This window comes from Oncorhynchus clarkii, chromosome 17 (assembly GCF_045791955.1).
Source record: "Oncorhynchus clarkii lewisi isolate Uvic-CL-2024 chromosome 17, UVic_Ocla_1.0, whole genome shotgun sequence".
Taxonomy (NCBI): Eukaryota; Metazoa; Chordata; class Actinopteri; order Salmoniformes; family Salmonidae; genus Oncorhynchus; species Oncorhynchus clarkii.
The window spans coordinates 72260661-72404839 of record NC_092163.1 but is presented as its reverse complement, the minus strand read 5'-3'; the positions used below and the strand labels follow the sequence as shown (position 1 = coordinate 72404839).

At 41.6% G+C, this 144179-nt stretch overlaps 4 protein-coding genes across 7 annotated transcripts; 3 read left to right on the top strand and 1 right to left on the bottom strand.

The window, feature by feature from the left end:
• Window positions 1–12463: 12463 nt before the first annotated feature.
• On the top strand, window positions 12464–46514 carry LOC139369920 (immunoglobulin-like and fibronectin type III domain-containing protein 1). Its single transcript, XM_071109203.1, has 21 exons — window positions 12464–12566; window positions 12732–12871; window positions 13100–13199; window positions 13315–13341; window positions 13447–13495; window positions 13713–13902; window positions 14013–14126; window positions 14225–14387; window positions 14520–14792; window positions 15783–15788; window positions 25808–25926; window positions 35152–35293; window positions 36497–36790; window positions 43544–43720; window positions 43901–44029; window positions 44229–44537; window positions 44683–44765; window positions 44903–45095; window positions 45270–45566; window positions 45740–46066; window positions 46381–46514. Exons 1-21 carry the CDS (start codon window positions 12479–12481, stop codon window positions 46383–46385), a joined length of 3225 nt encoding a protein of 1074 aa, XP_070965304.1. The 5' UTR covers window positions 12464–12478; the 3' UTR covers window positions 46386–46514.
• A 19021-nt stretch (window positions 46515–65535) lies between these two features.
• On the top strand, window positions 65536–76649 carry LOC139371384 (neurofilament medium polypeptide). Its single transcript, XM_071111750.1, has 4 exons — window positions 65536–65949; window positions 72360–72838; window positions 74634–74781; window positions 75221–76649. The coding sequence occupies exons 1-4, from the start codon at window positions 65671–65673 to the stop codon at window positions 75617–75619; spliced, it is 1305 nt and encodes a 434-aa protein (XP_070967851.1). The 5' UTR covers window positions 65536–65670; the 3' UTR covers window positions 75620–76649.
• Window positions 76650–79673: 3024 nt separating this feature from the next.
• LOC139371383 (protein phosphatase 1 regulatory subunit 12B-like) lies at window positions 79674–90655 on the top strand. 2 transcript variants are annotated; one of them, XM_071111748.1, is made up of 7 exons: window positions 79674–80098; window positions 83435–83451; window positions 83665–83776; window positions 84129–84233; window positions 86803–86862; window positions 88877–88927; window positions 90183–90655. In XM_071111748.1, exons 1-7 carry the CDS (start codon window positions 79991–79993, stop codon window positions 90267–90269), a joined length of 540 nt encoding a protein of 179 aa, XP_070967849.1. In that variant the 5' UTR covers window positions 79674–79990; the 3' UTR covers window positions 90270–90655. The 2 variants fall into 2 exon arrangements, with proteins under 2 accessions (XP_070967849.1, XP_070967850.1); XM_071111749.1 differs by having other exon boundaries at window positions 79765–80098; window positions 88877–88950; window positions 90183–90378.
• Window positions 90656–94182: 3527 nt separating this feature from the next.
• On the bottom strand, window positions 94183–139326 carry LOC139371367 (synaptotagmin-2-like). 3 transcript variants are annotated; one of them, XM_071111720.1, is made up of 9 exons: window positions 138981–139326; window positions 106006–106236; window positions 105641–105801; window positions 100955–101083; window positions 98964–99131; window positions 97142–97309; window positions 96799–96916; window positions 95680–95813; window positions 94183–95211 (listed from the first exon to the last, which is right to left on the bottom strand). In XM_071111720.1, exons 2-9 carry the CDS (start codon window positions 106205–106207, stop codon window positions 94996–94998), a joined length of 1296 nt encoding a protein of 431 aa, XP_070967821.1. In that variant the 5' UTR covers window positions 106208–106236; window positions 138981–139326; the 3' UTR covers window positions 94183–94995. The 3 variants fall into 3 exon arrangements, with proteins under 3 accessions (XP_070967821.1, XP_070967823.1, XP_070967822.1); XM_071111722.1 differs by having other exon boundaries at window positions 100955–101077; XM_071111721.1 differs by lacking the exon at window positions 138981–139326 and adding an exon at window positions 113083–113229.
• Between the last annotated feature and the right edge of the window lie 4853 nt (window positions 139327–144179).

The window sequence follows — 144179 nt, the reverse complement described above, 5'->3', positions numbered from 1 at the left end:
CAGATCATAAATCAAATCTAGTTTTAAACTCCCCTTTGAGAACAGTGAGGAGCAGACAGGGCCCTAGACAGGGAATATCTTAGAACACATCTAAGATAGTACTGAGGTGTACCACACTGGTTGTAAAGGAAGTCCAGTCAACTTATCCACCTCCAAAACAAATGGCAACTATAATCATTCCTTGCCATGTGTAGTAGTCACTACAAGACAACTAGTAAAATGCTCTAATCATGTATTCCTGTAGGATATTTCAGAATAAATCGGTAGGACAACTGGACCCCTTGAGTACCAGTACCAATACAACTGTCAGTCCAGCAACACTCAGTAAGAGGATTAGTAACCTCACCAGTTAAATTGCTATTGATAATAACAACATATGAGTCACTCAGAGTGCAGCACAGGGAAGGGAATCTCCATTGCACTCTTCCAATGGTTAGCACACATGCCACTAATAAATAGAACCCTCCGTTCAGGAGAAAAGTTATTAGAAGTCCTAAACCACGATCACACCACGTACAACTGATCTAATACTTAGAGTACTTCCGTCATGAGGTTAGCTCCTCCATAGATAACATGGCTATGAAGTATACTTCTTCATACCTACCTCCACTACAATACTGGAAGACAGTGACTGGTAGGAAAACCACTACAGACTCCCTCAACACCAATTCTGACTGACCTCCAGGCATTGACTTGAAAATTACCTGACTACGTCAGACTCATTCTGAACAAGTTGTAATCTGCCAGGATTCCTTCCCTTGACATGTGCGCTTGCGTAAGCATAAACACACGTGCACAACGGAACATCCAATTAGGATTTATGCTAGGATCACTTAAGGGTCCGAGCATAATACCAGCCTTAGTAAAGTTTAACATTTATTTTGAGGCCTTTAACTCTACATCTACAGCAATCACCAGTGTAATGATATATTTCATGAGTGTGTGTGCGTTGTTAACATCTGCCTAAGTTACTGCCCAGATCTTCCAGTCTGGACCACCAGATGGCAATGGCGATCCCAATCTGGACACCCGCTGCCGAGCCATGGAGCAGACTTCTTCATTTGCAGACACCCTACCCGGGTCGACCACTAGAGGGGGGACTGCAACAGCGACCACCAACTGGACATCTGCTGTCCAGCCATGGAGCGGACTTCATTCGCAGAAACCCTACCCGGGTTGACCACCAGATGGGGACCACAACGATGGTCCACAACCAGGACAACACACGGCAGGTTGATCGCAAGATTGAACCCATGACATTGGCCTGGGGGTAGGTGGATGACAGTCATAAATACCTCTTCCCCCCTTTTCCTCTCTCTACACTACTGAGGTTACATTTGCAAAACCCTTGGTTAACATCAGAAGGTGGGGGGAAATTAACTATATTCTGGTGTTCCGAACAATTGAACATATGCGGGGGTACTTAATGAATATGATGTCAGTTTGGTTGTCATCTGAGACATTCTCATCAATGATAAGATGACATAAACTCTACAGTGGAATGTCTACACAGCAGAGTTATCGGATTCACATGGAATTGTTGTTCAACTTAAATATTTGAATATGAAATGAAATGTGATTTTAGCTTCTAAAATGTGAGATGTGGGTTTTCATAAGATGTCAGAATGGTTCAGATAATAACTACAGAACGAAGCCAACATCAGCGTGAGCTTTGGTTGCGAATGGTATGAACTTTGAACTCTTATTCACTACAGAAGTGATATTTCCTTGCCGTTGAGTTAGCAACCGCAGCTGCAAACGCAGGTTAGGAAGGAACAGACAGAGTATCCCGTCCTCACACAACGACGTTACTACAACTTTTCCAATTGACCACCAGAGACATTCTTCAAAGGACAGATGACTTGGTTTGGCAACACGGTCTTCCATCTACCACCAACCTACTGAAGCGCAGCTCAGAGTAAATATTTATTGCATTTTCCTTTTCCAAATGGGCGGTAATTTAGAATGCATAAGGTACTATATTTACGATAGCACAGCTTCTCCCTGTGTCCCTCAGTCTTCCCAAACACAAACCCAGCCTTTTCCTTTGTGTAACAAGCTGTAAAAACTGTTCCGCCCGCTAGGGACCTTTTCCTTTATGACGCAATTTGTAATCAAGTTATGATTAATTGTGTGTATGTGTAATTCTGTGTGATTAGTTAGGTATTTAGTAAATAAATAATTAAACCCAATTTTGTATTGCTGATTCAATTTGTTAGCCAGGGTTCGTGCAGATAAAATAATTTACAACTTTCAGATGAGACTGAATTGAGGTGACGATTGATATTGACTGCTATTGATGTACAATATTACTAGGTCTTTAAGAGTTTATTCGGAAGATAACAGCTCTATAAATATTATTTTGTGGTGCCCGACTCTCTAGTTAATTACATTTACATGATTAGCTCAATCAGGTAATATTAATTACAGAGAAAGGATTTTATAGAATAGCATGTCATATCACTTAATCCGGCATAACCAAAGACACGACAACTGCCAGGTCACAGGTGTTTTATATTGTCTATGGGTGTGTGGCGGTTGACTGTCGTCCTATTGACTCTCGCCGGTTGACAGTCTCCTGCCATGCCTCTTTTCCCTGCTGTTAGGTCACAGCATGTCCTTTCATGAGGCCAGTCTGGCCATTGACGCTATTCAAGCTGTCTGAGCATGTCAAGCCTGGTGAAACCTGTCAATTTGAAACCAATCCCCTCAGAGCCATGAACACATGCCACCTTGCCAAGACACGGTTGTCTTTTTATTAGGTCAAGATCAGGATCAGTATGAGACATTGAACTTGATCTAAACCCACTCACTGGATATTGACATTGGTATTTTTGTTGTTGCTAAGTGGGAGAAACATATGCTACTTCATATTTAGACTAACTAGAATCACATGCTTTTTCCCTTCCAAATAAAAAGTCTCACATTCACATTTACAAGCCAATAAACTACATAGTTGAGCGATCCTGTTTCTTGAGACCTTGTGAAACAGAAAGTCCAAAGCCTTTAGGTAAATTATTAGCCCGTCACCTATAGCAGAGCATTACATAGCCATTGTGGAGCTATAAATCCTCAGTGGTGGAAAAAGCACAACATTTTCATACTTGACTAAAAGTAAAGATACCTTAATAGAAAATGACTCAAGTAGAGGTGAAAGTCACAATAAAATACTACTTTAGTAAGAGTCTAAAAGTATTTGCTTTTAAATATACTTAAGTATCAAAAGTAAATGTAATTGCTAAAATATACTTAAATACCAAAAGTAAAAGTACACATTATTTAAAATTCCTTATTTAAAGCAAACCAGACGGCACCATTTTCTTGTTATTATTTAATTATGGATAACCAGTGGCACACTCCAACATTCAGACATCACTTACAAACGAATGTGTTTAGTGAGTCTGCCAGATCAGAGACAGTAGGGATGAGCATGGGTGTTATCTTGATAAGTGAGTGAAGCATTCAAAATGTAACAAGTGCTTTTGGGTGTCAGGGAAACTATATGGAGTAAAAAATACATTATTTTCTTTAGGAATGTAGTGAAGTAAATGTTTTCAAAAATATAAAAAGTGAAGAACAGATACCCCCAAAAACTACCTAATCTTTACCTTTATTTAACTAGGCAAGTCAGTTAAGAACAAATGTTCAATGACAGCCTTGGAACAGTGGGTTGACTGCCTTGTTCAGGGGCAGAACAACATATTTTTACCTGGTCAGCTCGGGGATTCAATCTAGCAACCTTTCAGTTACTAGTCCAACACTCTAACCACTAGGCTACCTGCTGCTATTACAAAACATTACTTTAAAGTATTTTTAGCTAAGTACTTTACAGACTTAGCAGTGAGGTGATGTGTATTACCTGTCATGAACTGACATGGAATGTCCAGACGAAATTTGGCATGCTGTTATTGCTCTGTTGGAATGTCTAAGCTATTACAATGATGTCCGCATCCTGTATACCTGGTATATGCCGAGTACCATTGTAGAGCTTTCAACTTGATCCTACAGTGATTGGGGGATATTTGAAGATGTTCACCCACTTGCAGCATTCTCCAAGTTCTTCTCACATTGCCAATTTGATCCATGATCAAATTCAAGGAGCAGTAGTGGTTACAACTGCAGGGGTTACAACCCCCCACCCGATCCCATCTCGTCAATATAATTATATTTACTAAATGACTAGCCATGTGACTCCAGATGGGTCTACTGTAAGTACATGGAGCGTATCTAAGGGTTCCATTTTATCACCTAACAAAAGGGGGGAGGCAGTGCCGAAATATCGGAGACAGCCAAGACAGAGCTAAAGGAGAGGAGCAGTGCTTAGAGGACTTACCACTGGGAGGTAAGTAATTTCTAGACTGCCGCTCGGACTATTTGATCAGGGATGAACCTGGGAGGGCTTCCCACACACTCACCAGGGAAGAGTTTGTGCCATTCACTTAATCCTGGGGCTTGATATTTATTCAGTGGCTTAACTCTTAACACTAGATTTCAACTGAGAGTTTTACATGAAAGACTAAGTAAACTTAGATCTGGTGCATTTGAAATGGCATAAATGTAAATACCCACTGGGCACAAACTAGAATCAAAGTTGTTTCCATGTCATTTCAACCAAAATAAGTGTTTGTGATGATGTTGAATCAACGTGGAAAACTGATTGGACTTGAAAAAAGTCATCAACATCAGGGAATAAAAAATATAAATTCACCCAACTTTGAACTTAAATCCAACAACATTCTTTGTTGACTCTACCAAATGTAAATCAAAACTTGAAGTGACAACGTACCCAGTGTGTATGGTCTCATATTGTGCGACCATCTAGATCACAGCTCTCCAAACCTGTTCCTAAAGGGCTACCATCCCTATTCCTAATCTAGCACACCTGAATCTAATAATAACTGGTTGACAAACTGAATCAGGATAGATACTACTGAGGCTGGAGGAAAAACCTCTCCAGGAACAGTGTTGGAGAGCCCAGCTCTAGATGTTCTACGGGTGTTGTTGACAGATATGATTGAATGAGAATCTTAGCTAACTGGTGTAGCCTCATGTTTCAGCAATACTGTTCTGGCATGGTCTGCACTATTTGAATATCAATTCATTTAAAATGTAGAATTTAATAATTGAATAATTGGGTGTGAGTGAAGACTATCTTGCTAGACAAAACTTTTAAACTTTCAAGACGAATGTTTATTAAGATTTGTTTGTAAATCTCTGAAAGTGTGAAGAATATTTTTTATTTTACCTTTATTTAACTAGGCAAGTCAGTTAAGAACAAATGATTATTTATAATGATGGCCTACCCAGGGCAAACCCTAACCCAGACGACGCTGTGCAAATTGTGCGCCACCTTATGGGACTCCCAATCAGGGCCGGTTGTGATACAGCCTGGAAAAAAACCAGGGTCTGTAGTGACGTCTCTGCAGTGCCTTAGACCGCTGCGCCAATCGGGAGCCCCAATCAATATTACAACCAATAGAAAACAATTACTTTTTTTCAGGAATATCAGTATTTCTGATTTTAGATTACTTTTCTTTTTTTGTTTAACTTTAAGATTAAATCATTCCCTGGGCTGAAAAGATTGCCAACAGGTGTAATATCATAACATTGGATATAATTGTAACCACAGTTGACATGATTGTATATTGCATGGATAGGACGTACCAATACTAGAGAATCTGTGGATTTTTATTTCCTTGGAGATTTAAAAATGATGTCCTAGCAGTATGCATGTCTATATAGGTATGTGTATGTATATATGTGTATATGTATGCATGTGTGTATGGATATATATATTTACCCCAAAAATATGGGGGATTGGAAATGATGCAGACAATTATATTGAAAGCAACATTCTTTCCTCAATATTAAGCTGATCCACCCCTTAAAATTATTATTATTTTTTAAATTATGTCTTAGGATGATTTGGAGTTCCTAGGTGCTGTTAGTACTCATCATTTTGAAAAAATCCAGTTCTACGGAACAACAATGGGAATACAATGCATGGAAATAAGTCAATGAAGAGCACTACACTCTTAGAAATAAAGGTGCTATCTAGAACCTAAAAAGGTTATTCGGGTGTCCCCATAGGAGAACTCTTTGAATAACCCTTTTTGGTTGCTGGTTGAACCCTTTTGAGCGCCATGTAGAACTCTTTCCACAGAAGGTTCTAACTGGAATCAAAAATGGTGCTCCTATGGGGATAGCCGAAGAACCCTTTTGGAACCCTTTTTTCTAAGTGTGTATAATGGAAAGCATTACCACATTTATTTATTGTCTTCACTGAAACATTATTTCTTCATTATTCAAGATTCTATTGCTATGATTGACATTATTACATTCTGATAGACAGTGTGCCTATCGTTTAATGTGGTATGTGACCTATGAGCTTGCTACCCAAGGGACACAAATGGATTGAGTAGGATCCCTTGAAATAGAGAATCCCATAAATGTGTTTACCATTGGTTTAGCATTACTCCTGACGCAATACATATCAAATCAATCTTAATATAACTTTATTGGTCATAGTGATCATTTTTGAAGGTCAAATATAATGTGAACTGAGAGAGCAAAACCACACATTTCCCTAGGCCTTCAGTCCATTCTTCAGATAATGTGTATCCTATTTTGTAAGACTGCTGGACAAGGACTTCGCAACCTTAAAATGAAAGACGTAGTAATAGACATTATTTGATCAATTCCCAAAATATTTGAGCCCCAAATATTGCCTCATTACCAAATTTGGTATTAGGGTGATTAAACTATTGGCACAGCCATTAGTCTCTCGCGGTAGTTACACTGAGTCATTCAGTCGTCCGTCGTCATGTGAAGTTTCATATTCCCCATTTATAGTGCCAGCATCTCTTGGATGACTGTCAAGGCTGTCTCGAGGCATGATGATACCTCATGACAACCAGGACAGGACACTACAAGAGGGATTCAGGTCTGGATGTATATGTGAAACTGAATGACCTCAGAGCAAATAGCAATGAGGGACTGTCTAATGTCTTCCTAATATCCTGAGTATGTTCCTGCACTAATCAAATCTCAAATTAATTTATAAATCAGTTTACAAAACATACCACAGTAGTAAGGTGTTATGAAAAATGTATGAATCATTTTCTGAATTACAAAAGTATATCTTTGTACAATGTTCTTTCAGACATAAGCAGCTTTCTAACTCTCTGAATTGGCCTTCAACAAGTCCAGATATCAGTATGAAGATACCAGGGGCAACTGCGCCCCCACCAGGGCAGGGTAAGTATCATACATAACACTTGACCTTCTCTACCCTTTCGGCCAAAATATTGGTTACATTTGGTTGATCCAAATCACCCAATATCAAATATGACTTTTAGTTTAAAGGAGTACAGCAACATGGACATGAAGGACCTACTGCAGATAGAAATAACTGGAAACACATAACTAGAAACACATTTCTATATAAGACCATCCTCTATCCATCTTCAAGTTCCCACTGACTTTGTTCAATCTTTCAATCTAATATGAGTGGGTTATTGCAGGCTAAGCGCTTTATATGATTGGTTAATGAAAGTGCCACAACCACTGGGAAAGGAATTTAATGAGAATAAAATGATAAATAAATATATTGTACACTCTGGCCAAGTATATGAAACAGACTTCCACCGCTCGTTCCTCTGAAGCATCTTGGTCACATCCATCTCTGCATCTGTCAATCTCAAATCTTTTGAACATTATTTGAAGAACAAAACACATCCTTATGTATTTCTGAACCATCTGGTTCCCTGCAAAAAAAACGTGTGGACATGTTGGTAGACATCAAACCGAGCACTTTTTCATCTTGTCCAATGGTCCCAAGAACTTCCCTTCAAACAAGCAATATAAAGGTGCAGGAAAAAACATTATAATTTGGAGAAGCACTGTCATCCTTGCTTCATTACGTTTCATTTAACTAGATGCTCTCATCCAGAGCAACTTAGTGAGTGCATGCATTTTTGTGCTGGCCACCGTGGGAATCGATCCCACAACAATTGCCATGCTCTACCAACTGAGCCACACAGGACAAGGTACTTGAAGGAAAAGATGGTAAGACTATCACCTAACAATGCAACCCTGATTAGGATGACACGAGATCGAATGAAATCTAAATTAAATCAATCATCTCCGTCTCTCCCCTCTGGCAATCCATTTTTTATCTATTGGGACCACTGACTCCAGGCAGAAACATTTTATGTGGTAGCACTGAAAGTTACCTCAAGATGCAACGTGGTTTGCAGGAACAGTCATTTGTATTGTGCTGTAAAATAAATCATTGTTCTAGGCTTGAACTGGGAAATTGTTTAGGAGATTTTCAGTAATAACTTTTACCCAACCAGCACCCTCTAACACATGTCCTGTATCTGTCTTTTAGCATTTAAAAAAAATGCCTGCTTCAATTAATGCTACAATTAAATTACAATTAGAATTAATTGAAGTAGTGCTACCTGTCCCTATTTTTACATTGTTTGTTATATGTTGTAGCTCTTCTTGTATGTTATACACATTGCGTATCCCACTGTGATATATTTTAGCATATGTCTGTCAGTGTGCCTTCTCTGTCATTGTTAAGCCAAAGCTGTGCCAGTTTGTCAGTATCTTAGTTCTATTGTATGTCTCCATTCATGTGCGTCATATGCTTTAACTAGCAGAAGATGACTGGGCGCCCCAGGGTCAAGGTAGGAAGATTAACTTTTGGAAACGCACTGCAACCTAAAGATCCATGCCATGTTTACAGGGATCATATTTTAAAGAATCACTCTGATAAAAAAAAAATCACTTCAGGATGGGGCAGAAAAAAATCAAGTGTGCTGAAGGAAGTCGGTGCTCCCATTATTGATGATACCCCATCCTCCTGTAAAGATTCATGTGATTTTATGATTATCAATGTAATTGATAATCCTGATTGTTACCGTAAACCCTGTCCTGGGTGGGCTGAACTTTCTGATGTTGCTGTTTTTCAATTGATGATGACACTAATCAATAAGGCCATTCAAACTTGATTACCAGTTTAGCTGATTTCATGTTCATATTAAGTGATGTGTGGGAGCAAATAAAATAAAAAATAAAAAGTGCACCACCTTGTAAAATTCAACATCAGGCAACTTTGTCAAAGATTCTAGCTTCTTGTTGTCATGGCTAAGGTTTTTAATGGCAGTCACAGTGATTCGGGTGTGAGTCCTAGTGTGGGATACCCCCATTCACCATTGGTGTCAAAGTGGGATACCATCATTGAAAGCATGTGCCGGCCGGGTCTGAGGCAAACGTAATCATAATCTGATAGGAAGTTGTGTATCTCTTTACTAGAAGCTTGAGAATGTCATTTTTGCTATAATCTTGCAATTTTTCAGTACAACATCTTAACTTTATATTTTATTTTTAAGAAATGTGAAACGGGACAGCCGTTAAACTGATAATTAAATTTGTATGGCCTAAGACTAAGTGACAAGAAAATATTAATTTCCACGGCCAAGGTTAATTTGAAATATTTAAAATAAAGTATATGATTTGAATTACTAATGATACAAATATTTACTCCACTCGTTTGAACAAAATATTCTTCCAATATTATTCACTGGGGTTAAGTATTCAATTTGTTCCCATGTGAAGCAAATAAGCAATACATTTCATTCGAATTACATAAAGGCCAGGTTTATATTTTCTTTTTGCTGTGGAAATGAAATGTTGACCTCTTGTGGACGGTTGATCAAAATGCACCTTGAAAAGCAGCCAACCAATGTAATACAGCACCATGTATACAATTGAAGTGTAAGAGTGTACACTTAAAACTGGTGTGAAAATATACTGACTACACAAAAAATATATAATTGTAATGTCATCCAGAAGCATTCATTGATGGAACAGATGCTAAATTATAAATGGACACTAAAGATAATCTTAAAGAAATCAATCAAGTATTATGAAATTTGATCTCTCCTCTCTGACAAATCCATATTTTATCTATTGGGACCAACATTGACTCGAAATAAAAACTATGGTAGCAATGTGCTGGGCAGGCAGAGTCATTTGTATTGTGCTGTAAAATAACATATTTTTAGAGGTTTGAACTGAGAAATTGTTTTGGAGATTTTAGTACTATAAAATGGGGGTATTGAAGACTTTTTACCCAACGAGCACCCTCTACCACATGTCCTGTGTCTGTCTTTTAGCAAATGTCTTTTAGAAATGCCTGCTTCTACAATGTCCCTATTTTTACCTTGTTTGTCATAATTTGTACAGTGCCTTGCGAAAGTATTCGGCCCCCTTGAACTTTGCGAACTTTTGCCACATTTCAGGCTTCAAACATAAAGATATAAAACTGTATTTTTTCATGATCACGCAGAGATCTACAGCTGAGGTGGGAGACTCTGTCCATAGGACAACAATCAGTCGTATATTGCACAAATCTGGCCTTTATGGAAGAGTGGCAAGAAGAAAGCCATTTCTTAAAGATATCCATAAAAAGTGTTGTTTAAAATTTGCCACAAGCCACCTGGGAGACACACCAAACATGTGGAAGAAGGTGCTCTGGTCAGATGAAACCAAAATTGAACTTTTTGGCAACAATGCAAAACGTTATGTTTGGCGTAAAAGCAACACAGCTCATCACCCTGAACACACCATCCCCACTGTCAAACATGGTGGTGGCAGCATCATGGTTTGGGCCTGCTTTTCTTCAGCAGGGACAGGGAAGATGGTTAAAATTGATGGGAAGATGGATGGAGCCAAATACAGGACCATTCTGGAAGAAAACCTGATGTAGTCTGCAAAAGACCTGAGATTGGGATGGAGATTTGTCTTCCAACAAGACAATGATCCAAAACATAAAGCAAAATCTACAATGGAATGGTTCAAAAATAAACATATCCAGGTGTTAGAATGGCCAAGTCAAAGTCCAGACTTGAATCCAATCGAGAATCTGTGGAAAGAACTGAAAACTGCTGTTCACAAATGCTCTCCATCCAACCTCACTGAGCTCGAGCTGTTTTGCAAGGAGGAATGGGAAAAAATGTCAGTCTCTCGATGTGCAAAACTGATAGAGACATACCCCAAGCGACTTACAGCTGTAATCGCAGCAAAAGGTGGCGCTACAAAGTATTAACTTAAAGGGGCTGAATAATTTTGCACGCCCAATTTTTCAGTTTTTGATTTGTTAAAAAAGTTTGAAATATCCAATAAATGTCGTTCCACTTCATGATTGTGTCCCACTTATTGTTGATTCTTCACAAAAAAATACAGTTTTATATCTTTGTTTGAAGCCTGAAATGTGGCAAAAGGTCGCAAAGTTCAAGGGGGCCGAATACTTTCGCAAGGCACTGTAGCTCTTCTTGTATTTTGTATGCACTGTGTAGCCCACTGAGACATATTTTAGCATATGTCTGCCTTCTCTGTTAGTGTTAACGAACTGGGCACACACTGGTTGAACCAACGTTGTTTCCACGTTATTTCAATAGAATGGAATAGATGTGGAATAGACATAAAGGAATAGACGTTGAATTGACATCTGTGCCCAGTGGGAAGACCAAGCAGTGCCAGTTTGTCAGCATTTTGTTCTGTTGTCTGCCTCCATTCATGTGCGGCATATGCTTTTACTAGCAGAAGATGACTGGGCGCCCCAGGGTCAAGGTAGGAAGGTTGACGTTGGGAAACTGCTGAAATGCACTTCAACTCAATGCATGCCATGTTTACAGTGATCATATTTTAAAATAATCACTCTGGTTAAAAAATCACTTCAGGATGGTGGAGAACAAAACTGGTGCACACATAATTAATGCTCCATACACGATCCTCCAATCCGCCAAAGATGTATGTTATTTGAAGATTATCCTGATTGTTACTGAAAACCCTGTCCTGGAGGGCTGAACTTTCTGATGTTGTGGTTTTTCAAACGATTAAACAAATTAACGTTAAAGACATCCAAATGTTAATTAGTAAGTGACGATACAATGTTCCTTTCCAGGACCAAGTTTCAAGTAAAATATTTAAAATAAAGGATATTATTTGAATTAGCTACTAATGATCTAATGATTTACTGATGTTTTTTTAAACAAAATATTTTTCCAATATTATTCACTGGGGTTATGTATTATATTTGTTTCCATGTAAAGCAATACATTTATTTAGAATAACCATATCACGTTTATTTTTGCTTCGGAAATCAAATATTGACCACTTGTGGAGGAATGACTAAAATGCACCTTCAAACGAAGCCAACCAAAGTAATACAGCCCCATGTATAATATTGATGTGTAAGAGTGTACTTTATTTAAAACTGGTGTGAAAAAATACTGACCTACACAAAACATTCATGATGTTTTGTAGTATTTCTCTAATTCAGGAAATGTTTCTTATATGTTGGTTGCTGTTTGGTCTTGTTTCTTCACAACAACTTCGAGCTGAGAGTATTTGTTTTCGGACTTCAACAGTGGCTATTAAAAGAAGATCCAGAGTCCCTGGAGTTATGATAACACAGTTTGTGGAGGAAGTACCAGAGGGCATGTCCACCCCCGACTTCACCCGCAAGCCCATCGCTTTGACGATCCAAGAGGGTAGGGTCTCTTGTTACTGTATAAACTGACGTGCACAAACTTGATTTCTGGGCTGTAAGAAGACTTTGTTTCTAGCAGAGTACATTAACATTTGGTGACTTTCAGGTATAGAATTAAATAGAGCATTTAATGTTCATAGTGCAATACACATATCTATGCTTTCAGGTAAATTAGCCTTTTTCAAAAGTATGGTAAGTGGAGTGCCTAAACCAAACATCACCTGGGCCAGGAACAAAGGCCCGCTGGATGATCCAGTGAAGTATATCAGCAGATATGATGAGACTATGGAAGAATATTTTCTTGAGGTAAGTAGGAGCAGCAAGCTAAAGGCACGCACAACAATTTCAACCCTTTAAATTGTCGTTATCTAATAATTATTCCACTGAAAAAACAAGTGATTGTGCAAGGATGCCAATGCATTAGAAAGCCTTGCTATTAAATTTCTCTCTAAAAGCACTAGACCTACAGTATGTCTGGTGTGGTATCGACCGAATGTAGGGTTAAATCTCACTGCGATGTTGTCATTTCATCAGATACCCAATGTAAGAGCAGAACAAGCTGACACCTACAAATGTTTTGCCGCCAATGAATATGGAAGAGCAGTTTGCACTGCCACCTTGAATGTTATTGAGGGTGAGAAATGAATTGATGTATGTCATTAGGATGATTAATTGAAATGGCACTGTGTTCACTTGCTAAAACACATTTTCTATTAGCAATACAAAAATATATTGTTTTCTATTTTCAGTTGGATTCAAGAAGAAAGCGACAACAGGTGTGCAAATTATTGTATATCCTAATATTACACAATTCCTTAGCGTATGAAGATTCAATATCACCTATTTATCCGGCTAGTTATTTTAACTCTTAATCTTTCTAGGTCCAAAAAGAGCGGCACCAGAGGATTTCAGAAAAATGCTTAAGAGGAAGTAAATTACTGTTCCAAGTACACATATCCGAAACAATTACTTCATGTCCCGTTTTGGGAGTATACATGTACATTTTTGGAAACCATTAATTCATTTCCAGAACATTTTTTTGACTATACTTCAGACAGACATATCAAGGATAGTGTTGTGACAAATAGATAAGGATGGCCAACCACTAGTTTCTCCAGAGTTTTAACTCTTCCTATTCCCATTTAAGGGTTGTACGAACTAAACCACAACTAAAGAAGAAGGAGGGAGAGATTGATCCAAAGTTCTGGGAGGTGTTGCTGAGCTCACCTAAGAAGGACTACGAGAAGGTCTGTATGGAGTATGGAGTCAGTGACTTCCGCTGGATGCTGAAGCAGCTGAACTTAAAGAAGAAAGAGAGAGAGGAGGAACAGGCAAAGGTATCAGCGATGATGCAACAAGGCAATCAATTTACAGATTACTATACCTTGTGGGTAATAATTTACCCTCCTGCTTTAGACTATCCTGATCCTCTCTTTCAATTTTATAGGTTGTTGAAAAAGTTGAAAATCTTAAACATATTGAGGTGAAAACAGATGGCTCAGCAGAGTTTGAACTGGACATGGAACTGAAGAATCCCAACAGTCAGGTTTTCCTATTCAAGGTACGTCCTCCCTCCCACCATGGAAGCCAGTGATAAGCTAAATGATTCACAAAATATGTTATGAAGTGCATAATGTGTTTGACTTTTCTGCCCAAAAGGATGGGGTAATGGTTCCCTATTCTGACGACGGCAGCGGGAAGCACAACCTAAACAAAATTGGCAAAAAGTATATCTTTAGCATCAATGACCTGATGCCAGACGACGCTGGGTTGTACCAGGTGGACGTTGAGGATGCCAATTGTTTCTCAACTGACTTTAAGAGTAAGAGTGTCTTCTCCTACCTTTCTGTATGACCAACTTAGCAACTGTAACACAGTATATCATTTGATTATTCTTTAGGAATGTTTGAGAGAAATGTTTCCCACCAATATCGTACTGTCTTTCCCTCTACAGTTATACCAGTGGAGTTTGTTGTCAAGATTCAGGAGGTGAAGGCTAAGGAGAGAGAGGATGCTATGTTTGAGTGTGTCTTGTCCCACCCCTTCCAAAAGATTGTGTGGACTGGAAAGAACATCCCTCTCGCACAAGGGGACAAGTTTGACATCACTGTGTCAGAAGACCACCTCATTCACAGCTTAAAAGTGAAAGATTGTGCCCAAGTCGACAAAGGAGTCTACACTGCCATGGCTGGCATTACCTCCTGCAACGCTTGGCTTATTGTGGAAGGTGGGACAACTGTGATACAATATTTTCTAAGCAAAAACTAACATAAACATGAAGCCTTATACTTGAACTTAAACCCCTCTTTCCATGTCCCTGTTCACTCAGCCGATAATGACCCAAACATGCGTGGGGGAAAAGCGTCCCGTAAAACCACCACGGCAGGTGGTGGAGGAGAGAACCTGGCTAAGATTGCCGCAGAGCAGTCAGCTAAGCTGCAGAAGGAAAAGGATGACCTGGATGCAGCCAGACGGGCCCAAGCAGAGAAGGATGCTGCGGATGCAGCCAGACGGGCCCAAGCAGAGAAGGATGCTGCAGATGCAGCCAGACGGGCCCAAGCAGAGAAGGATGCTGCAGATGCAGCCAGACGGGCCCAAGCAGAGATGGACCCTGCGGATGCAGCCAGACGGGCCCAAGCAGAGCAGGACGCTGCGGATGCAGCCAGACGGGCCCAAGCAGAGAAGGATGCTGCGGATGCAGCCAGACGGGCCCAAGCAGAGAAGGATGCTGCGGATGCAGCCAGACGGGCCCAAGCAGAGAAGGATGCTGCGGATGCAGCCAGACGGGCCCAAGCAGAGCAGGACGCTGCGGATGCAGCCAGACGGGCCCAAGCAGAGAAGGATGCTGCGGATGCAGCAGGAGCCGGAGCAGGTGCCGGAGAGGGGGATGGAGAAGGACATGGAGGTAAAGGTAAATGGTTCAACAACTTTTTCTATCCAAGTACATTAGGAAACTCAATGTTGCCTACATTTAAGGACATTGTGTAGGCAGCAGTGTTTTGTTGCTCTTGTTGTGTTGCTGCTAATGTAAATGTTGTAAGCTGACTGTCTTTATGACGCTTGTAAAACTTTGTAGTTGCTGCCAAAGATAAATAAGGAGATTAGATGAATGATATGTGCATTGGTTATGATAATCAACTTGGAGAAAGAGTCAAGGCATGGAGTGGGGTGAAATACCAGAGAGACCGATTCTCTGGACGTGACGTGGTAAGAGAAGACAGAGGTTGACTATTGCATGTTAGATAAGGCCAGTAATCAAAGTCATTTAGAGTAAAATGGCTGTGATATTATGTATGATATATAATCACAGATTGTAGATGAATCATCAAGAAAAAAATGCTAACCACTGACTACAAACTAGAGCAAAAACTCATGTACATTTGGTATGAATATGTAACATTAAATTAAAAAGTTACTTTAATTTTTATCTCAAATTATTAGTGGGAAAATTGATGTCCAATGGTCTTTGCTGGGTTTATCATCAGCAACTTTCCGTAGCTTTTTTGATAATTTGCTAACCTTTTTACACTTGTACATACAAATGTATGTAACTACATCCGAATGTAGAAGACTAAACTGTTTCCAGAAACTTTTGATCAAGTTTAACCCTAAAAGGTGCTGGTTTCCTTCATTTCAGTCTGATGGCAGCTGTGGTTTAAATGATAAGCTGACACAATACTGCCTGAGGGAATCTCAGCAAAAAAGTAGGGAGCTTGTTGTATGTTAAACTCTGACTTTAATGTATTGTCATTTTTATATGGTAGCTTAATTTGTACTTGACAAATAAGCTGACCTTAGATTAATTATTTTTAATCAAAGCTTTGTTGTGGGACTGTTTATTGAAGATTGACTTCAGCCTTTGATTTATAAGCAAAGCCTTTTTTTTGCTGTTTAGACTTCATTAGCAGGCTTTGACAGCAACAGACCAGGACTTGCAGTACTTCCTAGATAGCACTACAGAGAGACCTATACCAGTTAGCTGATAAGTACTGGTGGGTTGTCACACTCATCATATCAAGGGCCACGTTCAGTTGCCAAACTTTGTTAAACCTTGCAGATTGCCCTGACCTGAGTGTTCTTTTTTTTCTTTATATATTTTGGTTAGGTCAGGGTGTGACATGGGTGATGTATGTGTTTTTGTACTGTCCATGGGTTTTTGTAGGTTTATGGGGTTGTTTACCATCTAGGTGTGTATGTATGTCTGTGGTTGCCTAGATTGGTTCTCAATTAGAGGCAGCTGTTCATCATTGTCTCTGATTGGGAACCATATTTAGGCAGCCATCTTCTTTGGGTATTTCGTGGGTTATTGTCTATGTCTGCACTGTTTATATATAGCGTATCGTTTGTTGTTTTGTAAGTTTGTTTTAGTGTTCTTTATTCATTAAATATAGAACATGTATTCACATCACGCTGCGCTTTGGTCTCCTCACTGCAACGATCGTGACAGAATAACCCACCATAAAAGAAACAAGCAGCGTGATAAAAGGCAGCAGCAGCAGCGATCGCAAGACTCATGGACTTGGGAGGAAATTCTGGACAGCGGAGGACCCTGGGCATAACCAGGGGAATATCGCCGCCCCAAGGCAGAGCAAGAAGAGAGACCTGTTGATTTGGCGTAGGATGCATGGCATTCGCCCTGAGGAGCGTGTTAGCTGTCCGATGCCACCTGTGTCAGTTCCTCGTACTCAGCCTGAAACTTGTGTTAAAGTTCCGTACGATTTGATGCCGGCTATACACACCAGGTCTCCAGTACACCTTCACAACCCGGTGTGTCCTGTTCCTGCTTCTCGCACTCATCCTGAGGTGCCTGTTCTCAGCCCGGCACCACCAGTACCGGTACCACGCACCAGGCCTACAGTGCACCTCGCCAGTCCAGAGCGTCCGGCTACAGTACCCAGTCCAGAGCGTCCGGCTACAGTACCCAGTCCAGAGCGTCCGGCAACAGTACCCAGTCCAGAGCGTCCGGCAACAGTACCCAGTCCAGAGCGTCCGGCTACAGTACCCAGTCCAGAGCGTCCGGCTACAGTACCCAGTCCAGAGCGTCCCCCTCCAGCCGGTCCGGATCCGCCAGAGTCCCCCTCCAGCCGGTCCGGATCCGCCAGAGTCCCCCTCCAGCCGGTCCGGATCCGCCAGAGTCCCCCTCCAGCCGGTCCGGATCCGCCAGAGTCCCCCTCCAGCCGGTCCGGATCCGCCAGAGTCCCCCTCCAGCCGGTCCGGATCCGCCAGAGTCCCCCTCCAGCCGGTCCGGATCCGCCAGAGTCCCCCTCCAGCCGGTCCGGATCCGCCAGAGTCCCCCTCCAGCCGGTCCGGATCCGCCAGAGCCGCCTGTCATGCCGGCGATACTAGAATCTCCCTCCTGTTCGGGGCTGCCAGAGCTGCTCCTCAGTCCAGAGGCGCCTTTCCATCCAGTGGCGCTCTCTATGATGATCTTCAGTCCGGGGCCCGCTGCAAGTGTCCCCGCTCCAGAAGCGTCATCTAAGTGGGCCAAGACTGAGGTAGAGCGGGGTCCACGTCCCGCACCCGAACAGCCGCCTTGAAAAAGGCCCTCCCGGACCCTCCCCTTCTGATTAGGTTTTGCGGCCGGAGTCCGCACCTTTGTGGGGGGGTACTGTCACGCCCTGACCTAAATATTCTTTGTTTTCTTTATATATTTTGGTTAGGTCAGGGTGTGACATGGGTGATGTATGTGTTTTGTACTGTCTAGGGATTTTGTAGGTTTATGGGGTTGTTTACCATCTAGGTGTTTATGTATGGCTGTGGTTGCCTAGATTGGTTCTCAATTAGAGTTCATCGTTGTCTCTGATTGGGAACCATTTTTAGGCAGCCTTCTTCTTTGGGTATTTCGTGGGTTATTGTCTGTCTAGTTGCCTGTGTCTGCACTGTTTATATATAGCGTCACGTTCGTTTGTTGTTTTTGTAAGTTTTGTTTTAGTGTTCTTTCTTCATTAAATATAGAACATGTATTCACATCACGCTGTGCTTTGGTCTCCTCACTACGACGATCGTACGACGATCGTGACACAGATAGGCTCTATTCATGAAATTTCTATGTGATTCCTTATTTATACATGTCGGAGAGGCATGTTTGTTCTACATAGTCTATTTCTATCTGAACGTTCCAATACGTTGCATCCTGCTGAACGTGCCCCAGAGGTGCATTGACTACTACTAAGTCCATAAATGTATATTGTCAACCTTTTTTTTATTTTATTTTTTTTGCTAAAAGCAAATGTACTTATGTTTGTTTCACTTCAAATAGTATATTTAAGCAATAAGGCCCGAGGAGGTGTGGTATATGGCTAATACAGTATACCACGGCTAAGGGCTGTTCTTATGCATGACGCAACGTGGAGTGCCTGGACACAGCTCTTAGCTGTGGTATATTGGCCAAATATCACAAAATCCCGAGGTGCCTTATTGCTACTATAAACTGGTTACCAACCTAATTAGAGCAGTAAAAATAAATGTTTTGTTATACCAATGGTATACCGTCTGATAACATGGCTTTTAGCCAATCAGCATTCCGGGCTCGAACCACCTAGTTTATAATCATTTACAGTGGGGAGAGCAAGTATTTGATACACTGCCGATTTGGAAGGTTTTCCTACTTACAAAGCATGTAGAGGTCTGTCATTTTTTATCATAGGTACACTTTAACTGTGAGAGACGGAATCTAAAAAATCCAGAAAATCACATTGTATAAATCAATAATTAATTAGCATTTTATTGCAGGGTTCTTTGCAGGCCAGTCAAGTTCGTTCACACGTATCTCAACAAACCATTTATGTATGGACCTCGCTTTAGGCGCGCTGGCATTGTAATGCTGAAACAGGAAAGGGCCTTCCCCAAGCTGCTGCCACAAAGTTGGAAGCACAAATTTGTCTACCAAACATTACAGTTGGCACTAGGCATTGGGGCAGGTAGCATTCTCCTGGCATCTGTCAAACCCAGATTCGTCCATCGCACTGGTAGATGGTGACGCGTGATTCATCACTCCAAAGAGTGCGTTTCCACTGAGTCCAGTCCAGTGGAAGCTTACACCTTTCCAGCTGACGCTTGAAATAGCACATGGTGATTGTAGGCTTGTGTGTGGCTGCTCGGCCATGGAAACCCATTTCATGAAGCTCCTGACAAACAGTTATTGTGCTTCCAGAGGCAGTTTGGAACTCGGTAGTAAGTGTTGCAACCAATGACAGACGATTTTTATGCAGTATGCACTTCAGCACTCAGCGGTCCCGCTCTGTGAGCTTGTGTGGCTTACCACTTTGTGGCTGAGCTGTTGCTCCTAGACGTTTCCACTTCACAATAAGAGCACTTACAGTTGACCAGGGCTGCTCTAGCAGGGCAGAAATTTGATGAACTGACTTGTTGGAAATGTGGCATCCTATGATGGTGCCATGGTGAAAGTCACTGAGCTCTTCAGTAAGGCCATTCTACTGCCAATGTTTGTCTACAGAGATTGCATGGCTGTTTGCTCTATTTTATACACCTGTAAGAAAAGGTGTGGCTGAAATAGCCAAATCCACTCATTTGAAGGGGTGTCCACATAATTTTGTGTGTATTTATAGTGTATTTATAAATGTAAATTTACAGATGAGATCATGAGGAAATATGTGATGCATTACCTGTCTAGATTATCCTGACTACGGTAGGATGTAAACTCAGCAAAGAAAAGAATTGTACACTCACTGTCAACTGCGTTTATTTTCAGCAAACTTAACATGTGTAAATATTTGTAAGAACATAACAAGATTCAACAACGGATACATAAACTGAACAAGTTCCACAGACCTGATTAACAGAAATGGAAGAATGTGTCCCTGAACAAAGGGAGGGGGGGGGGTCAAATCAAAAGTTAAAGTCAGTATCTGGTGTGGCCACCAGCTGCATTAGGGGGCAGTATTTGGAAGTTCGGATGACTGACTTTCCCAAAGTAAACCGCCTCTTACTCAAGCCCAGAAGCTAGGATATGCATATAATTGGTAGCATTGGATAGCAAACACTCTGAAGATTCTAAAACTGTTAACATAAGGCCTGTGAGTATAACAGAACTGATATGGCAGGATAGAACCAGAGGAGAATCCATCCCGAAAATATTATTTTTAGGTCACAGGCCATTTCAATGCTGGTCTATGAGATATTCAAAATAATTCCTCCCATATTGCAGTTCCTATGGCTTCCACTAGATGTCAACAGTCTTTAGAAAGGGTTTCATTCTTGTTGTTTTTGAAAAATGACCAAGTAGTTGGACTTTTTCAAGGTGTCCCTTATTAGGACTCTAGTGGCGCGCGTGAATGAGGGCATTATTTATCTCCGGTATTGAACATACTACATTCCGTCTTAAATTGTATTGTTTATTTACATATTAGGGTACCTGAGGATTGAGTAGAAATGTTGTTTGATTTGTTTACTGGTAACTTTTGGGATTCCTTTGAATGAGTGGAACGGTGGATTACGCAATCAAACGCGCCAACTGAACAGACTTTTCTGGAATATAAAGAAGGACTTTATTGCTGGTGACATTGTCATGAGGGTCATGAGGGTCATGTCAGGATGAGCCTGCAGGAAGGGTACCACATGAGGGAGGAGGATGTCGTTCATGTAACGCACAGCATTGAGATTGCCTGCAATGACAACAAGCTCAGTCCGATGATGCTGTGACACACCACCCCAGACCATGATGGACCCTCCACCTCCAAATCGATCCCGCTCCAGACTACAGGCCTCGGTGTAACGCTCATTCCTTCAATAATAAACGTGAATCCAGCCATCACCCCTGGTGAGACAAAACCGCGACTCGTCAGTGAAGAGCACTTTTTGCCAGTCCTGTCTGGTCCAGCAACGGTGGGTTTTTGCCCACAGGCGACGTTGTTGCCAGTGATGTCTGGTGAGGACCTGTCTTACAACAGGCCTACAAGCCCTCAGTCCAGCCTCTCTCAGCCTATTGCGGACAGTCTGAGCATTGATGGAGGAATTGAGCATTCCTGGTGTAACTCGGGCATTTGTTGTTGCCATCCTGTATCTATCCCACAGGTGTGATTTTTGGATGTACCGATCTTGTGCAGATGTTGTTACACGTGGTCTGCCACTGTGAGGACGATCAGCAGTCCGTCCTGTCTCCCTGTAGCGCTGTCTTAAGCGTCTCACAGTACGGACATTGCAATTTATTTCCCTGGCCACAACTGCAGTCCTCATGACTACTTGCAGCATGCCTAAGGCACGTTCACTTAGATGAGCAGGGGCATCTGGGCATCTTTCTTTTGGTGTTTTTCAGAGTCAGTAGAAAGGCCTCTTTAGTGTCCTAAGTTTTCATAACTGTGACCTTAATTGACTACCGTCTGTGAGCTGTTAGTGTCTTAATGACCGTTTCAACAGGTGCATGTTCATAAATAGTTTATGGTTCATTGAACAAGCATGGGAAACAGTGTTTAAACCCTTTACAAAGAAGATCTGTGAAGTTATTTGGATTTTTACAAATTCTCTTTGAAAGACAGGGTCCTGAAATAGGGACGTTTCTTTTTTTGCTGAGTTTACTTACCTAATGTTACATCCTAAGCTAAGGACCCGGGGAGTAAAACACCTCCCTCTGCAACTGGATCCTCAACTTCCTGACGGGCCGCCCTCAGGTGGTAAGGGTAGGTAACAACACATCCGCCACACTGATCCTCAACACTACAAATACCTGGGTGTCTGGTTAGACTGTAAACTCTCCTTCCAGACTGGCATCTCCAATCCAAAATTAAATCTAGAATCGGCTTCCTATATCGCAACAAATCATCCTTTACTCATGCTGCCAAACATACCCTCGTAAAACTAACCATCCTACCGATCCTCGACTTCAGTGATGTCATCTATAAAATAGCCTCCAACACTCTACTCAACAAACTGGATGCAGTCTATCACAGTGCCATCCGTTTTGTCACCAAAGCCCCATACACTACCCACATTGCGACCTGTACGCTCTCGTTGGTTGGCCCTCGCTTTATACTCGTCGCCAAACCCACTGGCTACAGGTTATCTACAAGTCTCTGCTAGGTAAAGCCCCGCCTTATCTCAGCTCACTGGTCACCATAGCAGCACCCACTCGTAGCATGCGCTCCAGCAGGTATATCTCACTGGTCACCCCCAAAGCCAATTCCTACTTTGGTCATCTTTCCTTCCAGTTCTCTGCTGCCCATGACTGGAACGAATTGCAAAAATCTCTGAAGCTGGAGAATCACGTCTCCCTCACTAGCTTTAAACACCAGCTGTCAGAGAAGTTTACAGATCACCGCACCTGTACATAGATTGGCTGTTTACAGATAGGCTATCTACCTACCTCATCCCCATACTGGTATTTATTTATTTATTTATTTTGCTCCTTTGCACCCCAGTGTCTCTACTTGCACATTCATCTTCTGCCGATCTACCATTCCAGTGTTTAATTGCTATATTGTAATTACTTCGCCACCATGGCCTATTTATTTCCTTAACTTACCTCATTTGCACTCACTGTATATAGACTTTTTGTTTTCTTTATGTCACGGTCTTCCTCCTCTTCATCTGAAGAGGAGAGGCGAGAAGGATCGATGAGGAGTGGTATGTTTTCATCATACATTTTAATAAAGAAAACACTGAACACTGAAACACACTATACAAAAACAATAAACAAAATAATGACCGGGTAGCTCAGGTGGCGCTGGGCAGACTGGAGACTCCGGCAGCGCTGGAGAGGAGGAAAGCTCTGGCAGCGCTGGATGGAGGAGCTCTGGCGCCTCTGGACTGAGGGGCGGAAGCTCTGGCAGCGCCGGACAGGCGGGAACACCTGTAGGGAGGAGACAGAGAGACAGCCTGGTGTGTGGGGCTGCCACAGGACCCACCAGGCCGGGGAGACATCCAGGAGACTTGGTGTTAGGAGGAGGCACCTGAAGGACCGGGCTGTGGGGGAGCACTGGAGGTCTGGTGCGCAGTCCTGGCACCACTCCCCTAGGCTGGATCACTGCTCTAGCCCGGACCCTCCAGAGTGCAGGCACAGGTTGAACCGGGCTGTGGGTAAGCACGGGAGATCTAGTGTCTACTACGCACCTCTCCCTTACGCTCCACTCCCAAATTTAGGACACACTGCACCCTCCCAGCGCCCCGGAGACACAGTGCGCAGAGCCGGCGCAGGATACCCTGGACCAAAACTGCGTACCAGCGACCAGACATGCTGAGCAGGCACCATACGCCCTGGCTCGCACCATACGCCCTGGCTCGCATGACACTTTTGGGGGGCTGCCCTATAGCGCACCGGGCTATGGGCACGTACTTGCGACACCGTGTGCTTAACCGCATAACACGGTGCCTGACCAGTAACGCGCTGCTTATAATAAGCACGAGGAATGAGCTCAGGTCTGCTACCTGGCTTAGCCCCACACCTTGTGTGCCTCCGTCAATTTTTTTGGGGGGGCTGCCTCCTCACATCGCTGCAGCTCAGCTTTCGCTGCCTCCAGCTCTGCTTTGGGGCGGCAATATTCCCCAGCCTGTGCCCAGGGTCCCTCTCCGTTCAATATCTCCTCCCATGTCCAGGAGTCCTGTGATGCTGGCCGCTGTTGTTGCTGCTGCTGCTGCTGTCGTCGCTGTCTTTTTCCACACCGCTTGGTCCTTGGTTGGTGGGTGATTCTGTCACGGTCTTCTTCCTCTTCATCTGAAGAGGAGAGGCGAGAAGGATCTGAGGACCAAAATGCGGCGTGGTATGTGTTCATCATGAATTTTAATAAAGAAAACACTGAACACTGAAACACCCTATACAAAACAATAAACGAAATAACGACCGTGAAGCTAATGAGAACTGTGCTGACACAAGCAATCAACATAGACAATCACCCACAAACAAACAGTGAAACCCAGGCTACCTAAGTATGATTCTCAATCAGAGACAACTAATGACACCTGCCTCTGATTGAGAACCATACTAGGCCGAAACATACAAATGCCCAAATCATAGAAAAACAAACATAGACTGCCCACCCCAACTCACGCCCTGACCATCCTAAATAAATACAAAACAAAGGAAATAAAGGTCAGAACGTGACACTTTTGTTCTACTGCATTATTGGCTGTATGTTTTGTTTATTCCATGTGTAACTCTGTGTTGTTGTATGTGTCGAATTGCTACGCTTTATCTTGGCCAGGTCCCAGTTGCAAAAGGGAACTTGTTCTCAACTAGCCTACCTGGTTAAATAAAGGTGAAATAAAAAAACAAACAAAAAAAACACAGGGGCCACTCAGGGGTGGGTGCTCAGCCCCCTCCTCTACTCCCTGTTCACTCATGACTGCATGGCCAGGTACGACTCCAACAGCATCATTACATTTGCCGATGACACAACAGTGGTAGGTCTGATCACCGACAACAACGAGACAGCCTAAAGGGAGGAGGTCAGAGACCTGGTCGTGTGGTGCCAGGACATCAACCTCTCCCTCAACGTGATCAAAACAATGGAGATGATTGTGGACAACAAGAAGAAGAGGACCGAGCACGCCCCTATTCTCATCGACGGGGCTGCAGTGGAGTAGGTTGAGAGCTTCAAGTTCCTTGGTGTCCACATCACCAACAAACTAACATTGTCCAAGCACACCATGACAGTCGTGAAGCGGGCACGACAAAACCTATTCCCAAATCAGGAGAAAAAATTAGACATGGGTCCTCAGATCTTTAAAAGGTTCCACAGCTGCACTATCGAGAGCACATACTGGTTTCATCACTGCCTGGTATGGCAAGTGCTCGGCCTCCGACCGCAAGCACTACAGAGGGTACTGCGAACGGCCCAGTAGTTTCCTGCCATCCAGGACCTCTACACCAGGCGGTGTCAGAGGAAGGCCCAAAGTTGTCAAAGACTCCAGCCACCCTAGTCATAGACTGTTCTCTCTGTTCCCAGACGGCAAGCGGTACCAGAGCGCCAAGTCTAGGTCCAGGAGGCTTCTAAACAGCTTCTACCCTGTCCACACCACTGCTCATCTCTGTTGTCATCTATGCATGGTCACTTTAATTAACTCTACCTACATGTACATACTACTTTAACTAACTGGTGCCCCCGCACATTGACTCTGTACCGGCACCCCCCCTGTATATATTGTTATTTCACTGCTGCTCTTTAATTATCTCTTACTCTTATCTGTATTTTTTTAAACTGCACTGTCGGTTAGGGACTCATAAGTAAGTATTTCACTGTAAGGTCTACCTGTTGTATTTGGCGCATGTGACATTGATTTGATTTTATCCAGGTGTTCAATTCCTTAATGGACTGGCTGATATTACTGGCAGCCTCGGGGAAAAAGCAGAACTGTCCTGCAAACTGAGCCATGAGAACTGTGAGGGAGTCTGGCTTAAAGACGGGCAACTAGTGAGTGCAGTATTCTTAAATCACACAAATAGTGTTCTTCAACCTTGTTCAAGGAGACACACATGTTGTGCAGGCTTTTGCTCCAGACCAATACTAACACATTTGATTAAACTAAACAGCTTGAAGATGTGTATATATTGTCAAAGTTAAATAACGGGAAATAATACCCATTTGCAAATAAGCTATGACAGTTGAATGAAAAACAAGAAGCTATTTTCAGTCCCCTACTGGATTGAATCCATTCTCTATTTCCGTCATCAGCTAACCGATGAGGATGGGCTGAAAATCATCCAAGATGGAGCCAGTCACAAGCTGGTAATTGAAAGCTGTAAAAAAGACGATGCAGGAGTCTATTCATTTGAGGTGGATGGTCATAAATCTGAGGCAAAGTTCACTGTTTCAGGTAAGGATGGACGGTTACTGTGGATTGCATCCAAGATCAGGAAATGCTTCTGTAAGGCTATTGTTCCCTTGATTAGAGCACTTTAAGATAGATGGAATGTGTCCCACATAAAACAATGATACATCATTATATACATGTATTTATTCACCTGTTATTACATGTGTTAATACTTTTTTTAGCAACCAATAAAAATGTATTCTAACGGTAGGCCTATGTAACATAAAAATGTAATCTAACGGTAGGCCTATGTAACATAAAAATGTAATCTAACGGTAGGCCTATGTAACATAAAAATGTAATCTAACGGTAGGCCTATGTAACATAAAAATGTAATCTAACGGTAGGCCTATGTAACATAAAAATGTAATCTAACGGTAGGCCTATGTAACATAAAAATGTAATCTAACGGTAGGCCTATGTAACATAAAAATGCGTGTTATTCTGTAATTTATAAATCACTGTAAATACAGTGCATGTTTGGAAAGTATTCAGACCTCTTGGATTTTTCCACATTTTGCTACATTACAGTCTTATTATAAATGGATTAAAATGTTGTTTTCTTCTCCTCATCAATATACACACACAATACCCCACAATGAAAAAGTTAAATCAGGTTTGTATCATTTTTTAGCAAATTTATAAAAAATAAAACACTGAAGTATCACGTTTACTTAACTATTCAGACCCATTACTCAATACTTTGTTGAAACACCTTTGGCAGCGATTACAGACTCGAGTCTTCTTGGGTATGACGCTCTGAGCTTGGCACACCTATATTTGGGGAGATTCACCCATTCTTCTCTACACATTCTCTCAAGCTGTGTCAGGTTGGGTGGGGACCGTAGCTGCACAGCTACTTTCAGGTCTCTCCAGAGATGTTCGATCACGTTCAATCTGGGCTCTGGCAGGGTTTCTCAAGGACATTCAGAGACTTGTCCTTGCGTTGTCTTGACTGTGTGCTTAGGGGTGTTGTCCGGTTTTAAGGTGACCTTCCCCCAGTCTGATGTCCTAAGCGCTCTGGAGCAGGTTTTCATCAAGAATCTCTCTGTTCGTTGCTCTGTTCATTTTTCCCACGATCCTGAAAAGTCTCCCAGTCCCTGAAAAAAATCCCCACCACATGGTGCTGCGACCACCATGCTTCACCGCAGGGATGCCAGGTTACCTCCAGACTTGACGCTTGACATTCAGGCCATTCAGGCCAGAGAATCAAGTTTCTAATGGTGTGAGTCCTTAATTAAGGTGCCTTTTGGCAAACTCCAAGTGGGCTGTAATGTACCTTTTACTGAGGAGTGGCTTCTGTCTTGCCGCTCTACCATAAAGGCATTGGTGGAGTGCTGCAGAGATGAATGTCCTTCTGGAAAGTTTTCCCATCTCCACAGAGGAACTCTGGAGGTCTGTCAGAGTGACCATCGGGTTCTTGGTCACCTCCATTGCCGAGGCCCTTCTCCCCCAATTGCTCAGTTTGGCTGGGCGGCCAGCTCTGGGAAGAGTCTTGGTGGTTCCAAACTTTTTCCTTTTAAGAATGATGGAGGCCACTGTATTCTTGGAGACCTTCAATGCTGCGTCATTTTTTGGTACCATTTCCTTGATCTGTGCCTCGACACAATCCTGTCTCGGAGTTCTAAGGACAATTCCTTCGACCTCAAGGCTTGGTTTTTGCTCTGACATGCACTGTCAACAATGGGACCTTATATAGACAGCCTTTTATAAATCACGTCCAGTCAATTTAATTTACCACAGATGGACTCCAAACAAGTTGTAGAGACATCTCAAGGATGATCAACGGAAATAGGATGCAACTGAGCTCAATTTGGAGTCTCATAGCAAAGGATCTAAATACTTATGTAAATGAGGTATTTCTGTTTTTATTTTATAAATTTGAAAACAATTCTAAAAACCTGTTTTTGCTTGATCATTGTCAGGTATTGTGTGTAGATTGCTGAGGGTTTTTGTATATATTTCATCCATTTTAGAATAAGATTGTAACGTAAAACAGAATGAGGAAAAGGTCAATGGGTCTGAATACTTTCCGAAGGAACTGTATATCCAAAAACAAAAACATGTCAATATCTCTGATGTTAGAACGTTTTGCATGTCATTTCCAAATCACCTTAAAATTGATTGTCTAGCTCAATAAAGTTGATTTGAGATGATTTGGACATGGAATACAAAACATTGGATATACTGTATTGACTTGCATTGGATTTTGGACAAAATTGTTTTAAAGTTTGGAGACAGTGGCCATGTAAACAAAACCAAAGCATGGTTGCTGTCTTACCTTGTCCATAGACAATTACATAGATATGTCATTTTGTAATTTGAGTGAACTATCCCTTTTACTTTGTGTATCTAGTTCCATTGAGTAAGAGCATATACAATATGTTTGCGATTTACAGCAGAGATTTGTGGTGCATTACAAACTTTGACATTATACTAAACTATCCTGCTGCTGCAGGAATATTTTCCTGCTGTAAATCAAAATGGTTCAAATAAGATCCTACATCTGTATGACAATTTACGGCTAAGATAAGGAAGGTTCTGGTGTATTACACACTTAGAGACTATATTATTACGATTTCTGCTGTCTTTATTTATTTATAGATCCAGGTGCTCAATTTGTTGGATGCGGACTCTCTGACATCGAAGTTAAATTTGATGAAACAGCAGAGCTGTCCTTGACACTAAGCAGTCCGACTGTTGAGGGGTTCTGGTATAAAGACGGGAAAGAGGTGAGTGCAGTGTTCTTCAATCCCCAAAATACAGTCAGTGTTTATTTCAACCTTGGTCCAGGAGCCCACAAGGTGTGCAGGCTTTTGCTGCAGCCCAATACTAACATATGTGATTCAACTAAACAATAGCTTGATGAAGATAAATCATGATGGGAAAAACGCAACTATTGAAGTCATTCAAGTGAAAAGTAACTATTTGGAAAGATTATATGACAGCTACATGACAAACTAGATATTTTCTCCTGTTGGATTTAATGTGTTCTCTATTTCTGTAATCAGGTACCTCGTGGTGACAGGGTGAAAATCATCAAAGAAGGAGCTTGTCACAAGCTGGTCATTGATAATTGTAAAAAAGACGATGCAGGAATCTACCACTTTGAGGTGGATGGTCGTAAATCCAAGGCAACGCTCACTGTGCAGGGTAAGAATGGACGGTTACAGCATGCGGGTTACATCCAGGATCCGGAAATGCATCTCTAAGGCTGATGTTCCCTTGATTAGAGCACTTTAAGATACTGTAGATGAAATTGAATGATACATCAGTGTTGAAGTATGTTGATTAACCTGATATACTGTACATCTCCGTTCATTCCAATATACTTTCTCCCCTGCCAACAATTGCTGTTATGAACATGGATAACAATTCATCACCTCACTTGGTATGTAACATTACATTGCTGCTGTTCTCTGTAATTTCTAAGACAGTAATTATATAACTTGCTGGTCTATATTCATTATGACAAATTACAATGTGGTATAACATTTGAAACCACCATTTTGTGAACCTCCTAAACAATCTATAGTCCCCAATCATTATCTTGTCAATAGTCATATGTAACCTTGTTTATTTTCGGTTAATTGCTATTGCATATGTCTTGAGCATACAGTTGTAGGATCTTAATTTGTTTGCTTTTGTAGCTGATAATAGTTGTATTCTGAGGTTTAAAAAAGGCTTATAACGTTTGTAATTTCCACTTAAAAATGTCAGACTTGATTTGCCCTAGCGAAAAATGTATTGAACACTACACAAAATGTCCATTAATTATAATCCACATACAGTTGAAGCCGGAAGTTTACATGCACATTCGCCAAATACATTTAAACTCATTTTTAACAATTCCTGACATTCAATCCTAGTAAAAAATCCCCGTCTTAGGTCATTAGGAAAACAACTTTATTTTAAGAATGTGAAATGTCAGAATAATAGTAGAAAGAATTATTTCTTTCAGCTTTTATTTCTTTCATCACATTCCCAGTGGGTCAGAAGTTTACATACTCTCAATTTGTATTTGTTAGTATTGTCTTTAAATTGGTTAACTTGGGTAGCCTTCCACAAGCTTCCTACAATAAATTGTGTGAATTTTGGCCCATTCCTCCTGACAGAGCTGGTGTAACTGAGTTAGGTTTGTAGACATCCTTGTTCGCACATGCTTTTTCAGTTCTGCCCAAACATTTTCTATAGGATTGAGGTCAGGGCTTTGTGATGGCCACTCCAATACCTTGACTTTGTTGTCCCCTCTTAGGGCTAGGGGGGCAGTATTCGGAAGTTCGGATAAATTACGTGTACAAAGTGGACAAATTGGAAGCATTGGATATAAATCATGTCTGTGAGTATAACAGAACTGATATGGCAGGCGAAAACCTGAGGAAAATCCATCTGGAAATCTTTTTTTTTTTTGAGGTCACAGGCCATTTCAATATTTGTCCATGGAATACACAAATAAATAGCTCCCAGATTGCAGTTCCTATGGCTTCCACTAGATGTCAACAGTCTTTATAAAGGGTTTCAGGCTTGTTTTTTTATTAGCAAGTATTTGTAGTCTTTTAAGGTGTCCCTCATTAGTACTCTATTCTTGTGGCGCTTGTGAATTTGGGATTCCTTTGTCTGCATGTTGAACGAGTGGAACGGGTGGATTACTGAATCAAACGCACCAACTAAACTGCCTTTTTGGGATATAAAGAAGGACTTTATCGAACAAAATGCCCATTTGTTGTGTAGCTGGGACCCTTGGGATTGCAAACAGAGGAAGATCTTCAAATGTAAGTTATTTATTTTATCGCTATTTCTGTTTTTTTGTGACACCTCTGCTGGTCTGGAAAATGTTTTTAATGCTTTAATGTTTTTAATGGATCCGTGCGCTAAGATGTTTAAGACATTTTGCCACAACTTTGGAAGTATACTTGGGGTCATTGTCCATTTGGAAGTCCGATTTTTGACCCAGCTTTAACTTCCTGACTCATGTCTTGAGATGTTGCTTCAATATATCCACATCATTTCCCCCTCCTCATGATGCTATCTATTTTGTGAAGTGCACCATTCCCTCCTTCAGCAAAGCACCCCCAAAACATGAAGCTGCCACCCCCGTGCTTCCCTGTTGGGATGGTGTACTTCGGCTTGCAAGCCTCCCCTTTTTTCCTCCAAACTTAACGATGGTCATTATGACAAAACAGTTATATATATTTTTTCAGACCAGAGGACATTTCTCCAAAAAGTACAATCTTTGTGCCCAAGTGCGGTTGCAAACCATAGTCTTACTTTTTATGGCGGTTTTGGGGCAGTGGATTCTTCCTTGCTGAGAGGCCTTTTAGCTTACGTCGATATAGGACTAGTTTTTACTGTGGATATAGATATACTTTCGTACCTGTTTCCTCCAGCATCTTCACAAGGTCCTTTGCTGTCCTTTACTTTTCACACCAAAGTACTTTCATCTCTAGGAGACAGAACGTGTCTCCTTCCAGAGCGGTATGACGGCTGCGTGGTCCCATGGTGTTTATACTTGTGTACCATTGTTTGTACAGATGAACTTGGTACCTTTAGGCATTTGGAAATTGCTCCCAAGGATGAACCAGACTTGCGGAGGTCTCCAATTTTTATCTGGGGTCTTGGCTGATATCTTTTGATTTTCCCATGATGTCAAAAAAAGAGGCACTGAGTTTGGAGGTAGGCCTTGAAATACATCCACAGGTACACCTCCAATTGACTCCAATGGTGTCAATTAGCCTAGCAGAAGCTTCTAAAGCCATGATATAATTTTCTGGAATTTTCCAAGCTGTTTAAAGGCACAGTCAACTTAGTGTATGTAAACCTCTGACCCACTGAAATTTGTGATACAGTGAATTATATGTTTTTTATTTTGTATCCGTTATTTTACCAAATAAGTTGACTGAGAACACGTTCTCATTTGCAGCAACGACCTGGGGAATAGTTTCAGGGGAGAGGAGGGGGGTGAATGAGCCAATTGTAAACTGGGGATTATTAGGTGACCATGATGGTTTGAGGGCCAGATTGGGAATTTAGCCAGGACACCAGGGTTAACACCCTACGATAAGTGTCATGGGATCTTTAATGACCTCAGAGAAGTCAGGACACCCGTTTAACATCCCATCCAAAAGACAGCACCCTACACAGGGCAGTGTCTCCAATTTTTTTTTAGACCAGAGGAAAGAGTGCCTCTTACTGGCCCTCCAACAACACTTCCAGCAGCATCTGGTCTCCCATCCAGGAACTGACCAGGACCAACCCTGCTTAGCTTCAGAAGCAAGCCAGCAGTGGTATGCAGGGTGGTATGCTGCTGGCAAATATGGGAAATTAACTGTCTGTAAACAATTGTTGGAAATATTACTTGTGTCATGCGCAAAGTACATGTCCTAACCGACTTGCCAAAACTATAGTCTTTTAACAAGAATCTTGCTGCAGGAATATTTTTCTGCCATAGCAAGATGGTTCAAATTAAGATCCTACATCTGTATGACAATTTACGGCTAAGATTATAAGGAAAGTGGTGACGCATTACCCACTTTGAGATTATACTAAACTATGATGGTTTCTGTTGTCTTTACTTATTTTTAGATCTAGGTGCTCAATTCAGCATTGGACTGTCTGATGTCGACGTTAAGCTTGACGCAACAGCAGAGCTACTCTGTGAAGTGAGCAGTCTAAACATTGAGGGGGTCTGGTATAAACATGGAAAACAGGTCAGTACATTAATCTTCAATCAAACAAATAGATTTCTTCATAATTGTTTTATTTAACTTTTTAGGCAAGTCAGTTAAGGCAAGTCAGTTAAGAAGAGTTTCTTGCATGTTTATATCTTTATTTTACTAGGCAAGTCAGTTAAGAACAAATTCTTAATTTCAATGACAGCCTAGGAACAGTGGGTTAACGGCCTTGTTCAGAGGCAGAATGACAGATTTCTATCTTGTCAGCTCAGGGATCCGATCTTGCAACCTTTTGGTTACTAGTCCAACGCTCTAACCACAAAGCTATGCTGCCACCCAAGTTTGTAAATTCGCTCTGACAATCTACTCCAATATTAACACTCTGGTTTGGGAGTCCAAGAGAGAAGAATAATTTATGATTTTAAAGCCAGCCTACACCCGGTTGTTATGACAGGTTTCAGTAAACATTGGCAAAAAAACTGTTCTCTCAGTTGTGTGCGGAAGTAGCTAGCAGGCTAGCTAACTTTAGCCAATTAGCTTTGATGCTTGACTGATATTTTGAGATCTATCGCTGCCCTTCAGCTGCAGCGACTTGTGTGCGCTCCGAGAGAAAATTTGTGAACAAACACCATTTTAGTGGGCATTACATGAAATCAAAACCCAACCTTCAAATATAACAAGGAAAGCAGAGACTTCACAGGTACTCCTAATCTCAGACTTTATAATTTTGAAAATACTGACTTTTCTTTTTAAGTGATAATTTTTAAAGCTATTAGTGAATTTCGGGACTATATTTTACGTATTTGACTAATACCGATGCCACATTGGCGATAGGCCGTTTTCAACCGGGATTTATTTTTTTCCGTGACATCCTCTTTATACGTCCTCTTTAAGCGTACTGTATATAGACAATAGTTATTGTCAGATGGTGGGGCGATCAACATTCAATGAGTTTAAGTGAAATCATGACAGGATCAACACAACTACACAGAACAAGAATATAAAACGCAAGCTGTAAAGTGTTGGTCCCATGTTTCATGAGCTAAAATAAAAGATCCCAGAAATGTTCCATACACACAAAAACGTATTCCTCTCAAATGTTGTGCACAAATTGGTTTAGACCCCTGTTAGTGAGCATTTCACTTTTGCCAAGATAATCAATACACCTGACAGGTCTAAAATATCAAGAAGCTGATTAAACATCATGATCATTATGCACCTTGTGCTGGGGACAATAAAAGACCACTCTAAAATGTGTTGTTTTGTCACACAACACAATGCCACAGATGTCTCAAGTTTTGATGGAGCGTGCAATTGGCATCCTGACTGCAGGAATGTCCACCAGAACCGTTGCCAGAGAATTGAATGTTAATTTGTCTATCATAAGCCGCCTCCAAGGTCATTTTAGATAATCTGGCAGTACGTCCAACCTGCCTCACAATCACAGACCACGTGTAACCACGCCAGCCCAGGACCTCAACCTCCGGCTTCTTCACCTGCGGGATCATCTGAGACCAGTCACCCGGACAGCAGGTTTGCACGATTTAAGAACTGTCAGAAAATATTTCAGGGAAGCTCATCTGCATGCTTGTCATCCTAAGCAGGGTCTTGACTGCAGTTCGGCGTCGTACCTGACTTCAGTGCGTAAATGCTTACCTTCGATGGCAACTGTCATGCTGGAGAAGTGTGCACTTCAAGGATGAATCCCAGTTCAACAGTATCGGGCAGATGGCAGACAGCGTGTATGGCGTTGTGTGGGTAGCGCTTTGCTGATGTCAACATTGTGAACAGAGTGCCCCATAGTGTCAGTGGGGTTATTGTATGGGCAGGCATAAGCTACGGAAAACGAATACAATTGCATTTTATCAGTGGCAATTTAAATGCACAGATATACCATGACAAGATCTTGAGACCCATTGTCGTGCCATTCATCTGCCACCATCATCTCATGTTTCAGCATGATAATGCACAAACCCATGTCGCAAGGATCTGTACACAATTCCTGGAAGTTGAAAATGCATGTTGCGTTTATTGTTGTTCAGTGTATTTCAGTCATGGAAATGAAAGTAACCATTAGGAAAGATTGTATGACAGATGAACGACAAACAATAATCTCTTTCAGTCTGTTATTTCAATCCCTACTTCTGTGACCAGGTAACTCCTGATGACAGGGTGAAAATCATCACAGATGGAGCCTGTCACAAGCTTGTCATTGATTGCTGTCGAAAAGATGATGGAGCAGTCTATCGCTTTGAGGTCGATGGTCGTATATCAGAGGCCACACTCACTGTTCAGCGTAAGTGGCAGACTGTTACAGTATATCAACATGTCATTACACCAAACTGTTTCCATTAGGAGGGAAATGACACAGCCTTGTCATCTGACAGTCAGTGACACAAGATGTCATGACCTCTGATGTTATGTCTGTTTTATGACGGTGTTCTGTTTTTGTCTGATAAAATTGTAAAACTATCATAGACAAATGTTTATTCACCTGTTATACATCTGTGTTCATTCTACTTTCATTCTACCCCCCCCCCCCCCCCAACACACACACACACACAAACACACACACACACACACACACACACACACACACACACACACACCCTGTGACGATTGCTGTTATGGACATGGATAACAATTCATCACCTAACTTGGTATGTAACATTTTAAGTAAAATGTTGTTGTTCTGTCATTCATAAGACACAGTAAATATATATTCTATAACTTGTTCATCCATAGTCATTAAGATAATGTTGTACAACGACAATAGTGACTTTATATACACACAGCATGACCATTTTGGGTGTCTTTACTTATTTATAGAACCAGCTGTTCAATTCATTTTGGGAGTGGCTGATGTCCAAGTTCAAATCTGCACACCAGCAGAGCTGTCCTGCAAACTGAGCAGTCCAAACTGTAAGGGGATCTGGTATAAAGACGGATTTCAGGTGAGTGCAGAATTCTTCAATAACACAAAGTATTCAGCAACCTCTTGCTTCAGCCCGATAATATTTGATTCAGAACAATAGCTTGATGATTAGTTAATTAATTGGATAAGGTGTATTGATGTTGGACTAGGAAATCCTCCACCTCATAATGGTATAAATAAAACCTTTATTCACCCTGTCAAAACCGTCAACAAAGTGAAAAAGTACCCATTAGCAAAAATTCTGTTATTGCTGATTGAGAAACAAGAGTCTGTTTTCTCCTATTATATTTAAATATATTATCTTTCTGTAATCAGGTACCTCCTGATGACAGGGTGAAAATCATCAAAGAAGGAGCCTGTCACAAGTTGGTCATTGATAACTGTAAAAACGACGATTCAGGAGTCTATCGCTTTGAGGTTGATGGTCGTATATCTGAGGGATCACTCACTGTGCAGAGTAAGAATGGACTGTTACAGTATGTGGGTTACATCCAGGGTTATGAAAAGCTTCAGTAAGGCTGTTGTTCCCTTGATTAGAGAACTTTCTTTTCTTTCATATTTAAGACCCGCCAACATTCAACATGGATTCTCTGAGAGAATTCTCTAAGCCGGTCATTGTGAGAGCATGTGAAACGGCTGAGTGGAAATTGGCCTTTTCGGGTGGTGACCCAATGAAGATCAAGTGGATCAAGGAGGATGAGGAACTCCTGGAAGGCCTCAATGTCAAGATAGAACAGACTGACATAAAAGCCGGCTTGTGTATTACCGATTGTCAAAGGAGGAACTGTGGAGAGGTCAAAATCAATATCAAAAATGACTATGGTACATTGGAAGCCACATCCAGACTGATTGTTCTTGGTGAGTTAGGAAGCAGGATATGAAATTAGATTCCTGGCAAATCTGATGCAGAAAAATTTAACAAAATGCCTCAATGATCACATACTTTTCACTTGAAGACTTTTGTGGAATATTTTATTTTTTATTTTTTATTTTACCTTTATTTAACCAGGCAAGTCAGTTAAGAACAAATTCTTATTTTCAATGACGGCCTGGGAACAGTGGGTTAACTGCCTGTTCAGGGGCAGAACGACAGATTTGTACCTTGTCAGCTCGGGGGTTTGAACTCGCAACCTTCCGGTTACTAGTCCAACGCTCTAACCACTAGGCTACCCTGCCGAATATCACTAACATCTCATTCTGTTGTTAGGCCACATTTTCATTTTCATAGTTTTCTCCCAACAGACAAACCCACACCTCCACAAAGACCTGTGGAAATTGTGGAAACTTCTCTAACCGCCATTGAATTCAAATGGAAACCCCCAAAGGATGACGGTGGCTGTCCAGTCAAACACTACATTTTGGAGCGCCAGCAGGTGGGGGGAAGCAAGACATGGACAAATGTAGGGGAGCTCCCAAATGACCCCCTTAAATACAGGGATACTAACGTAAAGCCTGGGAAAAGATACTGTTACCACATCAGAGCCAAGAATGAGGAGGGAGTCAGTGATGCGTTGGAGACAGAGGACATCCAGGCTGGCATATTGTGTAAGTATTGTTAAAAATCCATATAGTTTAGAACAGATCTCTCAATCATTCAGTTATCAAGACAAGACAGGGATGCCTGGTGTCTATTTTCTTTAGCCACATAAACCCTAGAATCATAAGTACAACTCATGGCTCAATCCGGGGCATAGAGATTGGTGGAGATCAACAAGCGATCTCATTGTATGCAGAATACATTTGACTTTATTTAACTGAACCAGAACATTCTCTGTCATTTATTTTACTATTGATGGATACATAATGCTGTATCAGGATTCAAAGTGAATTGTGAATCATCATTTCTCAAGCTTAGAAAGTAAATTTAAGTGGAAATGGACAAAGATACATGAAATACCTTGGTGTACTGATTCCATGCAATCTGGAGGAGGCCTATGAAATCAATTACTCTCCCTTGAATTCAAACCTATCTATTAATGTTCAGAGATTGAGATCTGTCCCCATCTCTATGTTAAGTAGGGTCAACATAATCTAAATGAATATATTACCAAGGTTGATGTATTTATTCCAGACCCTGCCCATTTCAATTCCAACCAACTTTTTAAATAAAATAAACTGCCGGCTCTCCAACTTTATTTGGAATGGAAAGATCTCAAGAGTCAAATTGACTGTTTTACAATTACCCTATAAAGCTGGTGGTCTTGGACTACCTCATATGAATATGTATTACTGGACTGCACAACTGCCTTCCCTTAAACAATGGACAGATGGCTATACTTGTGCAGGGAGGAGTATCAAAGCCATAAATATAATACCTTATGATTTACAATATATTCACTACTTCGGTTCCAAGGCGTTGAAGAAGAAACAGACAATCCAAAATTATATTGAATCGCTTCAACAGAATCTGGATGAACCTAAGGAATCTAGCATAGAAAAAAATACTGAAAGAATCTGCTTAGCCAAAGAAGTTGATTGCCAAGTTATATCAAGGGTTGATTGAAACTCTACCTAATGGTTCAGAACCTAAAAGGAAAAAATGTGAAACAGATCTTTAGGAAGAAAATTAGGAGAACCATTGGTCACAGATATGTGAAAATGCTCATACCTGCTCCTACAACCTAAGACATGAACTACTGCAATTTAAGATAATCATAGGACTTACTACACTCCTGCCAGAATGCATGTATTGCACCCAGAAATGTCATATCTATGTTGGAGACGCAAAAAGCACAAAGGAACCCTATTACATATGCTGTGGGCCTGTGATAACTAACACCCTTTTGGGATACTGCATGTGCTATCATTTCATTTTGTCTAGGAATTTATATCCATCCATCCGCGTTATGTCTGTTGGGAAATGTAAATATAGGTGATCAATATTAGAGAAAGTTGTGCAATCAAGGTCTAATTGCTGCAAAACATGTATAGATTGGAAAGCCTCATATTCACCCTCAATAACTATTTGGAGGACTGAACTATCTAGTTACAGATTTGGTTACACACGGGAAACTGTTGAGCATGAAAAAAAACAGCAGTGGTGCAGTTCTTAACACACTCTAATCGGTGTGCCTGGCAAATAAATAAATGTAAATTGTATTTATCACGTGCCGAACACAACTGGTGTAGACTTTAGTGGAATATTTGCTTACGAACCTTTCCCAATGATGCAGAGTTTAAAAAATAATAATACAAAGTAGTAATTAACACGAGGAATAAAACAAAATACATTAAAATGAAGCTATATACAGGGAGTACCAGTACCATATCAATGTGCAGAGGTACGAGGTATTTGAGGTAGATACAGTGCCTTGCGAAAGTATTCGGCCCCCTTGAACTTTGCGACCTTTTGCCACATTTCAGGCTTCAAACATAAAGATATAAAACTGTAATTTTTTGTGAAGAATCAACAACAAGTGGGACACAATCATGAAGTGGAACGACATTTATTGGATATTTCAAACTTTTTTAACAAATCAAAAACTGAAAAATTGGGCGTGCAAAATTATTCAGCCCCTTTACTTTCAGTGCAGCAAACTCTCTCCCGAAGTTCAGTGAGGATCTCTGAATGATCCAATGTTGACCTAAATGACTAATGAGGATAAATACAATCCACCTGTGTGTAATCAAGTCTCCGTATAAATGCACCTGCACTGTGATAGTCTCAGAGGTCCGTCAAAAGCGCAGAGAGCATCATGAAGAACAAGGAACACACCAGGCAGGTCCGAGATACTGTTGTGAAGAAGTTTAAAGCCGGATTTGGATACAAAAAGATTTCCCAAGCTTTAAACATCCCAAGGAGCACTGTGCAAGCGATAATATTGAAATGGAAGGAGTATCAGACCACTGCAAATCTACCAAGACCTGGCCGTCCCTCTAAACTTTCAGCTCATACAAGGAGAAGACTGATCAGAGATGCAGCCAAGAGGCCCATGATCACTCTGGATGAACTGCAGAGATCTACAGCTGAGGTGGGAGACTCTGTCCATAGGACAACAATCAGTCGTATATTGCACAAATCTGGCCTTTATGGAAGAGTGGCAAGAAGAAAGCCATTTCTTAAAGATATCCATAAAAAGTGGTGTTTAAAGTTTGCCACAAGCCACCTGGGAGACACACCAAACATGTGGAAGAAGGTGCTCTGGTCAGATGAAACCAAAATTGAACTTTTTGGCAACAATGCAAAACGTTATGTTTGGCGTAAAAGCAACACAGCTGAACACACCATCCCCACTGTCAAACATGGTGGTGGCAGCATCACGGTTTGGGCCTGCTTTTCTTCAGCAGGGACAGGGAAGATGGTTAAAATTGATGGGAAGATGGATGGAGCCAAATACAGGACCATTCTGGAAGAAAACCTGATGGAGTCTACAAAAGACCTGAGACTGGGACGGAGATTTGTCTTCCAACAAGACAATGATCCAAAACATAAAGCAAAATCTACAATGGAATGGTTCAAAAATAAACACATCCAGGTGTTAGAATGGCCAAGTCAAAGTCCAGACCTGAATCCAATCGAGAATCTGTGGAAAGAACTGAAAACTGCTGTTCACAAATGCTCTCCATCCAACCTCACTGAGCTCGAGCTGTTTTGCAAGGAGGAATGGGAAAAAATGTCAGTCTCTCGATGTGCAAAACTGATAGAGACATACCCCAAGCGACTTACAGCTGTAATCGCAGCAAAAGGTGGCGCTACAAAGTATTAACTTAAGGGGGCTGAATAATTTTGCACGCCCAATTTTTCAGTTTTTGATTTGTTAAAAAAGTTTGAAATATCCAATAAATGTCGTTCCACTTCATGATTGTGTCCCACTTGTTGTTGATTCTTCACAAAAAAATTACAGTTTTATATCTTTATGTTTGAAGCCTGAAATGTGGCAAAAGGTCGCAAAGTTCAAGGGGGCCAAATACTTTCGCAAGGCACTGTATGTACATGAAGGAAGGGTAAAGTGACTAGGCATCCAGGTGTGTGTGGACCATGTTAAGTCCTTAGTGATGTGGACACCAAGGTATTTAAAGCTCTCGACCCCGCTCCACAACAGCCCCGTTGATGTAGATGGGGATGTGCTTTACCCTCTTTCTCCTATAGTCCATAATTAGCTCCTTGGTCTTACTGATGGTGAGGGAGAGGTTGTACCACACTGCTACATCTCTGACCTCCTCCCTGTAGGCTGACTCATCGCTGTTGGTGATCATGCCTAACACTGTCGTGTCGTCAGCAAACTTGATGATGGTGTTAGAGTCGTACGCGGCCTTGCAATCGTGGGTGAACTGGGAGTACAGGACTAAGCACACACCCCTGAGGGGCTTCCATGTTGAGGATCAGCATGGCGGAGGTGATGTTGCCTACCCTCACTACCTGGGGCCGATCCGTTAGGAAGTCCACAATCCAGTTGTAGAGGGAGGGGTTCAGTCCCAGGGTCCCTAGCTTGGTGATGAGCTTGGAGTGGACAATGGTGTTGAGTGCTGTAGTCAATGAAGAGCATTTTTACATAGTTATTTTCCGTCTTCTCCAGGTGAAAGAGGGCAGTGTGAAGTGCAATTGAGATTGCATCATCTGTGGATCTGTCGGGGCGGAATGCGGATTGGAGTCGGTCTAGGGTGTCTGGGATGATGGTGGTGATGTGTGTCATGACCAGCCCTTCAAAGCATTTCATATTTACAGTTGTGAGTGCTACAGGGTGATAGTCATTTAGACATGTTACCTTGGAGCTCTTGGGAACAGGGACAATGTTGGTTATCTTGAAATATTTTGGGATTACAGATTGTGGGCAAGGAGAGATTGAAAATGTCTGTGAAGACACCTGCCAGCTGGTCTGCGCATGCTTTGAAAACGCGCCCTGGTATTCCGTCTGGCGGCCTTGTGATTGTTAACCTTAAAAACGTTTTGCTCACATCAACCATGGAGAGCGAGATCACACAGTTATTCAGAAAGGGCTTTCCCACAAGGCACAATGTTCTATTCCTTGAAGCGAGCATAAAAGGTATTTAGCTCATTTGTGAGTTCTGCATCGCTGGGCAGCTCGCTGGGTTTCCCTTTGTAATCCGTTATCGTCTGCAAGCCCTGCCACATACGACAAGCATTGTAGCCGGTGGAATAGGATTCCACCTTACTCCTATATTGTCCTTTTGCATGTTTGATGTCTCATCGGAGGTCGTAAAGGGATTTATTGTATTAGTATTAGTCCTTGTCCCGTTCATTGTAAGCGGTAGGTCTAGCCTTTAGCCCAGCATGAATGTTACCTGTAATCTGTGGTTTTTGATTGGGGTATGTTCTTATAGTCACTGTGGGGACTGTTGTGTTAAACGCCTTAATGTTATCGGATGAATCCCAGAATATATCACAGTCTGTACTTGCAAAACAGTCTTGTAACCTTGCGTCTGCTTCGTCCGACCACTTCCGTATTGAGCGCATCACTGGTACTTCCTGCTTCAGCTCTATGTTTTTTTTAAAGGAGACTTGTTGGTAGAAGAGAGGTATGGCGGTTTTAAATCTCCCCGCGTTAAAGTCTCTACCAACCAGATATTGTGCCTCTGGGTGAGCATTCTCTTGTTTGTCTATTGTCCCATACAGTTTGTTGAGTGTCAGAGTTGTGTTGACTTGTGAAGGAATTTAGACAGCCGTGATAATTACGGATGAGAACTCTCTTGGTAGATAAAAGGGTCTGCAGCTTACCATGAGGTATTCTATATCAGTTGAGCAAAAGCTTGACATTTTCTTCACACTTGAAGAAGCATACCAGTTGTTATTTATGAAAAAAGTACTACGTGCATAGCGTCATCATCCTCCACATTTCAGTAAGACATATAATGTTGCAGGTTTTCAAGTCTCTATGTTAGGAAAATCTCGAACAAATCTTATTCTCGAGTGAATGGACATTTGCCAATAAAATGGAGGGGAGCAACATTTGGTTTACTCTTTGCCTCAATTACACCAGGGCTCCACCTCGTCTCCTGCATTAAAGTCGTATTTGAAGTCAAAATCAAGGGTAGTAACTGTCGATCTCATGTCCAGAAGTGCTTGGCGTTCACATGATAATAGTATGAACTTTCTGTAAAAAATTTTTTTAAGATAAACATGATACAAGTCACTAAATAGCAAAGTTGGATTGGAAAGCGTGAGATATTGCCCTTCTCCGTCGGTGCCATCTTAATACATACACAATCCATGTCTCAATTGTGTCTTAAAAAGGCTTAAAAATCTTTCTTTAACCTGTCTCCACCCCTTCATCTACACTGACTGAAGTTGATTTAACAGGTGACATTAATAAGGTATAATTGTTTTCACTTGGATTCACCTGGTCAGTCTTTATCATGGAAAGAGCAGGTGTTCCTAATGTTTATACATTCAATGTGCGTTTTGTTTTTGTTTTTTTGTGAAGTCCTATTATTTTTATCTAAACTAAGCAAATCAGTATTTTTACATGAAGAAAGTGTTGTGCCTGACATTACATCTAGATAGATCGTTCTCTTATTCTACACAGCACATATTTTTTGCTATACCGACTTTACATACAGCTTCTGTCATTCCTAGGAAGTATTCTCCACTGTGATTTGATTTGGCACTATATGCCTGGTAATGGAAAGCAGAATAACAAGTTTTTCTCTCAGGTTACCCAGGACCCCCTTCGGCACCCAAAGTGGTCAGTGCCTTCAAGGACTGCATCAACCTGGTTTGGTCTACCCCTACCAACACTGGAGGAACTGAAATTTGGGGTTACAACCTTGAGAGACGCAAGAAGGGAAGCAACTTTTGGAGCCCTGCAAACCTAGACGGGCCTATCAAAGGTGTGGCCTCCCCATAGGCAATGGCTCAAGGAAATATATCTACAAATGTGTTCATTTACCTGGAAGTGTACAACAACAACCTTTCATAAAAATATGTAACTTGCAACTGAGATTCATCACACTTTACTTTTATGTGGAAGACTTTGTAATGATAATCTGAACTTTTTGAATTTCTCTCAGACACAACGTTTGCATTGAAAGATGTTATTGAGGGAGCTGCTTATGAATTTCGAGTGTCAGCTATTAACATCTCTGGTGTCGGCGAGCCCAGTCCTCCCTCTGTTATAGTCTTTGCCAGAGATCCCAAGAGTAAGTCATGGTCATCAAAACCATTTATGTTTTTGAAATATTAGAACTTTCAATTCCACCAATAGCCTGGCAGAACCAGCCTGATCGTTGTCTTCACCCTGAAATAGAATAGTGAACGCAGTGATCAGGCTGGTTCCAACGTAATATTGCAAATGTCAACTAAAATAATAACTACTGTATCACATTGCTGTAATTCCAGAACCCCCTGGTAAAGTCATAGACCTAAAGCTAACAGATTCCAGTTACACCACATTTTCTCTGGCTTGGACTAAACCAAAGGAGGTGGAAGGGGTGGAGGATGAGGCCAAAGGCTACTTTGTGGAGATCAGACCAAATGAGAGCCCAGAGTGGACTCGCTGTAACATCAACCCCATCATCTCCACCTCCTTCAATGTGATTGGCCTGAAGGCAATGGGAATGTACTGGGTGAGAGTGATCGCCACAAACGATGGAGGCGAGGGCGAGCCCCAAGGCTTTGATAATTACATCATCGCCATGCCACCTCCTGGTAAGGAATAGCATCTAATTGAAATCAATATTGTGATGTTCTATAATGAATATTGTATATAAGTCGACTGTATCCCTGAAATGTAATTTGATGATCAATAAAAAGTGTAATCTGACCGATACTTGCATTTTCTTTACCCTGCAAGTGAGGCCAAAATTTACAGGAAAAATGAAGAGCTTCATGGTTGTGAGAAAGGGGAATACTGTACGGTTCAACATAAACTTTGAGGTAAAGGGAAGCAAACGCAGCTTTCAGCCGACAAAATAGACTGTAAAAAGATAAAAGCTTTCATTGTAATGACTACTGCAGTATCCTGCTTGTGTCACCAAGTTCTCTGTGTTTACATGGTTTCACATGGTCCACAGGCCTCTCCTTTGCCAGATATCTATTGGCTGAAGGACTGCGTGCCTGTGTCCAAACGTGTCACCATCACCAACTCTGACAGAGGTTCACAGCTTCTGATCCCCACGTCAGAGCGCTCTGATACGGGCATCTTTACCATCATTGTCAAGAACATGGTCGGTCAGGAGACCTTCAGCGTCGAGATCAGAGTCACAGGTGAATGTTAATCAGTTTGCCTATATGTTTTTTATAATTTCAACTATAATATTATGGCATCGGTAGATGAGAAACAGAATCGTAAGGAAAGTTTTTAATGCCTGTATTAATGCAGTTACTGGATGTAAGTTTAGCTTTCAAACAGATGACCATGTCTTTCTGACCTGGTTCCAGATGATCCCAAGCCTCCTGGCCCGGTGGAGTTGGAACAGAATGTTCCTGGAACAGTGACTGTGACCTGGACTCCCTCCCCAGATGAGAAGAAGGATGACAGGCTGCACTACATTGTGTACAAACGTGACTCTGTCAAGCGCACCTGGAGGATGGTCGCTGACAGCCTCTTCAACCATAAGTTCACAGTTATCAACATTCTACCCGGCAGAGAGTATAACTTCAGAGTGTTTGCTAAGAATGACATGGGCCTCTCAGAACCTGCTGTGTCCCCTACATGGAGAACCACAAGGATAAAAGGTTTGTGGCGACAGCAACTAGCCTCCTTGCATTTGTTGAATGAAAGATCATTGAACCGTCGTTTTTTTTGCATAGGCCACATCACAGAGAGTACTGTAAGTTTGAAATGTTGCCTGTATACAAAACAGTATTAGTTGCGAGGTAATCTTTCTCTCTTTTCTCCTGTAACTCAGATAAGTTCATACTGGACATGCCAGACGTAAAGGGCTTGGACCTTCAGTGTCCACCATCGTTTTTACTCCGATTGAAAATCCGCACCGCTCCACCAGGCTACGAGTGCTACATGAGCTGTGCTGTAAGAGGGGATCCAAAACCCCATGTCACATGGTACCACAACAACGTCAGCCTCAACACCAACACCAACTACCTTATCACCAACGTGTGTGGGGTCTGCACAATGCTCATATTGAAGATCGGACCCAAGGACAGTGGTGACTACAGTGTCATTGCAGACAGTCCCTTGGGCAGGGCAGAGTGCTCCACCAAGCTCACAGTCAGAGGTACTATCTCACAGTCCCATCATAATAAAATGCTTTTTTTCGCGACAGGAATAATCTGTAATTATTTTTAAACACCAGGTCTGAGGTGGAGGGTCTTCGTGACTATACTGTGCATTAATTGGCTCATAGACAACACTTATTCATTTTCTGTTTAGTGAATATCATCCTTTGGCTAAAGGATATAATGAAGTAGCATATCTTGACCTTTGAGGGGGTCTTTGATCTATGTACGTCAGTTCTACATCATGGAAGTCCTAGTGTGTGATACTATGTGTAGTAGAATATTAATTATGTACCATTGGTTTGTTTTCCAGAGTGAAGAGTTCACCCAGATGATTGATTGGCAGCAGCTGGCAAAACAAACTTATGTATTGACCTATCATAGTCTTCAAATAGGTGTTGTGTGTGTGTGTGGTGGCTCAGATGCCCTTTTTCTTTAGTCAAAATGGTACACTCTTAGAATTCTATGTGCTCACATGCAATGTGTCCTTCTATTTATTCTAGTTGTTAAAACATTGCAAAGCATGAAATGAACATGACAAGACAAACACATATCACTAACTTTTGCGAAAGCGTCTTTATATATATATATATATATATATATATATATAAGTAAAGTGAAGAGACAAATCTACATAGGCTACATATCTTGCATATAGAAATGAGTTTAGCCTATTCATTGAATTAATATGGGGAATCCATATAATATTGGTAATTAAGAGTGATATTATGTGTAATTGTCTTTCAATTCGTTATACAGATGTATCAATCTGTTCATATTTGAATCAAATTATATTTAAGTAAGTTACATTTGTCATTTAGCAGATCCTCTTACCCAGAGTGACTTACAGGTTAAATAAAGGTCAAGTGCATTGCTCAAGGGCACCTCAACAGATTTTTCACCTAGTCAGCTCGGGGATTCAAACCAGCGACCTCTCACTTACTGGCCCACCGGTCCTAACCGCTAGGCTATCTGCCACCTTTCAGGCCCTTTTTCACAACACACTTGATGTCATGCACAGATAGTGAGCGACTCTTGGCAGCAGTAAGAAAGCCATCACCATCTGCACCCATTCAACATAACCTAGAGTTACGTTTTTATTACTTCTTAACAAAATACAACTTTGGGTTCTCATACACTTACAATTATGTTTTGATTATTACTTGAACAGTCACTAAGATTATATTTGGTTGTGATCTTTGCAAAATAACTATTTTGGATTCAGCAGTTGTTAGCTATAATACTAACGGTCATTGAGAAAGGCTGTAGCAAAAGCTAGCCAAAGAGATATTTTACTGGTCAAAGTTTAAGTGTTTTTTTTAAGTATAATGCAGTTGATTTGCGATGATGACACAAACATTATATTAAGCAGGACATGCCTACTGTATGAGCCTTAAAATCCAATTATAATCCAAAAGAAGTGTGAAATGGACTCATGAGAAACATGTAAATGGAGGCCTTTTTTGCCGGCGTTCTGACAACTCCCCCGTGTTCTGCCACCAACTTGCGAGCATCGTATGGCAATGTTTGCAAACACAGAAAGAGATCTATAAGTTTAAGTTTTATTGTCACGTGCACATACACCACCATTCATCCACCAGTGTTGGTTAACTACCAGACAGATTTGGTGCCTATGCGCCAGAATCTTGCAATCTTGCAAGGGTGTGTATTTACAAAATTATTCCGAAAGAAAACAGTGCTGCCACAAAAGTATACATTATGGGGACAGCTAAACAGTGTTACCTCATCAACAGCTCAATTAAAACGGTGCCCCCTTGGGGAAGCCCCTCCCATCAGCACAAACTCATTAATTAATTAAGCAATCATAAACAAGAGTACACTTTCCACTCAGCTAAGCATATCATGAATTATCTTCATTGAACCGTTGCAATCGGTTTACAATAATACAATATAGCACAATATATAATACATATACACAACCCCATCACTACTGACATGGTGTCTTCCAATACGCCCATTCACATGAACACGCAATTCAGAACAGGTACTACAAATCCAGCCGATTGCTGTAGCTCGGGTCCTTATTCCAGCATACCCGGAAGCTACTGTCATGGATCCCAGGTACTGCTGCTCATTCTGTTCACCAGTTCCGGAGGTCAACATCACCATCCTTCTAGGCTTCACTGAACTGGGTCATTACCACCAACCCTGGTCTGTCTTGTCTGATTACGCACACCTGGTTCCCATTTCCCCTGATTAGTATGTTATAATTGTGCCCTCTGTTCCCCTTTGTCCTTGTCGGTTATTGTTCCCATGTCTGTTGGTCGTGTGAGTTGTTTCAGCTTTTGTGCTGCGTGTCTTGTGCATGACGAGGTCTCGGCCTGTGTCGTTCTACGAGGTTTACCCTCGCTCTTTAGTATGGGTACATCTCAGTGTTTTGTAAATGTGCTTGTTTTGGGTATATAAAAAAACATGTATTCCTGCACCTGTCTCCCACTCCTTTATATCAGCGTGACAGCTACCGTATAAATGCCAAAATAACATGCAAAACAGGTTGCCACTGCATTACACACATTATTCTAAACTCCCTTCAGTAAAAGTTTGGTATGGTATAAGGAATTTGCAGACAAGCTGTCATGTTTAATTTAAGTGACGTTTATTGTACTTCAAATGTTTTGGTTGAGCATTCTGTTTGTTTGTTTCTGTTCCTCTCTCTCTGTCTCATGTCACATATCAGTTTGGAAAGTAAATAAAAAATAAATAATTGAGTTAATGAAACCCCATACAAACATAATGTATTTTTTGCTTTCTGAAGTAAGGCAGCTCCAAAATGCAGGTTTCAGCCTAGCTCAGTGCTTTCTGTGGTGGTGGGGCAGCCAGCGGAAAATACAGAGCTTAGGGGTTGGTAGTGTTCTCTAGTTGCGCCGTGATTGGCTCAGTGTTCTGTCACTCATGGGGACAATACGTCACCTCAAAATCTACCAGGGGAACTCGAAAATTCAAGCCCCTTGGGTGCTGCCCCTGAGTTACATTAGAAATGCCCATTCAAGAAGGCTCAAGGTCATTGGCCACAGATACAGTAAAATGATGTAAAATCACCTTATATCTCCCGTAGCTTTGTTTTGACTGATCATGTCAACATCATACTTTCAAAATATTAGCTAGCAAGCTAACTGTCATCATGAATCAAGTCGACAATCTACTGGCAATAACAGTCATCATGAATCAAGTCGACAATCAACTGGCAAATCCCTTTCAATCTATATTATGAAGAGAAATGACAGATAAAAACGTATCGGCTGTTGGACATAAACATTACACAAAAAGTTAGAAATCGCACAAATTCAACAATGAGTGGTTTGGATGGAATCAGTGGCTAACTCTAAGCATTGCAAAGCAATCACCTGCCTGCTATTCAATGGAGTGGGTGTGTGGTCCAAGTCAACGGTCATCCAAGTCGGGAACTCGGGCATCTTTCTAGAGCTCCAACCTGAAGATCACTGAAGTCAAATCAAATGTTATTTTTCACTTGCGCCAAATACAACAGGTGTAGGTAGACCTTACAGTGAAATACTTACTTACAAGCCCTTAACCAACAATGTTTTAACACGTTTTTCTTCTTAACCTCTTAAGTGAAAAATTGATAATTAAAAAAAAATGAAAATAAAAGTTACAAATAATTAAACAGGAGCAGTAAAATAACAATAGCAATAGCGAGGCTAAATACTGAGGGTACCGGTACAGATTCAATGTAAGACAAGGTAATTGTGGTAATGTGTACATGTAGGTCATGATTCGACCTTGTTTTTTTTTAAATTCCCAGTTGTCTTGAAAGCACCATAAATCCAGAGAATGGCTGACTTTGTTAACTTCTTGGTGACTGGGAGGCAGTATTGAGTAGCTTGGATGAATAAGGTGCCCAGAGTAAACTGCCTGCTACTCAGCCATAAAAGCTAGAATATGCATATAATTAGTACATTTGGATAGAAAAGACTCTGAAGTTTCTAAAACTGTTTGAATGATGTCTGTGAGTATAACATAACTCATATGGCAGGCGCAATCATGAGAAAAATCCAACCAGGAAGTGGGAAATCTGAGGTTTGTAGGTTTTCAACTCATAGCCTATCGAAGATACAGTGGGATATTGGTCATGTTGCATAAGACTTCCACTAGATGTCAACAGTCTTTAGAACAGTGTTTGATGCTTCTACTGTGAAGTGGGGCCAAATGAGAGGGGAATGAGTCAGAGGTCTGGCAGAGAGCCACGAGCTCGTGACACGCGGTCATGTGGAAGTTGCTTTTCTACAGAATAATGAATTCTCCGTTTGGAACATTATTGAAGATTTATTATAAAAACATCCTAAAGATTGATTCTATACTTAGTTTGACATGTTTCTACGACCCGTAATATAACTTTTTGGACTTGCACGCGTGTTTGGATTTGTTTACCAAACGCCCTAACAAAAGGAGCTATTTGAACATATACAGTGCCTTGCGAAAGTATTCGCCCCCCTTGAACTTTGCGACCTTTTGCCACATTTCAGGCTTCAAACATAAAGATATAAAACTGTATTTTTTGTGAAGAATCAACAACAAGTGGGACACAATCATGAAGTGGAACGACATTTATTGAATATTTCAAACTTTTTTAACAAATCAAAAACTGAAAAATTGGGCGTGCAAAATTATTCAGCCCCTTTACTTTCAGTGCAGCAAACTCTCTCCAGAAGTTCAGTGAGGATCTCTGAATGATCCAATGTTGACCTAAATTACTAATGATGATAAATACAATCCACCTGTGTGTAATCAAGTCTCCGTATAAATGCACCTGCACTGTGATAGTCTCAGAGGTCCGTTAAAAGCGCAGAGAGCATCATGAAGAACAAGGAACACACCAGGCAGGTCCGAGATACTGTTGTGAAGAAGTTTAAAGCCAGATTTGGATACAAAAAGATTTCCCAAGCTTTAAACATCCCAAAGGAGCACTGTGCAAGCGATAATATTGAAATGGAAGGAGTATCAGACCACTGCAAATCTACCAAGACCTGGCCGTCCCTCTAAACTTTCAGCTCATACAAGGAGAAGACTGATCAGAGATGCAGCCAAGAGGCCCATGATCACTCTGGATGAACTGCAGAGATCTACAGCTGAGGTGGGAGACTCTGTCCATACGACAACAATCAGTCGTATATTGCACAAATCTGGCCTTTATGGAAGAGTGGCAAGAAGAAAGCCATTTCTTAAAGATATCCATAAAAAGTGTTGTTTAAAGTTTGCCACAAGCCACCTGGGAGACACACCAAACATGTGGAAGAAGGTGCTCTGGTCAGATGAAACCAAAATTGAACTTTTTGGCAACAATGCAAAACGTTATGTTGGCGTAAAAGCAACACAGCTCATCACCCTGAACACACCATCCCCACTGTCAAACATTGTGGTGGCAGCATCATGGTTTGGGCCTGCTTTTCTTCAGCAGGGACAGGGAAGATGGTTAAAATTGATGGGAAGATGGATGGAGCCAAATACAGGACCATTCTGGAAGAAAACCTGATGGAGTCTGCAAAAGACCTGAGACTGGGACGGAGATTTGTCTTCCAACAAGACAATGATCCAAAACATAAAGCAAAATCTACAATGGAATGGTTCAAAAATAAACATATCCAGGTGTTAGAATGGCCAAATCAAAGTCCAGACCTGAATCCAATCGAGAATCTGTGGAAAGAACTGAAAACTGCTGTTCACAAATGCTCTCCATCCAACCTCACTGAGCTCGAGCTGTTTTGCAAGGAGGAATGGGAAAAAAATTCAGTCTCTCGATGTGCAAAACTGATAGAGACATACCCCAAGCGACTTACAGCTGTAATCGCAGCAAAAGGTGGTGCTACAAAGTATTAACTTAAGGGGGCTGAATAATTTTGCACGCCCAATTTTTCAGTTTTTGATTTGTTAAAAAAGTTTGAAATATCCAATAAATGTCGTTCCACTTCATGATTGTGTCCCACTTGTTGTTGATTCTTCACAAAAAAAGACAATTTTATATCTTTATGTTTGAAGCCTGAAATGTGGCAAAAGGTCGCAAAGTTCAAGGGGGCCGAATACTTTCGCAAGGCACTGTATGATGAACATTATCGAAACAAATCAAACATTTATTGTGGAACTGGGATTCCTGGGAGTACATTCTGATGAAGATCATCATAGGTAAGTGAATATTTATAATGTTATTTCTGACTTCTGTTGACTGCTCCATATGGAGGATATCTTTTTGGCTAGTTTGATCTCTGAGCGCTGTACTCAGATTATTGCATGGTTTGCTTTTTCCGTAACGTTTTTAAAAAAATCTGACACAGCGGTTGCAATAAGTGGAAGTTTATCTAAAGTTCCATGTATAATAGTTGTATCTTTTATCAATGTTTATTATGAGTATTTCTGTAAATTGATCTGGCTTTGGAACTACTGAAAATAACACGCCAATGTAAAATGAGATTTTTGGATATAAATATACAATTTATCGAACAAAACATACATGTATTGTGTAACACGAAGTCCTATGAGTGTCATCTGATGAAGATAATCAAAGGTTAGTGATTAATTTTATCAACATTTCTGCTTTTTGTGACTCCACTCTTTGGCTGGAAAAAATGGCTGTGTTTTTCTGTGACTTGGTGGTGACCTACCATAATCGTTTGTGGTGCTTTCGCTGTAAAACCTGTTTGAAATCAGACACTGTGGCTGGATTAACGAGAATTTTATCTTTAAAATGGTGTAAATTACTTGTATGCTTGAGGAATTTTAATTTTGTTGTTTTGAATTTTGCGCCCTACACTTTCACTGGCTGTTGGCACGGTGGGACGCTACCGTCCCGAATATCTCAGGGAGGTTAACAAAGTTTGATGACAAAATGTGCCCACAAAGTACCACCTAACTGTTCAAGTGAGCACAGCACAACAAGGTGAGTCCAAATATGTCTTGTATGCTGCTGCATAAATGATGTAATATGCCAGGGAGATATGTATTCTGTAGCTAAGAAAGTAATACTAAGTGTATGTTGTGTAGTACGCTGTTAGTAGCCCTTGTGCCTCACCCTAATAATTTGGTCCCTTTTCCCCTCATAAATTAGTGCACAATTTAGTGCACAGACTTGGTGCACATGTAGCCTATAGCCTGTTTTAGAGAAATGTCATCATAGAATATTGTAAGAGCTTTCATTGTCTGCTAATATACCCCCAGATATTTATCATACGGTTCTGACTTGGTGTACATGGGGATTACTGTAAGAATGGCCCATGTTCTGAATTCAGTCGCTGTACATTTCAAAAGTGCTGAAGAAATAGTTATATTGCCTACGTCTAAGCTACAGGGCTGTTTTCCTAGCACAGAGTGGAATATGTCCCCAGATTCTTCCGATGGCATTGAGGAGTACACCACATCAGTCACTGGCTTCATCAATGACGTCATACCCACAATGACAATAGGTACATACCCCAACCAGAAGCCATAGAATACAGGAAACATCCACACTGAGCTAAAGGGTAGAACTGCAGCTTTCAAAGAGCAGGACTCTAACCCTGAAGCTTATAAGAAATTCCACTATGCCCTCCGACGAACCATCAAACAGGCAAAGTGTCAATACAGGACTAAGATCGAATCACACTGCACTGGTTCCGCCGCTCGGCTGATGTGGCAGGGCTTGCAAACTATTACAGACTACAAAGGGAAGCACAGACGAGAGGTGCCCAGTGACACGAGTAGAGGTCGACCGATTAATCGGAATGGCCGATTAATTGGGGCCGATTTCAAGTTTTCATAACGATTGGTAATCAGCATTTTTGGACACCGATTATGGCCGATTACATTGCACTCCACGAGGAGACTGCGTGGCAGGCTGACTACCTGTTAAGCAAGTGCAGCAAGGAGCCAAGGTAAGTTGCTAGCTAGCATTAAACTTATCTTATAAAAAACAATACATCTTAACATAATCACTAGTTCACTGGTTGATGATATTACTAGCTTGTCCTGAGTTGCATATAATCAATGCGGTGCCTATGAATTTATCATTGAATCACAACCTACTTCGCCAAATGGGTGGTGATTTAACAAGCGCATTCGCGAAAAAAGCACTGTCGTTGCAACAATGTGTACCTAACCATAAACATCAATGTCTTTCTTATAATCAATACACAACTATATATTTTTAAACCTGCATATTTAGATAATATTGCCTGCTAACATGAATTTATTTTAACTAGGGAAATTGTGTCACTTCTCTTGCTTTCTATGCAAGCAGTGTCAGGGTATATGTAGCAGTTTGGGCTGCCTGGCTCATTGCGAACTGTGTGAAGACCATTTCTTTCTAACAAAGACCGTAATTCATTTGCCACAATTTTACATAATTATGACATAACATTGAAGGTTGTGCAATGTAACAGCAATATTTAGACGTAGGGATACCACCCATTAGATAAAATACGGAACGGTTCCGTATTTCACTGAAAGAATAAAACGTTTTGTTTTCGAAATGATAGTTTCCGGATTTGACCGTATTAATGACCTAAGGCTCGTATTTCTGTGTGTTATTATATTATAATTAAGTCTATGATTTGATATGTGATAGAACTGTCTGACTGAGCGGTGGTAGGCAGCAGCAGGCTCGTAAGCACTTTCCTGCATTTGCCAGCAGCTCATTGCTGTGCTTCAAGCATTGAGCTTTTTATGACTGCAAGCCTATCAACTCCCGAGATTAGGCTGGCAATACTATAGTGCCAATAAGAACATCTAATAGTCAAATAAATATGAAATACAAATGGTATAGAGAGAAATAGTCCTATATTTCCTATAATAACTACAACCTAAAACTTCTTACCTGGGAATATTGAAGACTCATGTTAAAAGGAACCACCAGCTTTCATATGTTCTCATGTTCTGAGCAAGGAACTTAAGCGTTAGCTGTTTTACATGGCAAATATTGCACTTTTACTTTCTTCTCCAACACTCTGTTTTTGCATTAGTTAAACCAAATTGAACATGTTTAATTATTTATTTGAGACTAAATATATTTTATTGATGTATCATATTAAGTTCAAATAAAAAAGTGTTCATTCAGTAATGTTGTAATTGTCATTATTACAAATATATATATAGATTAATCCGTATCGGCTTTTTTTGGTCCTCCAATAATTGGTATCGGTATCGGCGTTGAAAAATCATAATCAGTCGACCTCTAGACACGAGCCTACCAGATAAGCTAAATTGCTCGCTTCGAGGCAAGTAACACTGAAACATGCATGAGAGCATCAGCTGTTCAAGACAACTGTGTGATCACGCTCTCTGCAGCTGATGTGAGTAAGACCTTTAATCAGGTCAACATTCACAAGTCCGCAGGGCCAGAAGTATTACCAGGACGTGTACTCCGAGCATGCGCTGACCAACAGGCAAGTGTCTTCACTGACAATTTCAACCTCTCCCTGTCTGAGTCTGTAATACCAACATGTTTCAAGCAGACCACAATAGTCCCTGTGCCCAAGAGCACTAAGGTAACCTGCCTAAATGACTACAGACCCGTAATACTCATGTCTGTAGCCATGAAGTGCTTTGAAAGGCTGGTCATGACTCACATCAACATCATTATCCCAGAAGCCTTAGACCCACTCCAATTTGCATACTGCCTTAACAGATCCACAGATGATGCAATCTCTATTGCACTCCACACTGCACTTGCATGCTTGGACAAAAGGAACAACTATGTGAGAATGCTATTCATTGACTACAGCTCAACGTTCAACACCATAGTGCCCTCAAAACCCATCACTAAGCTAAGGACACTGGGACTAAACACCTCCCTCTGCAACTGGATCCTGGACTTCCTGACGGGCCGCCCCCAGGTGGTAAGGGTAGGTAACAACATATCCGCAATGCTGATCCTTAACACGTGTGTACTCATCCCCTCCTGTACTCCCTGTTCACTCATGACTGCATGGCCAGGCATGACTCCAACATGGTCTTCATGTTGGAGGGCGGCAAGACCCTCCCTCCTCCTATATATATAAATCCTTTGACTTTACTGTCCCTTACATCATACAGAAACTTGACCTCTACCACTGCTGTGGTGCCCACCAGACCATCCAATGAGGCACCCAGGACCCTAGACACCGTGGCCCAAAGCCCTGACTCCTGGACGTCCATTCCTGTAGCCATTTTCAATGCCTTTATGCCCTCTAATTCGTTATATGTTCCCCACTTTACAGACAAATCCCCATCCAATGACTGTGAACACTTTGAAATGCATTTGTTGTAAGAAATGTGCAATATAAATACACTTTGATTTTATTCATGATATTACGGATATTAGGACAATTGATAACTTGGGATTTTATCACTCAACATATCAATCATATAGTGGGAAGGAATGTGTGAATGCATGTACCACTCTGAATAAATAAATACTGTGCCTTTGAAGATTTGTCTCTGGTCATGAAACTACAATACAGGCTGGATGTCAAAACAAAGTAAATTCTGAATGTCAATAGATTGTTAGATTCATTCTCATCAATGACAACATACTAGAACTGATAGTTGACAGCTGTATAGGAAACATTGTATTGCTAAGACGCTCAAAATTAACTTAATAGCTACACTCACTGACACAGGATAAACTTTATCCACAAACCGGTAAATTGCCCCTCACTATAGCTTAACTCAAATCTATTTGCACTTCTCCACATGGCCAGACTTGGTGGTCTTCTCCACTCTTAATGTTCTTATGCTGATCTTTGAAAATTGCCATGAAGTCAAATAGACACCAAAGTTGACATACTCTACAAATAACTATCTAGGCCAGTGGTTCCAAAAAAGGTTATAGTCCCGTACCCCTTCAAACATTCAACCTCCAGCTACGTACCCCTCGCACTCTCATATGCTTTTTTTTACCATCATTGTAAGCCTGCCACACAGACTATACGATACATTTATTAAACATAAGAATGAGTGTGTGTTTTTGTTACAACCCGGCTTGTCGGAAGTGACAAGGGCACACATAATAATATAATAATCAATAATTTTGCTCTTTATTTAGCCATCTTACAGGTTCATGAGAAGGATGTGCTTGAAATGATGCACATAACTGCAATGTTGGGTTGTATTGGAGAGTCTCAGTCTTAAATCACTTTCCACACAGTCTGTGCCCGTATTTAGTTTTCATGCTAGTGAGGGCTGAGAATCCACTCTCACATAGGTACATGGTTGCAAAGGGCATCAGTGTCTTAACAACTGGATTTGCCAAGGCAGGATACTCTTGAGCACAGCCCTATCCAGAAATCTGGCAGTGGCTTCTGATTAAATACAATTTTCACAGAACTGCTTGTTGCAATTTCGATGACACTCTCTTGTTCAGATATCAGTAAGTGGACTGGAGGCAGGGCATGAAAGGGATAATGAATCCAGTTGTTTGTGTCGTCCTTTTCGGGAAAGTACCTGCGTAATTGCGCACCCAGCTCACTCAGGTGCTTCGCTTTATTATGTTTTATATTGTCCGTAAGCTTGAGTAAATTTGCACGCAAAAAATCATACAATGATGGAGAGACCTGTATGTTGTTCTTGTTAATGCAGACAGAGAAGAGCTCCAAATTCTTAATAATACCCTCAATTTTGCCCCGCATATTGAATATAGTTGCGGAGAGTCCCTGTATGTAATCCTAGATTCAGATCATTCAGGTGAGAAAAAACATCACACAGATAGTCATGTGAGAAACTCATCATCATGCAAGCGATCAAACAAGTGAAAATTATGGTCAGTAAAGAAAACTTTGAGCACATCTCTCAATTCAAAAAAACGTATCAATACTTTTCCCTTTGATAACCAGTGCACTATGTTGTGAAAGCGTTACATGTTCGCTGTCCATATCATTGCATAATGCAGAACATACACGAGAGTCCAGGAGCCTTGCTTTAACAATGTTTTTTAAAATTGTATTTACCCCGTTTTCTCCACAATTTTGTGGTATCCAATTGGTAGTTACAGTCTTGTCTCATCGCTGCAACTCCCGTATGGACTCAGGAGAGGTGAAGGTCGAGATCTGTGCATCCTCCGAAACACAACCCAACCAAGTCGCACTGCTTCTTGACACAATGCCCACTTAACCCGGAAGTCAGGCGCACCAACGTGTCGGAGGAAACACCGTGCACCTGGCGACCGTGTCAGCGTGCACTGTGCCAGGCCCGCCACAAGAGTTGTTAGTGCACAATGGGACAAGGACATCACTGCCGGCCAAACCCTCCCCTAACCCGGACAATGCTGGGCCAATTGAGCGCCGCCCCATAGGTCTCCCGGTTGCATGTGACAGAGCCTGGACTCGAACCCAGAATCTCTAGTGGCCTTAGACCCCTGCACCACTTGAGAGGCCTTGGTTTAACAAAGTTAACAACTTTCACTGTAGTGTCCCCTTGGCAGCAAGAGCCTCTCGGTGGATGAGGCAGTGTACCCAAGTGGCGTCGGTAGCAACTGCTTGCACGCGCGTTACCACTCCACTATGTCTCCCTGTCATGGCTTTTGCGCCATCAGTACAGATACCAACACATCTTGACCACCAAAGTCCATTTGATGTCACAAAGCTGTCCAGTATTTTTTAAATATCCTCTCTTATTGTTCTGGGCTCCAGAAGAGGATGTCTTTCTTAATTGACCCCCCATGAACGTAACGGACATATACCAGGAGATGTGCCAGGTCAGCTATGTCTGTTGACTCATCCAGCTGTAACGCATAGAATTCACTGGCTTGTATGCCAGGCAGTAATTGTTTCAAAGCATCTCCTGCCATGTCACTGATGCATCGTGAAACAGTGTTGTTTGATGAAGGCATTGTCTGTATAATTTTTGGAGACTTTTCCCCCAGCACTGTCCCAGCCATATCTGCGACAGCAGGAATAATTAAGTCCTCCACAATAGTATGGGTCTTGCCTGTCCCAGCCACTCGGTAGCGCACCATATAAGACGCTTCTAGCCCCTTCTTATTAATGGTATCTGTTGCTTTTATACATGTCTTACTACTTACTAAAATTCTGAAATTTCCAACCCCAACTACTACATTTTCAGCCTAGATAGAACTGCCAAAGGTGGTGGAGTTGCAATCTACTGCAGGAGATAGCCTGCAGAGTTCTGTCATGCTATCCAGGTCTGTGCCCAAACAGTTCGAGGTTCTACTTTTAAAAATCCACCTTTCCAGAAATTAGTCCCTCATGTTGCCGCTTGTTATAGACCCCCCCTCAGCTCCAAGTTGTGCCCTGGACACCATATGTGAATTATTTCCCCCCATTTAACTTCAGAGATTGTACCGCTAGGTGACCTAAACTGGGATTGCTTAACACATTCTAAGCTAGATGCCCTCAATCTCATCCAAATTATCATGGAACCTACCAGGTACAACCCTAAATCTGTAAACACGGTGACGTGACATTGTATTAGTTAATGTGACGACTGTTGCTCATCGAATGATTAAAGGTTTCTAATTGCGTGATTAACTGAATCAAGCAATTATTAACTCATTAACCTGGGGCACATTGGGAAAATTAGTTTTATTGAGTTTCTATTTCCCAAATTAACTCAAAGAATATCAGAATATCGATTTTACAACAGCCGCTAATTAATCAGTTACCTCTACAGTCTCGTTCTGAACGTCGCATAATCCAGGAATCTGCACGGACCCGGGTCTCACCAATGAGTTCGTACCACACCAATGTTAGTTGAGTATTTATTTACTAGAAAGATAAAATGATGATAAAAGATACACATACACAAAAACACATTCTAGGCTATTGATTAGAACTTTGTATAACGGATCAACACACTATGGCGTTTGTTACTCAAAATGGGGATTTAAAAGAGAGAGAAAAAGAGAAAGTACACGAGAGAAATATACATTTGGGTGAATTTGTCAGCTATGCTTATTCTCACCCTAGCCTTGCCCCAAACTGCCACTCTTATGGGTCAGAATATAATGATGTAATTACGTGTGGAAGGTCTACGTAGATTCCCCGTGTGGACCGTTCAGGCTGCTCAACGCACTTCTCCAGCGCAACTCAATTGTCCTCACGATGTCAGTGTCCTTTTGGCTTAGGGGTCTGTTCCCTCGCCCTTGCTCTGGAAGGGCTCTTCTGAGGACAGACAGCTCTGTAGCTCAGAGCTCACAGCGTAGGAATGAAACAGTATAGATACCATGATTCAATGGGGAGTGGAGGCTAGGTGGTCCGACTTGAATTCACCCGCTTAGACACAGCTACTCATCCTTAGCTTGGGTAGAAAAATATGTCTTTGTCTTCACACTTGTTGCGTTTTGGGTTCGTTTACTTTTTAGACCTCGGCTGCAGCTTGGGTCACTTAGTCTGATAAATTAATTCTTCACTCACAGGTTTATACCCTCGGGTCAGAAGTGGGCGTAACTGCCTTTAGGGCAATTCTCTGGGTATACCAAGATAAGAGGCAAGGTCTAGATTTGAATTTTAATCAAATTTTAGACAACTAACTTCACATTTCATCTTTTCCAAAACATTCTCTTTGACATTTTCTATACAACGTACAATGTATAAACATCAGACATATACTAGGAAAACTCTTAACGTTACATTGTTTTCGTAATAACGTCATCTATTAACCCTTAATAACAAAACAAAAATGACGTACATTTTCATATTACATCTATCGTCATGACCACCATTGTGGCTGACGGAAACCATTGTTCCAAAGTCCCTGTATTTCATGTTAAATGTTCTGAGGGTGGTTGTCCATAGTGACAGGACAAAGGAATTTGTCTGTGGCCTAAGATTTACCATGGGCGTGAGGGGTCATAAAAACCCCACATCTTCAGACCCCTAGATCTCTCCTCCTCTATTGGGATTGAGAGATAATCTGTAGGGTTGTGGTCTCCTGTAACCTGACCTGATCAGGACAGTCATGACAACGGGCACCCTCATAGATTTCATCCTAACCAACCTGCCCTATAAATACACCTCTGCTGTCTTCAACTGCGATCACTGCCTCATTGCCTGCGCCCGTAATGGGTCTGCGGACAAACGACCACCCCTCATTACTGTCAAACGCTCCCTAAAACACTTCAGCAAGAAGGCCTTTCTAATCAACCTGGCCCGGGTATCCTAGAAGGATATTGACCTCATTCCGTCTGTAGAGAATGCCCGGTTATTCTTAAAAATGGCTTTCCTCAATATCTTAAATAATCAAATATAGCAAATTGGTTCAACAAATATAGCCCTTGGTTCACTCCAGACTTGACTGCCCTTGACAATCACAAAGACATCCTGTGGTGTAATGCATTAGCATCAAATAGCCCCCGTGATATGCAACTTTTCAGGAAAGTTAGGAACCAATATACACAGGCAGTTAGGAAAGCAAAGGCTAGCTTTTTCAAACAGAAATTTGCATCTTGTAGCACAAACTCCAAAACGTTCTGGGACACTGTAAAGTCCATGGAGAATAAGATCACCTCCTCCCATTTGCCCACTGCACGGAGGCTAGGAAATCTACTATAATCGAGAATTTCAATAAGCATTTTTCTATGGCTGGCCATGCTTTCCAACTGGCTACCCCTACCCCGGTCAACAGCTCTGCACCCCCCACAGCAACTTGCCCAAGCCTCCCCATTTCTCCTTCACTCAAACACAGATAGCTGATGTTCTGAAAGAGCTGCAAAATCTGGATGCTAATATATGCATATTATTATTAGTATTGGATAGAAAACACTCTGAAGTTTCTAAAACTGTTTGAATGTTGTCTGTGAGTATAACAGAACTCATATGGCAGGCGAAAACCTGAGAAAAATTCAACCAGGAAGTGGGACATCTGAGGTTTGTAGTTTTTCAAAGCTTGGCCTACCAAGTACACATTGAGATATGGATGAGGTTGCACTTCCTAGGGCTTCCACTAGATGTCAACCGTATTTTGAAACTTTTCTACTGTAAAGGAGGGGCTCATGAGACCTGTTTGAGTCAGTGGTCTGGCAGAGAGCCTTGGTCTCATGACGCGCGCTCCCGACAGAGTTACCTCTCGTTCCAGTGCTTTTCTCTGGTTGGAACATTGTTGGAAAATTGGAACATTATTGATGTTTTATGTTATAAACATCCTAACGATTGATTCCATACATCGTTTGACATGTTTCTAAGGGACTGTAACGGAACATTTTGAGTTTTTGTCTGGATGAAATGCTCGAGTCTCATGAAGATGGTTTACTGGGCTGAACACGCTAACAACAAGTGGCTATTTGGACATAAATTATGGAACTTTATGGAACAAATCAGTCATTTATTGTCGAACTGGGATTCCTGGGAGTGCCTTCTGACGAAAATCATCAAAGGTAAGTGAATATTTATGATGTTGTTTCTAACTTTGTTGATTCCAACAAGGCGGATATTCCTCTGGCTGTTTTGGGTTCTGAGCGCCGTTCTCAGATTATGCTTTTTCCGTAAAGTGATTATGAAATGTGACACAGCGGTTGCATTAAGGAGAGGTATATCTTTAATTCTGTGAATAACACTAGTATCTTTTATCAATGTTTATTATTAGTATTTCTGCAAAATCACTGGATGTTTTGGAATCAAAACATTACTGCATGTAAGACGCCAATGTAAACTGAGATTTCTTTTATATTTATATGCACATTATCGAACAAAACATACATGTATTGTGTAACATGATGTCCTATGAGTGTCATCTGATGAAGATCATCAAAGGTTAGTGATTAATTGTATCTATATTTCTGCTTTTTGTGACTCCTATCTTTGGCTCGGAAAATGGCACAGTGTCACTACACTGGACGGCTCTGACTTAAAATATGTGGACAACTACAAATACCTAGGTGTCTGGTTAGACTGTAAACTCTCCTTCCAGACTCATATTAACCTCTCTAGGGCTAGCGTCCCACCTGGCAAACATCCAGTGAGATTGCAGAGCGCCAAATTCAAATACAGAAATACTCATTATAAAAATTCACAAAAAAAAAAAAACATATTTTACATAGGTTTAAAGATGAACTTCTTGTGAATCCAACCACGATGTCAGATTTAAAAAATGCTTTATGGCGAAAGCATACCTTACGATTATTTGAGAACATAACCCAGCAGACAAATCATTACAAACAGTAACCAGCCAAGCAGAAGAGTTACACAAGTCAGAAATAGAGATACAATTAATCCCTTACCTTTGCTGATCTTCATATGGTTGCACTCAGAAGACATTCATTTACTCAATACATGTTCCTTTTGTTCGATGAAGACTCTTTATATCCAAAAAACTCAGTTTTGTTCACGCATTTTCTTCAGTAATCCACAGGCTCGAACGCAGTCAAAACAGGCAGACAAAAAATCCAAATATTATCCGTAAAGTTCATAGAAACATGTCAAACGATGTTTATATTCAATCCTTGTTTTTAGCCTAAATGATCTATAATATTTCAACCAGACAATAACGTTGTCAATATAAAACGTAAACAAGAAAGGCACTCTCTCGGGATTACGCATGAAAAAGCTCTGTGACTCGACAAGGATCCACTCATTCATACCTGTCTTACTTCCTCATTTATCAGAATACAAGCCTGAAACAATTTCTAAATACTGTTGACATCTAGTGGAAAGCATAGGAACTGCAATTTGAGTCCTAAATCATTGAATAGAAAACTAGAAAACCAACAAACAGAAAACTACTTCCTGAATGGAGTTTTCTCAGGTTTTCACCTGCCAAATAAGTTATGCTATACTCACAGACACTGTTTTAACAGTTTTGGAAACTTTAGAGTGGTTTCTATCCAAATCTACCAGTTATATGCATATTGTATCTTCTGGGCCTGAGTAGCAGGCCGTTTAATTTGGGCATGCTTTTCATCCAAAATTCTGAATGCTGCCCCCTACCCTAGAGAAGTAAGCATCTCCAATCCAAAATTAAATCTAGAATTGGCTTCCTATATCGCAACAAAGCATCCTTTCCTCATGCTGCCAAACATACCCTCGTAAAACTGACCATCCTACCGATCCTCGACTTCGGTGATGTCATCTATAAAATAGCCTCCAACACTCTACTCAACAAACTGGATGCAGTCTATCACAGTGCCATCCGTTTTGTCACCAAAGCCCCATACACTACCCACCATTGCGACCTGTTCGCTCTCGTTGGTTGGCCCTCGCTTCATACGTGTCGTCAAACCCACTGGCTACAGGTTATCTACAAGTCTCTGCAAGGTAAAGCCCCGCCTTATAAAAAGGTATATATATAAAAAGCCCCTCCTCAGCTCACTGGTCACCATAGCAGCACCCACTCGTAGCACTCGCTCCAGCAGGTATATCTCACTGGTCACCACCAAAGCCAATTCCTCCTTTGGTCGTCTTTTCTTCCAGTTCCCTGCTGCAAATGACTGGAACGAACTGCAAAAATCTCTGAAGTTGGAGACTCATATCTCCCTCACTAGCTTTAAGCACCAGCTGTCAGAGCAGCTCACATATCACTGCACCTGTACATAGCCCATCTATCTACCTACCTCATCCCCATACTGTATTTATTTATTTATCTTGATCCTTTGCACCCCAGTATCTCTACTTGCACATTCATCTTCTGCACATCTACCATTCCAGTGTTTAATTGCTATATTGTAATTACTTCGCCCCCATGGCCTATTTATTGCACTCACTGTATATAGACTTTTTGTTTTCTTTTGTTCTACTGTATTATTGACTATGTTTTGTTTATTCCATGTGTAACTCTGTGTTGTTGTGTGAGTCGAATTGCTATGCTTTATCTTGGCCAGGTCGCAGTTGCAAATGAGAACTTGTTCTCAACTAGCCTACCTGGTTAAATAATGGTGAAATAAATACAAAAATAAGAAAAAGAGAATTAATCATTTTACAGTGTGTGGCTCACTGCTGGGCCTGACCTGTGTAATCTTATGGTGATGCAGTATGTAGGCCAGTTTTGAGCATGACCCAGGCATATACTGGGCCAGAAAAATACAAAGTATGTGGCCCACAGCTGTACCCGAATAATTTCTCTACCTGTGTTGGAGAGGGGCAGGGCTCAGGGAACATTTTAAATTGTGATTGACAGCAGTGGGCCTGCTAAAAAATCATGGCTATATATACATTTTTTCGAAATATATTTACTGTATGTTCACATGTGCAAGAAAATTATTGATATATTTCTTACATACATTTTCCTAAGGCCTAAATATGTTTATGACCATAGGCCTACTACATGAGTTTTCTGAGGTGTCATAGAAAAAGGGTTAAAAGGCGTACATTGTCCATATAATATCAGATCAAACTTCAATAAAGAGGTGTATAACACGTGACAGTAGCCTTTAAACATTGTATGCAAGTTACATTCGATTACAAAACACATTGAGCTCTAGGCTACTAGAGCAACTTCCGACCACAACGAGGAACGAGGGGGTGTCACGCTTCTGATACTAACATTAGAACACTTGCCTGACTTCAGTAAATGTCCAATGAATGAACGGGGTGTTGCAGAGTAGAGAGAGCACAGGAGCATACCCTAATAAATCGAAGCACCACTTTATCTCGAGCAAGACGAGTGCCATCATTCTCCCTGTCTCACGTCTCCTGTGTACGTGAGTCTCTCTCCAGGGAACAAGGTATCCAAAATGACTAAGCGCAAATCAAAGACTGCCGCCAACTTCAAGCCAGAGCGCGAGGACAACTCTTTCTTAATAGAATCCCACCCAGTGTCTGAGTCGCGAAGAAGAGTAAATCAAGTTGCGCTGCCATGCATGTTGTTCCTTATGGTCGCGATTGGAGGGGCATCCGCGGGCTGGTTTTGCCTGCAACAGCAACAATCCATTGATCAGCTATCAGAAACGTTTAAGGCCATGCAAACAAGAATCACCAAATTTCAGCAGCAGATGGGGCTGAGAGACGCACAGGTAATGGACTGATCTGATTCTGAAATTGTCATATGACCATGAGTCGTTGATCTTTGCAGTAATGTAAATCAAATGAGAATGAGAAGGGCTTTGGAGTTGTTATTATTGATCTTTGCAGTAATGTAAATCAAATGAGAATGAGAAGGGCTTTGGAGTTGTTATTAAAGCATTGCCGGAGAAAGGAAATGGAAATATTGTTAGTATCAATTCCTCCCATCACAGAATATACACTGAACAAAATTATAAACGCAACATGTGAAGTGTTGGTGGTCCCATGTTTCATGAGCTGAAATATAAGATCCCAGAAATGTTCCATATGCAGTAAAAGCTTATTTTTCCCTGTTAGTGAACATTTCTCCATTGCCAAGGTAATCCACCCAGCTGACACGTGTGGCATATCAAGAAGCTGATTAAACAGCCTGATCATTACACAGGTACACCTTGTGCTGGGGACAAAAAAAATGGCAATCTAAAATGGGTAGTTTTGTCACAAGATACAATGCCACAGATGTCTCAAGTTTTGAGGGAGTGTGCAATTGGCATGCTAACTGCATGAATGTCCACCAGAGCTTTTGCCAGATCATTTAATGTTCATTTCTCTACCATAAGCCGCCTCCTTCGTCATTTTTTAGAATTTGGCAGTACGTTCAACCGGCCTCACTTATGCAGACCACGAATATGGCATTGTGTGGGAGTGTGGTTTGCTGATTGTAAGGTTGTGAACAGAATGCCCCATGGTGCCAGTGGAGTTATGGTATGGGCAGACATAAGCTACGGACAATGAACACAATTGCATTTTATCGATGGCAGTTTGAATGCACAGAGATACCGTGACGAGATCCTGAGACCCATTCTGAGACCTATTTTTTTATGTTATCTGTGACCAACAGATGCATATCTGTATTCACAGCCATGGAAAATCCATAGGTTAGTGCCTAAATTTATTTCAATTGACTGATTTCCTTATATGAACTGTAACTCAGTAAAATCTTTGAAATTGTTGCGTGTTGTTTATATTTTTGTTCTGTATAAAATATGAAAATGTTGATATATTTATATTTTGTCATCATCAGTTTATGTTGATGTTCTGATCATGATTGAATACCAGCATGTGCCTTGTGCATAGGATGTCTACAGCTCTTTTTGAATTGATCTTTTTGGTGAATGTCGGGAACTGAATCGCATCGGTGAAAGAGATGTTCATTTGGCTCCCTGTTTTGCATACTGTTACGACTGCTTTATGAGCTCAGAACAACGTTTTTCTGCAGATGTGTTACAAAATAATTATCTAAAGAGGGTGAATCCTCGCTTCAGAAACAATAATTAGTGGGGATAGCACGTCAATCTGAGCCAGGTAAACATTTATTGGAATGCTCATTTCACGATCTGACATAATGGTAGCCTACCCTTTCCGCTTCACATTGGAGATGTGCAATTATTCATGGTTATAGATCTTTTCGGGAACTGAGCCAAATGAGTCGGATCACCGAAAACACTTGGAATGCCCATCGCTACAGCATATAGTTCTACAGTAGGTTCTATATCAGGGTTCCACAGTAGGTGGCTATTTGGCACTCCAAGTTTTCTGAGCACATAATTTTTGTTTATGGACATAAAATAATATTAAGTCACTATGAAATCAGCTCAAAGTCATTTTAATTTCAGAAATCTATTCCCAAGTATTTCCACTCATAATTTAGAGGCATATGTGGTCATATCCCAATGTAAACAAGGGTTGAAATAATTCTGTTTTTGTCAAATACTATATCTGTTTGGGATTATTGTGATCAATTTGCGGTGTACAAATTGATTATAACTTTGTTCCGGCCCTCTGACCATCTGCTCAATGAAAAATTGGCCCATGGCTGAATGTAATTGGGGACCCCTGGCCTATACTGTACACATGCATACAGGATAGGATAGCTATCTATATATAGTATGCTACCAGTCTGCAAGTTCATGCTCATGTTTCCCAACCACACATGTTGAAATGAATGGAAATTACATTTGTTAAGCAACGGAACAAACAGCAGCAGCTGTTTAAAGATCAGTCAGGACCTCCCTCTACCCTTTAACACTATCAAGCTATTTTCACAGCCCTGTATGCCAGCAGCTTGCCTGGCTACCCAGACTCCTTGCTCTGGCCAAAAGCTACGTCACGTCCATGGACATTAGTTTCTTCTCCGCATTGGATCTGAGTACATTCCCAACCCTTTACCGAATTCTAACACATTCTTCGGGGCTGTCTGATTGATCCAGAAGCCAATAGGCTGAGCCAGAGCCAGAAAACACGTGGGTAAAGTGTAAAGCGGCAGTTTGAAAATCCGTCATTGGCTTGGATGCTGTGATTGGTTAGAGACTCCGTGATTGGTTAGAGTTGTTTTGTACAACACCCCTCGTGCCACTCGTCAGCACAAACAACTTAAATGATGGCAACTTAAGATAGAGCAGCGGAAGATTTAGTATGAGTTATCAGGCTAACCAGAAACAGCTGTATGACTGAATGTCCTTGTAGGTAACAGATATTAAACGTGGGTGAGGAAAGTCAGCATCTCACTGTAACCAGAACCACAATACAGTTTTGCAGGTTCTCTTTCTTAGTACTTGGTGTTTGTTGTTGGTCCAGCACGGATGTGGAGAATATTTTCCTATTCCTTGTGTATTACTGGAATCAGAATTTCTATGTGAATAACAGGGATGAGCAGGTCAATCAAAATCTATTTGGTTTTTTACAAGTTGCAACAGGGAGACAACTCCAGCACAGAAGCAGAGAAATGTCTAACTAGCCGTCTCTGAGAAGGCCTTTACATCCTAAATCAGCAGACAACTGCTCTGGAAACACCAGCCAGAAAGGCTTGTTAGGAAGTCAAAACAAAATGCAGGGGCTTTGTAAGCTGCAACAGAATCACACAAGCATTTGTCGGTCCTTACACCTCCAGACCGGCGTCAATCACTATCTACAGATATTTGATAAATATTTCATCTCTAACATAAAACATTGAGTCTAGTGACCATTAACCCTCAACTCTTCCAAACAGAACACTGGAAATCATGTGTATTACTATTGCTACTTCCAGCTATTTTGCTTACATCTACCTTACCTGTAGTTAAGTCATTATACATTGCCTCTTTCTTCAAGTGCTGGATTTTCACCATCAGCGGCCAATCCGCCATTCATTCTGACCTTAACTCCAACCCTCCGTTGTCCACAGATGAACCCATATTTCCTAGTATAATTCTATTTAGCTATTTATTTTTGCAATGCATCCTTCCATTTTACTATGAGGTTTTAAAGGGGTACTGAACCTCCCTATTTGTAACTTTTCTACCGATATTGACATTAACAATCATACCTCGACCTGAATCCAAACGTGAGCCACTGCTGGACAGTAGCAGAACAGATGATCTATTGATTCTGTTTCCTCATGGCAGAATCTGCACAAGGCTGACTGTTCAATGCCCCATATATTGAGCATTCTTTTTGTAGCAAGTGTTTTATATAATAGCTTAAATTGTAACAAACTGATTGATGTGTCAATTGTTGTTTGGGACATTAACAACCTGTTCCCAACTGACTTGATTTTATGCGGTATTGCTGTCAAACCTTTTGACTTTAATTCTTTGGGCTAGGGGGCAGTATTTTGACGTCCAGATTAAAAGCGTGTCCAAAGTAAACTGCCTGTTACTCAGGCCCAGAAGCTAGAATATGCATATAATTGATAGATTTGGATAAGAAACACTCTAATGTTTCTAGAACTGTTAAAATAATGTCTGTGAATATAACAGCACTGATATGACAGGCGAAACCCCAAGGACAAACCATCCAAAAATAATAATAATTCAGCTTACTACTGTTTCCAATGGCTGTCATGTTTATTATGAGGCAAAATCCTCCCAGATTGCAGTTCCTACGGCTTCCACTAGATGTCAAAGGCTTTAGAAAGAGTTCCAGGCTTGTTTTTGGAAAAAATTAGCTAGAATTTGTAGTGGCTCCCATTTTGGCTGTAGTGTTTGCATACGCGTGGATAAGAGCGGTTCCTTTGTTGTTTATCTCCGGGAAAGACAATACCGATTCTCCGTCTTAAATGTGATTGTTTATGTACGTATTAGGGTACCTGAGGTTTGATTATAAACGTTGTTTGACTTGTTTGGAGAAGTTTATTGGTAACGTTTGGGATTCATTTTGTATGCATTTTGAAGGAGGGAAACCGGTGGATTATTGAATGAAGTGTGCCAGCTAAACTGAGTTTTTGGGGATATAAAGAAGGAATTTATCAAACAAAAGGACCATTTGTGACCATTTGGGTAGTTGGGACCTATTGGAGTGCCAACAGAAGATCTTCAAATGTAAGGCATTTATTATATCGCTATTTCTGACTTTCGTGGTGCACCTGCCTGTTTGAAAAATGTTTTACATGCTTTTGTATGCAGGCACTGTCCTCAGATTATCGCATGGTGTGCTTTTGCTGTGAATCCTTTTTGAAATCTGACACTGGATTAACAAGAAGTTAAGCTTTATTTTGATGTCTGACACTTGTATTTTCATGAATGTTAAATATTTCTCTTTCTATCATTTGAATTTCTCGCTCTGCAATTTCACCGGATGTTGTCGAGGTGGGTCGCTAGCGGAACGCCTGCGCCAGAAAGTTTAAGTGAAACTGATTTTGAAGTTGAAATTGTAGCCAACTCTGTATGACCATTTAAAAAGGTTGATACTTTAAACAGGGATCCATTGTCAAGCCACCGAAAATGTAAGGTTTTCATCTGCAATAAAGCAAAGAGACCAATCTTAATCATAGGATGGGCCTCTCATAGTAGCTTGCTAGAAAACCAATTTGGATTTAAGTACAATTTCAGTACAATGTAGGCTTTAAGAGAGAGGTTTAATGCCTTAATATTTTACAGTTTTAACCCTCCAAACTCATGTTCGTTTTAGAAATATGCTTGTTTCTCTTGTTCGCCATTCCAAATAAAGTACAATGTTTTTTTCTCACATTATTTAAAAAAGGATTCTCCTGGGTCAGAGCCATGGATAAATATGTGAACTGCGAAATCACTACAGAATGAATTAGTGTAATCTTCCCTTAAATAGGTGTTTCCCTCTTCACGGTTTCAAGATTCTACTGTATCTGTTTTCAATCAATTTCAAAGTTAACAGTTGTAAGATCGCTCAACTTTTCTTGGATATGTACCCCAAGCATATCGACTTCACCATCCGCCCGTTTAATTGGGAGACCACGTGCAATTTAAAGTTTGTATTGTATAGACAGCCAATCTGTAATATAGTACACTAATTGGGTTTTAGTCCAGAGAAACTGGAGAAATTATCCATGTCCTCAATGAGGCCTTTCAAAGTTGAAGATTGAGGACTCGAGAACTTGACTCATCGGCGTACATCAATTAAAATCAATCAAATGTAAATTTGATACATTATTTGTCTTCAGGAAGGCAGTGAGTTTTACATTTTTTTTTGAGGAATGGGAGATATTCATATAGCTAGTGAGTGAGTTCATGTATGAAGTTAATCATAAGATTCACAAAACTATAGACCGATAGTTTTTTTAATTTTCCAGGTCAAGTTTTGGCTTTTTCAAGAGAGGCTTTATTACTGCCACTTTTAGTGAGTTTGGTACACATCCAGTGGATAGGGAGCCATTTATTATGTTCAACATAAGAGGGCAAAGCACAGGAAGTAGCTCTTTCAGTAGTTTAGTTGCAATATGGTCCAGTATGCAGCTTGAGGGTTTAGGGGCCATGACTGTTTTCATGAATGTGTCAAGAAATACAGGACAACTGAGCTTTGGAGAAATATGCAGATTCAAAGAGGAGTTCATAATTTTATTTCTAATGATCATGATCTGTTCGTCGAGGAAGTTAATGAATTCATCACTGCAGAAGTGAAAGCCAACCTCTCTTGTTGAATGCTGCTTTTTGTTTAGCTTTGCAACAGCATACTTTTTTTGGGGGGGATTGTTCTTATTCTCCTCAATTAGGTTGTAAAAATAGGATGATCATGCAGCAGTGATGGCTCTTGAATATTGCACAGTACTTTCTTTCCAAGCTAGTCGGAAAACTTCCAGTTTGGTGGAGGGCCATTTCCGTTCAATTGATATTTTTGTCTCTTCCCTTCATTTTTAACCCCTTAATGTTATCATTAGATCTAGCAGTTCAATGCCAATAGCAAATAGGTATGGTGACAGAGGGCAACCCTGTTTTACGCCTCTTGACAATTCAATTGTTGTACATGACTTTTACCCATCTTATGAGAGACTTTCCAAATTTGAAGAAATTCAAGCACTTATAAACAAATTCTAGACGTATCAAATGATTTCTCAAAATCTGCTATAAAGATGTACTTGTTTCTCTGGAACACAAGCTTTAACCGATATCTATTTTTTAACCAAGCCCAGATGAGATCAGGAGGTCTGATCGAGGAGAGGATACTGGCTTTGGAGGCAGCTCAGAAACAGGCCCAGCAGAAGGCGGAGGTTACCCTGGCAATGTCAGAGCAGTTGAAGAGCATCGACCTCAAATCCCAGTTGTGGGCACTCCACAACGAGATGAACACCAGACTGGCTGAGTTCCAGAAGGTAGCCATCTCCTCCGCAGCCCTGCAGGCCATGATGAAAAAAAAGAGCGATGACTTCGAGTCGGTCAAGGAGAGCGTGGCGGCCGTTTCAAGCTCCAACTCTGCGCTAGCAGTGAGCTTGGCGAGGATGACCAGCACAGTGGACAACGTCAAATCCAGTCTGGACGAGCAGGTGTCTACGGTGGACGGCTTGACGTCACAGCTGGAGGGACAGGTCACTGAGCAGAGGGAACTGAGAGAGTTTCTGAGTCTTCACAGGGTAGTGCTTCATAACAACCACCAGGAAGTGGGTGAAATCAAGTAAGCTTGGGTTTTGTGAATCTTATGATTAACTTCATGCATGAACTCACTCCCTAGCTACAATGGGGCAAAAAGGTATTTAGTCAGCCACCAGTTGTGCAAGTTCTCCCACTTAAAACAAAAAAATGAGACAAAGACAAAATGAGAAAGACAAAACCCCAGAAAATCACATTGTAGGATTTTTTATGAATTCATTTGCAAATTATGGTGGAAAATAAGTATTTGGTCACCTACAAACAAGCAAGACCTGTAACTTCTTCTTTAAGAGGCTCCTCTGTCCTCCACTCGTTACCTGTATTAATGGCACCTGTTTGAACTTGTTATCAGTATAAAAGACACCTGTCCACAACCTCAGTCACACTCCAAACTCCACTATGGCCAAGACCAAAGAGCTGTCAAAGGACACCAAAAACAAAATTGTAGACCTGCACCAGGCTGGGAAGACTGAATCTGCAATAGGTAAGCAGCTTGGTTTGAAGAAATCAACTGTGGGAGCAATTATTAGGAAATGGAAGACATACAAGACCACTGATAATCTCTCTCGATCTGGGGCTCCACGCAAGATCTCACCCCGTGGGGTCAAAATGATCACAAGAACGGTGAGCAAAAATCCAAGAACCACACGGGGGGACCTAGTGAATGACCTGCAGAAAGCTGGGACCAAAGTAATAAAGCCTACCATCAGTAACACACTACGCCGCCAGGGACTCAAATCCTGCAGTGCCAGATGTGTCCCTCTGCTTAAGCCAGTACATGTCCAGGCCCGTCTGAAGTTTGCTAGAGAGCATTTGGATGATCCAGAAGAAGATTGGGAGAATGTCATATGGTCAGATGAAACCAAAATATAACTTTTTGGTAAAAACTCAACTCGTCGTGTTTGGAGGACAAAGAATGCTGAGTTGCATCCAAAAAACACCATACCTACTGTGAAGCATGGGGGTGGAAACATCATGCTTTGGGGCTGTTTTTCTGCAAAGGGACCAGGACAACTGATCTGTGTAAAGGAAAGAATGAATGGGGCTATGTCTTGTGAGATTTTGAGTGAAAACCTCCTTCCATCAGTAAGGGCATTGAAGATGAAACGTGGCTGGGTCTTTCAGCATGACAATGATCCCAAACACAGCCCGGGCAACGAAGGAGTGGCTTCGTAAGAAGCATTTCAAGGTCCTGGAGTGGCCTAGCCAGTCTCCAGATCTCAACCCCATAGAAAATCTTTGGAGGGAGTTGAAAGTCTGTGTTGCCCAGCAACAGCCCCAAAACATCACTGCTCTAGAGGAGATCTGCATGGAGGAATAGGCCAAAATACCAGAAACAGTGTGTGAAAACCTAGTGAAGACTTACAGAAAACGTTTGACCTCTATCATTGCCAACAAAGGGTATATAACAAAGTATTGAGATAAACTTTTGCTATTGACCAAATACTTATTTTACACCATCATTAGCAAATAAATTCATTAAAAATCCTACAATGTGATTTTCTGGATTTTTTTTCTTCTCATTTTGTCTGACATAGTTGAAGTGTACCTATGATGAAAATTACAGGCCTCTCTCATCTTTTTAAGTGGGAGAACTTGCACAATTGGTGGCTGACTAAATACTTTTTTGCCCCACTGTATATGAATAGTGAAAGTTACTTGATGGCTGTAATTTATTTGTCTTGACTATAGGCAGGAGCTTGTCCTGACAGACGCACGGTTTTTCTTGGTCAGGTCACATGCTTAGATAAAATATACCAGTTCAAATGTTGGTTCTAATATTCTATGGCTCATTGAGTCTCTATCTGTCTGTGTTTAAGGGAGTTGCTGGAGGAATGGCAGGCCAAGAAGGCTCAGACTCTGGAGCAGCAGCTGCAGTTAGTGACCAGGACCCTGGATGAGCAGCACATCAGCTCCCAGAGCATGCACCCCCATCTCAAGAAGCAGCTGGAGGCTGTTCACAGCCAGGTAGGCCCCACTTCCACCACAGCTAATTATTATATTTCTATATCCGTAGACTGCAAGGAAAATGAACAATAAAGTATTCCTCATCTTCTACATTTTTTCATGAAAGAACATATCATGGTTTTGAGGCTTATAGTGTAGACTTACACACAGTGCCCTTACAAAAGTAATTATATCTGCTTTCTGACACATACAGTAAGTTAGTCAAGTATTGTGTAACTTCAGGTTGACTTAATAGATCGCTCTGATCTGTAAACACCAAACCTGCGTGATCAGAGAAAAGCAAATCCTTTTATCGATAGTGTTGAAAATGTTAAACTAATACAAAACTAATATTCGAGAGGAGCATTGTAAGTGTGTAACTCTTTCAGACACCTTACACGATGACCCATGCTCGAGTGCCCTCTTGAATGTACAGTACGGATTGTTCTCTGTGTTCTAGCTGGTGAATGGTGGTCCACTCAGCCAAGAGGAAGTAGACTCCGAGGCGGCAGAGGCCTCGGAAATGGCAGAACGGGAGCATGAGGTAACAGAGGAAGAACCTGCTGAGGAGGAGGTAGAGGAGGACTTTACTGAGGAGGCAGTGAAACAGGAAGCTGAAGAGGAGGACGTTACTGAGGAGGCAGTGGAACAGGAAGCTGAAGAGGAGGAAATGGAGCAGGAGGAGTCAGTGGAAAAGGAAGTGACAGAGGAGCCAGAAGAACAGCTAGTTGTAGTGGAGTCATTGGAAGATGGTGTCACAGAAGAGCAACTGGAGGAGGAGGAGCCAAAGGACGAGGAAGAGGAGATTGATGATGACAATGACTTCCCAGAGGACTGGTCTCATGAGGAGCAATGGTAGGAGGAGGAAAAGGTTCAGGCACATGTTGCTGACTCTGGTATGGCTAGAGCAGACATTTTGACAATTGAAACATTACTGTATTGAAAGAAGTAGGAGGCCACTCAACCAACATGAGGCGTGGTGCATTAACAAAAATGTGATAATCATTGAAAAGATAAAGGCGCAACGCTAACTCACCATTAAAAACATTATTTTATTTAAGCAACTATTAATAGCCTGACAAAATTATGACGTAGGGGCCTATATGTACATGTCCATTCCCTCTGTATAATTCTTTTGATGAAAGTCATTGATGAAGGCCCGAAATGTGACATTTTTAATAGTCGCTTGAATAATATAATGATACAGTATGTCTTTAATGGTGAGCGAGTGTGGGCCATTTCCTTTTAAATTAATCATACTTTACTGCATTGCCAGAAATTCAATTACATTTGACCAAAATGGCGAGGTCTTATGGAAATATTAAGGATATATTTCTAAAGATAAAGATGAGTGCCTATTGAGGACCCATTCCTCAAGACCCACACCCTCATACAGGGTCTTTAGAGTTCACCAGGAATACTTCAGATAAAAATAAAGACTCTGTCAGTGCCAACTGTAAACAGTTGTCTGTACCTAAGTAAGCAGTCTGAAGTTTTCTGTTCTCTTTTTAAATATGAATTTCAGAGCAATAACATCCGTTTTTAAGATGAGTGACAAAAGCTACTTTCCAATTTGTTGGCAAAGCCGCAGAAGGTCCAAACACTTACCAGCTTGGTTATGAACTTATTTGATAATGTTTCAGTTGTAAATGTCCTTACTAAAAAGTTGTAAATCAAAATGTGTGTGATTATTTGGTTTTGATTTATGTAAATACATTTTCTTAACTGTCCATATTATTGACCTAGCCTACATTCAGTAGCTGGGATTATTAATGGAGCCTCATTTTATTTCTGTCATGTTATAGATGTGACATTTTCAAACCTGCAAATTGCATCACAGATGTCATTGATGCACTTTTGTAATAAAAAAGTGTATACTTTATTTATTTACCTCTGCTTCTGTCCTCTTATTTGTTGTAGTTAATTATAGCCTAACAATGATTTAAACCTCGATTTACAAGAAAGCTGTTAAAATATAATTATTCAGCTCATGGTTTAAGTTAATTTATTTGAGCAACTGAAAGCTTGCCTCTGTCTAAAAGAGAATGGAATGAAACCTTGACCGTAATGTGATCTGTAACAAAACACCTTCGCACAACCTCTCCCCAAATGTTATTTATGGTGTTGGCTTAGCCTATGGCTGTAAGAACAGTATAGGCCTGTGCTGGACATGCTGTACATGTGGTTGGAGTTTCCCCTGTCTGGTGCTGGACATGCTGTACATGTGATTGGAGTTTCCCCTGTCTGGTGCTGGACATGTTTTACATGTAGTTGGAGTTTCCCCTGTCTGGTGCTGGACATGTTTCACATGTGGTTGGAGTTTCCCCTGTCTGGTGCTGGACATGTTGTACATGTGGTCTGAGTTTCCCCTGTCTGGTGCTGGACATGCTGTACATGTGGTTGGAGTTTCCCCTGTCTGGTGCTGGACATGCTGTACATGTGATTGGAGTTTCCCCTGTCTGGTGCTGGACATGCTGTACATGTGATTGGAGTTTCCCCTGTCTTGTGCTGGACATGTTTTACATGTGGGCGAAGTTTCCCCTGTCTGGTGCTGGACATGTTTTACATGTGGGTGAAGTTTCCCCTGTCTGGTGCTGGACATGTTTCACATGTGGTTGGAGTTTCCCCTGTCTGGTGCTGAACATGTTTTACATGTAGTTGGAGTTTCCCCTGTCTGGTGCTGGACATGTTGTACATATAGTTGGAGTTTCCCCTGTCTGGTGCTGGACATGCTGTACATGTGGTTGGAGTTTCCCCTGTCTGGTGCTGGACATGTTTAACATGTGGTTGGAGTTTTCCCTGTCTGGTGCTGGACATGTTTTACATGTGGGTGAAGTTTCCCCTGTCTGGTGCTGGACATGTTTTACATGTGGTTGGAGTTTCCCCTGTCTGGTGCTGAACATGTTTTACATGTAGTTGGAGTTTCCCCTGTCTGGTGCTGGACATGTTTTACATGTGGTTGGAGTTTCCCCTGTCTGGTGCTTTACATGCTGTTCTTCTACCGCCAGGCTTTTTGTGAGCTCTTTGGAAACGTTGTATAATGCCACCAGGTGGTGCCAGTATCTCATCCTCACTGTGTGACAAAGTGTGACCAATACTTTTCCATACAGTTCTGATGTTATCACCCAGTTCTGGTAGTAAAATATTACCATGAGATGATGCCAACATGTTCATTTCCATATACTGTTCAGATAATATAGATTACAAACCTGGTGTGTGATTAAACTTTGATGAACACTGTTTTTCTTGATTCATCTTGTGGAGTGGTATTACTGTAAATATCACTTTTCAATTGGTCTGAGCAAAAACATTGGGTAGATATTAATCTTGGTTAACCAAGGAAAAAAATCATGTGTAATTATGTCCACAAGAGATTAGATAGAGATAGCTATATGGCTTGCTATAATATTTCAGGCCAGAAATGTAATTTCTGCTATTGTCACCTTTCATATTATGCTCATATACTTCACTCTCTGTAAAGTGAAGATAGTGATTATTTGTCCATAAGGTATGTATATTGTATTTATAGCATGCTGAAGCCAGAAGATATTCTTAGACAGGCACTGACCACTAACCCATCAGGGGAGCACTAATCAAAGGAAGTAGAGATTATGAGCACCAGCCAAAATGACTTCCTGTTGTTGTCATCATTTCCCTCTACCCCCACGCTCTCCCCCTCTCTCCCTCTCTCCAGATCCCTTCCTACCCTCTCTCCCCAGATTTCTCCTACCCCCCTCTATCCTTAACTCCAGATACCCTCCTACCCCCTTCTCTCCCTTTCTCCAGATCCCCTCCTACCCTTCTCTCTCCCCCTGTCTCCAGATTCCCTCCTATCCCCCTCTCTCCCTCTCTGCAGTTCCCCCATACCCCTCTCTCCCTCTCTGCAGAGCCCATTCCTACCCCCTCTCTCCCACTACTCCCCTCTCTCCCTCTCTCCAGATCCTCTCTCCTGCACTCTCCCTCTCTCCAGATCCCCTCCTACCCCCCCCTCTTCCTTTCTCCAGATCCCCTCCTATGCCCCTCTCTCCCCACCTCTCCCTCTCTGCAGATCCCCTCCTATCCCCCTCTCTCCAGATTACCTCCTACCCCCTCTCTCCCTCTCTCCAGATCCTCTCTCCTGCACTCTCCCCCTTCTCCAGATTCCCTTATACCCCCTCTCTCCCTTTCTCCAGATTCCCTCCTAACCCCATCTCTCCCTTTCTCCAGATCCCTCCTACCCCATCTCTCCCTTTCTCCAGATCCCTCCTACACCCCCTCTCCCCCTTCTCCAGATCCCTCCTTCCCCCCGCTCCCTCTCTCCAGATCCCTCCTACCCCCTCTCTCCCTTTCTCCAGATCCCTCCTACAGCCCCTCTCCCCCTTCTCCAGATTCCCTTCTACCCCCTCTCTCCCTCTCCAGATCCCCTCCTACCCCCTGCTCCCTCTCTCCATATCTCCTCCTTCTCCCCTCTCTCCAGATGCCCTTCTACCCTCTCTCCAGATCCTCCCCTACCCCCCTCTCTGCAGATCCCCTCCTACCCCTCCATATCTCCCTCTCTCCAGATCCCCTCCTACCCCTTCTGTCTCTCTGCTGTTGCATCATGCACACACTAACAAGGGGATACTGGCAGCCATGTTTGTGAGGCTGTGAAATTTGATTTAAAAATGACGAATTACATTTTTTTATTATCTTCATAACAAATTCCAATGTCCAACAAATCCATATTAGTCCATAGCTCAGACCAAAGGGTGATTAACGAAAGAGGGGGAAAGAGAGACAGTGAAGCAGAAAGAGAGAGAGCGAGAGGCTGTCAGGCAGAATGAGAGCCGAGTGCTTTACTTTGAAGTTTTCATTTTTGTTGAATCACCACAGTCCAGAGAGTGCTCTCATTAGCGACACTGCTGTCAAGTCCCAGGCAGTGTCCCTCCCCATACAGTCTACAGCACCGCCCAGCGCCCACCCTCTTCCTCCTCCACAGCTCCCTCCCTTTTGCTACTCACCTTCCACTCATCTCATCTCAGGATCACTCAACATCACCTGGAGTGAGATCACACTCCTGACCACAGCTATTTCTGTATCATTATTTTGATCACAATCCTGACTCTGTCCCTTCACCACCTTCATTCACATCACAGGGATTTTAACTGTGTGTCACTGGATTGTTCATGCAGTAGTCTTTTGGAATCAAGTTGGTTGGACCGGACCGCTGGACCCCACGTGAACCTCATGCAGTGGAGATTATCCTGCAGCGATGTCATCTCATCTCCCCCCCCGCAACGCGAAGGATCAGCCACGCACAAGAAAGTCATCCACTGATTCGTCTCCCGCTAAACCCTCGCCGACCTCCAGAAGCCTCAAAGTAAGAACAGATTACTTCTCTTTTCTATGGGCAATAACAAGGAGACGCCTAGGCTGCCTTTTGGAAACATTGCCATGTGTTGAAAAAAGCTGTGGATCAGATAAAATGCCATGCTTGACTTATAACTTTAACCATTAGTTTTGAGCTCTCCAGACTAGCCAAGCACTATATTGATGTCTAATACCATAGGTGTTATGGCATACTGTTCATGCTTTTAGTGGAAACCTTTGTAATTGTTTCATGAAGATTGTAGTGAGCGATGGTGATTAGCCCTCTTGAGCCAAGTGGCTTATGTGGGAGTAAATTTGACTAAAGGAATAGGAAGTTTCAGACTCAGCTGCATGGATGTAACTATTCAAATATAATTGTAAAACACATTAAACATACAAAGTGTACTCATACACAGACTCTCTCTCTCTCTTTGTGAGGTCCAGAATCCGTCCAATACAGCCTCAGCATTTTACTCCCACGACTGGTCATATAAGTGTCAGATAACTTTTGAGTTTCCATGACATCATCAGCTCCATGCAATTTTTTCACAAGGAAGAAAGTTGCCTCGGAATTTGACTGAGAGGAGTCCTGTGTAACTTAACAAAAGAGACAGCTGACATATATACAACTCAGATTGTCATTGAAGATACTTATCAGACAGGATCAACTAGATCAAACCCTTTCAGAGGCATGTGTTCAAGTGGGTCCCACTGATATCACCCTGGATAAGACTCAACATGTTCCTGCACACAAGCCAGCCGGGAAAACAAAACAGAAAAATGTTTAAGAAGTTGTAATAAGAAGTTGATCTCAACTGTTTACTCAAGCAGTGATACGATAGATATACAAATAAATATATATATAAACAACCATATTGTTTACATCATATATATATATGAATCAGCTGTTCATGCCTTTTTTCATATATATATGATGTAAAGAATATGGTTGTTTATTTATATATATATATATATATATATATATATATATATATATATCGTATCACTGCTTGAGTAAACAGTTGAGATCAACTTCTTATTATAACTTCTTAAACATTTTCCTGTTTTGTTTTCCCGGCTGGCTTGTGTGCAGGAACTCTGTCTTGTGCAGAGTGATATCAGGGGGACCCACTTGAACGCATGCCTCTGAAAATGTGATATATATATATATATATATATATATATATATCACATTTTCTTCTTTGGAAGAGCTAGTCAGCAGACAGGAAGTCCCCCATTAGATCTAACAGAGTAGGAGGGGAGCACAAAGAAAGACTGGCCTGGTCCACAAACAACCACTAGCTCCAACATTCTGGGCACTGGTGTGAATCTGAAAGGATTCTATTGGTGTAATGATTAATCAATACAAGCCTACTAGAGAACCAGATGGACCTACAACCATATTGTTTATATCATCCAACTATTTTTGATCTACATGAAATGCCTAGGGGTTAGATATTATAAGGGTTATTCCTGGCTGGGTTGGTCATGGTGGAAGGGTTAGATATTATAGGGGTTATTCCTGGCTGGGTTGGTCATGGTGGAAGGGTTAGATTTATTGGGGTTATTCCTGGCTGGGTCTGGTCATGGTGGAAGGGTTAGATATTATAGGGGTTATTCCTGGCTGGGTTGGTCATGGTGGAAGGGTTAGATATAATAAGGGTTATTCCTGGCTGGGTTGGTCATGGTGGAAGGGTTAGATATAATAAGGGTTATTCCTGGCTGGGTTGGTCATGGTGGAAGGGTTCGGTATTATAGAGGTTATTCCTGGCTGGGTCTGGTTGTGGTGGAAGGGTTAGATATTATAGGGGTTATTCCTGATTGGGTTTGGTTGTGGTGGAAGGGTTAGATATTATAGGGGTTATTCCTGATTGGGTTTGGTTGTGGTGGAGGGGTTAAATATTGTAGGGTTTATTCCTGGCTGGGTCTGGTCATGGTGGAAGGCTTCGCTGAGGCATGTTAGACTCAGAGCAGGCCCTCTCCATCACAGCCCAGCTTCTCCCAGTGCCAGATCCAAGCAGAGCTTCAGGAGGTAAGCCTTGTTAATGATAACTTACAATGGCTCCAAACACAAAGACAGACTCTTTAATAAGAGAGAGCTGACAGTGTTGACACAGACGGAGAGAGAACATCCTGAGAGCTTGTTGATGTCTGATGGGAACCATTCCTGTGTGTTTATACATGATCCTTCTAGAGCCCCTTGAACAATTCAGGTGAATTTATATGTCTCCATAGAGCCTTACTTGGTGTGTTATGTCTAAACACTGCAATGAGTTCTTATGCCTGTGTGTATGACCTTAAGTTTGTTTTCCAGACTTCAGTTCAAGTCTCTTTTATTCTTGAAGCAATAATAGGCGAGTGCACAAAAAACAAGAAAATATTTATGTAATCTTACATTGTTAACCAAATCAATTGCCGTCAATTGAAGCAATGTTTTAAAGCCTTCACTCTTGCTCACTGTTGCATACCATGGCGTAAAAGCCTAAATATTTGGCTTTGAGGGCTGAACTCTTGAAATTGCCTGACAAAGTGCTTGTTCGTCATGGTTCCCTGGACACATAGAAAGCGGCACAGGCTTGAAAACGGAAGCAGGCTGTCCGCTGCAGCCTGAGAACACAGAGGTCAGGGGCTGGCCAAACACTGGAAGAGAATCACTGAGGACATTTTCTAGCGGGAATGATTATGCCTGCAGTGGAACGCATCTCCTATTCTATCCTATAGTATCGTATATTGTATTGTATCAGGAATAACCTTTTCAACTCTTCTATTGAAATAAATCCACAAGTGACTGAAGTAACAAATGCCCCGAACATTAATGCCATTGCCAACATTGCCATTTTTGCGGGAGTGTCTCTTTAAAAACAGATTCATATCCCCTGTTTCCAACCCTTCAGCAGGCAATAACCGTCAAGATTCCCAGGCTAAGCCGCTGCCATAGTTATTACCTTTTTTGGATGTGTTTAGCTTTATCTCTGCGTCTCAGTTTGCACATGTGACTGTTTCCACTGTCCTTCTCTAACTTGGCGTGAGTATCGAGTTTCATCCCAAGATGCTCTCTGCTGATATCCACATGCTTGGCTGCAGGACAGTGTGAAGGTCTTCTGTTAGCCTTCTATGAGAGTTCATAACTAGGGCCATGGGCTTTTCCTGGCCACGTGAGCTGAAATGTAAAAATTTAATTACAGCACATAATCTTTATGCATACAGGACACAAAGGCCTTTTACAAAGTGCTCATCTTCACAGCTCTGCTGTCAGAAGACATTACACCTCAGTGTTGCAGATCATCCAAAACGACTCATGTTCTATGCATTTTGTAAGTGACATATCTTCTCTGTTTGTTTTCAGCATGAAAGAGTGTCCAGGTAAGATGCTTTCAACTCAATTAACTTCATCAAATGACACAGGTGTGCTTTAGATTTTCACTATCAGGCATTGAAACATATCCTAACAGCCATTGGTCACTCAGGCCTAGATTGCAACTGATTGTTATTACAATTAGGGTCAAAGGTACATTGGTGATTAAGCTCTGACACAGTGCAGTAGATTCAGGTTCAGCTGTGCAATGTTACCCTCAGACTGGACTCGTCTGGTGCTTACGACCGAGAAGCCTATGATGCTCGAAGGGAAAACAGAATGGCAGCGCGGAAAAAAGCAGAGGAGGAGGCAGGGTGCACTGACTATAAGAAGGTAACCTGTAACTTGGGAAAATTGCTGTAGTTTGCTAATGTTCTGTTATAAATCTGTTATGTCATGATAATGACATTGTTTTGTAGCCCTTATGACTGTGGGTTCAAGTACAGTGTAACCCAAAATGGTATTACATGGTATTTCATTGCACTGTTGAGAGGTAGTTCACAAGTAAGCATTTCATTTCACTGTTTACACCCCGCTGTATCCTGGGTATGTGACAAATAAACTTTGATTTGAATTGGAGATCAGGCTACATGAAAAACACAACTGGTTGATAACCTAATTCAAATGATATGGCATGTAATGATGTTCTGGGTCTGAGTTTGCTGTGGGATCCTGTGCATCACAGATGTACGAGGAGGCCTTGTCTACCAATGAGAGACTCAAGTCCAGGCTGCAGGGCAGCAAACAGGAGCTGGTATTGGTGCAGACTCAGCTGGAGAGAGTGACACAGGTGATTATCCCCAACTGGTATTCATCCACCACACAAAATAGTTCCCCAACAAACAGTCATTGTAAACACTTTTTAAAAAATTGTTCCTCAACCAGTGGCTGACTTGGGCAGGAGCTCACTGGATCTGTGTACCGGCACCTCAAATGTTCTACTGCTTGAGCTACTGTTCCTCTTATAGAATATTAGCTCAAAAGTATTGTGGCACTTCTGCACCTAAATCTACAGTAAACAGCACTGGCACTCAAAATTAGTACCGGAAACTATTTCAGTCCAAGTCAAGCCAAAAAACCATCATCCTAAACATCAAACGAAACTGCAGAAATCAGATGAAGAGTCCAATGAAGAAGTACAGTGCATTTGGAAAGTATTCAGATCACTTGACTTTTTCCACATTTTGTTACGTTACAGCCTTATTCTAAAATGGATTAAATACACGTTTCCTCATCAATCTACACACAATACCCCACAATGCCAAAGCAAAAACAGGTTTTAGAAAATTTTGCAAATGTATACAAATTATAAAACAGAAGTACCTTATTTACATAAGTATTCAGACTCTTTGCCATGAGACTCGAAATTTTACTTAGCTGTATCCGGTTTCCATTGATCATTCTTGAGATGTTTCAACAACTTGATTAGAGTCCACCTGTGGTAAATTCAACTGATTGGACATGATTTAGAAAGGAAAACACCTGTCTATATAAGGTCACAGAGTTGACAGTGCATGTCAGAACAAAAAACATGCCATAAGGTCGAAGGAATTGTCCGTAGAGCTCAGAGACAGGATTGTGTTATTTTTTTTTCACCTTTATTTAACCAGGTAGGCTAGTTGAGAACAAGTTCTCATTTGCAACTGCGACCTGGCCAAGATAAAGCATAGCAATTCGACACATACAACAACACAGAGTTACACATGGAATAAACTAAATATAGTCAATAATACAGTAGAACAAAAGAAAACAAAAAGTCTATATACAGTGAGTGCAAATGAGGTAAGATAAGGGAGTTAAGGCAATAAATAGGCCATGGTGGCAAAGTAATTACAATATAGCAATTAAACACTGAAATGGTAGATGTGCAGAAGATGAATGTGCAAGTGGAGATACTGGGGTGCAAAGCAGCAGGTGGCAAAGTAATTACAATATAGCAATTAAACACTGGAATGGTAGATGTGCAGAAGATGTTGTGTGTTGAGGCACAGATCTGGGGAAGGGTAACAAAACATTTCTGCAGCATTGAAGGTCCACAAGAACACAGTGGCCTCCATCATTCTTAAATGGAAGAATTGGGAACCACCAAGACTGTTCCTAGAGCTGGCCGTCAGGCCAAACTGAGCAATCGGAGGAGAAGGGCCTTGGTCATGGAGGTGACCAAGAACCCGATGGTCACTCTGACAGACCTCCAGAGTTCCTCTGTGGAGATGGGAGAACATTCCAGAAGGACAACCATCTCTGCAGCACTCCATCAATCAAGTCTTTATGGTAGAGTGGCCAGATGGAAGCCGCTCCTCAGTAAAAGGCACATGACAGCCCACTTTGAGTTTGCCAAAAGGCACTTAAAGACTCTTAGACCATGAGAAACAAGATTCTCTGGTCTGATGAAACCAAGATTGAACTCTTTGGCCTGAATGCCAAGTGTAACATCTGGATGAAACCTGGCACCATCCCTACGATGAAGCATGGAGGTGGCAGCATCATGCTGTGGGGATGTTTTTCAGCGGCAGGGACTGGGAAACTAGTCAGGATCGAGGGAAAGCTGAACAGAGCGAAGTACAGAGAGATCCTTGATGAAAACCTGCTCTAGAGCACTCAGGACCTCAGACTGGGGCGAAGATTCACCTTCCAAAAGGACAACGACCCTAAGCACACAACCAAGACAATGCAGGAGTCTCTGAATGTCCTCGAGTAGCCCAGCCAGAGCCCAGACTTGAACCCGATCAAACAGCTCTAGAGAGACCTAAATTGCTGTGCATCCTGACATAGCTTGGGAGGATTTGCAGAGAAGAATGGAAGAAACTTGCCAAATACAGGTGTGCCAAGCTTGTAGCGTCATACTCAAGAAGACTCGAGGCTGTAATGCTTCATCAAAGTACTGTTTGTCGCTATGGGGTATTGTGTGTAGATTGATAAGGGGGAAAAAAACATTTGAATACATTTTAGACTAAGGCTGTAATGTAAAAAATGTGTAAAAAGTAAAGGGGTCTGAATACTTTCCGAATGCACTGTATGTGTCTGTTTGTGCAATTTTATTGCTTATCGTTGTGATTTCCAGTGTACAGTTCTTGTCAAATTCATGGTGGAATAACTCTTCCATATCCTACTGCAATGACCACTGCACAATACAATCAGGAAAGTTGCAGGAGTGTGAAGAATGTGACAGGTTATGCAAGGAAGATGCATTGGCTGATTCCAGAGGTAAATGCTTGGGAGGTATTATTTGTGAAGTACGGTAGTATGCTTGTGAGGTGACCATGGTTGTTTTCAAAGGTATATATAAGAAATGTCTGCCGGCTTCAGGGATTGCGCTCTTCTCATTGTCCCCATTTTAACTGTGGGCTTTTGCATTGCAGAGAAAGATAACCATGACTGAAAGGTCCAATGAAAGGTCCATGCTTGAGACAGAAAAACGGGTGAGATCCTTATGTCACTGAATGTTTGCTTATGCACTTTTAACTTCTCTCTTGGCCTTGTACAGCATGTCTATTCATTATATGTTATTTTAATAGCTCATAGGTCCAGTCATGGTAAGGCTGGTAGTCACATCATGTTCAGTCTCACTCCTCTCCTCTCTGGGAGCCTCATCATGTTCAGTCTCACTGTGACATGTCTCCTCTCCTCTCTGGGAGCCTCATCATGTTCAGTCTCACTGTGACATGTCTCCTCTCCTCTCCTCTCTGTGAGCCTCATCATGTTCAGTCTCACTGGGACATGTCTCCTCTCCTCTCTGGGAGCCTCATCATGTTCAGTCTCACTGTGACATGTCTCCTCTCCTCTCTGGGAGCCTCATCATGTTCAGTCTCACTGTGACATGTCTCCTCTCCTCTCTGGGAGCCTCATCATGTTCAGTCTCACTGTGACATGTCTCCTCTCCTCTCTGTGAGCCTCATCATGTTCAGTCTCACTGGGACATGTCTCCTCTCCTTTCTGGGAGCCTCATCATGTTCAGTCTCACTGTGACATGTCTCCTCTCCTCTCTGGGAGCCTCATCATGTTCAGTCTCACTGTGACATGTCTCCTCTCCTCTCTGGGAGCCTCATCATGTTCAGTCTCACTGTGACATGTCTCCTCTCCTCTCCTCTCTGTGAGCCTCATCATGTTCAGTCTCACTGGGACATGTCTCCTCTCCTCTCTGGGAGCCTCATCATGTTCAGTCTCACTGTGACATGTCTCCTCTCCTCTCTGGGAGCCTCATCATGTTCAGTCTCACTGTGACATGTCTCCTCTCCTCTCTGGGAGCCTCATCATGTTCAGTCTCACTGTGACATGTCTCCTCTCCTCTCCTCTCTGTGAGCCTCATCATGTTCAGTCTCACTGGGACATGTCTCCTCTCCTCTCTGGGAGCCTCATCATGTTCAGTCTCACTGTGACATGTCTCCTCTCCTCTCTGGGAGCCTCATCATGTTCAGTCTCACTGTGACATGTCTCCTCTCCTCTCTGGGAGCCTCATCATGTTCAGTCTCACTGTGACATGTCTCCTCTCCTCTCTGGGAGCCTCATCATGTTCAGTCTCACTGTGACATGTCTCCTCTCCTCTCCTCTCTGTGAGCCTCATCATGTTCAGTCTCACTGGGACATGTCTCCTCTCCTCTCTGGGAGCCTCATCATGTTCAGTCTCACTGTGACATGTCTCCTCTCCTCTCTGGGAGCCTCATCATGTTCAGTCTCACTGTGACATGTCTCCTCTCCTCTCTGGGAGCCTCATCATGTTCAGTCTCACTGTGACATGTCTCCTCTCCTCTCTGGGAGCCTCATCATGTTCAGTCTCACTGTGACATGTCTCCTCTCCTCTCTGGGAGCCTCATCATGTTCAGTCTCACTGTGACATGTCTCCTCTCCTCTCTGGGAGCCTCATCATGTTCAGTCTCACTGTGACATGTCTCCTCTCCTCTCCTCTCTGTGAGCCTCATCATGTTCAGTCTCACTGGGACATGTCTCCTCTCCTCTCTGGGAGCCTCATCATGTTCAGTCTCACTGTGACATGTCTCCTCTCCTCTCTGGGAGCCTCATCATGTTCAGTCTCACTGTGACATGTCTCCTCTCCTCTCTGGGAGCCTCATCATGTTCAGTCTCACTGTGACATGTCTCCTCTCCTCTCCTCTCTGTGAGCCTCATCATGTTCAGTCTCACTGGGACATGTCTCCTCTCCTCTCTGGGAGCCTCATCATGTTCAGTCTCACTGTGACATGTCTCCTCTCCTCTCTGGGAGCCTCATCATGTTCAGTCTCACTGTGACATGTCTCCTCTCCTCTCTCTGAGCCTCATCATGTTCAGTCTCACTGGGACATGTCTCCTCTCCTCTCTGGGAGCCTCATCATGTTCAGTCTCACTGTGACATGTCTGCTCTCCTCTCTGGGAGCCTCATCATGTTCTGTCTCACTGTGACATGTCTCCACCATTGTGACATGTCTCCTCTCCTCTCTGTAGGAAACGCGTGTCCTGCAGAAGAAGATATCAGACATGGAAGATGAAGTGAAGGTATCTGTCCAGTTGCAATAATGGTGAATTTCCTGAATTGATACTGAGAGATGTTCAAGGTCTGACCAATTTGGGGTCGTTTTCTTGTGGCTTAATGCCAGTTCTTGTACTTCTTGAGAACCTCTCCAATAGACTATACCTAGCCACAGCAGAGACAGAACATATTTCCAAAACATAGTCTCCGCAGGAGGCCGAGCCATCACAAAGTTGCCCTGCAGATAGACAGAGCAAGCTGCTGAACAGGGAATATCCCTCTGGGACGTGCCTTGGTACTGTAGTGTGTCTGTCTCAAACGACACCCTGTTCCCTTAAAAATGCACTGCTTTCTGGTCAAATGTGCCAGTTGCGATGCAGCCCGAGTCTCAAGCCAGCAGTGACAAAGCATAAATGGTGTGTGTTGTGGTATTCTAAGCTGACATCATTTGCCACCATTATGTAATCATTATGCTCCGTTGGCTGTGAAATGTGTGAGTGCATTGATTTATATTCATGGAGTGAGTACACCATTGGTATTCCTCCACAATCACTACTGCTACAAGCATCTGCTGTGTTCCATACAGGAGGGTACAGACAACAACCTTTTGTTGTCTCTGAATGAGAGGTCTCAATAAAGATGGAACACTAAACTGAAAATAGACAATCTTGTGGGAGAACATTACATGTTCAGTTGACTCGGAGGAGAGGTTGGTGATGAGTGTCGTTGTCATTTGTTCTGTGAATCAAACTTGAACTGGATTTGCTTCACCCTAACCCCAACCCTATTGCCAAACATAACCCCAACCAATCCCAACCATAACCCCAACCCTAATCCCAACCATAACCCCAACCCTAACCCCAACCCTAATCCCATAACCCCAACCCTAACCATAACCACAACCCCAACTAACCCCTAACCCCAACCATAACCCTAACCATAACCCCAACCTCAACTAACCCCTAACCCCTAAGCCCAACCATAACCCCAACCATAACCCCTAACCCCAACCATAACCCCTAACCCCAACCATAACCCCTAATTTCAACCATAAACCCAACCCAACCCCAACCATAACTCCAACCCTAACCTTAACCCTAACCATAACCCTAACCATAACCCCAACCCCAATCATAACCCTAACCCCAACCCTAACCCCACCACAACCCCAACCATAACCCCAAACCGAACCTTAACCCCAACCCCAACCATAACCCCAACTCTAACCCCAACTCCAACCATAACCCTCTCTGTCTGCGTGTTGTCTGCTGTCCTCCACAGGTCCAGACAGAGCTGAAGAATGAGAACCAGAGACTGAAGGACGAGAACGGAGCCTTAATCCGGGTCATCAGTAAACTGTCTAAGTGAGAAGAGGAGGAAAAGGAAGAGAGCAGGGGATGAAACAGCTTTATTTCCCATGTTTACACCCACTTCTCCAACCCCACCACCAACACCGCCACCAACACCAGTAGTCTTCACACGCAGTTTGCATATTTGCACATTTTTTGTATTAATTTATGGATTGTTATAATGCATAATTATATAATCACAGCACATAATAATACCGTATGAATGTCTGCAAATGTTTAATCTATAAACTGATGTAACAGGTTATATATTATCACGTTTTGTATCACTATGTGACATTTGAAATGTTTTTTTGTTGTTTTTTTTGTTTACTCCATCGCATGAACAGTCTCCTACGCCTTGTATAAGTTATTTATAAAGATTTTCTATGCTGCAATCCAACGCAATCTCTTGTATTCAGTGTCATCAACTGGTCACGTGTGGTAATGCATCATACTGCAGAGGCCTACAGTATATACTGTAATGTTAATCAGGATTGGTACACATTTGTAAGGGTTATAGATTATATACATTGTTATTCATATAGTTTACATGAAGTAGTGAATTTGAAAAGAGAAGGGAGTGCGGAGGAGGAGAGGAGGGAGTGAGGAGGAAAAGAGGAGGGAGTGAGGAGGAGGAGAGGAGGGAGTGAGGATGAGGAGAGGAGGGAGTACGAAGGAGGAGAGGAGGGAGTGAGGAGGAGGAGAGGAGGGAGTGAGGAGGAGGAGAGGAGGGAGTGAGGAGGAGGAGAGGAGGGAGTACGGAGGAGGAGAGGAGGGAATGAGGAGGAGAGTAGGGAGTGCAGAGGAGGAGAGGAGGGAGTGCAGAGGAGGAGAGGAGGGAGTGCAGAGGAGGAGAGGAGGGAGTGAGGAGGAGGAGAGGAGGGAGTGAGGAGGAGAGGAGGGACTGAGAAGGAGGAGAGGAGGGAGTACAGAGGTAAGGCAGAGGGGTACAGTTCTTTGGAATTATTGCAGTATGGTGGCCATGGAGGATCAAAATGCATAAAGAGGAACTTTTTTTTTTTTTAAGCAGCAAGGTCGGCGGTATTGCATTGCGAATGTAGCTCTGCACTGTTTGGGTCCGCCCCGTGCTCAAAAGAGTTCCAAAGGCCCAGGAAGACGGGGATTTAGTTGCCTGCATTGCAGTAATTTTACAAACCCACTCAGTTTCAGTTCACAGAGGAAACGTTAGAAGAATACAGACGTTATTGGTCCTATTGTAAATACAATTGGAAACATTTAAGGCAGACAGAATTATGGTTGCTGCTCAAGATACAATAAACACAAGTAACACAGGACCAATCTATAAAATTATCTTAATCAATCCAAGTACACTCAATAGGAGGGATAGTGAAAACAAGTCAGGAAGTAACAGCATTAATGTATCACCACAATTAAACTAATATTCAGAGTAATAACTGCCATACTGGAATGGAGCTTATACTGAATGGTTTGTACAAATCAGATCCATAGGCCTTCTTGCAATTGGAGTATTCAGAGCGTATGTACCGTGTACTGGAACAGTGGAAAGGAGCTAATGGGATCAAGTGACATGTTGCCACAATTTTGCTGCTACAGGCTCTTTATGCTAAGAGCTACAGGCTCTTTATGCTAATGTGCAAATGATATGAATTACTGAAGGTTCATTTTAAACTCTTTTGAACATAAGTATGTATATGATCATCACTAAAAGCCAAGCAGTCATATGATTTCATAAATACAGAGGCATGTACATCTTACAATATCAACTTAAAGTCATAACAATAATGTTGGTAAACATGACATGAACATGTTAAGTACATATTTCTATAAGAAAAACGTGCATTCTACAGTGTGAGGTGAAACTCCAACAGCGCTGCTTCTGGTGACGATAGATGAACAAATATCGTCATTTTTTACCTGTTCTTGCACAGGAAAGGAATCAAGTGTGAATCAGCCGCTATGTTAAAATATCTCTATAAGGTTTTTAATTGAGCAGTAATAAGCCTTTGCTCAGAGTATAGAAACGTAAGCTCAAGTTGTATGGCTTTACTTCTTATGTTAATCAACATACACAAAAATACATGTTTAACTGTTATGTTAAGCAATGACACCAGGGAATGACAGCAAGCAGAGGACTACTCGGGGTACAGATATGGAGAGAGTTATTGAAAGGGGGCTACAAGTCCATGCTTTGACTCCTATACAATGAGCTATATCTGATAACATGAACCTGGGACTAAACAATCTAACGTTAAGCACGGTCTAGTACTTGGATTTAAATTTGTGTAGTACTGTAGTCTGACTTAGTACTAGAACACTGGTCAAACCAACACAGCAGATTCAAATCATTTTTGATAAGGCGGTGACGACCACCTCCGGCAGGATACTTGAAGGAAACACTTACGGTACTTAGAATTACAAAGCAAAGGAGCTAGTAAATGTTCTGCTATTGCAATAAATACACAATAAATCCTGGCCATCGAAGACCATGCACACATACAAGTGAAAGCAGGAAATGTAAGTAATATTGCATTTTGACTTGTAGCCCCAGCATATAGTCATACATTTCAGGTTGTCCACTGTAGACATATATAAATAACAAATATACAAATTAAGTAACACTGTTGAATTTCAGGCAAGAAAATAGCCTGTAAAATCAACATACTCTGCAGATATATTTTCAGTCCTATTATACCCTTAAGGGAAAATACATCAAATGTGCAGTCAGTGCATATTTTTCTCTCCATTTTATTATCAAAATGACATTGGACACAAACACACATACACACTAATTATGGTTCCTCTTTAAAACATGCTGCTATTTACAACATTTCATAGATACATGCTGTATTATGACATTTTTTCACTGCATAATGTTTACAGTAGGACGAGAGAGAGGGGGGCAAAACTACATATCAATGGACTTATTAGTATGCCAACGTTCCCCCTCCTTTCAGTTTGATCACCTTATACACCATGGCCTCCTGGCAATCAACATTTCAGGATGTCTAACGAACAACGCCCTTGGGAAAAACAGGTTTGAATAAACAGCGGACAATACCACAATGTTTCAGGACTTTGGCGTTTTACAGAAAAGGGTTACATACTAAGCAGGTTGCGGATGAGTGCATGGTGCAAAAGTCAAAGCTAACGACATGAAGATAAGCACAAAGCATAAATCATGCTTACTTTACTCTCATTTGTTTCAAGCAAATGCTGCATTTCCGGTTGCTTGATGATGAACTTTTCATCATTACAATGTGAACATCCAAGAATTGAATGTATGCCCACACCACTACAGTCATCCTCAGCAGAGAGAAATAGACGTTGGGCCTTCATGCAAACACACTTTTAAACTGAGAAAACATCCCCTCCAGTATGTTTGTATCAGTCATTTCAGAGATGCAGAGTGCTTTACAATTCACAGGCAGTGGCTGTAACAAGCATATGGTCCCATCTTATAACATATGTTTCTTTCATCTCGATAGCATTAATGCCAAAAATGTGCTCACAATAGTGTACAGGGTGCAATGCTGTCGTAGTAGAACATGATTGATCATTTTTCTTTATTTTCTAGAACATACATCCTCAACATTGTGTATCTTTGACTTATAATAGTAAAAGGTCAAATGTGTTTTCAACACATGCTATTAGTAGTAAATATCTCATCACTAACAAAGCATGGTCGTCATGGTTTTGGATGACAGTGATAGTTCTTCAATCATCTTTACTTTGGACATGGATAAGTAATCACTTTTACATCCAAGTGGTCAAAGTAGGTCTGCAGCACAATTGCAGTTTCCTTTTGGACTGTGCCATTATGACGTTTGCCAGGGATACAGTTTCCCTCAGTGCACTCTGAGTTGAGAGCCTAAAGGCACCCATGAATTCATCCCAGTCTGGGTTTCACACTGAAAACACTGGAAGGTGTATGGACCCTGTCCATAACGGCATCGAAATTAATCGTGTTTGATAAGTAATCATTTTTAACTGCAAAGCCAAATATCATTTTTTGCCACAATATGTCCATCTCTCTTATATATGGGAATACATATAATAATAATAATAATAATAATAATAATAATAATAATAATACAATTGGAACAAAAAAACATTGCATTGTAAAGTTCTTTCAGAAAGACTTTCTGGAATTAATTGCTGCATTGTATTACCTTAATACCTACCATCTCACCTAAACCCTTTCCATTAGTAGATTAAAAACTGTTTTATGTGAGAAATGTCCCAATACTAATATCTACTGCAAGATATGGCACACTTATGGGTTGAGAACAAGATATATGCTAATGGGAATCAGTTTGGCATGGTTTATGTAGAGCAGTGAGAGCATAAGTAAAGCATGCACAATGTTCTATAAACTAAATGAAGAAGCTATAACCAGCATCAATTTCATTGAGTCTTTCTCCAAACTTTCATTGTCAGCATCTAAGCATCTGTTCCTAAAAAGCATGTTCAAATGAAACACAGATCAATTTATCAATCAATCAATCAATTTATCGCTCAATCTCCCTCTTCTCTCTTTACACTAAATACGTGAAATGCTATGGTGTTGGGAAAAGTGTTGTTTATGTTCTTCGATTTAATTATGAATAAGCTGATATTTTAGATGTTTCTTTTTTTTTTGTTCAGTGTTTCAAATAGACATGACAGAATCATGTGGAAGTCATGAGTTTCATGCAGTGTAGGGCAGTTGGGAGGGAGGGTTTCTGAGTTAGTTGGTTAGTTGGTAATCAATCGGACAAGTTAAGTTACTTTTTTGCATTTAAACCTGCCAGTGCCGCATCTATATCCTCCTCCTGTTGTAGTGGGTGCCACTGGGCAATGGGACGCCTGGGGTTAGAGAGCATGTCAGACCAATGCTTCAGACCAGGGCCCGTCGCCTTGCTGCCCACAAATATCTTCCCAATGGCGTCATTCTTGCCAATCTTGTCATAATCAAACACTGTCACCACCACCAAAATTTTCTGAAGAGGAAAGAGAGAAAAACATGTATATGTGTAGTAGATGCTACATGTGTGCACTCACATAGCCATTCATATGCAAGCCTCATACAGTAGGTATTAAACTACCAGGTTTTAAAAGAAAACACCACTCAAAAACTGTCTTTTGGTGTTTGTTTCATTAGTAGACTGTTGATACAGTTCCAAAATGTTAGTTGCAAAATCATCATAGTGGTATTTTGAAAGTTCTATATCTTGAAAACGTGATTGCTGACAAGCAAAACAATTTTGGGACAGTATCAACAGTGGACCAATGAAACAAATACCAAAAGATCGTTTTTGAGTGTTATTTTCCTTAAAAACTCCACTGAATGGTATTGATTTTCTTTCATCATTGAATTGCTGTAAAGCATAGCGAAAATGGAAATGCGGTTGTAGGCCTAGAGAGAAAAAAACAAGAGCAGACCACCAAAAATATGTAGTGTTCTGCACCTGCATCATGTCCATTGGGATCTCAAAGCTGAAGGACTCGTTGTAGTACGGATTCAGTGTGTTCTTCTTCACTGTAGTCTTCTTCTTCTTCAGTTTCTTGCCTCCCTGCAGCAATGCGATCTTCACATAGGGATCTGCAAAGAAAGACCAACAGATATTCAATCTCTCATTTAATGTTTTAAATGCATCACTGCGGTAGAGTGAAAAAAAATGTGGTGTGATATGAGTTGCTTGCTAATTAGAAAAATAATTCAGTGAGCTCATTAATGCAACATGTCTGCACAATGTCTGCAAATGTCTGCAAATAAATCAGAGATTCTGCATCAATGAGCTGTTTTAATTAATGGCAGATTGACATGCCTGATTAGTTGGAAATGATCTACTGTTATGTCCAGTGGTTTGCCCTACCAGACAGTCCACCCACAAGTTGTTTAAACAGCAGGGTTCTTTGATTTGTGACCAGGGCGGGACCCTTTCTGGAGCTTTATAGACTCCTTTCTTGAAGGTGCTATTTAGAACTTTACAAATATATATTATTTATTTCATGAGATGGTTCTGAATAGCACCATTTAACCTCTGTAACAGTTATCTACGAGTAATTGGTATATGATATGTATGATGATGAAGATATTCAGTTTTTAACATTGTTATGCTACTGTGTTGTAATATGGGGTTGATCATGCTTTAATCACTCTCACCTGGGAGTTGTATCAACCTGACTCAACCATGTCAAATGATGAAGTTAGTCCAAAAATATAAACTCGCATATACTTGCAGACCCTTCTCACTGACGGTATCGGACTAGCCACCTCAACAGAACCCATGAACATAAACACAGACACAAGACAAGTAGAATAAAACAACAAAATCATAGGTACCACACAGTAAGTGAAATAATGTAACATAAAGAACAGGAATTCATAATTACCCAGAACCATCTAGTGAAGGACTGCTTCAACATTGTAAAGAACAATTTGGAAGGGGAGGGTTCTATATAGAGAATGGTTCTTTGAGAAGACATGGTTCTACATAGAACCATCACTCACTGCAAAGAACCTTTCAAGAACCCTTTAAGAATCTCAAGAGTAAACTGTACGTCCAGTGGAAGTCTTAACGTACCAGACAGTCCACCCACGTCCATCTTCTTGAGGTTCTTTGCCTCCAGGATACAGACAGTGAGTTTGCCAGCGGTGGGCACGTAACGAAGAGAGATACAGATGTCTCCCAGCTTCTCAGGCTGCATGGATATTAAGGACAGAGAGAGCAAGCACAGAGAGAGCAACGACACAGAGAGGGAAAGATAGACAAAAATGTATATTACAATTGTCAGAGCTTGGCTGTTGCTAATTCTGATGGGGCAACGCTTCCGTCCAACGATTAGCTTAGTTAGATAAAATCACAGAAAGATCAATCAATCAATTATGACTAGCATAAATAGTTTCTGTTTCTTTTCAGATCATACCTCCTCTTTGTCTGCACTCTCCAGGTCCTTCCATTCTTCGATGGGCTGTCCCAGGTCAATGGTGTTCATGGGGATCCTCACCTCTCCAATGATGTCATGCTTGGAGAATCGGTCGTAGTCAAAGACTGACATCACCAGGGTTTTCCCACCGAGTTCATCATATGGTAACTGAGGAAGGAACACAACAACAACAACAACACCACAACACAACAACAACACAACTGGATTATTAAATCTGAATGTAACCACATATCCCCACTGTATACTATTTGAATTGTTAATACTGTGTATCTGTGCTATTGATGTTTTTTTTTTTTAACGAAATAAACATCTTATTCTGTGCCATGGGCTGCTGGCAAGATATTGATTACTGACACATCAGTAATACGGCACAATGTCAGCTAACATACAGAGTTTTACAACACAGAATAGGAAAGGCAGAAAATGGGTTAGGCTGAATTATAATGTGTAGCTTGGTTTTTACTCAGGAAACATCTAAGGAGAGATTTGTTCAGCTCCAATGGCACTAAAGCATAATTAGAGTATCTAATATGGGTTCTATTGATTCACTCCAGCCCTTGCAGACCTGGGGCTCTATTTTAATAAACCTTACACAATGGTAAATCAACAAAAAAATTCACCATGTCATTGGATTTAGGTTAACAGTTTTGCTGATAAAAAGACAACAACGTTGATTCAACCATTTTTTTCCCAGTGGGATGTCTTTATGCAAATAACAAATACTAGGCTCCCGTAAATTGTATTGTATATGTGAGGAACGTTCTCAATAAGCAAGAGATAGCTTGGGCCTACTGTTGATGTTACGGTGTTATAGGACTGAATATTTTGAATATGTTTGGAGGAGCGGGTCTTTGGTAACTGGGCAAGAGTTTCTCTTTGGAAATGGGGACGGATACAAGCCGAATGGAGTACGCATTGCAGGGTAGGCCTATGTGAATTCCAAATAATGCAAAATATGACAGCAAAATTCTCACAGGTAGACCATTTAAAAAAAACATCTTATGGATAGGATATTTGGCAAATGCATGGCCAGGATAAGAAAGACATTTCTGTTTCAGCTTTTGTTATGGTCAGGGTAGCCTTACCATAGGGCTTGTTTTTCAATCAAATGAAACGTACCTCAGATATTGCCACCCCTCCCACCTCAGCACAAGCGAGCTCACATAAGACAGGTAAATTACCAATCCTGGCTTACGGGTTGGAAAATAGCAGAGTGCTGGCTTTAGCAGGTTCAAATTGCCAACGAGTGTATTATACACTAAAGCAGGTCAAGGAGCTAGAAGCTAGACATTCCATTTTCCTGTGGTGAAGGGTCTCATGACAAATTAAAATAAAAAATACATTCTAGAGGCATGCATCTGATTTCGTATACTGTAAATTCTCCAAACTGTTCATGGGTGGTCCCTACTCTAGGGACAGTGCTTCCACATTGACACTGAGAGGCTTATACAGTCTCCATGGACCTTATTGAGTAGTACAGGAAGCTGCAGTTATTACACAGGCAAGAGGGTATATAGCAGGCAGGCAGGCATGGCAAGCCAGCACTGCTCTACACTATGACGTGAACACAACAAGAACACATAATGAAAAATAAATGTAGGCAACAACCACAAAGTCTTATACCATGTAGCATCTTAGGTCTGATTTTTTTACAACACCAAAACTGTTAAGTTAGATTTAGTTTGAGACTCTGCTGTACTAGCCTGACACAATATTTTTGGCAGAATGATTGATACCTTTTATATTCCAACTAACTTCTGTGCAAGTGCAGTCCTGGTATAGAAACTGTGTTATGACTTACCTTGAAAACAAATGACTCATTAAAGACAGGGTTCAGGTTTTTCTTTTGAACCTTGGTGTCAAACTTCTTCTTCTTGTCTGGGAGGACAAAGACCTTGACGTACGGGTCAGAGGTACCTCCGCTGTCCATGGAGATAAGATCAGCAGCTTGGAGGATTCCCACTGTGAGCTGTGAGGGGAGGGGAGGGGAGGGGAGGGGGGGGGTTAGAGTGTTCAGGGGTCAAAGACAGCATTGAGGCAAACCAAACATATTAGGTGAGAAAACAACATACATTATTAATATATTCATGTGTGCTTCCTGTCACTGCTGCAGACAAATGCTGCAGCCTTGTTACATAAGCTTGTGGCCTGTTGGCTGACAACCTAAAGCTGCAGCAATTATTATCACAGCCCTTTTACATGACCAAGATTAGATACAAGATATTAACACTAGAGCTGTCAAATATATTTGCTGCCATGTCTTCAGAAAGTCACAGAATATCATGTTACAGTAGTTTTGCATATCTGAAAAAGAGGAACTTGTGCCAAGTATCATTGTGCTCTGAATGATGGAGCGATTCATTATTTTTAAGGTACAGAAATGTATTCAGTTAGAAAGAAAGGACCTGCTTTAATGTACATTTTCATCTCAAGCCCTGATCCTACATCAGTGATTCCAAGCCCTGATCCTGCGTCAGTGATTCCAAGCCCGGATCCTGCGTCAGTGACTCCAAGCCCTGATCCTGGGTCCGTATCTCATGAGGGACTTCCTTATTTCATAATGACTCTGCATTTCCACTCGTCTTGGACTTATGTCACACTGCCAAAATCCTGCATAGCATTGCACACTCACTGTAACACTGACTCAACCCATTAATTTACAACAATGGTGAATATACTAGAGAAACCCTCTCATTCCCAGAACCCCCGATCTGGATTCACTGCTCTCTTGAATATTTTTATTCATCAACCCTAAATCCAGCAGTTGTCAGCTGTCCCTCCCCAAAACTGTCGCTGCACAATTCTGCTGATGTTTTTACAGAGCTGTTGATAAAAGATGCTTGTTTTTTCAAGGTACTTTGAGGGGTTGTAGGCATGCTATGTGGAGTTTGTACTCAACAATGCCAAATCTGAGCTGTAGCTCAGTAAAAACACACTAATTTCTAGATGGATGACTCACCACCAGGTTCTTCAGGTCCACCAGTCTACTCTCTGGATATCCATACATCTGTTATTTAGACTACTGTAACTATGCCTTTAATTTCTAGAAGAAGATAGGGCTGGGCAGGAGTAATCCAGTATCGGAGTACTCGAACGGACGTCAAAACTCAATCTGAAACCACAGATCACCTTTTTTTCATATACTAGGCATATGTAGGAGCAACAATCTCGCGTCACAAAGCACCGCCGTCACCTCACCAAAGCCACGCAGGTAACACAGCTTATTATGGTTTCAATGAATTATTCAAATGACTTTTTTTTGTGGACTGAATAAGTAATGGAGCAATTTGATTTCAGTTTATATTTAATAACTCAACTTACTTTTAGTAGTCCTTTTGATTCCTAACATAAGGCTTTCACAAGCAAGGGCCACTGCTGAGGTTACTGCCTTGGTTACTGCCTTTTTGAAGATTGTGTTTCCCACAATATAATATAACTAGTTGATATTACGGTTTCAATAAATTAATCTTAAAATTTCACTAGTATTTTTATTGTCTGAATATATGGGTCAATTGAGTTATTAGGATTTGTTATCTGTAATGGTTATGATAAATTAGACATTGTTGCACACTGTTGGCATATTGATAAATGTGCACACATAATGTTTTGTGTTCTAAAAATTGTAGGGTTTTTTTATAGTAAAAAAAATCATATTCCCATCCCTGGATGTTGATGAACTCTTACTGATAGACTGACAATGCTGCAAATATTGTATTAAGGTAAAACAGCCTAATACAGGTTTTGCTGAGCAGTGCCTACAAGGATTTAAAGGGGAAAATATCAGCCACTGACCTTACTGTCTTGGAAGTCATAGTCCAGCGAGTACTGCAGCTTGCCAAGTTTCTCCTCTTCTTTCTCTTCCTCCTCTTTCTCCTCCTCCGTGAGGCCTGTCTCGCCTTCATCATCATCATCATCCTGTTTCTGCAGTGGTAGAACACAGGACACAGGGATCAGAGTTGCGGGGTCAGGGGTTATGTGTAAGAGGCAGATGGAGGGTGCCCCACTCACCACAGACAGCATGCCACAGACAGACAGTGGACGTTCAGAGGCTTGTGTTGTGTTGCATTGCGTTGCGCTGCGTACTGTAGCACCAGGGTTTGTTGCATTGCCTTGCCTTGCATTGCGTAGCACCAGGGTTTGTTGCGTTGCCTTGCGTTGCCTTGCTCCTGCTTACCTGCTTCTCACCTGGTGGCATAGTGGAATACCATCCTGTCCCTAATGCAACCAGGAACTCAGGAATTATGTTTTCTAGCTAATGACTTGAATTCAAAATGTCCTTTGGTGACACAATTGTTTTACCCTGTCTTTTACATCTTACCCAATATTTCCAAGGAACTAGTTAACTGATCCTTCAAAAGCAGGGCCTGTATAATCTTACTTGCTTCCTTTTTATTCCATTAATGTGTCACCAAGGAATGTTCCTCTCAAGTCAGGTCACCATTTTTCCCAGCCAAATGGTAGCTACAGGATTAAAGGGCATAGCCAGCTATTTGCATAATGTAGAAGCAGTATTTCAGTTAGATAACAGACAGTTATTTTAACCCCTGTTTCTGACATGTTCAAGTTTCCATGACTATTTCATCTGCAAACCTGTTCTTCATTTTTTAATTCTCGTTTTCACTCTTCATTGAGTGACAAAGTCATTGGGGTCCAGATGAAAAATATTGATTGATTGGTCATGCGGTTATCATTGTCGTCATCATGTCCCACAAACAACCAACCATGCCCTTTTTCACATGCATATATTAATAGTCTTATTTGTGGTTTGCGTTTAAACTATGCCCAATACGTGTCATATTGGGGTGAGTTTGGCATCACACTGTCACATAATGGGCGATACGTTATTTCAATATTTATTTTGTTTTCTCTCAGGGTTTTATGGAGTAGACCATAGCATTCTCATTTAAATTCTCAAAACATAATTACAAAACCTGATAGAAAAGCAAAGAAGCTACGATTTTCATTCCATGAAACCCCCCCCCCTCATCATCATCATCATCTGCCCATGGGCCAGAGAGCATCACCGCAATCCTTCCACCTACCGTAGATCAGGGGTCCATCACAGTCAAGAAACACGATGCACACATAAGAGACAAAGTGAAGAGGAGGAGAGCAGAGAGAGGAAGAGGTTTGAACTTACGACACACCAGAAAACAAACAACACCACCGGCAACACTGGGACGATGAAAAATGACACAGTGATTGTCTGTTCGTAAAAAAAAAAAAAAAATCCAGGACCATCTTTCACCATGTGGAGACAATTAATTGTTTTAATAACTGTTACTGTTGAATGGGGCCCTGTTAATGATATTGGACACATTCAGCCTGGAATTAAGCAGGAGCACTTTTCACAGTCCTCCCCTGTTTATTCTGCTTAGTCTGAGATATGGCTCCTCTGATCCATGAGTATCATGTCTATTATCCTTAAGCACGGAGGGCAGCTTACCCTAGCACTCATCTGTTAATTGGAATGCCACAAAAGACAGGGCTTCATTACCTTCTCTAGCCATTACCCAAACCATCCCTGGTCCTTTTCCCATTACCCAAACCATCCCTGGTCCTTTTCCCATTACCTAAACCATCCCTGGTCCTTTTCCCATTACCTAAACCATCCCTGGTCATTTTCCCATTACCTAAACCATCCCTGGTCCTTTTCCCATTACCTAAACCATCCCTTGTCATTTTCCCATTACCTAAACCATCCCTGGTCCTTTTCCCATACCTAAACCATCCCTGGTCCTTTTCCCATACCTAAACCATCCCTGGTCCTTTTCCCATTACCTAAACCATCCCTGGTCCTTTTCCCATTACCTAAACCATCCCTGGTCCTTTTCCCATTAGCTAAACCATCCCTTGTCACTTTCCCATTAACTAAACCATCCCTGGTCCTTTTCCCAATACCTAAACCATCCCTGGTCCTTTTCCCAATACCTAAACCATCCCTGGTCCTTTTCCCAATACCCAAACCATCCCTGGTCCCTTTCCCATTACCTAAACCATCCCTAGTCCTTTTCCCATTACCTAAACCATCCCTGGTTCTTTTCCCAAATACCTAAACCATCCCTGGTTATTTTCCCAAATACCTAAACCATCCCTGGTTCTTTCCCAAATACCTAAACCATCCCTGGTCCTTTTCCCATTACCTAAACCATCCCTGGTCCTTTTCCCATTACCTAAACCATCCCTGGTCCTTTTCCCATTACCTAAACCATCCCTGGTCCTGTTCCCATTACCTAAACCATCCCTGGTCCTTTTCCCATACCTAAACCATCCCTGGTCCTTTTCCCATTACCTAAACCATCCCTGGTCCTTTTCCCATTACCTAAACCATCCCTGGTCCTTTTCCCATACCTAAACCATCCCTGGTCCTTTTCCCATACCTAAACCATCCCTGGTCCTTTTCCCATACCTAAACAATCCCTGGTCCTTTTCCCATACCTAAACCATCCCTGGTCCTTTTCCCATTACCTAAACCATCCCTGGTCCTTTTCCCATTACCTAAACCATCCCTGGTCCTTTTCCCATACCTAAACCATCCCTGGTCCTTTCCCATAACAAATGTGTAATTTTCACCGTTTGTCACAAGGAAGTACAGCACACATTTTAAAATGACAACAACAACCACATCAAGAGCACAGAGAGGATAGGAGGTTATCGACATGTCTCCCTAAGTCTGGTCTAAGTGCTGCCAATGAAAGATCAAAGGTTGTTACTGATACACCAAGGGATGCATAAAGAGCATGTGTTGTTGGTCAAATCTATATACAGATGTCAGATCTTAATTTGATCACTCTCTTGCTGCTGAGAATTGTCCTGCACCGCAGGAAATGCAGAGTATCTTCGTGATTGACATAAATTCACAGAAAACCCACACTAACACATGGTTATATTAACAGTATTGCACTCTTGATGTACCCTACTTTTAGCCAGCTAATAGTCCAACCACTGATAAAGCAACATTATGGAATAAAAATTCAAATTCTGTTGCTGCAATTACGGTATATACGTACAAAAGTATGTGGACATCCCTTCAAATGATTGGATTTGGCTATTTCAGCCACACCCGTTGCTTACAGGTGTTTATAATCCAGTGCCAAGTCTTGGTCCAAAAGGCTCCTTAACAGCTTCTACCGATAAGCCATAAGACTGCTGAACAGTCAATCAAATGGACTATTTGCATTGACCCCCCCCCCTACTTAGTTTTTACAATGCTGCTACTCGCTGTTTATTATCTATGCATAGTCACTTTACCCCTACCTACATGTACAAATTACCTCGACTAACCTGTACCACCACCCACTGACTCGGTATCAGTACCCCCTGTAAATAGCCTCGTTATTATTATTTTATTGTCTAACTTTTTTACTTTTTTATGTTTTCCTTTAGTTTATTTAGTAACTCTATTTTCTTAAAAATGCATTGTTGGTTAAGGGCTTGTAACTGAGCATTTCACGATAAGGTTTGCACCTGGTGTATTCGGCTCATGTGACAAACACAATCTTATTTGAATTTGATTTCATTTGATGAATCACGCTTCACCATCTGGCAGTCCGACGGCTGAATCTGGGTTTGGCAGATTCCAGGAGAACGCTACCTGCCTGAATGCATAGTGTCAACTGCAAAGTTTTGTGGAGGACGAATAATGGTTTGGGGCTGTTGTTCATGGTTCAAGCTAGGCACATTATTTCCAGTGAAGTGAAATCTTAACGCTACAGCAAACAATCACTTTGTGGCAATAGTTTGGGGAAGGCCCTTTCCTGTTTCAGCATGACAATGCCCCCGTGTACAAAGCGAGGTCCATACAGAAGTGGTTTGTCGATATCAGTGTGGAAGAACTTGACTGGCCTGCACAGAGCCCTGATCTCAATCCCAACAAACACCGTTGGGATAAATTGGAACTCCAACTGCAAGCCAGGCCTCACTAATACTCTTGTGGCTGAATGGAAGCAAGTCCCAACATCTAGTGGAAAGCCTTCCCAGAAGAGTGGAAGTTGTTATAGCAGCAAAGGGGGGGACCAACTCCATATTAATGCCCGTCATTTTGGAATGAGATTTTCAACTAGCAGGTGTCCACATACTCTTGGTCAGGTAGTGTATTTTACTGTGGTCAAATTAAGATCTTGCATCTTTACATATTGACCAACACTTTCCCAAGTTCCTCAAGCAAAATACATTGTTGCACAGTAAATAAAACAGGCAATCTTGTTGTTATGGAGGAATGGAGTCTGTGGCTTAGTAGGCTAATAATTATAGATGCCATCTGTCAGCTATCCTAGTCCTGTATGTCTACGTTCATCATCTAAAAATAAATAACTTAACCTACTGATATTCATGTGAGTTTTGTGTTCATATTCATATGAGTTTTATGAGTTTTGTGTTCACATGACATGCGTATCCTGAGTGTGATATATGTTATGTCTGTCGGAGCTGCATGTACTCTGCGAACTGAGTTTAAATGTGGAGCCCGAAGCACCATACCTCGTCTCCTTTCATGTTCTTCATGTTGAGGCCATCTTTGCCCTTCTTGCCCTTCTTGTTCTTCTTCTTCTTACAGCAGCACTTCTTGATGATGCAGAAGCAGCAGGTGAGGATGAGGAGGGCAGCCACCACAGCGATAGCTATGATGGCCCAGGAGGGCACTGCAACACACACAGGGAAATTATGAGGAAAAGAACACTACTATGTAAATACCTCAATATGGGTTGGACTCTTATGAGATCACTCCTATGAGATCATTCAGATTTAAGATTCTATGTTCCAATATTGTTCCAATCATAGTACATGAGTTATGAGTCAGGGTTGGGAAAAAAATTACGTATTTTGGTTAACCAGGGAAGACGCACATGGGATCTTATCAATCTCGTTCATGAACTTGCTCTTGATCTCTTCGAACATGTCGTTCTTGGAAACTGTGCCGTTGCCTGGGGGTTCAGCCACGGTGGTGGCGATGGCGACGGCTGGGGCTGCGGTCATAGTGGCGCCGGTGCCCGTGGGCTCTGGACCCACCATGGCCTCAGGCTTATTCTTGAACAGGTTCCACTTCATCCTCAATGACTAGGCCACACACACAGTCCCTGGGGTAAGTCACAGACACACAAAGAGATGGTCAGTTGCCATCACCAGCAGCACAGGCAATGAAGTGTGTAACCTTTGGTATAACACACAAACACACACACACATCAAAAAGACAAGTATTTCATCACTCTTTACCTGTTGACATTCATGTATCACTATCATGGTAATGTTTAGGGAATTAAAAACAGGCATCTGTTAGAGATTTACTTCAGAAGTTAGATTAGTCCTCTCTGGCACTCCACTCTTATAGAAACAATTTAGTAGCTGAGTATTGGTTTTCTCCTCACAAAGTAACAAAATGGAGGATCTACAATTATACCATGTGACCCAACTCAATGCCTTAGCAATGCGCCAGACAGTAGAGCAGCACAGTGACAAGGCTGGAGTGGTTTGTAGGGAAATGGCCTCCTTGACATTAGTCCACACCACAGACCCTGAGGATAAAAATGCCAGCCGGTAGGCCTGCATCCTTAATGTACTATAAACTCCTAAATGGATTTAACTCAGGGATGAAATGGCTAATCTCATTTGTTTGAGGAATGAGACACAGTATCTTAATATTACATCAATGTCAATGGAGTAAACTTCTGTCAAATGAGCCCTCAGTCCCTTGTGAAAGCCGATATTCAACATTACAGCATTACATCACGGTCCGTTAGGGATTAAATAAAAATGAATGGTTGGAGTTAACACATCTTCTACTTGAGGTGGAAAACGTGCCAAATAAATACTAAGACTCCCTTTCCAAAATTTGTTCCAAAGAGGACTATTTTCCATTTATGATGCGGGATCTGCTCTCTCTGAAGGAATGGCAAAGACTAAGGTGATTATAATATAGCAATTATAATATGCTATGTCTCTTCTGAAACGATGATCTCCACCAAATTGAAATGAGGCAATCGTGACCGAAACATCCTTCATTCTACTGGAGTGTCTAGATCCAAAAGGCTCCTTATCAGCTTCTACCCCCAACCCATAAGGCTGCTGAACAATTAATCACTGTTTATTATCTATGCATAGTCACTTTACCCCTACCTATATGTACATAGTACCTCAATTACCTCGACTAACCTGTACCCCTGCATATAGTCTCATTATTGTTATTTTATTGTGTTACTTTTTTAAACTTTAGTTTATTTAGTACATATTTTCTTAACTCTTATTTTCTTAAAACTGCATTGTTGGATAAGGGCTTGTAAGTAAGCATTTCACAGCAAGGACCATGTGATAAATACAATTTGATTTGATTTGAATCCTAATAGGATTAGCAATGAACTGTACTGAAACAATTAACCCTGTGAGAAGGTGAGATGGAGAGGCTGAATGGGAATTATGACCTTCGGATGCATGTTAGACCAACTGTTATAGGCCCCGCCTATTGCTCCCCAAAGAGTTCTCAGGAGTTCCCATTATCAAGTACTGACTCATAATTACACATCTATAACAGTGGATGGCTTCTCGTGTCTAATCATCTATAACAGTGAATGGCTTCTCGTGTCTAATCATCTATAACAGTGAATGGCTTCTCATGTCTAATCATCTATAACAGTGAATGGCTTCTCATGTCTAATCATCTATAACAGTGAATGGCTTCTCATGCCTAATTAAGGATTCATTTCAGATAAATTATATTAATGTTAGAGATGAGATCACCTTCCAAATAGAAAAAGGTATAACAGGAAGCAAATTAATTATATATTTTCTAATCTACTCAGCAGGGTTTGGCTCAACTCAAGGCAGTCAATTCAGGAAGTGATTAGAAATGTACAAATCAGAAATGTTTGAACTTTAAAAAAAAAAAAAAATTAAAAACGAAAAGCTTTTACTTTTCAGTTTATTGAGAAGTAATTGAAAATGAATAAATGTATTTATTTTTATTATTGAACTGTAATTTAAGTTAACTTCCTGAATTAACTGCCCTGCTACCCAGATGCAGGCTACGGTAATAACAGTGTTTATCAATCTGACTGCAATCCGTAATCACCAACCACAATCATAACGAATAAGAATGCATGAAACACTATAACCCCGCCCCGCGTCTGTCTTCTTCTGCGGAATCCTATAGACTACAAACAGCTGGCCAAATAAATTATCATCTCAGGCCTCAGCAAGCATCATATCATTCTGTGCCAGTTCTGTGTTGCTCTCAGGGGCGGCAACAGGAGAGAGTAGGAAACGTTACCCAATTATATTGAAGTCTGACCATTTATTTCCCAGAATTCCTAGCTACACTGGAGTCTCAGGGGTGACACCAGCATATGATTAACATTTACAGATCACGGTGATACTCATTGTGAGTCATACTCATATTTGATTGTGTAGGACTAAGCAGGGCTGAGAAATGTCACGACAGTGCGAAAAGTGTACCTCTAACCTTGAGCCAACCCACTCAACAACCCATAGGATAAAGAGCTACTTGTTGCCACACGGCCATTGTCCGGCTCTGCCTCCCTGCTGTCCCTATTGTATCCTTCTCCCAGGGCAGGATATCTAAGGTGGAACATGACAAAGGCCCTACTTCCCTATTCTGCACATACAGAATTGGTTATAAATCTATTACTCACCAAAATCAATAATGACGATGAGAGTAGATGTGCACGTCACCGTAACGTAACATCTCTAAATCCTGTTAGTCTGGTAATAGATCAAACCTATCATCTCTCCTGACATGTACAATCCTATTGGTCTGGTAATAGACTAACCCTATCATATCTCCTGATATCTACAATCCTATTAGTCTGGTAATAGACTAACCCTATCATCTCTCCTGACATCTACAATCCTATTGGTCTGGTGATAGACTAACCCTATCATCTCTCCTGACATCTACAATCCTGTTGGTCTGGTAATAGATCAACCCTATCATCTCTCCTGACATCTACAATCCTATTGGTCTGGTAATAGACTAACCCTATCATCTCTCCTGACATCTGCAATCCTATTGGTCTGGTAATAGATCAACCCTATCATCTCTCTTGACATCTACAATCCTATTGGTCTGGTAATAGACTAACCCTATCATCTCTCCTGACATCTACAATCCTATTGGTCTGGTAATAGATCAACCCTATCATCTCTCTTGACATCTACAATCCTATTGGTCTGGTGATAGACTAACCCTATCATCTCTTGACATCTACAATCCTATTGGTCTGGTGATAGACTAACCCTATCATCTCTCCTGACATCTACAATCCTATTGGTCTGGTGATAGACTAACCCTATCATCTCTCCTGACATCTACAATCCTGTTGGTCTGGTAATAGATCAACCCTATCATCTCTCCTGACATCTACAATCCTATTGGTCTGGTAATAGACTAACCCTATCATCTCTCCTGACATCTACAATCCTATTGGTCTGGTAATAGATCAACCCTATCATCTCTCTTGACATCTACAATCCTATTGGTCTGGTGATAGACTAACCCTATCATCTCTTGACATCTACAATCCTATTGGTCTGGTGATAGACTAACCCTATCATCTCTCCTGACATTTACAATCCTATTGGTCTGGTAATAGATCAACCCTATCATCTCTCCTGACATTTACAATCCTTTTGGTCTGGTAATAGACTAACCCTATCATCTCTCCTGACATTTACAATCCTATTGGTCTGGTAATAGACTAACCCTATCATCTCTCCTGACGTTTACAATCCTATTGGTCTGGTAATAGACTAACCCTATCATCTCTCCTGACATGTACAATCCTAATGGTCTGGTAATAGGCTAACCCTATCATCTCTCCTGCCATTTACAATCCTATTGGTCTGGTAATAGGCTAACCCTATCATCTCCTGACATTTACAATCCTATGGTCCTGGTAATAGACTAACCCTATCATCTCTTCTGACATTTACAATCCTATTGGTCTGGTAATAGACTAACCCTATCATCTCTCCTGACAGCTACAATCCTATTGGTCTGGTAATAGACTAACCCTATCATCTCTCCTGACATTTACAATCCTATTGGTCTGGTAATAGACTAACCCTATCATCTCTCCTGACATCTACAATCCTATTGGTCTGGTAATAGACTAACCCTATCATCTACTGATGATACAAAAACTCTTTGGAAAAGTAGCTGATACAAAATACCATTATTGCTTGAGGTTGGTATACAATACTTTCACAAACAGTGAAGGAGTATTTCTATGTCAACTATTGAAAAGAGATAGAAACCGGATATATTGTAATTGAAGATATGCTTATTGTAACATACACTGAGTGCACAGAACATTAAGAACACCTTCCTAACATTGAGTTCCACTTCCGTTTGCCCTCAGAACAGCCTCAGTTCGTCGGGGCATGGACTCTACAAGGTGTTCATGTTGACTACAAAGCTTCCCACACTTGTCAAGTTGACTGAATGTCCTTTGGGTGGTGGATAATTCTTGATACAGTGGAAACTATTGAATGCGAAAAACCCAGCAGGGTTGCAGTTCTTGACACACTCAAACCGGTGCGCCTGGCACCTACTGCCATCCCTGTTCAAAGGCACTTCAATCTTTTGTCTTGCCCATTCGCCTTCTGAATGGCACATACACAATCCATGTCTCAATTTTCTTAAGGCTTGAAAATCATTATTTAACCTGTTTCCTCCCCTTTATCTACAGTGACTGAAGTTGGATTTAACAGGTGACATCAATAAGGGGTCATAGCTTTCACCTGGAATCACCTGGTCAGTCTATGTCATGAATGTGTGTGTGTGTGTGTGTGTGTGTGTGTGTGTGTGTGTGTGTGTGTGTGTGTGTGTGTGTGTGTGTGTGTGTGTGTGTGTGTGTGTGTGTGTGTGTGTGTGTGTGTGTGTGTGTGTGTGTGTGTGTGTGTATGTGTGTGTGTGTGTGTGTGTGTGTGTGAGCCTGTGTGTGAGCCTGTGTGTGAGCCTGTGTGTGTGTGTGTGTGTGTGTGTGTGTGTGTGTGTGTGTGTGTGTGTGTGTGTGTGTGTGTGTGTGTGTGTGTGAGCCTGTGTGTGAGCCTGTGTGTGTGTGTGTGTGTGTGTGTGTGAGCCTGTGTGTGTGTGTGTGTCTATGCGTCTGTATGTGAGAGGCTCTCCAATGCAAAAAGCTTCCCAGAGGTTTTTCATTCCCTCTAAAAGGGCTGGATGACAAAAACGATCTGTCTCAGTTTAGTTGACAAGCAGTTTCTAAGGCCCATCTAAATGAGCAAGCAAGACAATTGGGCAGAATTGGGATACATGGCAGGCAAACGTAGAGCTTAACCCCGATTACATGTGTCCTCACTGGAGACAGACCGACACACACAGGTCTACAACGGATCTTTACTGACTTTAGAATCAGCCAGCCAGATCACCACGTGCACTCTATTTTGCTCGAGATCAGCACGCCAGATCAGCCAGATCACCACGTGCACTCTATGTTGCTCGAGATCAGCCCGCTAGATCAGCCAGATCACCACGCGCACTCTATTTTTCTCTAGATCAGCCAGCCAGATCACCACGTGCACTCTATTTTTCTCTAGATCAGCCAGCCAGATCACCACGTGCACTCTATTTTGCTCTAGATCACCCAGCCCGATCACCACATACACTCTATTTTGTATAGCTTTTACCATCAAAGAATGTTACCTTGTCAAACCAACAGTCTTTTGTTGTAGATGTAAAGAGGTGTTTATATGCAGTTGGCGTATTTATGTTTTCAGAAACTTTGTGTAAACTGTACAGTTGTCTACATAAGATACCAAGTATTAAGTCAATGCTATACTGTATGTAGGAAATGCATTGTCTAAAGTCGCAACAGACAGTGAAATGATCAAGACTTGGGTCAGCAGCAACAGTAAGACAGTATTCTGTCAGCGTAGTTCATAACTTGTTTGAGGCTGTGATTCAATGCAAGACGCATTATAGAGCTGCAGCGTTTACCGTGAATGCAACCTACGGAAGTGCTGCATTGTCGGCTGTATAGTGTGCTGCTCTATAACGTGGCTTGGATTGAATCCAGGTCTGTGTCTTCGTAATGAAACCTCATCTTCATTGACCTATAGGCCACAAATCAACACGCTTTGCATCTCCAACAGGGGCATTTTTTAAAGTGTTCAATTTTTTTTTTAAACAGCTAAAGGCGATATGCTATCCCACTCCACAAGACATGTGTTCAATTCCAGATTCCTTATGAAATGCTACAGCAGAAAAACTAGTTGTTGCCGAGCAAATCAGATCCAGCTGAATTGTTTCTGTCTGATACCTTACAGCCTGCCTGAGGCCATGCTAGCCAATGGAGTTTGGGATCAGACAAATCAAATGACTAATTGTTTGATGTCACAGACAGAATGAAAATGGCTGGTATAGACATAACTGCTTACTCTGTCCTCGCTCTCATTTATCGATATACACCAATCTTAACAGATAAGGATAATTATATGACAAATTAAAATGATTCCTGTCAAACAAATGGACGTCATACATCACGACTTATAATAACAGTCGTAACAGCAATTCCCACAGGCTGTATTCAATCATAGCATAATAACCCTTGTCTAATTCTCAACTTGTATAGCGACTGTAAGGCGACAGAGACAAGAAGAGAAAGCTATCCATCCTGTTCATAGTAGCACGTACTGTACCTCAACGCTGCAGGTACTCTTAGCACTTATATACCAGTGTCTACATTTATGCAGTTCAACACTGGACAGCTCCACTTAGCTAGTCACAAACCGAAAGCCCCAGAAACACACCATACAAACCCAATACAAACCCCTCAAATTGTCTAATGATTTGCACATTCATAGTTCAAATCTTCAAACAACAGAAGAATAATTTGACAATCATTTGACACTGTATAATAAAAACAAAATCATTATTAAAGTTGTCCTTAAATGACCTGCATGTCTATATTACCCGCTGATTACCATTTCCAGGGAGGAAATGAGAGTGAGCTAGAAAGTATTACCAGTCTAATGTGATGTTCCCACTGGCTGGGTGACCCATCCAATAATCAGGCTCGTAGAGCTAACGTTTCCGTGCCGTGGTAATATCTACTGATTTCTCCCATAAGCAGAGACTGCAGTCTCTCCCCTCACTTCTCTCCACTGCAGCAGAGCAGGGCAGTTCTCTCTCTCTCTCTCGCTCTCTCTCGTGCCCTCTCTCTCTCTCCAGTACAAACCGTCTCCCGCCTTTCCCACCCTCAATCACACACCTCCCTCTCTCAATTCTCTCCTCCTTCACTGTCTCTCCCTCAACATACACACACTCTCTCAATTGCCTCCTCCCTCACCGTCTCTCCCTCAACATACACACACTCTCCAATTGTCTCTCTCTTACTCTCTCTGTCCTCATGTGCGATGCTGCTCACACTGCTGAATGCAGTATGCTGTGCATCAGTCTAGCATCTGATAGCCATCGTAAATGATCAATATTTAAAACCCCCTGTTCTCTGTTCCTAAGGGTTGGAATGGCTCACTGATTCACTGGTATGAAAGAGGGATGGAAGAGGGATGGAAAGATAGGCATGGAATGAGAGAGAAAGAAACAAGAGGAGAAGAGGAGAAAGAGAGAGAGAGGGAAGAAGGAAGAGGGAGGGGTATAGGTGTGAGGATAGAGGGAAAGAGAGAAAATGGAGAGGTAAACTATTTACACTGAAGTTGAAAGGGTCATACCATTCACTGTACTGCGTATACCAATATCTCCTCTTCAGCAAACAACCATGTATAAACATTCAGTGGCTACCTGCCACCCCAGATTGCACGGACAGGGAAGACCTGATCCTAGATCAGCACCCCTACTCTGAGATGCTTGACATATGGCTCCTGGTGAACATGTCCTCCTCACAACACATATCTTACATGGGAGGATTTGAAAGGTGACAACAGGATGTAACAAGGATAAGGCCTTGGTGGAATCATGACAGTTATCTTGTTACAATTCACACAATAGATGTAACAATGGACAAACCAAATGATCCATTTGACCTGTTCTGATTAGGATACCAAGATTATTTGATTATATGTCATGATTCATTTCAGAATTACAATAGAAAATAACAAGATCATAGAGCTACTATGTTATTGATCCAGCAGAAAAGGATTTTGTAAACATGTCATTTTAACTCTGAACTCTCAAGTTGTTCAAGTGCACCTTGAGGTTATTGCCTCAGATTGGAGTTAGTCTACTCTACAGTATGGAGTTAGTCTGCCCAGTATGTGGTGTTAGTCTGCTTTACAGTATGGAGTTAGTCTGCCCTATAGCATAGAGTTAGTCTACAGTATGGAGTTAGTCTGCCCAGTATGTGGTGTTAGTCTGCTCTACATTATGGAGTTAGTCTGCTGTACAGTATGGAGTTAGTCTACTCTACAGTATGGAGTTAGTCTGCCCTATAGCATAGAGTTAGTCTACAGTATGTGGAGTTAGTCTGCCCTCCAGTATGTAGAATTAGTTTGCCCAGCATGTGGAGTTAGTCTGCTCTACAGTATGGAGTTGGTCTGCTCTATAGTATGGAGTTAGTCTGCTCTATAGTATGGAGTTAGTCTGCTCTATAGTATGGAGTTAGTCTGCTCTACAGTATAGAGTTAGTCTATTCTACAGTATGGGCTTAGTCTGCCCTACAGTAAGGAGTTAGTCTGCTCTATAGTTTGGAGCTAGTCTGCCCTACAGTATGGACTTAGTCTGCTCTATAGTATGGAGTTAGTCTGCTCTACAGTATGGAGTTAGTCTGCTCTACAGTATGGAGTTAGTCTGCTCTATAGTATGGAGTTAGTCTGCTCTACAGTATAGAGTTAGTCTGCCCTATAGTTTGGAGATAGGGCAGACTAACTCCATACTGTAGGCAGACTATAGTATGGAGTTAGTCTTCTCTACAGTATGGAGTTAGTCTGCTCTATAGTATGGAGTTAGTCTGCTCTATAGTATGGAGTTAGTCTGCCCTACAGTATGGAGTTAGTCTGCTCTATAGTATGGAATTAGTCTGCTCTATAGTATGGAGTTAGTCTCCTCTACAGTATAGAGTTAGTCTGCTCTATAGTATGGAGTTAGTCTCCTCTAGAGTATGGAGTTAGTCTGCTCTACAGTATGGAGTTAGCCTGCTCTACAGTATGGAGTTAGTCTGCTCCACAGAATGGGCTTAGTCTGCTCTACAGTATGGAGTTAGCCTTCCAAGTATGTTGAGTTATAATTCCCTACAGAGTCAAGATTGTGCTTAATCTACTGCTAAATAACATGTTTTGACCTGTATGTTTTGGTTTGTAAGATAAGGCAGTTTCGCATACCCTATCCATTCATCTGTTTAACTCTAGCAGAAATCACCCTTCCACCATATGGTATCCTTTCATTTGCACAACAAATTGGTGACATAAAAAAACCCAGAAATAATAATGTTCTCCCTTGAATGAAACTAACCGGTTTGTCTTCTAACTAGCTGCCATGTTCCTGTCCTCCCAACCCCTCTAGTTTGAGCCGAATCCTCCATCAGCATTCCAGTAAGGACTTTAGTGGAAAAGTACTATTTCTGCTCATCTCCAGCACTCTCCCAGCCACCTCCAGATGGAATGCCTCCTCCATCTCCAGCACTCTCCCAGCCACCTCCAGATGGAATTCCTAATCCATCTCCAGCACTCTCCCAGCCACCTCCAGATGGAATGCCTCATCCATCTCCAGAACTCTAACAGCCACCTCCAGATGGAATGCCTCATCCATCTCCAGGACTCTAACAGCCACCTCCAGATGGAATGCCTCATCCATCTCCAGAACTCTCCCAGCCACCTCCAGATGGAATGCCTCATCCATCTCCAGGACTCTAACAGCCACCTCCAGACGGAATGCCTCATCCATCTCCAGAACTCTCCCAGACACCCCCAGAGGGAATACCTCATCCATGTGTTTGTGTGGAAGTGAACAGCTGGTGGCAGCCAGACCGGCCCAGCAGGGGCTCTGTCTCTGCCATGTTACAGGATGTTATGACTCCCTTTGCACAGAGGGGGGCAGTACTGAACTCACAGCTCACTGTGCATGGTCCGGTTATGCCCTCGGCTGGAATAAGTAAGAGTTGATGTTGTGCTATGTCAATATTCCCTAAACCAGTGGTATTAAAACTTTTTCAGAGGGGACCCCATTGTTTCCGACAGAATTTCTGTTGTAGATTTCGCGATCCCACGCCATCCCAAATCTGAAGACACCGCCTTATGATCAGTGAATGTAGATTTTTACATGAACAAATAACCTTTAATTCATTACATTTTTATCTCTTATGATGAAAAGAAACCAATAAATACATTTACTAAATTAAGTTTTATTTTTCAAATGATCTTTATGAAAAATGTTAGTATATTGTCTCGTACAATAATCTGTATTATTATATATTTTTTGGGGGGGGGTTGAAGTGTGCAGATTATTGTACGACCCACTGCAGCGACCCACTGCAGTTCCCACGACTTTGAATACCACTGCACTAAACCTTCCTTAATACCCCCTCACTCCCTACCCACTTACTCACTCTCCCCTCATGGATGTAAAGCATTTGATTTGTGTAACATTGGGTTAGCAGGAGTTCCCTTAACACCATTTGATGTCTTTTACATCTGTGAGATGGAGTGAACAAGCACATACTTTGGGGAGGCGGGCAAGAAATCAGACAGCAGCCAGTCTCTGGGTGGAAGTTGCCCAGAGGTACAGATCATGTTTTCATTGACTGAGTATTAGTAATGACGAACAAACGATGCTTGTACTGTACACAAATCATGTGACAGAAATGTCCTGTTATGTCAGGTGAAAGGGATACCGTGTTGTTGGCTGGAATTGATTACCTTGTCTTTGGTAGTGACCTCTCCCTCCCAGGGTTATTATCTCTGACAATAACATAGCCCACATCCAGCCCCATGCTGTATCTGGCCTATATACAGTACCAGTAAAAGGTTTGGACACACCTACTCATTCAAGGGTTTTTCTTAATTTTTTCTTATTTTCTACATTGTAGAATAATAGTGAAGACATCAAAACTATGAAATAACACATACGGAATAATGTAGTAACCAAAAATGGTTATACAAATCAAAATATATTTTATAAGTAGCCATCCTTTGTATTGATAACAGCTTTGCAGACTCTTGACATTCTCTCAACCAGATTCATGAGGTAGTCACCTGGAATGCATTTCAATTAACAGGTATGCCTTGTTAAAAGTTAATTTGTGGAATTTCTTTCCTTCTTAATGCGTTTGAGCCAATCAGTTGTGTTGTGACAAGGTAGGGGTGGTATACAGAAGATATCCCTATTTGGTAAAAGACCAAGTCCAAATTATGGCAAGAACAGTTCAAATAAGCAAAGAGAAATGACAGTCCATCATTACGTTAAGACATGAAGGTCAGTCAATTAGGAAAATGTCAAGAACTTTGAATATTTCTTCAAGTGCAGTCACAAAAACCATGAGGACCGCCACAGAAAAGGTACCTAGTCAGTTGTACAACTGAAATGTGTCTTCCGCATTTAACCCAACCACTCTGAATCAGAGAGGTGCGGGAGGCTGCCTAAATTGACATCCACGTCTTCAGAGCCTGGGAAACGGGCAGAACACCAGATTTTTACATTGTCAGCTCTGGGATTCAATCCAGCAACCTTTCAGTTACTGGCCCAAAACTCTAACCACTAGGCTACCTGCCATACCGGAAAGGAAGACCCAGAGTTACCTCTGCTGCAGAGGATAAGTTCATTTGAGTTAACTGCACCTCAGAGTGCAGCCCAAATAAATGCTTCACAGAGTTCAAGTAATAGACACATCTCAACTGTTTAGAGGAGACTGTGTGAATCAAGCATTTGTGGTCAAATTGCTGCAAAGAAACCACTACTAAAGGATACCAAAAAGAAGAAGAGACTTGCTTGGACCAAGAAACGCGAGCAATGGACATTAAACCGGTGTGATGGTGTGGTGGTGCTTTGGTGGTGACACTGTCTGTGATTTATTTCAAATTTAAGTTACTCTTAACCAGCATGGCTACCACAGCATGGCTACCTTCTGCAGCGATACGCCATTCCATCTGGTTTGCGTTTGGTGGAACTAAAATTTGTTTTCAACAGGACCATGACCCAACACATCTCCAGGCTGTGTTAGGGCTATTTGACCAAGAAGGAGGGCGATTGTGTGCTGCATCAGATGTCCTGGCGTCCACAATCACCCGACCTCAACCCAATAGAGATGGTTTGGGATGAGTTGGACCACAGAGTGAAGGAAAAGCAGCCAACAAGTGCTCAGCATATGTGGGAACTCCTTCAAGACTGTTGGAAAAGCATTCCAGGTGAAGCTGGTTGAGAGAATGCCAAGAGTGTGCAAAGCCGTCATCAAGCAAAGGGTTGCTACTTTGAAGAATCTAAAATCTAAAATATACTGCGCTTTGATTTGTTTAACACTTTTTTGGATACTACATGATTCCATATGTTATTTCAAAGTATGGGTGTCATCACTATTATTCTACAATGTATAAAATTGTAAAAAATTAAGAAAAACTCTGGAATGAGTAGTTGTGTCCAAACGTTTGACTGGTACTGTAGGCTTTAGCAGGTTGTGACGCACATGTAAATGTGCTACTGTCATCTATCTCATTAATCCACTAATTGATGGAATTGAAACGTGTGACTGTGGAAATCAGTTTACTGAAATATGAGACAAACTTTCCCAAAGTCTTAATGTAACGTTAGTGCTCTATGCTCATTGAAAAGATTACAGGAAGTTAACTAGGACTATATTTTGTCAGTGTTTTTCCTAGAGAAAATATCAGATGATTCCGGTTGAACTATCTATACCAAACTGGGTTTTCTGAGGACTACAAAGAATTATCTAAGAACTGGGTCTTAGCTCCATTTTTCTAAGTGCATTTTTATTGAACCAGAAAAACACTCCCAAAAGACTAGTTTATGGAAACTACTTTGAATATCAATTATTCTAATAAAAAGTCTAACATAATTGTCTTTGTGTTAACAGGGGGAAATAATACAATTCAATGCAAGTGATTTTTCCAGAAGCTAATTAGAATACTCCCAACATATCATCAACTCGGGATAGCTTTATCCAACAACATGTTTTATCACATTGTTCCAGCACTGCCAGTGTTGAATCCCCATGTGAAGACTTAGTTTTCACAATTCGTTAGAAAAACCTTCTTTTTTTCCCCGTACCCATTTAACATGACCTTTGTTAACATCTGCAACTCACAGACTACAGAACAACACCAGCCCAAGTGAAGAGATATGGCTGACCAGAGGGGTTTTTAGTTGTCACTTGTCTAAAGTGTGTGGTGGATTGATGATGATACTGTGTTCAAACAGACCCATAGATCTAGACAGTATGTTCCATAAATCAAACCTGGACCAATAGAAAGAACCTTGCTCATAAAGAAGAGGGCAGCTCGATCTTGACTCATGAAGATTTTACAGCACACATGATCCGGTACATGGTAGTGGGTGAGTTAGTATGTTCTTTGGAAAGTTGCAAACACAGTTGCTAAAGAAGGCACATAAGCTATTGATGAATGCAATACTTTGGAGCAGATTCTTCTTGGAATGTTCAAAAAAATACATTGACCCCATGACAGTAATTAAGCTAATTAAGACTTGCATGCTGTTACCCATCAACATCAAACAAATATTGCAGTAGGCCTGTAAGATCAGGGTGGAGTTCTGAATACAGTGTTAGATGGTACTACAGTACATACAGACATTGGCAACGAACCGGATTCGACCAGTCACCGTTCTAACTGTATCGATTCAGCAGCTCTAGTATGATGGTGCCGTGTGACAAGCCATTCTGCAAGGTCATAGTGCATAGAAAACATAACAGTGGTATGGAGCTCCTGAATTATTGATCCCTGAGGGTTCCTGTTCCTCACTTCTGCCGTATGGGATTCCCGCACCCCCTCCCTTCCCTTGTCCCCCTGCCCCCCTCCCCTCCTGCACCTCAAAACCAAATCAACCCCAGTGCATCTATCTGTGAGAGAAACTCTCTCAACCTGGGCCCAGATCCACATGAGTGGTTCAGTTCAGCTGTGTGGACTGCTTAGCTAGGACATGATAACAACCAAGCGAAGTCAAAGAGAGAGAAAGTAAACCCGGGCCGTAGAGTTAATGTGTGGTTTTTCTGAGTTGCATGCAGGGGGCTTCTAGTCGTCAATGTTATTTGGACCACGTTTCACTTCCCTCCGCTGTGACAGCAAAGAGGATGGGCACTGCATCCTCTCCAGATCCTGCAGGCAGCACTGCAATGCAGGGGTGTAACGTACAAAGATGAAGCTCTCTCTCTCTCTCTCTCTCTCTCTCTCTCTCTCTCTCTCTCTCTCTCTCTCTCTCTCTCTCTCTCTCTCTCTCTCTCTCTCTCTCTCTCTCTCTCTCTCTCTCTCTCTCTCTCTCTCTCTCTCTCTCTCTCTCTCTCTCTCTCTCTCTCTCATGCACTTACAGAGGTAGATTGTTATGTTGATCCCCTCTGATTAAGTTACTTTTTGATGTAATTGACCAGAAAGTATGTTTATATCTCTGTAATAAGAGCTTGTAGGCCAGTCCTAAAATGGCCACATGATGTCAGCTAGTATAAACAGAGAGAGAAAAAAAAGAACTGGTGCTCTTTTCCAAAATGTAATTCCTGACTGGCAAGAACCACTCCCGTTATTATACAAATAAAGGTCCACGATAAAGTTCAAAAATCAACTATTGCTGAGATATATTAAAGGAGGAGTTCGATACACAAACACACACACACACACACACACAAACGTGTCTCTCCGGGCCCCTCGTAATGCTGACAGTGCAACTACAAGACAGCCAAGAATACAACTAGGGAGGTGTAGTCTACAAATGTCAGTAATGTGCAGATAGTATCACAGTGAACCAGCAGGAGTAGTCTCAACAGTAAGACAGTAGCATTGTAGTTAGCTCTGGACTGACAGTGTTTGACTGATGATATAATTGTTACACTTTGACATGAATCTGATACACTAGACTGGGTATACAAACATGTAATAGCCTTTTCTCTGGGTCTAACACACAACAGTTACTATTACATTCACAGATCATCTCTGTAACTGTAACAAATCAGTTATCAGTGGGGCTGATCAAGAAGGTGGGGGACTCCGTTTAGAAGCCTTGTCTAGTTCCAGGTCATCTGCTCAGGCATGTTATGGGTCAGTGTTCGTGTAAAAGGTGTGAGATTATATGATGCTTATAACTGAGTCAGAAACAGACAGAGCCTGGATCCATTTGAAAACACCAGTCTCAACATCAACAGTGAAGAGGCAACTATGGGATGCTGGATTTCTAGGCAGAGTTCCTCTGTCCAGTGTCTGTGTTCTTTAGCCCATCTTAATCTTTTCTTTTTATTGGCCAGTATGAGACATGGCTTTTTCTTTGCAACTCTGCCTAGAAGGCCAGCATCCCAGAGTCGCCTCTTCACTGTTGACATTGAGACTAGTGTTTTGCGGGTACAATTTAATAAAGTTAAGGACTTGTGAGGCGTCTGTTTCTCAAGCTAAACTTTTAAAATTATAAACGTGGATTAGCCAGCACAACATGCCATTAGAGCAAAGGAGTGATGGTATCTGATAATGGGCCTCTGTAGATATTCCATAACAAATCTGATGTTTCCAGCTACAATAGTCATTTACAACATTAAAACCTGTTACGGAAATTTCAGAGCGCCACCTATAGTACTCGATAAAACTCTAACTTTCATTAAAACACACACGCAAGATACTCAATTAAAGCTACACTCGTTGTGAATCTAGCCAACATGTCAGATTTGTAGAATGCTTTTCGGCGAAAGCATGAGAAGCTATTATCTGATAGCATGCACCCCCCCAAAATACCTGAACGAGACCTAAACAAAAGATTTTGCGGTAGCCGGCGCTACACAAAACGCAGAAATAAAATATAAAACATTCATTACCTTTGACGAGCTTCTTTGTTGGCACTCCTATATGTCCCATAAACATCACAATTGGGTCTTTTTCCCGATTAAATCCGTCAAAGTATGCCCAAAATGTCCATTTATGAAGGCCGTCTGACCAAGGAAAATTCAACTTTACGAAACTTTTTAAAATTAAAAAAGTTGCCTATAAACTTTTACAAATCACTTCAAACTACTTTTGTAAACCAACTTTAGGTATTAATAAACGTTAATAATCGATCAAATTGATCACGGGGCGATCTGTATTCGATAGCAGCAAGTCTTGAAATCATCGTCCATTTTTTTCACTTTCATAATTTCCTGGGTGCACCCCAAGACAGGAAGTGCCTATACGTCATCCCACCAAGGATAAACTCGCAACGAAATGCGAAACATCGTGTGGAAGCTGTAGGCGTTGTAAACGGAACCTCATCTATTTTCTATCGCCTTAGACAATTCAAAGACTTGCGGATTAATATTTTTTTTGTGATTTTGGTGAACAGTTTTCCCTGGGATTTTTACTCCTGAACACGTTCTGTTATAGCCACAGGCATGATTTAACCAGTTTTAGAAACTGCAGAGTGTTTTCTATACACACATACCTATCATATGCATATACTATATTCCTGGCATGAGTAGCAGGACGATGAAATGTTGCGTGATTTTTAACAAAAAGTTGCGAAAAGCTGCAAGAATCCGTAACAGGTTACAATGTCTACACTGTATTTCTGATCAATTTGATGTTATTTTAATAGACAAATTTTTTTTATTTTCTTTCAAAAACAAGAAACTTTCTAAGTGACCCCAAACTTTTGAATAATAGTGTATATATTATTACTTTTTTTGCTACTATAGGTAGCGTTAGCTAGCGCTAGTTGGCTGTACCTGCGCCAAAACCTCAGTATTTTTCTTCCTATAGCTTGTCCGCCGTCTTCTTTTTAAATAATGTCACTTTAATTTACCTACCTGATCAAAATGAGTTATCTCATGCTCTCTCCTCTCGCCGCAGCAGACATACAGTATAGTGAGCAATAGGTTTGGAACATCAAATCACAATAAAATCTCAGTATCGAATCGCAATAAATACAGTTCAATAACCAAAATATTTTCTTTCAAACTCCAGGTGTAAGTCACAGCTGACACCCCATTCTTTCTGCTGACATCTTTGAATCTTAATTCAGATTTTTGGGAAAACGTGGTCGCATAAAAAACAGAGGGAGATTTTACCATCATTTTGTTACCAAACTTTTCATTTGCACAGTTTTGGTGAAATTTTCTATGTAAATTGTTCAGAGTAGTCCTTATACATAGTTGTATGGTTTGTTAAACTTTTATATCAATGGTTTTTGCTTTGCATACATTTTAAAGTGAAATAAATCTGAGTTAAAATGTCATTTGGTTACTGTGGAATTGCCCTTTTTTATGATTATGATCTCACAAAGTACGAGGAAAGGAACAGTGTTTACCTGAACCAGGCCAAATGTTCTACTTACTGTGTTTGGACTAGATTGTACACCTGGAGCATTGTATAGTCTAGGCTAATGCTGTAAAGCTGTTGTGATCAGCCATATTGGTAAAGGCCTCAGGCTCAAGCAAGAAGAAGTTACATTGAGGAACTATCGGTCCATCTTCATTCCTCTTCAATGTATTATCACACATATAGCACCGCATGTACATCACAGAAAAGTCCAAAGGAGAACGATCCAGCTGTCACAACACAGACGTATAATATCAGACTATTTACTTTGAAACTATTGGAAAATGAAGCAGACATTTACTAATTACGCTCTTCCTTATTAAAATCTCCTGTCTCCAACTGTAATTAAATGGATTGACCTGAGAATTCTATTATAATTAACTAAGATCAATTGTGAAATAAGAGGAGTCATTTTCAATTACTCTTTCACATAAACCTACTTTATAACATGACCTACCAAACATCCAACCACTTGGAAGACTAAAGGATATGATTATGTGAAATAGAACATTCTCTGATCATTAAAAGTAATAGATGTATTCATATACACTCTACCACATGGGGCATTGCATGCCTGAACTTCTTTCACATTATCAACAGAACACTATAGGCTAGTCACCACCTGATGACATAACTAGTTCTAGAATACTATAGGCTAGTCACCACCTGATGACATAACTAGTTCTAGAATACTATAGGCTAGTCACCACCTGATGACATAACTAGTTCTAGAATACTATAGGCTAGTCACCACCTGGTGACATAACTAGTTCTAGAATACTATAGGCTAGTCACCAACTGGTGACATAACTAGTTCTAGAATACTATAGGCTAGTCACCACCTGGTGACATAACTAGTTCTAGAATACTATAGGCTAGTCACCACCTGGTGACATAACTAGTTCTAGAATACTATAGGCTAGTCACCACCTGGTGACATAACTAGTTCTAGAATACTATAGGCTAGTCACCACCTGGTGACATAACTCATTCTAGAATACTATAGGCTAGTCACCACCTGGTGACATAACTCATTCTAGAATACTATAGGCTAGTCACCACCTGGTGACATAACTCAGTTCTAGAATACTATAGGCTAGTCACCACCTGGTGACATAACTCATTCTAGAATACTATAGGCTAGTCACCACCTGGTGACATAACTAGTTCTAGAATACTATAGGCTAGTCACCACCTGGTGACATAACTAGTTCTAGAATACTATAGGCTAGTCACCACCTGGTGACATAACTCGTTCTAGAATACTATAGGCTAGTCACCACCTGATGACATAACTAGTTCTAGAATACTATAGGCTAGTCACCACCTGGTGACATAACTCGTTCTAGAATACTATAGGCTAGTCACCACCTGGTGACATAACTCATTCTAGAATACTATAGGCTAGTCACCACCTGGTGACATAACTCATTCTAGAATACTATAGGCTAGTCACCACCTGATGACATAACTAGTTCTAGAATACTATAGGCTAGTCACCACCTGGTGACATAACTCGTTCTAGAATACTATAGGCTAGTCACCACCTGGTGACATAACTCATTCTAGAATACTATAGGCTAGTCACCACCTGGTGACATAACTCATTCTAGAATACTATAGGCTAGTCACCACCTGATGACATAACTAGTTCTAGAATACTATAGGCTAGTCACCACCTGATGACATAACTAGTTCTAGAATACTATAGGCTAGTCACCACCTGGTGACATAACTAGTTCTAGAATACTATAGGCTAGTCACCACCTGGTGACATAACTCGTTCTAGAATACTATAGGCTAGTCACCACCTGATGACATAACTAGTTCTAGAATACTATAGGCTAGTCACCACCTGGTGACATAACTCGTTCTAGAATACTATAGGCTAGTCACCACCTGGTGACATAACTCATTCTAAAATACTATAGGCTAGTCACCACCTGGTGACATAACTCATTCTAGAATACTATAGGCTAGTCACCACCTGGTGACATAACTCATTCTAGAATACTATAGGCTAGTCACCACCTGGTGACATAACTCATTCTAGAATACTATAGGCTAGTCACCACCTGGTGACATAACTAGTTCTAGAATACTATAGGCTAGTCACCACCTGGTGACATAACTAGTTCTATAATACTATAGGCTAGTCACCACCTGGTGACATAACTAGTTCTAGAATACTATAGGCTAGTCACCACCTGGTGACATAACTCGTTCTAGAATACTATAGGCTAGTCACCACCTGGTGACATAACTCATTCTAGAATACTATAGGCTAGTCACCACCTGGTGACATAACTCATTCTAGAATACTATAGGCTAGTCACCACCTGGTGACATAACTCGTTCTAGAATACTATAGGATAGTCACCACCTGATGACATAACTAGTTCTAGAATACTATAGGCTAGTCACCACCTGGTGACATAACTCGTTCTAGAATACTATAGGCTAGTCACCACCTGATGACATAACTAGTTCTAGAATACTATAGGCTAGTCACCACCTGATGACATAACTAGTTCTAGAATACTATAGGCTAGTCACCACCTGATGACATAACTAGTTCTAGAATACTATAGGCTAGTCACCACCTGGTGACATAACTCGTTCTAGAATACTATAGGCTAGTCACCACCTGGTGACATAACTAGTTCTAGAATACTATAGTCTAGTCACCACCTGGTGACATAACTAGTTCTAGAATACTATAGGCTAGTCACCACCTGGTGACATAACTAGTTCTAGAATACTATAGGCTAGTCACCACCTGGTGACATAACTAGTTCTAGAATACTATAGGCTAGTCACCAACTGGTGACATAACTAGTTCTAGAATACTATAGGCTAGTCACCACCTGGTGACATAACTAGCTCTAGAATACTATAGGCTAGTCACCACCTGGTGACATAACTAGTTCTAGAATACTATAGGCTAGTCACCACCTGGTGACATAACTAGTTCTAGAATACTATAGGCTAGTCACCACCTGGTGACATAACTCGTTCTAGAATACTATAGGCTAGTCACCACCTGATGACATAACTAGTTCTAGAATACTATAGGCTAGTCACCACCTGGTGACATAACTCGTTCTAGAATACTATAGGCTAGTCACCACCTGGTGACATAACTCATTCTAGAATACTATAGGCTAGTCACCACCTGGTGACATAACTCATTCTAGAATACTATAGGCTAGTCACCACCTGGTGACATAACTCATTCTAGAATACTATAGGCTAGTCACCACCTGGTGACATAACTCATTCTAGAATACTATAGGCTAGTCACCACCTGGTGACATAACTAGTTCTAGAATACTATAGGCTAGTCACCACCTGGTGACATAACTAGTTCTAGAATACTATAGGCTAGTCACCACCTGGTGAGATAACTAGTTCTAGAATACTATAGGCTAGTCACCACCTGGTGACATAACTCGTTCTAGAATACTATAGGCTAGTCACTACCTGATGACATAACTAGTTCTAGAATACTATAGGCTAGTCACCACCTGATGACATAACTAGTTCTAGAATACTATTGGCTAGTCACCACCTGGTGACATAACTAGTTCTAGAATACTATAGGCTAGTCACCACCTGGTGACATAACTCGTTCTAGAATACTATAGGCTAGTCACCACCTGATGACATAACTAGTTCTAGAATACTATAGGCTAGTCACCACCTGGTGACATAACTCGTTCTAGAATACTATAGGCTAGTCACCACCTGGTGACATAACTCATTCTAAAATACTATAGGCTAGTCACCACCTGGTGACATAACTCATTCTAGAATACTATAGGCTAGTCACCACCTGGTGACATAACTCATTCTAGAATACTATAGGCTAGTCACCACCTGGTGACATAACTCATTCTAGAATACTATAGGCTAGTCACCACCTGGTGACATAACTAGTTCTAGAATACTATAGGCTAGTCACCACCTGGTGACATAACTAGTTCTATAATACTATAGGCTAGTCACCACCTGGTGACATAACTAGTTCTAGAATACTATAGGCTAGTCACCACCTGGTGACATAACTTCTAGAATACTATAGGCTAGACCACCTGATGACATAACTATAGGCTAGTCACCACCTGGTGACATAACTAGTTCTAGAATACTATAGGCTAGTCACCACCTGGTGACATAACTCATTCTAGAATACTATAGGCTAGTCACCACCTGGTGACATAACTCGTTCTAGAATACTATAGGCTAGTCACCACCTGATGACATAACTCGTTCTAGAATACTATAGGCTAGTCACCACCTGATGACATAACTAGTTCTAGAATACTATAGGCTAGTCACCACCTGGTGACATAACTCGTTCTAGAATACTATAGGCTAGTCACCACCTGGTGACATAACTCATTCTAAAATACTATAGGCTAGTCACCACCTGGTGACATAACTCATTCTAGAATACTATAGGCTAGTCACCACCTGGTGACATAACTCATTCTAGAATACTATAGGCTAGTCACCACCTGGTGACATAACTCATTCTAGAATACTATAGGCTAGTCACCACCTGGTGACATAACTAGTTCTAGAATACTATAGGCTAGTCACCACCTGGTGACATAACTAGTTCTATAATACTATAGGCTAGTCACCACCTGGTGACATAACTAGTTCTAGAATACTATAGGCTAGTCACCACCTGGTGACATAACTCGTTCTAGAATACTATAGGCTAGTCACCACCTGATGACATAACTAGTTCTAGAATACTATTGGCTAGTCACCACCTGGTGACATAACTAGTTCTAGAATACTATAGGCTAGTCACCACCTGGTGACATAACTCGTTCTAGAATACTATAGGCTAGTCACCACCTGGTGACATAACTCGTTCTAGAATACTATAGGCTAGTCACCACCTGGTGACATAAGTAGTTCTAGAATACTATAGGCTAGTCACCACCTGGTGACATAACTCGTTCTAGAATACTATAGGCTAGTCACCACCTGATGACATAACTAGTTCTAGAATACTATAGGCTAGTCACCACCTGGTGACATAACTCGTTCTAGAATACTATAGGCTAGTCACCACCTGATGACATAACTAGTTCTAGAATACTATAGGCTAGTCACCACCTGATGACATAACTAGTTCTAGAATACTATAGGCTAGTCACCACCTGATGACATAACTAGTTCTAGAATACTATAGGCTAGTCACCACCTGGTGACATAACTCGTTCTAGAATACTATAGGCTAGTCACCACCTGGTGACATAACTAGTTCTAGAATACTATAGGCTAGTCACCACCTGGTGACATAACTCATTCTAGAATACTATAGGCTAGTCACCACCTGGTGACATAACTAGTTCTAGAATACTATAGGCTAGTCACCACCTGGTGACATAACTCATTCTAGAATACTATAGGCTAGTCACCAACTGGTGACATAACTCATTCTAGAATACTATAGGCTAGTCACCACCTGGTGACATAACTCATTCTAGAATACTATAGGCTAGTCACCACCTGGTGACTTAACTTGTTCTAGATTTTGGTTAACATATCAATGATGTAAAACATATAGGCATCAACAATCAATCTTGCAGATTATGTCTGAGTGTCTTTTCTCCAGTTATCAATAATGACAGAAATATAGCATTACAACTGCTGAGTAGGGCCTACGTGTTTTCTGGCCAGTGAATTTGTTCAGGAAACACTGAAGGCCTTACTGAAAACTTAAGATAACAAAAATCATCTATGAACCTGGTTTAGAGCCCTTTTTTAAAGTTATCATTCCGCATGCTGCTTCGTGCCACCAACTACAATGCCTGTACAGATCTGTGCAATCGCCAGTCCTTCAGTGGCAGGCTGGCAACTATGCAATTGCTTTCCCTTTTGTAATAAAAAAATGCAATGCACTGGGGAAAATCAGAAAGTGTTAGATCAAAAAATTGCAGTGTGACATCTCAGCAGCATGACATCCAGACGTACAAGGGCAACAAGGACAACACAGGACAAAGATACGTGTCCAACTTCAAGATAAATGTTTGTCCACAGTTGCGATCTTCAAGGGAAATGCTTGTCCATAGTTGCTATCTTCAAGGGAAATGCTTGTCCACAGTTGCTATCTTCAAGGGAAATGCTTGTCCACAGTTGCTATCTTCAAGGGAAATGCTTGTCCACAGTTGGATGTTCAAGAGAAATGCTTGTCCACAGTTGCTATCTTCAAGAGAAATGCTTGTCCACAGTTGCTATCTTCAAGAGAAATGCTTGTCCACAGTTGCTATCTTCAAGAGAAATGCTTGTCCACAGTTGCTATCTTCAAGAGAAATGCTTGTCCACAGTTGCTATCTTCAAGATAAATGTTTGTCTACAGTTGCTATATTCAAGAGAAATGCTTGTCTACAGTTGCTATCTTCAAGAGAAATGCTTGTCTACAGTTGCAATCTTTGAGAGAAATGAACACATGAACAAGAAATGAACAAACGAACAAAGACAACATTAATCTCACGTATCTAAAAGTGCACTTCCCAGTGAATTCTATCAAGTATGTTGTGCCAGACCAGTACTTTATAGTATGTACTGTATGCCATGACGATTTACAATAACTTATTTCAGCTTGCAAAACACACCAAAATCTTCCTCATTTTGTCCATGATATGATTTATCTAGATCATGTGTACTACCCACTGCAATATTCTATAGAAGGAGTAAGACATTGGTACTGTATTTTAAACTTGAAATAGCTAGTCAAAACACTAACTCAACTAACTGGGTACTAACGGTAATAGCTATACAGGATATTAATGCAATAACTAACTAACCCAAGCAATTGGAAGAAGTCACATTTCAAATAAAAATAGTTGCCTCCAGTAAATAAATTGGCTGGGTCAAGGATTAAAGACAGGAAATGATTTTGAACATGATTCATATTCAGGATTATTATTATAAATTAGTAATGTCTCAGGACAGGATCTGTTGAGGCTGACAGTGACCTAAGTACATGGCACCCCCCTGGACACAGTCTCAAAGTCCCTCCATCCCATCACCATTACAGTCCCTCCATCCTAACACCATCACAGTCCCTCCATCCTAACACCATCACAGTCCCTCCATCCCATCACCATCACAGTCCCTCCATCCCATCACCATCACAGTCCCTCCATCCCAACACCATCACAGTCCCTCCATCCCATCACCATCACAGTCCCTCCATCCTAACACCATCACAGTCCCTCCATCCTAACACCATCACAGTCCTTCCATCCCATCACCATCACAGTCCCTCCATCCCAACACCATCACAGTCCCTCCATCCTAACACTATCACAGTCCCTCCATCCCAACACCATCACAGTCCCTCCATCCCAGCACCATCCCTCCATGCCAACACCATCACAGTCCCTCCATCCCAGCACCATCACAGTCCCTCCATCCCAACACCATCACAGTCCCTCCATCCCATCACCATCCCTCCATGCCAACACCATCACAGTCCCTCCATGCCAATACCATCACAGTCCCTCCATCCCAACACCATCACAGTCCCTCCATCCTAACACCATCACAGTCTCTCCATGCCAACACCATCACAGTCCCTCCATCCCAGTACCATCACATAGCCGTCTCTCCTCTGTCTTTCCAAGGTTGCTCAAATTAGGCCAGTCAAACGTTTTGACTCTTTCTTACCCTCTTGGCTGCTCTTGGTTTATTTCTCCCTCCCTCTCTCTCTCTCTCTCTCTCTCTCTCTCTCTCTCTCTCTCTCTCTCTCTCTCTCTCTCTCTCTCTCTCTCTCTCTCTCTCTCTCTCTCTCTCTCTCTCTCTCTCTCTCTCTCTCTCTCTCTCTCTCTCTCTCTCTCTCTCTCTCTCTCTCTCTCTCTCTCACTCTCTCTCTCTCTCTCTCTCTCTCTCTCTCTCTCTCTCTCTCTATTATACACACGCTCATTATTTTTGTGCTTCCTGCTGGTACACACACACACACACACACACACACACTTTCTCTCTATCAATATTCTTAACTTACAGCATTCAATGTGGGATGGATACATTCTCAGTCTTACTAAATCATTTGAAGATAGTATGTACAATGTTGCTATTCTGAGATCGTTGCACCCACATTGTGGTGATGCACAAGTCTATAATTGAAGATCTGGATTCTGACCAATAGGGGGCAGTGAATTTGAGCTGTCCTTATTTAACAGAGGAGGGTAAATGTCATATGATATAGTTTTAGATTGCTGTTTGCCCATTAACATGGCTGCATAGATTTCTCAGAAATTCAATCATGGTTTAACACGTAATTGATGGAACTTTAATTAGATTATCCACATGAATCAACCAGATGTAGTGAAGTACAGGGGGAAGCCCTTTCTGCAATTGTTGCCCATCCCAGTCAATGGAGTTTGTGCTGATGTGGACTCCACTAAGCTATGAGAATTCTCAGCTATACTCTCTCACCTCTTGAGCTTCCAACTCTGCTGGCATACAACATATACAGCATATCTTTCTAACAGTTAGGAAAAACAACACAGACATAGCAGCAGGCCTGATAGTTCAGGCTCACTGTGGCTCTTATCAAACATATTAATAAAATCAAATCAAATTGTACTGGTCACATACTCATATTTAGCAGATGTTATTGCGGGTTTAGCAGCATGCTTGTGTTCCTAGCTTCAACAGTGCAGTAATATCTAACAATTCACAACAATATCCACAAAACTAAAAGTAAAGTAATGGAATTAAGATATATATAAATATTAGGAGGAGCAATGTCGGATTGGCATTGACTAGAATACAGTAGAAGAGAATATATTATATATATTATATACATACAAGATGAGTAAAGCAGTATGTAAACATTATTCAAGTGACTAGTGTTCCAGGGCAGCAGCCTCTAAGTTGCAGGTTTGAGTAACCGGGGGGAAGCCGGCTAGTGATGGCTATTTAACAGTCTGATGGCCTTGAGATAGAAGCTGTTTTTCAGTCTCTCTGTCCTTGCTTTGATGCACCTGTCCTGACCTCGCCTGCTGGATGGTAGCGGGGTGAACAGGCCGTGGCTCGGGTGGTTGACGTCCTTGATGATGTTTTAGGCCTTCCTGTGACACTGGGAGCTGTAGGTGTCCTGGAGGGCAGGCAGTGTGCCCCCGGTGAAATGTTGGACAGACTGCACCATCCTCTGGAGAGCCCTGTGGTTGCGGGCATGGCAGTTACCGTACTAGGCGGTGATACAGCCTGACAGGATGCTCTCAATTGTGCATCTGTAAAAGTTTGTAAGGGTCTTGGGGGACAAGCCACATTTCTTCAGCCTCCTCAGGTTGAAGAGGCGCTGTTGCACCTTCTTCACCACACTGTCTGTGTGGGTGGACCATTTCAGACAATCAGTGATGTGTACGCCAAGGAACTTGAAGCTTTTCACGTTCTCCACTGTGGTCCCGTCAATGTGGATAGGGGTGTGCTCCCTCTGCTTTTTCCTGAAGTCCAACATCAGCTCCTTCTTTTAGTTGACGTTGAGGGAGAGGTTATTTTCCTGGCACCACTCCACCAGGGCTCTCACCTCCTCTCTGTAGGCTGTCTCATCATTATTGGTAATCAGGCCTTCTATGGTTGTGTCGTCTGCAAACTTGATGATTGTGACCACGCAGTCATGGGTGAACAGGGAGGAGGGGGCTAAGTATGAACCCTTGTGGGGCCCCTGGGTTGAGGATCAGTGAAATGAAGGTGTTGTTTCCTACCTTCACCACCCAGGGTCTTGCCCATCAGGAAATCCAAGACTGGGTTGCACAGGGCAGGTTTCAGACCCAGGGCCCCGAGCCTGATGATGAGCTTGGAGGGTACTATGGTTTTGAAGGCTGAGCTATAGTCAATGAACAGTATTCTTTCATATGTATTCCTCTTGTCCAAGTGGGATAGGGCAGTGTGAAATGCAATGGCGATTGCGTCGTCTGTGGATCTATTGGGGCGGTAAGCAAACCGAAGTGGGTCTGGGGTGTAAGGTAAGGTAGAGGTGATACGATCCTTAACTAGCCTCTCAAAGCACTTCATGATGACAGAAGCAATTGTCATGTAGTTCATTTACCTTTGCTTTCTTGGGACAGGAACGGTGGACATATTGAAGCAATTGTGGACAGCGAATGGGATAGGGAGAAATTGAATATGTCTGTAAACACTCCAGCCAGCTGGTCTGCGCATGCTCTGAGGATATGGCTAGGGATGCCGTCTGGGCCGGCAGCCTTGCAAAGGTTAACACGTTTAAATGTTTTACTTACATCAGCCACGGATAACGAGAGCCCACAGTCCTTGTGAGGGGCCCTTTTCGAAGGCGCTGTGTTATCCTCAAAGCGGCCAAAAGGTGCTTAGCTTATCTGGGAGCAAGATGTCGGTGTCCACGACGTGGCTGGTTTTCCCTTTGTAATCCGTGATTGTCTGTAGACCCTGCCACATATGTCTCGTGTCTGAGCCATTGAATTGCAACTCCACTTTGTCTCTGTAATGCCGTTTTGCCTGTTTGATTGCTTTACAGAGGGAATAACTGCACTATTTTTATTCATCCATATTCCCAGTCACCTTGCTATGGTTAAATGCGTTGGTTCATGCTTTCAGTTTAGCGAGAATACTGCCATCTAGCCTCGGTTTCCGGTTTGGGTAAGTTTTAATAGTCACCGTGGGAACAACATCCCGTATACACTTCCTGATGAACTCAGTCACCGTGTCCGTGTATACATCAATGTTAATATCCGAGGCTATCCGGAACATATCCCAGTCCCCATGATCAAAACAATCTTGAAGCATGGATTCCGATTGGTCAGACCAGCATTGAATAGACCTTCCTGTTTGAGTTTCTGCCTATAGGAAAGGAGGAGCAAAATGGAGTCGTGATCTGATTTGCCAAAGGGAGGGCAGTAGAGGGCCTTGTAGGCATCCTGGAAGAGAGAATATCAGTGGTCAAATGTTTTCCCAGGGCGAGTACTACAGTCAATGTGTTGATAGAACATCGATAGCATTTTCCTAAAATTTGCTTTGTTAAAATCCCCAGCTACAATAAATGTTGTCTCAGTATATGTGGTTTACACTTTGCATAAAGTCCAGTGTAGTTCCTTGAGGGCCGTCGGGGTATCGGTTTGAGGGGGAATATACATGGCTGTGACTATAACCAAAGAGATTTCTCTTGGGAGGTAAAACAGTCTGCGTTTGATTGTGTGGTATTCTAGGTTGGGCGAACAAAAGGACTTGAGTTTCTGTATGTTATCACAATCACACCATGAGTGGTTAATCATGAAACATACACCAAGCCCTTCTTCCAGGAGAGTTCTTTATTCCTGTCTGCGCGATGTACTGAGAACCCAGCTGGCTGTATGGACAGGATATTCGGAGAGAGCCATGATTCCATGAATTGGAGTATATTACATTCCCTGATGTCTCTCTGGAAGGGGATCCTCACCCTGAGCTCGTCTTCTTTATTATCCAGAGACTGAACATTAGCGAGTAATATATTCGGAAGCGGAAGCTTTTGTGCCCGTCGTGATCAGTGCTTGATCAGTGCTTACTGGGACTGCAGGGTTTGGTCTACACTACTCTTATCTGTAACAATGAAAGCTGCATGGTTATCTCTCACTCCAACTATGAGATAATGGGGAGTTCTCTAACCAACACTTAGTCATTAGTTATTCAATCAATAGAGCAGGGGTATTCAACCGGGAATCCGTGGCCCCCTAGGAGTATACGGAGGTACTGCAGGGGTCGGCAAAAATATAAATACATTAAAAAATATATATATATTTTTTGTTTTAACGTTTTTGTGAATATCTCTACCAACAACATAATAAACTAACTGTGACTAACTAACTGTTTACATACCTACAGTAGAAAAGAGGAGAATATCTTATTTCTAAAAATGTAAATAATGTCACATTTATTTCTCAACTCCTAATATTAAGCCAATTACACTCACTGGAGTATCTGACATAGGCTTTTAAGAATCACCCATGAATAGGCTGCTGGCTGCTGGTATGCTCCTTGACTTGGACATACATGTTTTCAAACGCATGGCTAACCTTTGTTTAACCAGCTGCTCTTAGTGAAAATGTGTTTGGAGTTTTCTTTCCAGCTAATAGGCTGTTAGAGTTTACACTTCCTCTTCCAATTATAATGTGGGGAGGTCAAAATAATGAAAACCATCTACCAAATCTATTCACTTCAAAATAATGATTACTTCTCCTTCATTCACCTGATGATAATACAAGACGTATGATGGAGGTCGCTGGGTCAATGATTTGCCTGGAAGGGGGACCCTGGACAAGAGCATGTTTTATCATTCAAAAGATCATAGACTCAGAGTCTGTTTACGGTTAGTAGCGCATGAAACAACAAGAAACACAGATATGATTGTCTGTTTGTGCTAACATTCCACTCCTTGCCTTGTCATGCATGACAAGGAGTGGCAAGGAGTGGAAGTTAGCACAAACCGACTGGATTTCAGGCTAGATATGACACTTACATCAAGTTGAACATAGCATTTTGGGATTGTTCAAACTTTAGAATAAATATAATGTTGATGTTATGGATCCCAAAGATACAGTATGTATTATATATTATAAGGCAGAGAAAACTTAAACACTTTAATGAAAATGTAGGCCTTTATCTCTGAGGATGTGAATAACAGGAGTAGCTTGCCATAATGTGTGTGCCAAATAACCTGTAGGGTGGTTTCATTATTGTCTAGAAGCAGTGACAATTGGGGTGGCAGGCAGCTAGCTTCAGTACCGGTGGACCTGGAGAGAGCGAAGAGAGGAAGATAGGACTCTGACAACATCTCATTACCTTCCTTTGTATTGTCTCTCTTTTTCTCCTTTCTCCTATCTGACCCCAGTGGCTGGCTACACAAACAAACCCTCTACCACAGCAGTAAAGCGTAAACTGACAGTGTTTGCCTGCAGTTCCCAATGAAACAAAGACAGCAAGTCAGTAACTTTTAGAGGGAAGTCCAGGCTCACTATAAAAGTAGGCTAAAAATGACTTCATAATACATAATTGGCTCAGATGGCTGTAACATAGCTAAACGGTGGCTAAACGGTACAAAGGCCATGTTAGAGAATTACAACAGGCCATTGCATTTCCAAAATTTGCATCAGTCTTACAAAAACATAGTTCCCTTTGTCAGTTTACAAAGCACACTATAAAACATCCGTATGTACTTCACAAAATGTGTTACAGAAATGTCTGCCATGGACACATGAAGACTTCCCTAGCTTATATACAGTTTGACTCACAATGAAAAATATAATCTCAGTATCATCTCAATGTGCACCTGGCGTGTCATTAACAATGGAGCATCTTCTGGGAGAGATCATACAAACAGTTTATTACTGCACAAAATCTATCCAAGAGAGAGAGAGAGAGAGAGAGAGAGAGATTGTGGTGAAGCATCAAGGCCTTTCCTTTTCAGCTGCACAACCACTCCAACGTGAAGAGTAGAAGACCTATCGATGTACGGGAACATTTCTTAACTGTTATGCTTTTATGTTGACCAGGAGAGGAAACAGCAATTGACCTCCTCTACTCACAAATAAGGGTTAGGGTTAGGGTGAGGGTTACTGTAGTGTTGCCTCATTCCTTTGAAAGCCCATCCATTTTAACCAAGCAGTAAAACCCCAGACATGTCTCTCCCACTTACCCCTATGACCCAAAATAGACTCCATTTTACTGATTTATGAACTAGCACTGGTACGTATCCCAGTATCCTCCCCCATGACATGGCCAGCTCAGCACTATTCCCTGGACAACTGTGTGTGTGTGTGTGTGTGTGTGTGTGTGTGTGTGTGTGTGTGTGTGTGTGTGCGCGAGTGTGCATGTGTGTGTAAGTGAGAGAGAGAGAGAGAGAGAGAGAGAGAGAGAGAGAGAGAGAGAGAGAGAGAGAGAGAGAGAGTGCTGCGGCTGTGGCTCCTCTGAATCACCTCTGCTGTGCCAGAGGAGGCGGACCCCTATGCATCTTAACCAGGAGAGTCCCAGTACAGGCAGTCATGTACACTGGAGGAAGCTGGTGGGAGGAGCTATAGGAGGTTCTAAACCTGGAGAGACCCAGTCCTGTACACATAGTGGCCCTGAAGACCGACCAGCCTGAAACACCACCTGAGAACACAACAGCCCCATAGAAAGACACTCACTTGTCACCTTGGATAATGCTGCCTCTCAATACCATTGTTTACACCCTGATGTGGTATATAGAGGTTCCATCCTTATGCTAATGACTCATGACTAAAGTATGCATATGAGGAATATGGAATTGCTCAGTAGATCAGGTTTTATAACCTGATATAAACTGCTGCATTTTCACTGAGGTACACTTTTATCTGGTAAACTGTACCCTTCAGAGTGGTGTGGAAGACTTTGAAATCAACCCAAGAAAAGATACGCAGTCAACGTAGTCAATGATGATGCAATGACCTTAGGTACAAGCTACACATGGTGGAAAGGGGCGATGTGGTTAATTTGTTCTGAGAAACCTAGCTTTGACAGTTAATATCATTACTTTGAATCCATTACAGTACAGGGTAGCACCTCTTCAATGCATGCATGGGCTCCTTCAGAATAGCTTGTTCAGCAGAATTGACCTTGCATGCACCCCCCAGCGCAGCAGAATGTATAGTGGAACGGGGCTGTTCCTCTCATGATGTTACTTCAAAACTGTCATCATGTCATTTTATCAACCATTTACCTTCCTTTTAGTCTAAATTTAAAGATAGAAAACAAATGGACTTATATCAACCAGATAACTGCATATAAACGTGATATCAACAGATCAACAGAAAATTGGTTGTTTGTAAATTTCTCTCATATTTTGGTTCAGGGTAAAAAAAAAATAAAAAAATAAATAAAAAAAAATGTTAAAGGCATTTGATCAAACATTGAATTGGGACTAAAACACACTCCACTGATCACTTCAGTTATAGTTGAATCGGCATACGTGAAGTGAATGGTATCCATAAAGGAGTAGAGGACTGTGAAATATGTTGTTTCAATGTTTTCTAATGTGAAAAACAGCCCCATCCCAAGTTCTACTCTCTTACACACATTTTCTACTATTATGTAACGTGATACTGCAGCACTGTATGAAGCTACGCATGAGGACTTGCCTCAATACTGAGAGAGAAAGTTCCACTGGCAGCCTCCCTTTCCCTGCAGTGTCTCTACATTAAACCAGAGGAAATTGAAACTGGGGAAGATATCATTGTCTACTATAATTACCTTGAGCCTTTCCTCTCCCACTGCAGTCCTATAGGTAGATGGGCAGTGTAATGAGGCTGGTTACTGCCATGACTAAATGATACATGACCACGGCACTCATCACCGATCAACAAACATGTACATACAGTAAGAAGTGACACCTTACCTGTATCGGAGAGCTGTTGTCTCCTGGAGAAAAAGAGAGAGAGGGAGGGTACTTCTGTCTGTAGTACCTGCAGGACACTTGAGATAAGGTCTTAGGAGAAGAAATGTTTGAGATTAATAGTTTTTTGGGTTTATCCCACTCTGAAGAAGATAAGCCTCTTGGAACTGCTCAGTCCCCGCAGTCACCCCCGGGGGTCTCTTCACGAAAGCCCTCTTCACACACACTGACACAAAACAGTTGCCTGTAGTGAGGAGTTAATCAGATCTGGGGAAAATGAAATGAAATACACGCGCACATTAACATTCTCTCACACTGCAAATCAGCACCAGCATCAAAGCTATGTGCCGTTTCACTGCTGTATTTCCCGGCACTGCAACCTCATTGGCTGAAGGGCTACTCAATAAAAATCCTACTTGTCATCAATTGGGTGTGGGGGGGGGGGGGTTATGGCGTACTCTGGACTCTGCTCCTCCTCCTCTCGTTCATTTGTTCTCCCTCTACAGTACACGCAGAGGGGAATGCTGAGCTTTGAAAATTAGGCGCATGGTGAAAGGGAGGGTGGAAGGAAGGAAGGAGGGCTGGAGTGGAGAGGGAGAGAGAGAGAAAGAGAGAGAGAGAGAGAGAGAGAGAGGGAGAGGGAGAGGGAGAGAGAGTAAGGGAGCGAAGAAGAAGCAAGGAGAGGGAGCGAGGGAGGGAGGAGTGAAGAAGAGGGAGGGAGAGGGAGGGAGGGAGCAAGGGAGGGAGGAGCAAAGGCTGGGAGAATCGATAAGCAGTTAGGAGAGACGTGCCGTGCAGACGCTGAGCCTGGCACAATGCAGGGGCTCAGAGAGTCTGGCCGTAGGTGCTGCTCTCTCCTCTCGGAGACGCTGTCTCTATGCAGGACCAGAGTGCAGTGAGGTGTGTGAAGCGAGAGAAGGGGGGGGGGGTTCTTCCAGCAGCGGTTGCCATGACGCTACAGCAAACTCTGCTAGAATAAAAAGGGCTCTGATCTGTCTCTTTTTTCCTTATTCACACAGCTAATAAGCACTGAGTGAATTATTTAAGATGCCAGAGGGAAGAAGGCTGGGGTAAGCTACATGGGTACCACAGCTCACTGCATCTTGATGCCTCAGGGGAGATGCTCAGCCTGTAGGACTGACTGACTGACTGACTGACCGACTGACTGACTGCCTGACTGCCTGACTGCCTGACTGCCTGTGTTCACAAGACTATTATCTATAAACCAATGAGCTAAAACAAGGTAATAGTATGACAATAAAAACAGTCATTTGAGTCCTAAGGTGAGGACAAGGACACACAGGGATACATTTTAATATTTTTTTAACCTTTATTTTACTAGGCAAGTCAGTTAACAACAAATTATTATTTTAAATGATGGCCTAGGAACAGTGGGTTAACTGCTTGTTCAGGGGCAGAACGACAGATTTTTACCTTGCAAACTTTTGGTCCAAGTCCAACGCTTTAACCAAAAGGCTACCTGCCAGCCCATGGTTTCTAAACCGTTTGCATTCTGTACAATTGTGAATAATGGTCTTAGTCTTCATCAATAATTAATTTCTTCATATGCCTTATATTTGTAGAAAGACATATGGCAGACTTGTGGTCATGCATAGCATCACACTGTATTCCGGTCAAGCATGCAGTACGCTACGTGCACCTCACAACCTCCTTGCTTCTCTCTACTTGCTTTGCTCTTCCCCTTAGTGCTAATTAAATGGACTTGATGGAAGTCCAACTCCGCCATCTGAAAACAATGAGTTATGTTTGTTCCTACCCTGGCTGGCTGGACAGACGGCAGGCTGAGCAGGGCTATCCCTGATCACATGCACTGCAGTGTTTCTGGAAGTCTGGAAGAGAGATCCCTACTCAGGCCTGGCCTGTCTGCCATCACACAGTTCAACAGCCAATGGTGCGGCAGGGGTACTGTAAACCAGATTCAGATTGGCAACTGACACGTTTCTTCACATTCTTGGGTAGAATATTCACATTTCCATTTATCACATTATTTGGAATTGTTATAATGTGTAACATTAAAGTAATTTAATGGTAGACTCAGCAAAATGACACCATCGTACAACTTCCTTCTTACAGACAACAACAACATTGTTCCCTATTAGTTCAGTCACTTATCCAGTTTGTCCTATAGACTTTCTGACGTCACAGGTTCTCGGCCCATTGACAGGGAACAGTCGGATGCAGCTACAGTTGAAGTCGGAAGTTGACATACACTTAGGTTGGAGTCATTAAAACTAGTTTCCATACACTTAGGTTGGAGTCATTAAAACTAGTTTCCATACACTTAGGTTGGAGTCATTAAAACTAGTTTCCATACACTTAGGTTGGAGTCATTAAAACTAGTTTACATACACTTAGGTTTGAGTCATTAAAACTAGTTTACATACACTTAGGTTGGAGTCATTAAAACTATTTTTTCAACCACACCATAAATGTCTTGTTAACAAGCTATAGTTTTGGCAAGTCCACTAGGACATCTACTTTGTGCATGACACAAGTCATTTTTCCAACAATTGTTTACAAACAGATTATTTCACTAATAATTCACTGATTCTAATAATTGTGTGCCTTTAGACCTCCACAAGTCTGGTTCATCCCTACAAACTCAGTGCCTCTTTGCTTGATATCATGCAATTTCCAAACGCCTGAAGGTACCATGTTCATCTGTACAAACAATAGTACGCAAATATAAACACCATGGGACCACACAGCCGTCATACCGCTCAGGAAGGAGACGTGTTCTGTCTCCTAGAGATGAGCGTACTTTGGTGCGAAAAGTGCAAATCAATCCCAGAACAACACCCAAGGACCTTGTGAAGATGCGGGAGGAAACAGGCACAACAGTATCTATATCCACAGTAAAACGAGTCCTATATCGACATAACCTGAAAGGCTTCTCAGCAAGGAAGAAGTCACTGCTAGAAAAACACGATAAAAAAGCCAGACTGTGGTTTGCAACTGCACATGGGGACAAAGATTGTACTTTTTGGATAAATGTCCTCTGGTCTGATAAAACAAGAACAGAACTGTTTGGCCATAATGACCATCCTTATGTTTGGAGGAAAAAGGGGGATGCAGCACGGGAGTGAAGGACAACAAAGTCAAGCTATTGGAGTGGCCATCACAAAGTCCTGACCTCAATCCTATAGAAAATTTGCGGGCAGAATTGAAAAAGCGTTTGCGAGCAAGGAGACCTACCAACCTGACTCGGTTACACCAGCTCTGTCAGGAGGAATGGGCCATAAATCACCCGACTTATTGTGGGAATCTTGTGGAAGGCTACCCAAAACGTTTGACCCAAGTTTAAACAATTTAAAGGCAATGCTACCAAATACTAATTGAGTGTATGTAAACTTCTTACCCATTGGGAATGTGATGAATGAAATAAAAGCTGAAATAAATCATTCTCTCTACTATTATTCTGACATTTCACATTCTTAAAATAACGCGGTGATCCTAACTGACCTAAAACAGGGAATTTTTTACTAGGATTAAATGTCAGGAATTGTGAAAAACTGAGTTGAAATGTATTTGGCTAAGGTGTAAAACTTCCGACTTCAACTATATATTCAATATATAATAAATTAATAACACCAAAAGCTTACCTTGACTTGGAAGAGTTCCAGTGTTGGATAGCCATAGCCAGCTAGCTAACATAGCATCCCTCTCTGTTTGAGATGGGTGTTTGAGTAAACTAAACTAGCTAGCTGCATTCGCTAGTTAAGTAAGTGAAAGTGAAACATTTTGAAAATCTCTCTCTCTCTCTTTCTTGCTTCTCCTTCATTTTTTGAATAAATTAATTTGTTAAAAACTGTTCAACTATTGTCTTTCTCTTTGAGTCAATTACTCACAACAGTTTATGCACTGCAGTGCTAGCTAGCGGTAGCTTATGCTTTCAGTGATATATTAATTCTCTGATCCTTTGATTCGGTGGACGACAAGTCAGTTCAAGCTGCAAGAGCTCTGATAGGATGGAGGACATCCTCCAGAAGTTATCACAATTACTGTGTAAGTCTATAAAAGGTGGTGAGAACCACAAGCCTCCTAGGTTTTGTATTAAGGTAATTGTACCCAGAGGAGGACGGAAACTAGATGTCCTCCGGCTACACAATGGTGCTACCCTACAGAGTGCTGTTGAGGCTACTGCAGACAGTGTGTTTTTAAATCACGTGAAGATATTTAGTATACTTTTATCTAAAAAGGTTAACTTTTTTAATGTTGCACTATTTTTATTTTCATTAAATTCACTGAGGAGGATGATATATAACAAAAGGCTTCTTTTGTCTTACTTCCACTGAAATAAGTGCTTCAGTGCTTTAAACAAACACTGATTCAGATAAACCAACATATCGTCTCAACACATTTGACCTCTCGACCAAACAATTTGTTTAAGACAACATTTATGGTCCTCACCTAAAATAGACTAGTAAAGCAATGCCACAGAAAACATACTCTGCACAAGACATTCAGTACAAACGCTCTCCTCTCACCTTATCCACTGTTTGCAAATAATTGCTGTACTCTAGGAAACACTGACCAAAACTAAGGTTCCTTCTTACCCTTACCCCTGACCCTGTTTTGTCTGAAGCAAAACCTTATAATCAGGATTCTGCATTCATGGGAGTGCAGTCATCAATGATAGATTGTGTCTTTACAAACTACTGTGTATAAGACATTGAAGGCAACAAGTTGTTTCAACAGCTGGCAACCAACTTGACAATATCGTCATAAGGGAGCTCACAGGCTGATCTTCATCAATGTATTGACAACAACACATGGAAAATTACTCAAATAGAGTGCCCTACGTGATTCGGCTCTTCATATAGCAGCCAGTGTTCCAGCTACAGTACTTTTTTATGGAAGATAAATACAGGGGCATTGGTTTGACCGCCAGCTTCACCATTAGACTTATTTCATCGCCTGGGCACAGTGCCAGAGCCTTAAGCAAATGGCAGGCAGGCAGGCAGCCTTCTAGGTCCAGGATAGACCAGGCCATTTCATTGCCTTTAGAGATACCCTTGACGCAGCAGCCATCAGCCCTGGCCTACTGCATTACCAGTGATTGAAACTATGTAACACAGTGTTACAGAGCTACATTTGAAACAAAATGGAGTTCCCATTCCACAGCCATCGCCGTAGTACATTTTGTGTCTTGAACTAGCTTGTTTCTAAAGGTAAAGTAAG

Coding starts and splice junctions, on each gene's coding strand:
- LOC139369920 (XM_071109203.1), top strand. CDS start 12,479: ATGATAACACAGTTTGTGGAGGAAGTACCAGAGGGCATGTCCACCCCC. Junction 12,872..13,099: donor TGGAAGAATATTTTCTTGAG/GTAAGTAGGAGC, acceptor TCATTTCATCAG/ATACCCAATGTAAGAGCAGA. Junction 35,294..36,496: donor GGCCACACTCACTGTTCAGC/GTAAGTGGCAGA, acceptor TTCATATTTAAG/ACCCGCCAACATTCAACATG.
- LOC139371384 (XM_071111750.1), top strand. CDS start 65,671: ATGACTAAGCGCAAATCAAAGACTGCCGCCAACTTCAAGCCAGAGCGC. Junction 65,950..72,359: donor TGGGGCTGAGAGACGCACAG/GTAATGGACTGA, acceptor AACCAAGCCCAG/ATGAGATCAGGAGGTCTGAT. Junction 72,839..74,633: donor CAGGAAGTGGGTGAAATCAA/GTAAGCTTGGGT, acceptor TCTGTGTTTAAG/GGAGTTGCTGGAGGAATGGC.
- LOC139371383 (XM_071111748.1), top strand. CDS start 79,991: ATGTCATCTCATCTCCCCCCCCGCAACGCGAAGGATCAGCCACGCACA. Junction 84,234..86,802: donor AGCTGGAGAGAGTGACACAG/GTGATTATCCCC, acceptor TTTGCATTGCAG/AGAAAGATAACCATGACTGA. Junction 88,928..90,182: donor ACATGGAAGATGAAGTGAAG/GTATCTGTCCAG, acceptor TGTCCTCCACAG/GTCCAGACAGAGCTGAAGAA.
- LOC139371367 (XM_071111720.1), bottom strand. CDS start 106,207: ATGAAGTGGAACCTGTTCAAGAATAAGCCTGAGGCCATGGTGGGTCCA. Junction 101,084..105,640: donor AGAACATGAAAGGAGACGAG/GTATGGTGCTTC, acceptor CTACCACTGCAG/AAACAGGATGATGATGATGA. Junction 95,814..96,798: donor GGACGTGGGTGGACTGTCTG/GTACGTTAAGAC, acceptor CTTTCTTTGCAG/ATCCCTATGTGAAGATCGCA.